A 133555-nucleotide genomic window follows, 5' to 3' on the forward strand; every position below is an offset into this window, starting at 1 on the left:
ATCAAACATCCACCGCTTTACCCTCAAAATGTCATTGCATATGAGTATTCTCCTCACTGTCCTCCACAATCTACAATTATGTTGTTCATCCTTTCCTCTCTATTTATAAAATCAGTCCAATGCTAACAATCCTGTGAATAGGAAGGAGTAATAACAAAAATACATCAATGGCTTCATCCCATGCATGTGAAACGATTTATTATTTCCAAGGGCTGTATTACATAATTGTAAACGCATGTGCTGTTAGCCTAATTTTCCTTTGCTAGTACAATAAGGAACAAAAGCTCCTGTTAATCACTGGACTTTAACTTAAAAAATTCAATGGTGAACAACATTTAAAATCAGGATCTACATCCTCTCATATTTTTTACAGTATAGTAAATATATGAAACAACACTATAATTTTGATGTGGAAAAATGAGTTCTAGGCATCATTATTCTCATTAAGGAAAATGGAACCCTGTAAAAAGGATCAAATCTATCTTGGACTGGTTTCAAATGTTGTACTGAACAAAATGTATGGTCAAAAGTTGAGCGATCAATTAATCTCTATCAACCTACACAATCCTTCTAAGAGCCACAAACCTTTGAACTCAGTCCAGAGTGTCATATGTCCCAAAATCGAACAATGAAATCCGTATTTGCAGTATAACAGGTATGTAAACATAGTATTTGGTAGATTTATAATAAACAAAAAGTTCAAGAAATAATTAAAAAGTCCTCTGAACTATTCTTTTTTCCTCATTACAACCACCTCAACTACACATTGGGAGATCGTGAGCACCTTGTTCTTCTTCTCTTGCAGTATGCCACGCACAAAAACAAAAATATATTAAAGCGAGAAGTAGTGTGAACAGTCTGGAAACATGCCGCATGACATTTCAGACTGGGGGTGAAGGAAACTAAGAAAATGGAAAAATAGGCAGACAGAGCCATGGTTCATAAGACTACAGCTTAAAGAGATGGAAGTCTATTGAAGGATTTGGGGAAGATATTGTATGACAGGTTATTATAAAACACAAAGTACTTTCCCGCGGACTATTCAAAGGAATTGCGATTGATTTATTTAACAGTAGAAAAAACCCGCCAATTCCTATAATTATTCAGCCCAGGCAAAATGATAACACCACTGTCCGAAAAGATCGCTTTGTTTCTCAAACATGAAACCATTTATGAAACATACTGTACATTATACATACATGTATACAGTCTTGGGTTTGGTCAAATAACTCCATGCATGCAAAATGTAATACAAATTATTTACATCTCTAGGCCCCTTGAGGGAAAACCTATATATTGAGCAAGTTTAACAATCGGATTCACCTGGTTGACAACTAAAATACATAAATATACAGAATTTTGTACTGAACCCAAATGAAATGATTTGTATGAAGTAAAATAGGAAAGTAGGACTTCAGTACTACATTTATTTACACGTGATTTTAAACAATCCTATTGTATCTAAAGAGCCAAGTGAAAACATTGAACTAGTTTCTATTTAAACCATGACCAAATTTGCAAATTATTTTGCAAATAACAAGCTACTACCAGTATTAACAATGAAAAATTATAATTACAAAATGTATTTTACAAATTGCAAATATCTTCCATATATACACTGGATTTTTATATACACTGGCCTATTAAAAGAATTGTGGGGCTTCATCTTCCCTTAAATTCCAACTGGAAAACTGGTTAACGGGAATACAATCTTCAAGGCTGATATCAATAAAGGAAATTTAAGTACAACAATGTAAATTATGCATATTGACTTCCGCATGGAATCTATGAATATAATTTTTGCAGGTGATTCTGCAATATGTATTACTTAGAACTCCAAATTATGTCAGTTTTGCCCAGTTTACTCCATCACAAATTCTCAGTTGAAATCTTTATATGTATAATGAAACATTAATCAATTACTATAAATTTGCAAATGGAAAGCCCATTTCCTACATTTTTCTGTTTTGACAGTTGGTGTCCTCCCAACTGCAAGACATTTTTTTGAATTTTAGCTAATAATTTATTAAAAAAATCAGCCCCCATGTTTATCACTATAAATCCCATTTGTTTCTGTGCAAATGTTTGCTCCCCAATTTTGCATTATATTCACAAAAGTGCTGCAAACAGAGAAATGATTGCAACAAAATTATTCACAATTCAAACTGCTCCACTGATTCCACAACAGCAACTACTCTTCCAGCAAAAGTATCTAGAAGATACAAACAATATTTTACAAGGGATATTGTATAGTTAACTGACAATGGTATGCGACAACATTTCAAAAACATTAATACAACCCGTCAGCAATTTCATGATAAATAAATGTCATATTCTGGTTGAAAATAAACAATGACATTGCAGATTTCAAAATCTGAGCAGTAAATACGTTCAAAGCTGGTGGTCTAACATTTTTTAAGGCCAATGTCAAGTGTGTTGATAACCTAATGCTCATATAATTACTCCTGGAATGTGAACTGTGAGACAAAATGACTCATTGTACTGAACACATGAGTTTTGACAGAGTCAATTTATATGGATGGAGGGAATAAATAACTTATCAAATACAAGCAAAATGGAAGCATGGGCCTAGTTTTCAATCAGCTTACTCACCCATCTTTCAATCAGCTTTACCACCCATCTCCCAAAATCCAGATAAACTGATTTCAAATCATATTTAAAAATATCCTGCATATTCCCAGCCCATATCCTTCTCCTTGCAGCAATTGTAAGACCTACCTCAAAATAAACTGAATTAAAACATTAGCTAAAAGAGAAGTGAGTAAATTCAAGCATAAATTTCAGTATTGATAATAAAAATCCCCACTAAAATGTTAAACTACGATTAGCCACTTGAAATAAATGTCATAAATTCTAAGTTTTGTACCGTTAAGAAAACTATTTTTTGACAGCACCAGCTCCAAAAGACCATTCACACTCAAAGATATAACCTATCCTATTTCATTGCTGTTTTCCACTGGTGGACTGTAAATGCCAGCAACTTATTATGACATTGCCCACCAAAAGCTTTGAAAATAAATTAATTTGCATTGAATAGAAAAAAGATTGAACAAAACCTTCTCTTAAACACATAATTGTAATGTATAATTGTACATAGCATTAAATAGGTTAGATACCCTATTAAAGCAATGGGGAACAGGTGTGGGGGGGGGGGGGGGGGGGGGGGGGGGGGAGAAGGAGGGTGGCAAATTTAACAAACCATTTAAAAACACAACATCTTTGATGCCATGCCGGCATCAAAACCTGGTCTCATATACAGATAAATTCTGTTGATCTTGGCAAACCCAATGAAAACGGTCTGAAACCAACATTCTACAAATGAAAATCGAGTTACATTTGACTGCATCAATGTCAGCAAAGATGTAATAAATTCATTGCAACATAGTATTTTTATGAAATAAATTTTACAGAAGCTGATGGGAATTAATTCACTCAAACTATAATACAATTGTTAATATTAGTTTATATAAATTAAGAATCAAAGTGCCTGAGGATAATCCTTGATCAAACTGCTGTAAAATTGAATGTTTTTGTATGTGCAGAAATGTAGACACAAACCTTGTACAGGCAATATTCATTTGTATCAAATCAATAAGTACAACATTTCATGATTTTGAAAAGTCATGGCGAGCCATTAACATTTCTCAAATTAATTGTTTGTTTTGTCAGTTATGAAACAAATCACTTCAAACCACTGCCAATAAACTATTGGGCTAAATTTTTTTTACACTGCAAAATTGTTGAATTTGTTTCAACTTTAGAACCAGTCAAATATTTTCCAATTATTTTTATAATTATGCTGGAATGCAACATATTTTGTGGCCTGTATACCTAATTTCAACTTTGCATTTAATCAATGATCTAGCTCTTAAAAATAACTAACCCAGGCAGAGAAGTCCAATGGTAAACTATAAACCTAATGGTAAATAGAACTAGTATAGATAAGTACAACAGGCAGCATGGACAAGATGGACAGAAGGACACATTTCTGTGCTGTATAACTATGACTGAAAAATGCTGCTCAAAGAGCCCATACACCAAATTCTTGAGTTTATGTTTGCAAGCTAAATTCCCTAATACTCCTTTCACGCCATGCTCAACTTATCCCATGACCTTAACTGGACCTCAAACATCAAAGTTTCAGGGTTGTATGAAAGTTCATGGTCATAAAAATAATAAATGATCTTTAAACCATTTTAGTTGTAAAGTGGTTTAATAGCCATCTTGACAGAATGCATTTTTCCTCTGATGTGGAATTGTGTGTATAATTTCTCAAAAAAATTGGACTCCAGACCTAGTACAAATTAACAACTTTTAGCGAGAAAGCTGGATAGCATAAATCTTTATCTTCATCTAAAGGTTGCTAAAGTAAATTGGAAAGGGATTAGCAGGAATTACAATGGAGCAGCAAAGGCAGGAATTTATGGGAATAATTTGGAAGTTGCAGGATTTTTTCATCCCAGAGGAAGAAGGATTCTAATGAGAGAATGGGGTGACCATGGCTGCCTAGGGAAGTCAAAGACCGAATAAAACTAAAAGGCACATAATATTGCAGATTGGTGGGAAGCTTTAAAAAAAAAACAACAGAGGGTAACTAAAAAGGCAATACAAGGAGAAAAGATGAAATATGAAGGTAAACTAGCCAATAATGTAAAGACGATAGCAAAAGTTTCTTCAGATATATAAAGTGTAAGAGAGAGGCAAGAGTGGACATTGGACTGCTGGAAAATGCACTGGGGGAGTAATAATGGGGAATAAAGAAATAGCAGATGAATTGAATACGTTTTTTGCGAGTCTTCACAGCGGAAGACACCAGTAAATTGCCTGGAATTCAAGGGAGTCAGGGGGCAAAGGTTAGTGGTGTTGCTATAACTAAGGAGAAGGTGCTTGGGAAGCTGAAAGGTGAGTAAGTCTCCTTGACCAAATGAACTGCACCCCAGGATTCTGAAGGAGGAGGCTTTAGAGATTGTGGAGGCATTAGATGTGATCTTTCAAGAATCACTGGAGTCAGGAGTGGTCACAGAAGACTGGAAAATTGCTAATATTACTCCGCTGTTCAAGAAGGGAGGAAAGCAAGAGGGGAAACAAAAGGTCAGTTGGCCTGACTTCAGTGGTTGGTAAGATTTGAGAGTCCATTATAAAGGATGATATAATAGGACTGAAAAGGTGCCGCATGTGAGGCTGCTAAAGAAGTTGAGGGACGATACTAGCATGGATAGAAGTTTGGCTGAATGCAGAAGGTAAAAAGTGTCAATAAAAGGAACTTTCTCAGGTTCGCTGTCAGTGACTGGTGGTGTTCTGCAGGGGTTGTTGTCGAGGCCACTGCTCTTCAAGTTGCATGTCAATGAGGGGATTGAAGGCTTTGTGGCCAATTTTGTGGATGATATGAAGATAAGTGGAGGGGCAGGTAGCATAGAGAAAGCTGGGACTTTGCAGAAGGACAGGTTGGGATAGTGGGCAAGAAGTGAAAAATATAATACAGTGCAGCAAAGCATTCTGATTGTGGGAATAAAGGCATAGATTATTTTCTAAATGGGCGAGAGGATTCTGAAATCGGAGGTGCAAAGGGACATGGGAGTGCTGGTATTTTGCAAGTTGAACAGTAGTAAGGAAGACAAATGCAATGTTAGTGCTTATTTCAAGACGACTAGAATATAAAATCAGAGATGTAATGCTGTGGCTTTATAAAGCACTGGGTCAGACCGCATTTGGAGTATTGTGTACAGTTTTGAGCCTCATATCTGAGGAAGGATGTGCTGGCATTGGAGTGAGTCCAGAGGAGATTTACGAGAATGATCCAGGGACTATTGGGTTAACCTATGATAAGCATTTGACACCACTGAGCCAGTGCTTGCTGGAGTTTAGAAAGATGATGGGGGACCTCATTGAAGTTGACTGAATAGTGAAAGAACTGGATAGAATGGATGCGGAGAGGAAATTTCCAGTAGTGGGAGAGTCTAGGACCAGAGGGCATGTCCTCAGAATAAAAGAACATCTATAGAAAGGAGACAAGGAGGTATTTCGATCCGACCTCTCTGGAGTAGGGGGCGCTGCTCTGGCAGCAGCCATGTCATGCAGCTCGTCAGTTTTTCAACCTTTTTTTAATTTTTTTAGTATGTTTTAAAGTCTGTATTTAATGTTTCTTTGTGTGTTTTATGTGGGGGGTGGTGTGGGGGGGTGATGGGGAAACCGCTTCGGTCGCCTCCTCCATGGAGAGGCGAGTTTTTCCAGGTCGCCTCCCCCGTGGCCTAACATCAAGGATCGACGCGGCCTTTCCCGGAGACGCGCCCGGGGCTTCAGTGGCGGGCGCAGCGTGGACTCTCGGCGTGGAGCGGGTGAGCCCTCGCTGGAGGGGAGCGCTCCGTTTCGGAGGGGAGCGCTCCGTTTCGGAGGGGAGCGCTCCGTTTCGCTGACCCGGGGCAGCCGGCAGCCTGAAGTCGCAGCCTGAAGCCGCGGTCTGCAGAGCTCCAGCTGGTGCGGCGTCTACAGCCCGGGGTCTCACGTTGGGGACCCGGGGGAAGAAGCCATCACTGCCGGCCTGCGGCCGACTTCTACCGCGGGGCCGGCATGGACTTACCATCACCCCTGGAGGGGAGCTTCGACCACCGGCCCTGCAGTTTACGGTGCTTCTGGCTGCGGCGGGGACTTTAAATCTTGACCGCCGGCCTGTGGCCTACAACAACTTAAAGCTGCGGTCTCCGGTGAGGAAGAGCCGATCCTGGACTGACTCTGGACTCTGGTCCTGACCACGGGGGGGGAAATGGAGGAGGACTGGCCAAATTTTGTGCCTTCCACCACAGTGATGAATGCTGTGGTGGATGTTTGTGTTACAGTTTTATTGTGGTTGTGTGTTCTTTATTATTGTATCGCTGCAGACAACCCAAATTTCCACCAGCCTGGCTGTGTGGCAATAAATTATATCTTATATCTAATCTAATTTTTGTAGTCATCAAGTCAAGTCAAGTCAAGTTTATTTGTCACATACACATGAGGAATGTATGGAATTTATTGCCACAGACGCCTGTGAAGTCCAAGTCATTGGGTATTTTTAAGGCGGTGTTTATAGGGAAAGATAGATCAGTCATGATTGAATGGCATGGTAGGTTTGATAGGCCGAATAGCCTAATCCTGCACCTATGACATGAACTTATGGTGAACAAATTAAAGTATTTAAATCAAAGGGAGCATCTACATTAAAAAAATATGAAAATAAATATTCTGTTCATGATAGAAGATAAACATGCTATGCTAGGCCTGAATGAAGAAGTTGACTGCGAAAAATAATTTATTTGATCGCTTGATTGAGCCATTGTATGTGGAAGTGGCCTTGTCGGTAATTAATTTTCCTTGCATACATTTGGTTTCAAACCAAAGTGAACTGTCTACAAACATTCAATATCCGGATAATAATTTTTGTGTATGGAAAAGATTGAGATGTGACTAAAATTAAATTTCTAAAATTTCCTACAGACAGGCTTCACAATATATGAATGGGGAAATTAAGAAACATACATTTTGGATGATGACGGTCCATTAGTCTGTGATTTGCTACAAGCTGAATGGTCTATTCAATTCAAGTCTTTTATACGACATCTGGGCGCAGCTCGGCATTTAGTATCGTAGGATGTTGCCTAAGAACCTTCCCCATGAAATGATCAAAGCTTTACAAGTTTTTATTATCAGAATACTTCATATCCTGTTTTGGACAACTCCTTTAAATTAGGGGCTAAAGGGCAGTTTCACTGAACTAATAATTGAAGTTTCCCTTGGTTAGAATAAACATAGTACAATATAAGTCATGAATGCATCCAGCCCCTTGGTGCTAGATGGTAGAAGCCAACCTGACCTGCATGCTCAAGGAATTCAAAGTAACAAGTCATGAATGTTTGAGACTTAAAAAAATCCTTGGCATTCAATATGTAGAAGTTCTATATGAAATGGCACACATAACTCGTACAGAAAATCGAATAGCCCTTAAAAAATATGAAGAGCAACCGTTGAATTGATCAATTTACAAATCAAGACTAAAATCTCAAATAGGAAGGCAACCAGTGGAGGTTAGATTATACAAAAAAAAAGATTCAAAAATTTTATGGCACTGAAAATTCATCTCTTTTCTACAAGAGTGGATCAAATGACCCCCATAGTGTATAATAAGAATATTTTTATACAACTTCAAGGAACAGGACAATGTAATAAGTATTAACATTTAAATGGATGATGTCACAATAATGTATTTGCCTTATAAATCTGCGTAGAAGGAACATCTGCTATTTTTATGGTCATTGAGCAAAGACAAGATAACTTATTCTGAGGTTTCCTATATGGCAGCTCCAGCAAGCCGAGTGCAATTATTGGCTAAACAGACGATTATTGATATTTTATACGTATTGGCTTAAGCAGTGTGAGCTATAAGATTGATTTGTTTCAAAAGAAAGTGCCGAGTTAATGTCATTTCTGCAAATTCGAGTTTTGAATTCAGCTTTGTTTGAACTTGGCTGTAAAATGTAAACTATGAACATGATCATTTATAAATGGCTGAACAACAAACATTAGTTACACAGCAGATAACTGTATATGTTTAGATGTAGGTAGCTCAAGTAGAGCTTGCACTGTAGAACCCACTTTCACCAATCCACGTTCTTCCAATATATGATGAGGCAGACAAAGTTTATCCTTAAAAAAAGAGTAGATTAATTATTTGATCTTTCAAGTTACCTGCATGTCTCAAAATCAATTTCACCTCTTCTAGAAATGTAACTGTTGGTACCAATGGTTTAAGATATTTTCGCATTAGTTGTCAAACAACTTTTTAATTCGTTTTTTTTAAATAGTTCTTTTCACATATTCACTCAGCATTCAAAACCAAGACTCAAGTCTTTACTGACTTTCACTGGGGAGAAATGTTCCACATCTCATCTTTAAACCAAATGTATTTTGGTCTGTTCAATAATAAAACCAATCCGGACCAAAAAAATGCAGACACTGGATATATGAAATAAAAAGAGAAGATATGGGAAAACCTCAGCAGGTCAAGATCTGTTGAGCAAGAAACAATTAACATTTCGGGTCTCTTTCCACAGATGCTGCCTGACTGGCTGAGTTTTATCAGCATTTTCTGTTTTGTTCCATTCCAAACATCCTCTTCTTCCCCAACTGGCATTCTGCAACTGCAGAGAGCAGCATCTACCAAAGGCAATGCAGTTTTTCACTAGACCAATACCAACTCCTGAAACAATAACACATTTAATAAGGAAAAAATAAAACAAAGTCATGTATAGGAACAGGTATCAAATGAGTCCTTTGACTTTATAGGGGGCATAAGAGAGAATTTATAGTTAGAAGTGTAAAAAGGGACCATGATAAGGCCTATGCAAGAAGGATTAGGAATAATTCAAAAACCTTGCAAGTGTATTAGAAGCAAGAGGATGGATAGGAAATAAAATAGGTCTCCTCGAGAACCTACAGGAAAATCAGTGTGTGCAGCAGGGGATGTGAGCAAGGTCCTAAATGTAAAGTTCTCATTAGTATTCACCAGGGGTAAGTATCTACAGGATGCAGATGTGTATTAATATTCTGGGACTAGTTTGAATCAGAAAAAGAGCAAAGATACTGGCACATTGAAATTCCCAGGATCTATTCCTCAATGCTATGGGAAGCAAGGAAGGCGATTATTGAAGTGTGGACTAAAACTTCTGTATCTTTGTTGGCCTTGTGCAATGTGTCAGAATATAGAAGGACAGCAAATGTTGTTCCTTTATCCAAAAAGGCTAGCAGGGACATGTCAGAAAATTACAGGCAGTGAACTGTAGAAGGGATTTTTTTTTAATTCTAAGGGCAAGAGTTCATTTCATTTCTTTTTGTGCAAGTGAAATCCTGACTCTCAAATCTGATCGAATTTTTAAAAAAAGATGTTAACTAAGGAAATTGGTGAAGAAAGAGCAATAGACATGGACTTTACAAATGGAGGTTAAAGTTCATGGTATCTGAAGTGTGTTCGAAAACTAGAGACTTGATTGGCTTGATGATAGGAAATGCAAGGTAGTGCTAGAGGATTGTTTTCTGTTTGGACCTCTGTAACCAGCCTCGCTGATTTTCTTTTCGTCTTTTTTGTTATTTTTAGTGTGTTTTAAAAGTATGTGTTAATGTTCTCTGGTTAGTTTTATGTGGGGGGTGGGGGAGGGGGTCGGGGAAAACTTTTTTCAATTTCTTAACTTGCCATAGTTTCCCGGATTGTATCTCCGGTCGCCCTGCGTCCTAACATCATGGAGCTGGCGGCCTTGCTCGAGACTGACTTTGAGCCCCACCGCGGGGTCAAGGGCTTACCATCTGAGCCGGCGATCCCTTGCCTGGGATCAACGCTCCAACCGCGACCTGCGGATTTCAACATCGAGGAGCTCGCAGTCTCGGGTAGAGTCTGATGTCGGGAAGCTCTGAGCCACATGAGGTTCGACTAGCCCCGACCCGGTGATGATTAGGCGATGTTTCGGGTTAGGACCTTTCTTCAGTTTGATTGGGGAAAATAAATTTGAAACGAAGAAAGATAGAACAAATCAGGGCTGGCGACAGATGACCTCAGGTGAGAGGGTTCCTCGATAGGCAGATTGTTGGATTGAGACAGGTGTGAGTCAAAGAGGGATAAATAGTTGAAAAGTTAAGCTAGTTAATTGTTTAGTGGAGGGGGTAGAGGATGTGCTGACATATCAATTCAAAACATGAACTGAAAATATTATTAATCACAATGTTGTGCAAACGTTAAGATTCTACAAGATTGGTGAAGCAATACTGGAAATAACTCATTACCTACAGTGGCTAAAAAACCCAAGGTGTCACCTTACCTACTAAAATCATGGCATTAAACTGGAATGTCTTTATTTCAAACAGAACTTTCCTTAATTTAGTTAACTGGATCGTCAAGTTGGCTTGTCATAACCACTAAGATTAAAAAGTAATTGACCTGAAACATTAGCCCCGTTTCATTTTTGGAATTCCAAAATCCATTGTAAATAACTTTTATTTTTACAATTATTTTATCAATTACAAAAGCTACTTTCAGTGCATGAAGCCAGATTTCTACCCGACTATTTGAATTTATGGATCACTTAACACAGATTTTTTTTAATGAACTCAAGTCTTCATTTTTCATAATGACAGTGAGAACTATCAGGAGGAAAGATCCATGAACTTGGGGGTATGAGCTACATGGAGGGGTTATACAAACTCAGATTCTTTTCTCTAGAACATCGGAGTTTGAGGGGATACCTGATAGAAGTATATAAAATTATAAGGCATAAAAAGGATAGGCAGTTGGAACCTTTTCTCCAGAGTGGAAATGTCAAAAAGTAGAGAACTAAGCTTCAAGGTAAGAGATGCAAAGATTAAAGGATATGTGCAAAGCAAGTTTTTCTTTCCACAGTAGGTGGTGGATGCCTGGAATGCATTGCCAGGAATGGTGATGGAGGCAGATATGAGGGTGGTGTTTAAGTGTTTTTTGATAGGCACATGGATATGCAGGGGATGGGGGAACGTGGAACATGTGCAGGCAGATTAGATTAGTTTATCTTGGCATTATGTTTGGCATGGATATAATGGGCCGAAGGGCCTGTTTCTTTGCTGTACTTTTCTATGTTCTGTATAGGACATAGACAAAACCCAGTATGGTCAAAAAAATATTTAAAATAACCAGCTGGAGGATGGCCTCATATAGGATGTGAAAAAAGAAATCATATTTCAAAGGGCTTATAATAAGGTGATTTTTCTTCACACTGCCTATTTGATGAGGCATTAATAAAAATAGCCACAATAATTTAAATATACACTCTTTCAGCTGCCAATTACAGCAGTGTGTTAAATTCTAACCTTTTTCAATGTAAACAATGTTAAAATTGTTCTTTAAGGGCATTATTTAACTTAAAATGGAAGAATCACACAATCAACACATTACCTCTGGAACTCCTAATTTTCTGCAAACCTCCAAAAAACTTTCAACGTTTCTTCTGCACTTTGCCATACTCAGTTTAGGCTGAAGAACAGAAAAAACTAGGTCAATATAATGCATTCTTCTTCTAAGAAAGAGCATTCAAGATTATAAAACTAATCTACCTTCATATCTGGTAAACATTACCTGAAGAAATAACGCATCTGAAACAAACTGTAAAAATAAACCATTTAAAGCACTATTTAAGAAAATTAAGAAACTCCAGATTTGTAGAACTTCAAGGTTTTGCATAAATTTATAGTTTTCCAAATGAATTATTGTCTATGTACTACTTTAGCAGTTATAAACAATTTTGGTAGCCGTGCAATGCTGAAAAAATTAACCCAAACATGAGGTACTGGAAATTAATCAAGGTTTACAAATAAAAGCAATTTTTACACCATTGTTTTATTCATGAAAATGATTGTTTGTGCAGATATTCATTTTTGAAAGGAAATTCAAGCTTGTTTTTTAGATGATCAGAAATCTGTGACAATTATCAAAATTTCCACTGCAGGTTTCGATGTCTGGCTGAGATAATAATCATGCACTTTATTTTTATCTTAATCATTTCCCTTCCATTTAAATAATGTTAAATTAATGCTGAACAATAAGTAACTCCAGTCATAACTAAATTACATATATATTATTAGGAATGTAATGAAAAGATGACACGATTTAATTTCCACTTTGGAAATCAATGAAACAAACTATAGGGAAAAATATGCAGAAATAGGTTGTTTTCACTAGGATTGAAAAAAAAAAAGCAAAACATTTGAGCCACTTTTATTATAATAAATGGACTGTCTCAACTTATCCTTGACTATCATACATCATCTTCCCGCCTTGATAAAATGCACCTCCTTGCAAAATGCGGAACAATGGAGTTTAACTGAGACAGATAGTGCTGTGGCACATAATGATATTCAACATTTCTTCTGGTCTTTGAGAAGATTAAGATATCTAAAACTGCTTACGCATTGTGCCACAATTAATGTTCGAGAATAGTGAGAATATTAGCGGGAAATTCCCGTCAGAATTAATTTTTTCTGAAAAATATTAGCAACAAATCCCAAGCTGTGCATCTGAAAGCAGTTTCTTTGGCCCTATGGTTGAACATAGTCCTAGAATTTATATTAAAAAAAGATTCACTTGTAGTATTTGTAACTCAAACTGTCCTATGATTCTGCTTCTTTGTATAACATATCAGATTTTCACATTTCCTATGTGTAAGATTGGAAACTCACTGGAGTTAATGTAATTAACTTTTCTGCAACCAATTTTCAGGAGGCCTTCGTAGTATTACGGGTTTAAACGGGTTCTTTTCAGAATGGCAGGCAGTGACTAGTGGGATGCCGCAAGGCTCGGTGCTGGGACCCCAGTTATTTACAATATATATATTAACGATTTAGACAAGGTAATTAAATGTGACATCTCCAAGTTTGCGGATGACACAAAGCTGGATGGCAGTGGAGGATGCTATGAGGCTGCACAGTGACTTCGAATAGGTTGGGCGAGTGGGCAGATGCATGGCAGATGCAGTATAATGTGGATAAATGTGAGGTTATCCATTTTGGTGGCAAGAACAGGAAGGCAGATTATTATCAGAATGGTGTCAGATTAGGAAAATGAGAGGTGCAACGAGACCTGGATGTGCGTGTACATCAGTCACTGAAAGTAAGCATACAGCTACAGCAGGCAGTGAAGAAAGCTAATGGCATGTTGGCCTTCATTGCAAGAGGATTTGAGTTTAGGAGCAAGGAGGTCCTACTGCAATTGTGCAGGGCCTTGGTGAGACCACACCTGGTGTATTGTGTGCTATTTTGTTCTCCTAATTAGATTTAGCTCTTAGAGCTAAAGGAATCAAGGAATACGAGAGAAAAAGCAGGAACAGGGTACTGATTTTAGATGATCAGCCACGATCATATTGAATGGCGGCGCTGGCTTGAAGGGCCGAATGGCCAACTCCTGCACCTAATTTCTGTTTCCAAAACGTTTAAGGAAAATCAAGATATAAATCGTTCCCTAAGTGTAATTAATATACATTGAGCAGTTTACACCTATTTAAACTATGAGAAGTTGGAACAAAACCCTTCTAATCAAAACTTCAAGTGAAACTACTCCCATTATGCAACAAAAAGTTAAATCATTGGCAATGCTATCAATCTTGTAAATTTGACTATACTCACATCAAGGCTTCTGAAGGACTGACAAAGAACAAGCAACTTAAAATGTTAGTTATGGATTTGTCATATGAGAAGGGCTTAAAAAGGAGAACTTGGTTTCAAAAAATAATCAGAGTGAGAGGTGAGATTGTATTTTTGAAAGATCAACAAATGAAGTAAATGGAAGTGGCTTGAGAGCAGTCAGTGTTACGGTCGAAGAGGTGCTGTTGGTCCTATCGTGTATGAAGGTAAACAAATCTCCAGGACCTGAGCAGATATATCCGATGATATTGTGGGAAACTAGAGGGGAAATTGCGGGAGCCCTAGTTGAAATTTACGAGTCGTCTTTATCTACAGGAGAGATGCCGGAAGACTGGAAGGTGGCAAATGTTGTGCCTCCATTCAAGAAGGGCTGCAAGGAAAATGCTGGGAACTATAGGCTAGTGAGCTTAACATCAGTAGTTGAAAAGTTACTGGAGAACATTCTGAGGGATAGGTTATATAGGCATTTAGATGGACAAGGGCTGATTAGGGATAGCCAGCATGGTTTTGTACATGAGAGGTCGTGTCTCACAGATCTGATTGAGTATTTTTAAGACAAGACCAAAAAGGTCGTTGCGGGCAGAGGTGTAGATGTTGTATACAAAGACCAGCAAAGCAGTCGACAAGGCTTTGCATGGTAGGCTGTTCTGGAAGATTAGATCGCACGGGATCCAAGAAGAGATAGCTGAATGGATAGAAAATTGGCTTCACGGAATGAAGCAGAGGGTGATGGTAGAAGGTTGCTTCTCGGACTGGAGGCCTATGACTAGTGGTGTGCCTCAAGATTCGGTGCTGGGCCTGTTACTGTTTGTCATCTATATCAATGATTTGGATGAGAACATACATGCCAAATTAGCAAGTTTGCTGATAATACAAAAGTGGGTGGTTTTGCAGATAGTGAAGATGGTTGTGAAAAATTACAGCAGGATCTCGAGCGATTTGGCTGGGTGGGCTGCGGAATGGTTGATGGAATTTAATACAGAGGTGTTGCATTTTGGGAAGTGTAACATGGGCAGGACCTACCATTGAATGGTAGGGCTCTGGGGAGTGTTGTAGAGCAGAGGGATCTAGGAGTGCAGGTGCATGGTTCCTTGAAGGTGCAATTGCAGGTAGATAAGGTGGTCAAAGAGGCCTTTGGCACATTGGCCTTCATCAGTCAGAGTAGTGTTTATACGTTGGGAGGTCATGTTGCAGTTGTAGAAGATGTTGGTGAGGCCGCATTTAGAGTATTATGTTCTGTTCTGGGCAGCATGTGATAGGAAAGATGGTGTCAAGCTAGAAAGGGTACAGAGAAGATTTACGAGGATGTTGCCAGGTCTAGAGGGTCTGATCTATAGGGAGAGGTTGAATAAGCTGGGACTCTATTCCTTGGAGCGCGGGAGGATGAGGGGTGATCTTATAGAGGTGTATAAAATCATGAGAGGAAGAGATCGGGTAGATGCAAAGAGTAGGTGAATCAAAACCAGAGGGCATAGGTCTAAGATGAAGAGGAAACAATTTAATACAAGGGTTCCCAACCTGGGGTAAATTTCACCTATTCAGGGGTAAATTTGTTGATTCTGAATTTGTACATATTTTTTCTCATTGACTGACTCTGTTTGGTTCTGGTATACTGGTATCTGTTCATAAATATGTGAAATAACATTGTGATATGCTATTAAAGTTGCCAGGGGTAAATGGGATGAAAAAGGCTAGGAACCCCTGATTTAATAGGAAACTGAGGGGGAAACTTCTTCACTCAAAAGGTGGTGGGTGTATGGAACAAACTGCCAGAGGATATAGTTGAGGCAGGGACTATCCCAACATTTGAGAAACAGATGGACAGGTACATGGATAGGACAGGTACACAAAATTGCTGGGGAAACTCAGCGGGTGCAGCAGCATCTATGGAGCGAAGGAAATAGGCGACGTTTCGGGCCGAAACCCTTCTTCAGACTGATGGGGGGTGGGGGGGGGAGGGGGGGGGGGACATGGATAGGACAGGTTTGGAGGGATGTGGACCAAACGGGTCCACAGAATAGCAGGACAGCAGGCAGGTGAGACTAGTGTAGCTGGGACATGATGTCCAGTGTGGGTAAGTTGGGCCGAAGGGCCTGTTTCCACGCTGCATTACTCTCAGTTATATGGATGGACTAATAATAAAAAAGGAACATCCAAAATCTTGCCAACAAATTCCTCATAAATGCAAAAAGAATAAGGCAAGATTGAAAAATTGAAATTACCCTAGTTATAATTGGAAAATCGAGTAAAAAAGGCCAAATCCTTTAGTGTGCAAGCAGGATACTTTTTTAGCTAGCATATATTAAACTGAATAAGTTTAAATTTGTGCCATTCTGAATTAAATTTTACAAATGAAGCTGAGAAGGTGGAAAGAACATGAATGGGAGAGCATTTGTTTTGGCACTGATGAATTCAGGAACCTTAGGACTGAAAAATCGTAGTTGTTGAAAAACCGGATGAGCTATCTTTTGGATGAGCAAAAAAACGGATGAGCAATCTGACAGAGGAGTCAGATTGAAGTATTCTTGAGGTCCCTAACATAGAATAAATTGGATGGGCTATTTCCTCCAGAAGAGGCCTCAAAAGAAGTATTTAAATAACCAGTATAAAGATTGGAAGGGATATAAGAAAAGAAAGATATAGTATGGATTTGGAACTCACTACCTGAAAGGATAGTAGAGGCAGAAACCCTCATGGAGAGAAGGCAGGAGAATGGGGTTAGGAGGAAGAGATAGATCAGCCATGATTGACAGAGCAGACTTGATAGGCCGAGTGGCCTAATTCTGCTCCTATCACATGACAATGACTTGGATATGTACAAGAAGAGCTGCAACTTGCATGGCTACATATATGGCGCTGGAAAGTTGGACTAGATTAGGCATTTTAACTCAAAAAGGCAAAAGGCCAAAAAAAAAAAGCACAAGGACTACACAATTTAAGAAGGGGTCTCACCACCAGTTCTCAGGGGTTTAAGGTGGAGATTGACAGATTATTGAATAGTAAGGGTGTCAGGGGTTATGGGGAGAAGGCAGGAGAATAGGGTTGTGGGGGAATGATAGATCAGCCTTGGCAGCGTAGACTTGATGGGCCGAATGGCCCAATTCTGGTCCTGGAACCTATGAAGGGTAATCAAGACAAGCATCAAAGGTGCTGATCTTGTAAGCAAAATCCTCATCCCATGAAATTACTGAATAAAAATGTGAAATATAAAATATTTTGAAAGAGTAGATCAAGGAAGATTGGTTTAACTGTTTGGCAAATTGGTATGAACGAGTCATAGACTCTTCAGTGAGCACTTGGGGAACATGGAGCAATGGAGCAAATTTGGAATCCATTAGTTGAGCACAAGTTATCAACATGGACTGTTTCACCTGAAGCAAAACTAGAATCTCTTAAACAAAATTGGGCAAGCACTTTACTAGGTAAAATATAGAACGGTAGAGAACCAAAATGGGGATGAGACTGGAGATGACAGTCTGATTCTCTATTGATTGTTTATTTTGTAATTTCTGTCTTTCCTGTAGGCAAATTCTGATATCAAGTTGCTCATAAATCTTAAGATAAACATCGCTTTATTTCATTGTTAAACTTAAATAGGTTTATTTAATTTAATTTATTTCTCTTCCTTTCTGAATCCTCTCCCCATTTAGAAAAAAAGATAGGTGGAGGGACTGGTAACAGGGTCTGCATCTAGCCTGTCCAATCCTTTAAGAGGGACTGAGAGAGAAAGCAGTGAGTCTCTTGAAGGACCTGGACAGGTTAGGAGAGTGGGCAAAGAAGTGAGAGATAGAATACAGCGTAGCAAAGTGTGTGGTTATGCACTTTGGCAGTCAGAATAAGGGTGTCATTTTTTTCTAAATGGGGAGAGGATTCAGAAATTGGAGGTGCAAAGGGACTTCATAAAGATATGTCCTGCACTGGTGCAGGATTCCCATAAGTTTAATTAGCAAGTTAAATTGGTTGTAAGGAAGAGAAAGGCAATGTTACCATTTATTTTAAGAGGACTAGAATATAAAAGCAGGGATGTAATACTGAGGCATTAGAAGGCACTAGCCAGGCATTTGGAGTATTGTGAGCCGTTTTGGTCCCTATATCCAAGGACACATGTGCTGGCATCCAGATGAGGTTTTCAAGAATTATTGGGGTGACATATGATGAGTGTTTGATGGCTGGGCATGTACTTGCTGGAGATTAGAAAGATGAGGGAGGACCTCATTGAAACTTACCAAAAGATGAAAGGCCTGGATAGTGGATGTGGAAAAGATGTTTGTCTGTGATGGAGAAGTGGGAGAGTATAGTGCCTCAGAATAGGACACACCTTTAGAAAGGAGATGAAGGGTAGTGAATCTGTGGAATTCTTGCCACAGATTGCAGTGGAGGTAAAGTCTTTGGGTATTTTTAAAGCAGACAAAGATAGATCAGCCATGATTGATTGACTGCATAGACACGATGAACCGAATGACCTAATTCTGCTCTTATGACTTACGAATATAGACACTCATGAATAAAAGAGGGGTTAAACTCTGAATGGAAAACACAACACTTCAATACCCCCTTATTTTAAAGAATTCATATAAAATTATTCAATATATTTTAAGTTAAATAGACGCAGAATTTTAAAGTTGGTGTTGGAAAGGATTGTTGTGAGCTTTAGAACAAATAAAATGCTTCGGAAGTGCAGCAGTAAATTAGATGCAATTAGAGCATAGGAAAATAGCCTCAAAGTCAAAAGGAAATATGGGATTAATAAAATCTTCATGGCATTACAGAAACGTTATGATGCAAGTCTATCACATACCATACCCAAGATATAAATATTGCCTGAATTGATATGATATTTGTCAATTATAACATTTGCATTTACTGTAGATGCACTTACCACTGCTGGTGATGGGACATGAATGCTGGCCACTGATCGTGGACGAATATGATTGGCAAGATGGCACAGTACCACGCCATCCATTAATGCTGCACCTACGTCTTCTGGCAAAATAACTTTTAACCTTAATTCAAGGTTCTGTTTAAGGGGAGAGGAATAGCAATTCACTTTAAGAGCAATTCATTTGAAGAGCAATTATTTATTTCTCTTTAAGCATAAAACACATGCATAAGAAATTTGGAGTACAGAATGAAAAAATACAGTGTCCTCCATAATGTTAGGGACAACAACCCATCATTATACAGAAACACTGCTGTAATTTCTACATGGTGCAACCAAAATGTATAAAAATAGCCTTTATTAAAATTTGACAATGTGCACTTTAACGACATGCGATTTTTTCTATTACAAATCTCAAATTGTGGAGCACAGAGGCAAATAAATAAATGATGGGTCTTTGTCTGAAACGATATGGAGGGCACTGTAGATGAAAAACATAATATTTTTTACACATGTTAATTTTCCCTTTTCCAGTTTCACTGATCAAGTCAAAACCTCATTACAACCCAAGTCAAATAGTAATTAGCAAACAGAAATCCATAATGAGGAGGAATGCTTGATTTCCTTTGAAATGTATTCAATACATGATGACGTGATTTTCCGACGAGTGTCCAAATTTTAAATAAAATAATTTTCTGCACAGCGTGTACGGAAATTACTGACTAGAAACTGCCCTCAGAAAATGTAGTCTTATCCATCCCTCCATGTTGTTTCCATCCCCTCATCTATTAATATTATTTTATCTTCAAATCTTCTGAGCTTTCTTTCCATAAGGGGCCTGTCCCACTGTACAAGGTAATTCAAGAGTTCTCCCGAGTTTCCCCTGATTCGAACTCGGAGAATTACAGTAATAGCTGCTCATAGGTACTCGTGGCTCTTGTGTACATTTTCCAACATGTTGAAAAATCTTCACACGCTTATCGCGTTTTCCGAGAACCTGCCGTTAGCGTTATGAGACGCTAAGAAACGTCCCGAGCTCCGACGTACCCGCCATGTACTTACCACGAGTTTGATTTTTTTTTTAAACTCGGGAGAGCTCTTGAATTACCGCGTACAGTGGGGCAGGCCCTTTACTGTCAAAGAGGCCTGAGTGAATGGTTCCACTGCAATCTTTTAAAAATGATGTAGATGGAAGCAATGAAAAGGAATAAGTGGTGGATTAGGTGCAAATCAACCAGCCTGTTTTATCCTGGGTAGGTTTAGGAATGTTTTGGGAATTGCTGTCATGCAACCAGGTGGGCAGTAGTCAACCCAACTCCTGATGCGTGCCTTGATGCTCTACTCAGTCAAATGAAACCTTAATGTCAAGGACAGACAATCTCATGCTATCATTTTTACAAAACAATCATTATGAAATTCAGAGAATACAGATCCTGAAAAATTCCAATCTGAATATAAACAAAATATTTACTGGCAAGTACTATTTAACATGTCTTCACAATGTTGCCCTCGACAACCTCAGTAAAAATAAAAATAATCAGCTGCATTAAATATTGTGTGGACAGAATATTCCTTGGTGATTTCCCACTTTTATGGGAAAAAGTTGCTTCTGTGGCCAATTGATGCCAGCTTTAGAGCAGGCTTCTTCCCCACAAGCACTGAGTACTGTTGATCCTTGAGAGTACTGCTGCATATCTGTGAGAGAGCATTAGGAAGAACAAAGCAATAAATATTTTTTGCTTCAGGTTGGTTCCCTCATGGCATGCTCCTAATTCAATATATCAGATTTGTCCTTCAGGACTCAAGTCAGTGGCACTGGGCACTTTTAATTATGGATATTAGATTCTAGCTTTACTATCCCCAGCGGTTTATGGTCTCCAGAGTTCTGGTCTATCAGCTCTAGGGAGAAAAAATACCTTCCTTTTCCATGTTTGACCAGATACCCTGAGTTAATGCTGAACATTATTGGGTCATTTCCCTGTGTGACATTGTTGAGTTTAATGTACTTGCATGGAACAGGAGAAACCGGTGGATTATAAACAAGCCTGTTAAACTGCTGCTCAAATGCCCTTTGGGATGGCTCTTCCAATTAAGGGATACTGCAGAAAGGTTTGGTTTGGTCAAGGAGGGTTTGGCATGAGTCAACTGGGCTGGGCATATCTTTTATTGCATTAAAGTCTGGTGGCACCCCATGTAAGGTGGTTGATTTAGGTTTTATATACGATGTAAAATATATACACGATGTATCCGTGTCCTCAATTGCTGCTCCACATCACCGCATGCCACAACATTCTGTGCGTTTAGCTACTTGGAGTGGTACCTAATATAATTGGGCTCCAGGTTGTTTAATGGGCTCTAGTAACTCGCCCACTCCGACACCTCCTCAACATTAGTCTCTCGAAGGAGTCACCTCCGTACTCGGCTCAGAGCTACCAGCGACGACGGGAGCTGCATCTGAACTTGGCCCAAAGCCACTGGTGTTGAGGGGAGCCGCCTGTAAGTTTGGCCCCGAGCCACCGTGTTGAGGGGAGCCACCGGTAAACTCGGCCCCGAGACATTGTCTAAACCGCCTGGAGTGGGTCAAGTCTCACCTCCCGCTTCCCCCCGAAGACTGGGAACCTCTTCAGGGTCAGCTGTGGGAGGCGACTCCCGAGGCACAAAGGATGAAGGCCTGGAGAGGAGAGGGATGGCTCATTGACAGACCATACGAGTGGGAGATGCGGTTGGGCCATGGACAAACCGTGGAGACGCTGCTGCAATTTGACAACCACCCACTTTAGTGTCATATGCAAACTTACTAATCATGCCTTGTACATTCTCATCCAATTCATTGATATATAACAGCAATTAGCCCAGCACCGAACACTCAGACACACCACTAGTCACAGGATCAGTTCAAAAAGTAACCTTCCAGCATCATCCTCTGATTCTTTCCATGAAGCCAATTTTCTATCCAGTCAGCTATCTTCTTGGATTTTATACAATCTAACCTTCCAGAGCAGCCTATCATGCTGCTCTGGAAGATTATAGCCCATCTCCCTCCTATTCATTTCTATCCAAATATATTTTAAACATTGTAATTATCCCTGCCTCTACATCTTACCCTTGTGGATTTCATCACACATCCACCATCCTCTGTGTGAACAATTTGTCACTCATTCCCCCCCCCCCCCCCCCCCAAGGTATATTTTAAATCTTCTCCTCGCATACAATACTCCATGTGTGGTCTCACCAACCACATGTCTCCCTAATATGATGTCCCAACCATTGTACTCAGTACCCAGTCTGTTAAAATCAAGCATGCCAAACATCATCTTTACTACCTTGTCTACCGATGTCACCACTTTCAGGGATTTATTCTATTTACTTGTGCCTCCAGGTCCCTCTGTTATATGACACTATCCACAGTGCTGCCCTTTACTGTGCAAGTCCTGCCCTGGTTGAACTTCCCAAAATACAACACTTGTCAGAATTAAATTCTATCTGCCATTGGCTCACTTTCCAGTTGATTTGCATTCTGTTGTAAACGTAAATAATCTTCTTCACTTTCCATTTGGTTGGATCGGTGCCGGTGAGCAGGCCATGGTCTCGCCTCCTAAGTCATTGAAGCCATTCCGTGCATTTTGCTGATGGAGGCTCTGCAATAGCCTGCCGATTGTGCGGTTGGGCTACTGCTGAAGGGCGTACAGAGGCGACACGTGGATCGAATCAGGGCTACAATGTCACGGAGAGGCAGTGGAAGACACCGACAGTATCGCTATGCAGGCCACGATAAGACCCTATACTTAAGAATTTGAAACTCGAAGGGCACAAGAAGGCGCAGGAAATGTGACAACTCTGTATTGTCAGTGGTCTACTATTTTTGCAGTACAATCATTGTACTTTTGTACCTATTGTGCTTAGATATAGAAGATAGACACAAAATGCTGGCGTAACTCAACTATAAGTATGACTTTATTGAAGTGTATGCAAAACAAAGAATTTCACTGTATCTAGGTATAAGTGACATTAAAGTACATTGAACCATTGAATGAACAAATATGCCAATGGGCCTGATTCCAAGCTGTCTAACTCTATAACTATACCAAAAGATGTTTATGTTAAATTTTATTTTCTTGTTGCTTTTCACTTAGTATGGCTGTATTGAGCTCAAATTTCACTGTACCTTAGTCGATTAAGTGACAATAAACACAAACTTGAACTTAATCTGCAAACTTACTGACTGTGCCAACTTCTTTCTCATTCAAATCATTAATATAGATGAACTCTTGTGGAACCAGCACTGATCCCTGCCACACACTACAGGTCTTAAGCCTCTAATCTGAGAAACCCTTTACTACCACCCTCTGATTCAAAACAAAGCCAATTTTGTATCCAATTGGCGAGCATACCCTGGATTGAACCTTCTGGATCATCCTACCATATGGGACTTAAAGGCCTTGCAAGAGTCCATAGCAATCATTTGTTTAAATCCCCTTGCAAAGTTCAGGCAATGAGCACTTTGTTTTCTAGAGATTAATCTTTGCTTCTTGTACAGGTGCACAACCTTTTATCCGAAATTCCAAATAACAAAAAGCTCCGAATAGCGGACATTTTTTCGGTCCTTGAAGATGTTCACCGAGGGCGGCCCGCAGAGGTGACAGCGGAACCTCCGGTCGGTCCTCGAAGAAAGGGGAACTAAACGGGGCTGGGCTAGAGTTGCTGCTGGCTGTGAGTCTCTGGGATCTCCGTGCTTGCAGTCGGTGTCCCGTTGGTCCTGACGTCTCCGGCCACCCCCCTGTACATGAGCTGAGACTGGGAACTGTACCGCCCTTGCAGGTGAGCAGGAGAGTGGGGTTGTTTGCAGTTGCAGAGGGAGGGGGCAAGGGCGGTACAGTTCCCAGTCTCAGCTCCTGTCCAGGGGGGTGGCCGGAGACGTCAGGACCAACGGGACACCGACTGCAAGCACGGAGATCCCAGAGACTCACAGCCAGCAGCAACTCTAGCCAAGCCCCGTTCCAACTCCAGAGGAACCCGGGTTGCGGATGAGGGGGCACAGCTCGGGCTGTGGGCGAACTGCCACTTGTCGCTGTAGCGGCCCATCGGGGAGCGGGTTCCTGTTGGTCCTGACGTCTCCGGCCACCCCCCTGGACAGGAGCTGAGAGACGTCAGGACCACCAGAAGCCGCTCCCGATGGGCCGCTACGGCGACAAGTGGCAGTTCGCCCACAACCCGAGCTGCGCCCCCTCATCGGGACACCGACCCCCAGGCCCACTGCAAGCACGGAGATCCCAGATCAGCAACTCCAGCCCAGCCCCGCTCCAACTCCAGAGGAACACGCTCCCCGTAGGGGCAGAAGCTGATGGTGTGCAAGGTACGTCTTGTTCTTGGGGTGGCGCAGCTCGGGCTGTGGGCGAACTGCCACTTGTCGCCGTAGCGGCCCATCGGGGAGCGGATTCCTCTGGAGTTGGAGGGACAGGGAGACACAGCGGCTTTTGAGAATGGTGGGCAATCACTTCCAAAGTTCTGCCCACACAGTCAGTACACCTCTCCTACACTTGTCTCCCGCACTAAGATCATCTCGCAGAGAATGATCCCAGCCTAACCCTCCCTATTCTCTCCTATTCTGCAAGAAAAAACTACATTGAAGACTCAAACTCGCGATCGAGTAACTGCCGGGATCGAGGCGCAAACTCGCGACCTTGCGGATATGAGCCGAGCACTCTACCACTGAGCCAGCTGTTAAAATCTACGCTAAAAATCTTCCATTCCGAAAGCCGAAAAATTCCGAATTACGAAAAGTGCCTGGTCCCAAGGCTTTCGGATAAAAGGTTGTGCACCTGTACTTGAAACTCTAAACCTTTAGATAATTGTTCAGTAATTAAATGGTTCTGCTTGATTGCCTATTTTTCTAACACTGGCTAATTGAAGACATGCTGATATGGAGAAATGGTGTCATGTGTTTCACCTGTTTAAGATGCCTAATTTGTTCCAATTCTTCTCTAACGTGTTCCATCCTCCTTCGAATAGTAAATCCCGGATCCATTGATTCAAATTCCTGGCGAGATGGACGCGTGAAAGCTATTAAAAAGAGAAAAAGTTCCAGTCAGCTGAAATCATGCCATGCGGGCAATGACCCTAAAAACTGTGTACCGGATCACACTTTGCTGAGTCCAGTGTTTCTAAATACTTTGAACAAGTCCCAACCTGTTTTAGGTGCAACAAATTCAACTGTCCAGAGGCAACAGCAAGATTGGCTGCACCTGAGATTGTCAAGAGCGAGGTATAAAAAGAACACCAGGAAGAGTGGAACAGAGGGAAGGCCATACGTGGTTTGTGACACATCAGCAGTTATATACGATAAGATTGTGAGAGGGTAAAAGGACAGGGGGGGGCTAACCAAGAGGAAGAGGGGTGGGGGGGTGGGTGGGTCATTTTATCTTGGGTCATTTTATCTTATCTCAAACTTAGCTCTACAACACAAAAATATTAACTGACTTTTACACTGATACATGGACAGGAAAGGATTAACGAGAGATATTGGCCAGGAGCAGGCAAGTGGGACTAGTTCGGATAAGCAACTTGATCAGCATGGACAAGTTGGGTCAAAGAGCCTGTTTCTCAATAGTGTTTTTATTGTCACATGTTAATTGTTAGCACAGTGAAATTAATTTCCTTGCAAACAGTTCAATAGAGTATAGGTCTATGACTCAGAAGCTAGTTGCAATCTGGGATGCATTGTTGAGGTGAAGATGGGTGCTCTCAGAACATTTATCTGGATGAGCACTTGAATTACCAAGGTATAGTAGCAATGTTACAAAATTTTGAGATTTTAAAAATCAAGTCTGTAATTTATCCCATCAGATAAAGCATAAAAATAAGTTTAATTTGACACCTAATTCACTTTAATATCTCAAGTATTTAAAAAGTTATGGCCATTTTCATACTCGGAAATGAGCATCTTGTTCCCTATTGATTTTCTATGGACATAACAAAAAAGCTGTGATCGTGAACAGTCAAAAGCCCATAACTTTCTTAAAAATTAAGAGAACTGAATGAAATTTTCAGTTATCATAGATTGAAGCATTCTGAAACAAATATAAAATAATCTTACTTGGATGACCTGAAATTAAAGCATATAATTAGTTAGTTACCTAATTGTAGCTAATTTCAGACTTCAATTACTAGATCTAAACATCTATCCATTTCTTAATAAATGATTAACATTTTTAAATAGCCTAAATGTCCAAATAATATTCACAAATAATTCACAATAAAACATGATTTTTAAATCTCATTTACATTAATTTATAGGCCAAATGGAAGGAATTCAGTGTTCAATTGCTGTAAATAAATGCCCATTTAAATCAGCTTTCCAGTGGGTCCCTGTGGAACGCGCTGGTTTAGAACGTTCACATTGCGGTAGATTTGTGCCCCAAATGCCCAGAAAAATACTGCGCGATATAATGGGGCCAAAATGAGCTACTCGCAATAGTAAACTTTGTATAACGGGATCTTCAGAAGCCCTTTTTAATGTAAAAATATACAACCTTCCTTCAGTTGTCTGCTTTATGAGACCCTGCGGTTGCTGGCGGTCGCGGGTTTAGAGATTGATTTTTAAACTACTATAACTATTATTCAAGGCCTTTAAACCTAATAATAGCTTTTGCGACGGGGTCTTCCAGCGATTTTTCGTTAATAATTAACTAGGCTGAACATCCTCGATTTGAACAGCCTAGAGAAAATCGCGTTTTAAACCCGCCCCCTCTAAACGGCGCCAAAATCGCGCACACCCGTAGCGGCAGATTTTCAAAGACGCTTCAGGTAGGCTTTGCAACATACCTAGGTATAGTGCACACTTCCAGATTCAGGGGTAGTTTTTTTCCAGCTGTTATCAGGCAATTGAACCATTCTATCAACAACTGGAGAGTGGTCTTGACCTACTATAGACTCTCGGGCTATCTCTAATCAGACCTTACTGGACTTTATCTTGCACTAAATGTTATTCCCTTTATCATGTATCTGTACACTGTGCACGCCTCAATTTAATCATGAACTGTCTTTCCGCCGACTGGTTAACATGCAACAAAAGCTTTTTGCTGTACCTCGCAGGCACATGCCGTCAGGGTGGGCAAGGTAGGCACTGCCTACCCTGACTAAAATTATAAAATGGTAATTATTAAATATGAATAGCCAAGGCACATGAGAATTATGCCTAACTAAGAGATCGATCTCTGAGGTAGGCATAATTCTCCCGTGCCATTCATCCACAATAGTAACATGCGAAAGTATGTGCAGCTCACGTGCAGTCTACGCTGCTTCAAGCCTTCAATGACAAAGGGAGCTGAAGGCAGCAGAAATTCTGCCTTTGCACCGTGGACTGCGCTTGTGCAGCAGCCTACTGCGCAAGCGCAGTGCAAGTTTCTTGGCAGGTTTTTCAAACATGGATTGGCATTATCTTAAGAGTATCTTAAGAAACAAAGAGAGAAGAATGGAGTTCGTGTACAAATAATGTGGTAAGTAAATTGCTTTGAGCTATATGTTTTTAAATGCCGTATTTCCCGGCAATGAAGACACTATTTTTTACCCAAAAATAAAGCACGAAAATTTACCTGCGTCTTGGAGGCCGAAGCTTAGCTTGTTAGCCAAGAAAGATAAGACTTGGCTATCCCTCAGTACAGCAACATCAAGAATGATGTTGCTGCACTGAGGGGATAGCCAAGTCTATTCCTCATTGCTGGCAGCTGATGGGAAGTGTCTGTAAACTGGGAAGCGGCTGTAAAAGGACAGTGCCGCTGGGAGGGGGGGGGGGGGGGGAAAGAGTTCCTTTCACAGCGTGTGGGGAGTCTGGCCAGGGTTAAAGTTGCGGGGAGGGCAGGAGCATTGAGAAGGAGGAGGTCGGGGATCATCCCAGAAACTCACTCACTGTTGCCGCGACGCTCCGGGCGCGGAGCCACCGCATTGTGGTCGGGGAGGGAAGTAGCTCAGGTGGCTGCGAGCGGCCGCCGGGACTGCACAGTGGAACCGGCCGCCACTTCAGCGCCTTCTGCCAGCTCGCTCACCTCTGGCAGTGCTCTCCATCTGAATAACTCTCACCTGCCGCTCGCCGGCCTCGCTCATGTCAGCCGCTTCCCGCAAATCCTTAAATTCCGACTGCCACCGGGAGCAGGACATGGTCTCACTTGCTGCGCTGGATGACACTGCATTACATTCACTGCCCGGTCCGTGTCTTTCAATGTAGACCGGACAGTGAGGGGACCAGCTCAAGAGCAAAGATCATAGAGCGGAGCGGGTCAGTGGGCAATGGATAACAGGACAGCGGGCAGTGGAGCTTACTCCTGTGTCAGCGCGATCAATGGACCAATTGAGGTTACTTGCTCTCCACCGCCTGCTGTCCTGTTATCCATCGCCCGCTGACCCGCTCTTGAGCTGGTCCCCTCGCTGTCCATCAACGGCAATGGAAAGTGTTGGGGTTAGAGGGCTGGAGGGAGGCTTGGGCGAAGTACTCTGAAGGGATGATGGGGGATTCATAGAGGAGGGGGGTGTGAGGAGTGGTGCACGGATGAGGGGTGGCTGGGGTAACGTAGTCTAAAAAGGGAGAAGGACAGAAGGACCCAGTGGCACCATTATTGTGGTTACCTGTTGGAGGGAGGGAGCAACTAAGATACTCAGCAACAGTCAGACCACGTGGATTTGGAGCCGATCACGTGGATGCTCTTGGCCTGGAGCCGAGCCTGGAACTCAGCTGAGTCGCCGGCTCTGGCCAGCTGGCGTGCGGGGGAGAAGAGGGGATCGGCGGATACAACGGTCTTAGCCGACGGGACACTGGAGTACCGGTAACGGTCTGTAGTGGAGTAGGTGGTCGCAGCCTGGAATCGCTGGAGAGTCTGAGAGTGTCATCGGCGGTTGAAGCTTCGGTGGATGTGGCCTGGTATTTAGGATGCCAAAGGACTTTAGGAATCGGCAATTGGAAATGGGGCAACAATTTGCGTAAATAGATGAGTTAAGGATTATTTTTTGGAGAAGGCAGCTTTAGTAATAGATTTGATGGAGTTAGCATGGCTTGAGATACATTGTGAACTAACACAGATGTCAAGAATGGAAGCTGTTTGGTGGACATTTCAGTGGGAAATCAAGGATAAAAGACTTGGAGATCTCATGAGAGGTTACAGATAAGAGCATGGACTAAACTGCGTTTCGTTACGTCAGTGGAGTTTGTTCGGAACTAGACTAAAGTATAACCTGATTGGATATGATGGAACATTATTTATCCCAGGAGGGAAATTGATCTGCCAATAGTCATAAAACACAAGATAAATGAAAAATCAAAGTGATGAGTGGAAAGGATTGGGGATGTGCAAAGATTTTTTTTGGGGTAAGGGGGAGTCAGTCAACCCAACAACAGAAGGGGGAGTAGTTGTACAGTTTAATAGCCACAGGGAGGAGGAATGCAAAAGTTACTTGACATTTCTTGAAGTTACTTGAAGTATCCTCTCTGCATCAAATTTGGCTAGCCTCATCAGGAATGTGTACCTTTCAGTGTCCAGCTTCTTTATCCTCTAAACTTCAATCAATACAGACCTAGTTGCTATGCAACACAACCCCACCTCAGATCTGGGTCCTGCTATCCCAGAGATTATTTCAGTGAACTTTCACTGCACTCCCTCTGAAGCAAATATATCCTGTGTTAAATAAAAGCCAAATCTGAGCACCCTCAGATTTTAATTGTTGAAGTTTCAAACTTTTCATTCCTTTTACTCTCAAACGAATTACTTTCCCCATTAATATGCGAGTTAAAAATGAACTTGCCCATTCTAATTTACACTTCCTTTTCAGTCCTGGTTTAATATTCTTTCAATGTGATACTCAAATATTTCCATGTTTACACAGAACTTCAATGTCCAATGTTCCTAGCAGCAACAGCTCAAGATCATACTTTTAGCAATTTGGCACACAAAAAGCTTAAAACTTAAATGCGCAAGTTCAATAAAGCGAAACCACTTTTAGACACATTGCCACAGCAAATTATGGTCCATAGTCAATCACAGCACAGTAAGTTAATGAAGCGTTCAATGTTGTGAAATGTCACATTCAAGTATAAAATGTTTCCCTGATATCACATTTTTATTGGAAAGGTTAGTGGCACCCTTATATCTTGAGGTAATACTAAATTTTCTGCCATATCTAAATACACTGCCATATCTTGTAGTATTCTGTCGTTTCTCACAATTATTTATAAGAACAAAGAAACAATACATAATCTACTATTTGAATTCTATTCAAAAATACATGTGAACAAAAATACAAGTTTGCAAACATAAAAGGCAAGTTTTCAAGTCTGGGACTCATAAATAGAACTTCAGTTGTTCTCTGTCACATCAACGTTTGCCAACCACAAATTTGACCACAGTGTTAATTCACAGACTGCTGCTTTATAAATTTGTTCTAGATCTTTAGATAGATAGCCCATTTACGTGCTATTGAGTCTTTGAACAGTCATCATAAAATGATAACGATAACCACATTTACTGATACTATATAAAAATTACCTGTAAATGTATTGCAAAGATTAATTTTACAGACTAATTTCCAACCTCAATATTTACAGGTAATAATGTGAAGCTTAACATTGTGTGAAATAGGGAGTAGGATTCTGAGGAAACAGCATACAACTTACCAGATCGAGGCTTGAGACCAAAAGGTACAGCTGCGGATGGTGCGGAAAAGGCAACGGACCTGCCTTCCTCCTGTGACAGGACACAATGTTTAAACAAATATTTTATTTTTGTGAAAGCCATAACTGTAGAATTTTCAAAGAGACAAAGTTCAGCATTTCATATTTTAAAAAAAGTTACCGTATGAAATGTCTATTGGATTAGTTAATTTGCAATAAGAGTATTCTAATGAATGATCTTGGAATATTTAGAAAGGCAAAATAGAAAATGTATAAATGCAGTTACAATACCTCAAACGATAGGCTACGTATAACCTGGACAGAAGGTGAAGAAGATATGATCTGAGCAGATGCTGCCGAAGGCATGGATGTAGTTTCAATATCTGACTGTAATGGTAAAAACATGCAAATAAATCAAGATATTTCATTAATTGAGAAAAGGATAGACATAGTACTTTCAGTACATTATGTTTTTGTTCTTAGGACATCCACGACTCAATTGATTATCTTTCAGGGAGAAATTACCCTCGAATACAAAAACCTAGTCTGTTCTTACAATGTAACACAGAGGAGTGCCACAACAAAGGAACTACTGTCCAATAAATATAACTACAAGATCTCATGCCATTATTTTGAAGAACATTAGATGAACTGTCTAAGTCCTGGCCAATATTGACTCCCAAATGACACCAAAAATATTTACATCATTAATATATTTGGTATGCATAAGTCAGTACAGGTTCACAACCTTTTATCCGAAATTCCGTAAACCGAAAAGCTCCGAAAACCGAACATTTTTTCCAGGATGTCGTCTGCACACCAAAGCTCGCGTTTGGCGCCAAACTTGACCCGAAACGACCCACGGTCAACCCAGGTCTGTACTACTGTAGCTACTTAAACATCTGTAAATCATTGCTTAAATGTTAGTCAGTTAGTTTGGAGGTCTTTTATGTGGTGGGTGGGGGGGGGGAAACTTTAATTCTTAGTCCCCTACCTGGTCGGAGAGGCAGCATCCCTCCAAGCTGCTTCTTCGCCCCGTCCTCGCGGCCTACCATCAGAAATGGAGCGGCGTTTCCTGCCGGGACTACAGCTTCGGCGGCGACAGCAGCACAGCGCTGGGATACCAGCGGGGAGCAGGCAATGCCTTACCAGGTCGCCGTGCGGTAAGCTCCGGAGCGCTGTGGCCGCCAACTCCCAACATCGCGGAGCTGGGGCTGCGGGCGTCCGGCCGCGGTTGGCGCTGGATTTGGAGCGCCGCGGAGCCAGGGATCGAGTTCGCCGGGATCGGAGTTCCAACCGGCGTGGCCTGAGGGCTACGAGTGGCCCGGTCTCCGGTCTCCGGGGAGGAGGCAGCCGCTCCAGACTTTCCAAGCCGCTGAGGAATTGTTTCACCCGACGCTGGAGTTCCATCTTTCACGGCAAGAGGGCCCTGAAAATCATCGGACTGGCTACTGCATGTAAGTATATTTTCATGTGTTTAGCTTAGATCGGGGCGCAAACTCGCGACCACGAGCCGAGCACTCTACCGCTGAGCCACCCGGTCCCCTGTAATGTTTTATCTAAAAAACGTTAAAATCTACGCTAAAAATCTTCCATTCCGAAATCCGAAGTGTCTGGTCCCAAGGTTTTCGGATAAAAGGTTGTGAACCTGTAGTATATTTTAATCATAAGATATTGAATTTAGTTTTTAGATGTATATCGAGGTATCCTGGCAATATGAAAAACATATCAATGCGAGTCAATTCCTTCACCAAATGAAAAAGCAAAAGGAGGTAACAAAGAAAATGATTTTAATCCCTTTCCTTTCTATGTAGAGATCTGCCATTTCAAATATCCAGATCTGGGGGTTCTGAAGAATTGCTCAGAGACTTAGGGGTGATGTTTCTTTTCTTTTTCATACTATAAAATGATCAATAATCAGCTTGACATTCTTCAACAAAGTATATTCGGATTATGCATTCCAATCAATTCTAATACAGAGGGTTGTGCAATAACTCATTTTAATGAATGTGACAAGTCTTCAGATAATTTATGAGAACCTACTTTAATTTTATTTAGCTACAAATCAATATCTTACATTTTAAGAGTGTTTATTTGTCATGTAGCCTGATAGGTACATCAAATATGATTTTTATTGTTCAGGTTCATATCCTGTGCCTAGGTCAAATAAATACTCTTGAACAGCAAGATATTGATTTACAGCTTAGTAAAATGCAGCTTAAAGTGAGTTGTTGAGTAAGTTATATGAAGACCGTTAAATATAATGTATCTGCCTGATCAAAATGAGTATAATACTTTAACAAGGACTCAAGGTCTACACTGAAGGCCACTAAATTATTTGCTTAACATGTACACAATTTTAGTTTACTATGTAAACCTGCTGTATCTTCTGTTACAGCCTTACAGCTCCAGCAAATCAAGTTTAAATCTGATCTCTGGTGCCATCTCTGTTGAATTTGCACATTCTCCTTGTAACCTCATGGGTTTCTCTGGGCACACGTTCCAAAGATGCATGGGCTGCCACATTAATTGGCCGTTGTAAATTTCCCCATTGTGAAGGTGAGTGGTAATATCTGGGGATAGTGATTGGGAATTTCTGGGAACATTTAAAAAAAAACTGGAATTATTGCATGCTTAGTATGGATCAGCACAGACTGTGGACTGTACAGTCCATTTCTGTGCTGTGCATTACTATGATCTGACAGAAGAAAATAGCTGCTGATTTGACACCTCATTAAACACAACATTTTCATTCCCTTCACCACCAATGCAATATGGAGCAGAGGGGTAGATATGAACAGGTGTTCGAGATCTGATGGCGGCCTCAGCACGGTAGAGATCTGAATGCCATGCTATGATGGAACTTCCCTTGTCAGTCGGTTTGATAACAATATTGGGATTGTTACTGATTGAGTGGAGGGCTGCACATTCAGAATGAAGAGTTTGCAATGCTTAAGGGTGTAGAGAAATTAAGGCAGTTGATGGTGCACTGGTGGTGGAAAGAAATTGGTCCCGAAGTTAGATGGTTGGCGGGGGATGCTCAAAGGATGGGAGTAGCTGCAAATGCAGTGAGGGCCAGCAGCATTAGTGGCTCTGGCCTGTGGGCGTACAGGAAGACTGTGAAGATCAGCAGACAGTGGCCCTGGTCTGTGGGCAGTCAACATCTGTCCGAGATCGTGAGGACAGGTACGTTTTGTGGCCCAGGCTGGGATACGGCCAGCGAGGTGTCATTCAGGCGCGCGGCATGATCCGCTAATGCAGCGGTGTGGAGCGTGGTTGGGTAGTATAGAGCTTAGGAGGGTTCTGGTCTGGAGTTGGGCACTTACAAAACTTAGTGGAGATAGGTAAATGAAAATGCACTAGTGGAAGGTGTGGATCCAGCAGAGGATGAAGTAGAGCTGAGTCTGGAGGTCTGAGGGAGGATGTGACAAGTAAAATGGATGAAGGGGTGCCAGTGGATGTAGTGTATCTAGACTTTCAGAAAGCCTTTGATAAGGCCCCGCACAGGAAACTGGTGACTAAAATTAGAGCACATGGTATTGGGGGTAGGGTGTTGACATGGATAGAAAATTGGTTGGCAGACCGGAAGCAAAGTGTAGGAGTGAACGGGTCCTTTTCAGAATGGCAGGCAATGGTGAGTGGAGTGCTGCAAGGCTCGGTGTTGGGACCGCAACTGTTTACCATATATATTAATGATTTGTGAGAGGGAATTAGGAGCAACACTAGCAAGTTTGCGGATGACACAAAGCTGGGTGGCAGTGTGAACTGTGAAGAGGATGTTAGGAGGTTGCAGGGTGACCTGGACAGGTTGAGTGAGTGGGCAGATGCGTGGCAGATGCAGTATAATATAGATAAATGAGAGATTATCCACTTTGGCGGCAAAAGCAAGGGGGCAGATTATTATCTCAATGGGGTTAGGTTAGGTAAGGGGGAGGTACAGCGAGACCTGGGTGTCCTTGTACACCGGTCACTGAAAGTTGGCGTGCAGGTACAGCAGGCAGTGAAGAAAGCTAATGGAATGTTGGCCTTCATAACAAGAGGATTTCAGTATAGGAGTAACGAGGTTCTTCTGCAGTTGTATAGGGTTCTGGTGAGACCACATCTGGAGTATTGTGTAGTTTTGGTCACCTAATTTGAGGAAGGACATCCTAGTGATTGAGGCAGTGCAGCGTAGGTTCACGAGATTGATCCCTGGGATGGCAGGACTGTCATATGAGGAAAGATTGAAAAGATTAGGCTTGTATTCACTGGAGTTTAGAAGGATGAGGGGCTATCTTACAGAAACATATAAAATTATAAAAGGACTGGACAAGCTAGGTGCAGGAAAAATGTTCCCAATGCTGGGCGAGTCCAGAACCAGGGGCCACAGTCTTAGAATAAAGGGGAGGTCATTTAAGACTGAGGTGAGAAAAAACTTTTTCACCCAGAGAGTTGTGAATTTATGGAATTCCCTGCCACAGAGGGCAGTGGAGGCCAAATCACTGGATGGATTTAAGAGAGAGTTAGATAGAGCTCTAGGGGTTAGTGGAGTTAAGGGATATGGGGAGAAGGCAGGCACGGGTTATTGATAGGGGACGATCAGCCATGATCACAATGAATGGCGGTGCTGGCTCGAAGGGCCGAATGGCCTCCTCCTGCACCTATTTTCTAGGTTTCTATGGGTGAGTGAGGCCTGGAACAATTATGAGGGTTAGAAGCTACCAGTGCATGGTGGAGAATGAAGAATTTAGTGTGTGGATGAAGAACTAGTGCGAGAACTGATGGATGGAGTTTAGATACCTTGGTTGGCCTTGGGAGGCCTGGAAACAGAGTTGGACATGAAGGACAAGATGGTGGCAATTGTTGAGGAAACACACATGGCTGTAGCAATTCTGGGTCAGAACGTGGTTGGGGAGCAGCAGGAATCACAGATAGAGAGCAGTGAGAGAGCTCTCAGAACTCCCAGAGAACCTCTTCAAAGTAGGCATACTTTTGAGGAGATTTCACAGTGGAGCAGCAAAAAGGAGACATAAGGAACTGTTGATGCTTGAATCTTGAGCAAAGCAAAGTGTTGGAGTAAGCGAGTGGGTCAGGCAGTGTCTGGGGAGGGATTGGATAGACCACATTTGAGGTTGGGAACGTTCTTCAGACATTGCCATGGAGTGAGAAAGCTAGAAAAGGGAGCTGGAGGTAGGACATAGCCTGGTAAATGATAGGCAGATACAGGCAAAGGGGAATTTGATTTGTAGATTGGTGTAGTAAATGACAAAGACTAGAGATAAAATCATGACAAAAGGGTGTCAGATAAAGAGAGACAAAATATAAAGCTAGATGGAGGGACATCGGTGGAAAGGGACGGGACGGGGTGAGGGGCCTTAGGAGAAAAGGAACAGGGTCCTGTCCCCCCCCCCCCACCCCCACCCAAGAAAGAAGTGGTAAGGGGTATTGCTAAAAATTGACAATTCAATGTTCATACTGTTGATTTGCAAGCTTCTCAAGCAGGTTATGAGATACCGTCCTTCAAGATTACGTGTGGACTCTGGTAGTGGAGGTCTCCCAGAAAAGAACGGTCAGTATGGAGATGAGAAGGGGAGTTAAAATAATTAGCAATTGAGAGATCCAGCATGCCTTGGCAGACTGAACACATGTGTTTGGCAAAAGTCGCCTAGTCTGCGTTGGTCTCGCTGATGAAAAGGAGCCCACATTGTGAGCACCAAATGCATAGATGAGATATTCTTAAATAGGGAAGTCAGACATATACACATTATTCCATTGGAGGCCTTTATAATTGCACTAAAACATATTGTACTCAAACCCTCTTACAACAAAGACATTGTACTATTATGCATGGTACACGCAAAATGCTGGAGTAACTCAGCGGGACAGGCAGCATCTCTGGAGAGAAGGAATGAATGACATTCAGATCAAGACCCTTCTTCAGACTCTTCTTCTGTCTGAAGATGGATCCTAAACAATAGGGTCACATTGCTAGTCAGAGTGATACAGCATGGAAACAGTCTCCTCGGTCCAACTTGTCCACACTAACCAACATGTCCCAGCTAAACTTGTCCCACCTGCTCGTGTTTCGCCAATATTCCTCCAAACCTGTCCTATTCATGTACGTGTCTAACTTAAAAGTTGGGGTTGTCCCTGCCTCAACTCTTCTGGCAGCTTGTTTCATATACCCACCACTCATTGTGCAAAAAAATTACCCATCAGATTCTGTTAAATATGTTCCCCTTAACCATTAACATATGTCCTCTGGTCCTTGATTCACCTACTCTGGCAAGAGACTGTGCATCTACCCAATCTATTGCTCTCATTATGTTATTTACCTCGAAAGATCACCCCTCATCCTCCTGCGCTCCAAGGAAGAGAATCCCAGCCTATTCAACCTCTCCCTACAGCTCAGACCCTTGGGTCCTGGAAACATCCTCGTGAATCTTTTCTATACCCTTTCGAGCTTGACACCTTTCCTATAACATGGTGCCCGGAACTGAACACAACACTATTTCTGTACTCTTGAATCCAACTTTTGCCTCCCTATCATTTGGTGAACAGAACTGTACACAGTATGCTAGCTGAGGCTTAAATATTTAATTAACACTTTGTTCTTACATTCTATACTTTGGCCACTGAAGGAAATCATCCAAGTTTTAGATCTTCAGCAATTTCTGGAATGCACTAAGGGTTGAATTTTTCCACTTCCCAGTATCCTACCATTATTGTTATTTCCTGACTCATTTCCCCTTAGTTCGTGCAGCACCTGACATTCTTCTGACTGAATTCGAGCTGCTACTTTTCTGTTGAATTATTGTGCAACATAAAGCTTCTTCCTTATTCCCAATCAGAAAGCCAAATGTGTTTATCATCTGATAATTTCATTGACATTTGACAAGGTTCCGCATGGTAGGTTAGATTGTGTGGGATGCAAAGAGAGATAGCTTGTCACCTATTTACTTCATGCCATTGAACCATTTCGGTTTTAACTTGCTCCTTTAATAATAATAATAATAAATTTTATTTACGGGCGCCTTTCAAGAGTCTCAAGGACACCTTACAAAAATTTAGCAGGTAGAGGAAAAACATGTAAGGGGAATGAAATAAATAGTAGAGACATGACTAGTACACAAAAGTAAAGACAGAATACAATTCAAAACACAATATGAGGCAATTAATGCACAGATGAAAAGGGAGGGGGACGTGGGGCTAAGGATAGGCAGAGGTGATGAGATGGGTCTTGAGGCGGGACTGGAAGATGGTGAGGGACACGGAATTGCGGATCAGTTGGGGGAGGGAGTTCCAGAGCCTGGGAGCTGCCCTGGAGAAGGCTCTGTCCCCAAAACTGCGGAGGTTGGACTTGTGGATGGAGAGGAGACCGGCTGATGTGGATCTGAGGGACCGTGAGGGTTGGTAGGGGGAGAGGAGGTCAGTGAGATATGGGGGGGCCAGATGGTGGAGGGCTTTGTAGGTGAGGATCAGGATTTTGTAGGTGATCCGGTGGGAGATGGGAAGCCAGTGAAGTTGTTTGAGAACTGGAGTGATGTGATGCCAGGATTTGGTGTGGGTGATGAGTCGGGCGGCTGCGTTCTGGACCAGTTGGAGTCGGTTGATGTAGGTGGAGCTGATGCCAAGGAGAAGTGAGTTGCAATAGTTCAGTCGGGAGGAGATGAAGGCATGGATGAGTCTTTCAGCAACGGGAGGTGTGAGAGAGGGTCTGAGTTTGGCGATGTTGCGGAGATGAAAGAAGGAGGTTTTAATGACATGGCGGATGTGAGACTCAAGGGAGAGGGTGGAATCAAAGATCACGCCAAGGTTGCGGGCCTTGGGAGATGGGGAGACAGTGGTGCCGTCGATGGTGAGAGTGGGGTTATTGATTTTGCTGAGTGTGGCTTTGGAGCCTATGAGGAGGAATTCTGTCTTATCACTGTTGAGTTTGAGGAAGTTATGTTGCATCCAGGTTTTTATAGCTGACAAACAGGAGTTGATATGGGAGAGGGGGGGGTTGTGGGGGGATTTGGTGCCGAGGTAGATCTGCGTGTCATCGGCGTAACAGTGGAAGTCCTGGTTGAAGTGGCGGAGTATCTGACCAAGGGGGAGAATGTAGATGATGAAGAGGAGGGGGCCGAGTACGGAGCCTTGGGGAACGCCTTGAGTTACTGTGGCTGTAGCAGAGGTGTGGTTGTGGAGAGAGATGAAGTGGGATCTGTTGGAAAGGTAGGAACGGAGCCAACTGAGTGCAGAGCCTTCAATGCCGAGGTCTTTGAGTCTGGTGAGCAGGATGTTGTGGTTCACTGTATCGAAGGCTGCGCTCAGGTCGAGGAGGATGAGGATGTTGAGGGAACCAGCGTCAGCAGAGGTGAGGAGGTCGTTGAGGACTTTGAGTAGAGCAGTTTCTGTGCTATGGAGGGGGCAAAAGCCAGATTGGAGGGGTTCAAGTAGGTTATACGCAAGGAGGTGGGAATGAAGTTGCGACGCAACGATACGCTCCAGGGTTTTTGAAAGAAAGGGGAGGTTTGAGATTGGGCGGTAGTTAATGAGAGAGGAGGGATCAAGACCAGGTTTCTTTAAGATTGGTGTAACAGCAGCAGTTTTGAAAGCGGAGGGGACAATTCCTTGGGACAATGAGGAGTTGAAGAGATTAGTGAGGTAGGGGCAGAGAACGGGGAGGCAGGACTTCAGCAGGGGAGTGGGGAGAGGGTCGAGGGAGCAGGTAGTGGGTTTGGAAGAGCTGATGAGTTTGGAGATTTCAGTAGGGGTGACCAGGTCAAACTGGGAGAGGAAGCAGTGTGGAGGAGGGGTAAGGAGGTCAGTGAAGATGTTGAAAGGAGGGGCCTTGGTAGGTGGTGGAGTAGATGCTAGGGAGTCGGGTACAGGGGATAAAGATTGATAGATGGTGCTGATTTTATCAGCGAAAAAGTGGAGGAATGAGTTGCAGAGATCCGGAGTAGAGGTAGGGAGAGTGTTGGCTCGAGGCTTGAGGAGGTTGCCCACTGTGGAGAAGAGGGTTCTGTGGTTTAGGCAGGGATCGGTGAATATGGAGGAGAGGTAGGCAGATTTTACAGCAATGAGGGCATCTTTGTAGTCAGTGAGGTGGAGTTTGTAAGCTTCAAGGTGGACTGTGAGAGATGATTTATTTGTGAGTCGTTCAAGTCGGCGACCAGTCTGTTTCAGTTTACAAAGTGCAGGTGTGTACGAGGGTGAAGATGTGTTGAAAGTTACGGTTCTTGTTTTGAGGGGGGCCATAGTGTTAAGGGAGGTAGACAAGGTGGAGTTGAGATGGTTTGTGAGATCATCAGGTGAGATGGGGGCTGAGTCCAGGGGGAGAGTGGTGGAGAGGAGGTCAGAGAGATGGAGGGGATCAATGGATTTTAGATTACGGAAGGTGATTTCTCGGAGGAAGCGGGGGCGAGGTGTCGGAGAAGGGATGGTGAACCGTATAAGCTTTACCCCCAAAGTCAATTGACTTTTACTTTACCAGCGACTTTACTTTATCAAAAATATTTACGAAGATCTACAACTTCATATTGTCCATCAATTCTCATTGATATATACTCAGAAATTCAGACATTGCTCAGAGACAACTATTCTATCATCAGTGTATGCCAATTGTTCTTGATAAAACCACTTCTACCTTAATGCCAAATTGTCCAAACTTTTAAGAATTGTTCCCTGTTATTTACCCACTGCTGAGGATAGGATGATTGGCCAGTAACAACTTACTATTTCTTTCTTCTGTAAAACAGGACTATGTTACTCCAGCGTCACGCTCATAAAGGGGAAGAATAGAAAAGCATGGATAGCACCATTTTCTCATTTCTTTTCAAAACAACCTGGGTACAAGTTGGACCTAACTTACCCAAGTTGAATCTTAGACTCAATTTACCAATGTCCAAGTGTGTAAAAACGTAATATTCTCCTGTAACTATTTTCCTCTCCTACAATTTTATATTTCTCCTCAATTATAACATGCATTGTATCCCATTCTTTCAAGGACCGATCAAAGATACACACTCATCTTCTATATTTTAATAGTTGGTGTTTCCCTTAATTTTATTTGTAGGCTGCGGGTCGAGCATCAAAAATGTGTCTTGAAATCAACTTTCGTGACCCATGTCTTGGAACTACATGAAATTTTGCACAGATTTAGATAAAATATAATTGAGAAGGAAGTCATAACTCGTCAGTGCCAAAAGTTGCACATTAATTAAACTAATTAGAAAATGAGATAAAATAAGCGCCATCTAGTGTCCAATGCCCATATTACACCATGGGGAGCCTATTTCCGTGTTGCAGTTTATTTAAACCATATATATATATATATATATATCCATATACATATCCATACACACACACACATATATATATATACACACACACACACACAATATATATAATATATAATATGACACTATATGACGAATATGACTGTAATCATATAATTATATTATATAAAAATAATAACTAATATAATTGTGTGTATTTTGAATGAGACTGTCACAGAGGTCCCGCTCCTGAACCAGCCTAATTAATGGGTGAGGGCAGTTCCTGTGGGTTCCCCCATTTACTGAACCACACTGACTGCCAGTGTGCAGAGTGGGGGTCACGGCCATAGTGGGACTGGGGCAGTGCCAAGCTGGGGGAAGGCTAAGGCATCTTCCAATGACAGGAAAACCTTAACCCTAACCCTCCCCCCTTCCAGAGCTGCCCACGGCTTAGCTGGAGCCGCTTTGGGACCGGCTGCGGGCTCCGTACGTGTGGCCCCGCAGCGCATCCACCTCGGCCAGCATGCCCTTCTCGATCATCGTGGTGATGATGGTGGGGAGCAGCACTGCCCTGCACACCGCCCGGGCCACCTTTAGCACCACCATAACGCTGGCTCCATCAGACTGCCCACTCGCTTGCTGCAACACCGGCTGCCCGACAGCCCGACCGACCCCTCTCAGCACCCACCATCTGTCCGACCACCGGCGGACCAACCACACTCACCATCCACCGGCGGCCCCGCCACTCTCACCACCCACCGACGGCCCGACAGATCCTCCACAGCATCTATCGGCCTACCGACAGCCCGACCGATCCTCCACGGCATCCTTCAGCCTACTGACAAGCCCGACTGACCGACCGACTCTGACCCTACATTTGTTATTTATCATTTTTATTTAACCGTTCACATCATAACTTTATAAAGACAAATCCATTGAAAAACAAAATTATCAGCAAGGTTAGCATTACCATTATTCCATGCTATTGCTATTGATGTAATGAGGAGGTAGCCATGATACTAGGGTCCTCGCTGCCTAGCGACCATAAAACAAAGCGCTGGATTGGTCAATTTGCGCCCGACCTCAATGTCAATCGAGCATTGATTGGACAATTACTACTTGGAAAATTGGAAGTTTTTGTCATATTTTTAAAAAATGTGCAGGTTTTGTTCTTGATGAGTTTCAGGCATGATTTATATAATATTTTTACACAATATGTTAAAAATTCAGGTAGTTCTGTAAGTTGGGTCAAGAACTTGGACGTAAAAGCTTCTCGGCCCACAGCCTATTGACAATATTTTTCGCAGCCTCTATTTTGTTAATTTTCACTTTTAGTTTCACCTTGCATTTTCCAACTTTTCTAAAATTTCTACAGCATAGATATGAAAGATTAAGTTATATTATAAACGTAAAATAAGGACTACATGCCTTATTTTCATATGCAAATTCCTCTTTAGTCTTCTTTGAAGATCTCAACTGCTGAGGAAAGAAAGCTTGATGAGATGGGTTAAATTTGATAGAAAGTTCTATTCTGCAGGACATTTTTGAGCAATAAATCATACGGAGCACACAGTATGGAAAATGTTATATATAGCAATATACCAAGATTCTTATAAAGTGGAGACACAAGAAAATGTAGATGCTGGTTTACAAAAATGTGCTGGAGTAACTAAGCAGATCACGCAACATCCGGGGGGGGGGGGGGGGGGGGGGGGAACGACACACAATGATAGGCAATATTTTGGGACTCTTCTTCAGGCTGATTGTAGTGGGAAAAAGAAAGCTGGAAGAGAGGTGGGGGCAGGACAAACATGGCAAATGGGTGGATAAAGTATAGAGTTGAAAAAGAGACAGAAGAGTGTCTGATAAGGAGTGAAATGTAAATCCCGAGGAGGGATGGGGGAAAAATGCGAGCAAATCAGGGTGGGAAACAGACAAGGGGAGGATGGTCAGGAAAATGTTACCTAAAAGTTACCTATGAGGTGCTATTCCTCAAGTTTACAAGGAGCCTTACTCTTGCAATGGAGGCCTAGGACAGTCTACTCCTGGTATTGTGGGATCACATTGAATGTGGAAGAATTGTTGGAAAATTATGTGTTGGACACGAAGGCTGGTAGGGTCAAAAGCAAGGACCTAGGGAAGTTTATCCTTGTTCTGTCTAGAGCAAGGGGGAGAAGGAGCAGAACTGTGGGACACAGAGGAAACACAAGTGAGGGATCCATCTACAACAGCAGAAGGTAAACCACGGTTACTAAAGAATTGGAGGAGCAGCACCTCATATTTTGTTTGGATAGTTAACACCGCAGCGGTATGAACATTGACTTCTCCAATTTCAAGTAGTCCTTGCTTTCTCCCTCTTTCCCCTCCCCAGCTCCCCCAGTCTACTGTCTCCGCCTCTTTCTTTTTTCTTCCTGCCCCCCCCCCCACATCAGTCTGAAGAAGGGTCTCGACCCGAAACGTCACCTATTCCTTCGCCTCATAGATGCTGCCGCACCTGCTGAGTTTCTCCAGCATTTTTGTCTACCAGCATCTGTAGTTTCTTTTTTCCAGCATCTGCAGTTCTTTCTTAAACATCACTAAAGAAAGAGATCATTCAGATCATTCATTCTAGACTGAAAAGCCTCATCTTGGGAGCAGAAGTCTGGATCCACCTATAACTTGCCAGACTTTATCTCGCCCCCACCGCTCATTATACATGTTTCAGCACAGACATATTGTACTCTCACATCTTACCCAAAGAAATCTTTCCACACTATAACTATAATTGAGTCCATTTAGATTTTTTTAAAATTTGGGTTCTGGCTTAGAATTTATCCATAACACCTTTTCATATTTCTGGGTAAAAAATAATTATATTAATGACCAGAAACCTTCATGTGGTCTTTGTGACCAGATACCTTCATGTGGTCTTTCCTGATCTGTTTAACGTGTTTCCTTTCTTCATGACGCCATTCTACATGTCGCTGTGCCTCACCATATTTTTGTTCTGCATTATTCATATCTTGTTTCTCAACTCCAGAGTAACCTGTTGACTGCAATGTATTCAGAAATGATAAACAGCAATGATGCAAAACTACTCAAACAATGAAAGAATTACACAAACAAACGTTATAATCAAATCAGATTACAAACACTTTCTATACGATTCTCTATTCAATATTATACTGCAATATAAATAATGGTAGCAAGCATTGTGCACTAGGCTTGCACCATGAATCAATTATGGTCTGTCAACATACAACTGAAGGTGGGGTAGGAGGCATTTAATTGAAGGTCTATAAAGTCTACATTTAATTGTGCTTTACAGTGTTCATTCTTATTAAATTAAATTAACAAAGCGCAGTTTTAAAGTGCAAACCGGGAATAAGTGTAGAAGAGATTTATAAAAAAGTTGCCAAAACTCGAGGGACAGAGTTATGGGGAAAGTTTGGGCAGGCTAGGACTAAATCGCGTGGAGCATAAGAGTCTAAGGTGCGTTCTTACAGAGGTGTATAAATCATGAGGGACATAGATGGGGTGAATGCTGTCTTTTTCCTGAGGGGTAACGTTTCCAAATGGAAGGGGGTATGTAAAGGGAGTGAACTGCCAGACGAGGTGTTTCAGGCAAGTACAATATCATTTAAAATACATTTGGACTGATACATGGATAGGCGTTTAGTGGGATATGGGTCAAACGCAAGCAAATGGGACTAGCTTAAAATGGGCACTTTGTCGATAATGGCGAGTTCAATCTGTTTCCGCACTGCATGACTAAGACTCTGGGAAGTGACCACCTAATCTGCATTTAGTTTCTCCAAAGTTGAGAAGAGCACCAAATTCAGTAAACTAGTTTGGAAATTAATCATTACTTCATTTGGAATTAATGCTTGGCTCCTTGTTTGGAGGGAATAGGTGAATAATGTTGCATCCTCGCTGGTTGCCTGGGATGTCATGGGATGGGGCATTTATGGCTGGGAACAGATGAATGGACAAAGAATGGTCCCTGCTCAAATGCAGAAAGGGGCAAAGAGGGGAACATGTAGCTGAAATCATGTTGGAGCTGGCAGAAAATGTGGAGTACATTCACAATATCTGTTCATATTACAGTCTTTACCAGGTTTTCATAGAATGGAGCATAGAACATCATAGCACATGAACATGTTCTTTGCCCCAATATCTGTGTTAAACACAAGCAGTGGCATTAAAAATACTGTTGCCTGAGCTTTCTATGTACATATCCAAAAATAAAAATAAGTTTAGACTATTCACTCCCATTGAATACTCTGGAACACATATAGCAGGGTTGATGAACAACTGAGTACATACTATGCTTGCTGAGTACATATATATGCTGGTGCAAACAAAAATGCTACATTTCAACAACATGTATTCCGGCAATCAACCCAGAGAGAGGGGGGAAAGCATTGCTCAGTTTGTCACAAGATTGTGTTAAGTATCTGGGGGATGCAACTATGGAGCCGAGTTGGCAAATCAAATCAGGGATCAGGTTGTACAATGTTGCAATTCAAATGGCTTAAGACGCAAATTGTTGGAGAAAGGTGACACGCTAACATTAGGAGAAACTGTTCATTTGAAGCAGTGTAAACCCAGTTCCAGACCAATGAGATTGGATGGAGGAAACCAAGATGTTATCTTCTGGCACTTGCAAGGGACATGGACATGGCAAGGGTCATCCAAAGCTGAAGATGGTGGATGTCGAGACGGAATCAAGAGATATCGGGAGAAAGCAGGAACGGGGTACTGATTTCGGATGATCAGCCATGATCATATTGAATGGCGGTGCTGGCTCGAAGTTTCTATTGCAATGTTTCGAAGATGACTGAGTGTTTTATATGTGAACATTTTTGACATTCATGTTGCCCTGCCAGGGGGGCAAACATGCAGAAGGTGTGGAAAAGAAATACCATTTTGCAAAGAAGTGTCAAACCCCAGGCAAACCAGAGAGAGATGATGGAAAAGCAAATAGATTTGGAGGAAGAAGAGCACAGAAATAGATACTATCAAAATATACGCCAAGTTGATGAATGTCCGAGCGAATGTAAACGTGACAAAACAAGGATGGATGCAGGATATGCCTTTGCTATCAACAATAAGAACACAAAGGTGCCGGTGAGAATTGGAGATGTGGAAGTAGACATTGTAGTAGACTTGAGAAGTGATAGCAATGTTATTGTTAGAGCACTGTGGGAAGACTTAAAATGGAATAAGATAAAATGCACTTCAAGAAAGTGTGAGAAGAAATTGTATCCTTATACATCATCTAAACCACTCCTGATGGTTGGATGTTTCAGGGCAGAGGTCCAAGCAGGTGACAAGCACACTATGGCTGAATTTGTGGTCATCAAGGGGAAAGGTGAGCCACTCACGAGTAGAAAAAACTGCTCAACCATTAGGTGTGTTACACATTGGGATAAATGTGCTCACTGAAGTCATATGCAGACTTAAAGGAGTTCGCCAGTATTTGAAGAAATTGAAAAAATGCATGATCGTCAAGTCAAATTGAAGATGGACCCAAATTTTAAGCCTGCAGCGCAACCAATATGAACTCCATTGGGATTAAGAGAAACGGTTGAGGCCAAGACCCAAGAGCTCATTGAACAGAATATCATTGAACCTGTTGAAGAATGGACGCCATGGGTCAGTCCTGTTGTTGTTGTATCAAAATCAAACGGAGAGATAAAGCTTTGCGTGCACATGAGACGGGTAAATGAGGCAATAATACGAGAGAGACACTCCATACCTACAGCCGATGAGATCCTACGCAAGCTATCTACAAGTAAAGTATTTTTAAAGTCGAGGGAACTGCCTTGTGAGAAAAGTGCAAGTCTTTGGCTCGAGAGTCTTCGGCGAGGAGGCTGAGGGAGGAGACCCAGTGAAGAAATGACAGGTAAGCTGATTCAGTGTGATGCTCGCAGGATGTGGGAGGTCAGGGACACTGATGGTGCCTCTGGCTGCTACAACTGTGCAAATTGTGTCCAGGTTCACCTCCTGAAGAACAGTGTTAGGGAACTGGAGAGAAAACTGGATGACCTCAGGATTATCCGGGAAAACGAGAGTTTCCTGGACAGGACCTACAGCGAGATCGTTACACTGAAGGTACCAGAAGAGAGAAGGTGGGTGAAGATGAAGAAGGGAAGGAAGTTTGGAGTACAGGAGACCCCAGGGGATGTACCTCTTGAAAACAGGTTCACTCTCTTGGAAGCTGTTGGGACAGAAGACACTGCCATTCTGAGCAGGGGTCAGGTCTGCGAGTCAACACATGGCGCTGAAGCAAAGCCGAAGACAGACATCAGGCAGAGCCGTGGTAGTCAGGGACTCCATCATGAGAGGTACAGACAGGGGTTTCTGCGGCAACAGGCAGGATTCAAGGATGGTGTGTTGCCTCCCTGGTGCCAGGATCCAGGACGTCACGGACCGATTCCAGAGCACCCTCAAGGGTGAAGGTGAGCAACCGGAAGTGGTAGTGCATGTCGGCACAAATGACATCGGGAAGAAGCGGTAAGAGATTCTGCAGCGTGACTTTAGAGAGCTCAGAAGGCTGACAAGCAGGACCTCCAGTGTGGTTATCTCCGGTTTGCTTCCAGTTCCTCGTGCTGGTGAGGGCAGGAACAGGGAGATAGGAGATCTGAATGTTCAGCTGAGGAGCTGGTGCAGAGGGCAGGGATTTAGATTTTTATTACACCACTGGAATCTGTTTTGGGATAAGGGTGAATTGTACAAAAGGGACGGCAAGAACAAGGAGGCAGATTATTATCTCAATGGTGTCAGATTAGGAAAAAGGGAACTGCAACAAGACCTGGTTGTCCTTGTGCACCAGTTACTGAAAGTAAGCATGCAGTGAAGAAAGCTAATGGCATATTGTCCTTCATAACGAGAGGATTTGAGTATAGGAGTAAAGAGGTCCTTCTGCAGTTGTACAGGGCCCTGGTGAGACCACATCTGGAGTATTGTGTGCAGGTTTGGTCTCCTAAATTGAGGAAGGGCATCCTTGCTATTGAGGCAGTGCAGCATACGTTCACGAGGTTAATCCCCGGGATGGCGGGACAGTCATATGAGGTAAGATTGGAAAGACTGGGCTTGATTTCACTGGAATTCAGGATGAGAGGATATCTTATAGAAACGTATAAAATTATAAAAGGACTGGACAAGCTAGATGCAGGAAATATTTTCCCAATGTTGGGGTAGTCTATAACCAGGTGCCAACGTTAAAGAATAAAGGGGAAGCCATTTAAAACACCCAGAGAGTTGTGAATTTGTGGAATTCTCTGCCACAAAAGGCCAGAGGACAATTCACTGGAAAGAGAGTTAGATAGAGCCCTAGGGGCTAGTGGAATCAAGGGATATGGCGAGAAGGCTATCGATTGTGGATGATCAGCCATGATGGCGGTGCAGGCTTAAAGGGCCAAATGGCCTGCTCCTGCATCTATTTTCTATGTTTCCATGTTTCTAAAGCTAGACCTAAAGTAGGGTTATCATCAGTTGGAGCTAGACCCAGAGTTAAGGAAATTAACTACTTTTGTCACACATTGTGGACTATACCGATATAAGAGGTTGTTCTTCGGAGTCAATGCTGCACCAGAGATTTACCAATATGGAATTCAAAAGGTAATTCAGGGGATTCCTGGAACTGCAAACATCTCAGATGATATCATTATTCATGATACCACACGTGAGGAACATGATGGCTCAGGCAGACACTAGTTCAGTTGAAGGCTGCTGGATTGACAGGGAATGCGGACAAATATTTGCTTGGTGTTTTAGAATTGGTGTTTATGAGCCACAAGGTGACCAGTAATGGCATCAATCCAACTGAAGGCAAGATTGTGGCTGGAAAGAACAATATAGCTGACTCGTTATCCAGATTGCTGAAGGTTGCAAGGGTCTACACTGAAAATAGAAGAGTCGGACAAGGATCCAGAACTACAAGATGTTGGAGAGCGGATCCAAAGTGGTGACCGGGAGGAATGTCCACCCAGCTATATGCAGCTATCAGAGATGAGCTATGCACAACTGGAAGGTGTGTGCTGAGAGAAAACAGGATCGTACTGCCAACAAAGCTGAGATCAAGGATGATCAAGTTGGCTCACAAAGGATGTTCAGAATTTGTTAGAACTAAACAAAATCTTCATACAACTGTATGGTGGCCAGGGATGGAAAAAGATGTGGAAGGACATGCAAGGTCATGCAGTGTAGCCGCTTGCAGTGTAGCCGTTGCTGCTTGTTGCTGCTGGCGCCGACGATGGCTGTTTTTAATGTGTTTGTTCGTTTGTGTCGTCTGTGAAAACCCCACAAAGATCACTTTCACGAGAGAGATACTCATTAACATCGGACATACAGTACCTCCAAACATCGTTCCGGATTTCTCTCACTCACTGGATTATTTGGACATACTCGTCAGCGGGGTAGTGGCTGCATTCAAGGTCTTGAGACGGAGGAGGACCCGTGGGAAGCGCTCTGGAGCACTCACCCGACTCCAGCGACGAGGATCACGCACACCACTCCCAAGCATATTCCTAGCAAACGTACGTTCTCTCAATAACAAAGTGGACGAACTGCAACTCCTGCGCCGGACAAACAAGGACTTCTCTCGAGCCGCTGCCCTGTGCTTCACCGAGATCTGGCTGTGTGAGTCGACCCCGGACAGCATGCTGCTCCTGGCTGGCTTCCAACTTCACAGAGCGGACCGCGAAGTGGAGGCAGCGGGGAAATCAAGAGGCGGTGGAATATACTTCTATACCAACCAGAACTGGTGCAGCGACATCATGGCGCTGTCAAATTTCTGTTCTCCCAACCTAGAATCCTTCTTTATAAACTGCAAACCCTTCTTCTCTCCGAGGGAATTTAGACACAAGAATTGTCTAACAAAAAAGGCTTGATAGAAAAATTGCCAATGTTATATCTTACCTGACAGCTGAACAGCAATCGTGGTGATGTAACTTTATCGGTTGATCTACTGGAAGGAAATGTCAAAACTTAAATGTAACAACTCCCATTAATATCAACATACATGCAATATTGATTTTAAATGTAAACTTATTTCCAAAAATAACTTCATTGTTGCAGGTAATTTATTGAAGATCTAATTTAATAAATTAATATGATGACATTTTAACATAATTTTGACTTTTACCTGGTGCAGAGTTTTAGATATGTATTTAAGTATTTGGATTAAGAACAAAGCAGTACTGAAGCCCCAAATGACGACTGTGTCGGGAGGGAAGGCCAGACGTGTGATGCAGAACAAATAAAAATACCTGTTAGATTCCAGTGCTCTTTTCTTCTTGTCCCTTCCACTTATAGACGAGTGTGCTAACAGCCTGCAAAAGGAACGGTGGAGAGCAATAATTCAGCAAGCTCAAAATTATCTTTTCCCTTGTCTCAGCATGAGAAATACTGAGAGGTATCGTTTCATATACATGGACTATTTAAATCTATCGAGAAGCAACTATTTACTATAGTTCAGGGCACTGATTATTCATTTATTATAAACACTGACACCTCTCGTGGGTACAGGTTGCTAACTTCATATACCATATTTCTTTCACCCCCATTGTCAGAGGTGAAACAAATATATTAAAATCAGAATGACACTCTTAAAATTATTTGATCACATTTTTCGAAAGAATTCAGAGCCAACGGTGATGTATTTTCTTTTGTAAATGAGAATAATGACTCACTGAACCATCTCAAGCTTTCTGACCAATTTATACATAGAAGAGGATTCTGAATTTATATTACCATAAACCTATATCATCCACGGTTTGTAATTGATAGTTTGAAAGATAAGTGGCCTAACATTCAATTACAAACACTTCAAAATCAATTCATACTTCTTAAACAACATATATGTTAACGGCAAATATTTCTAAGCCCGTCATCAAATGGTATAGTTTTAAAAAGAAATTTTACAACCAATAATCTTCAAATAACAATTGCTGTTCAAGGTGATCCCATATTCCCTGAGCAAGTTTAAAGAAAATAGAAAGAATCCTAAATTCTAAAGATAATAAATTAAAATACAAGGCAGAAAGATCAGTTACTAAAAGTCAAGAGATAATTTTCCATATAGGATAATGGATTGGCTTGAGCAAAAGACCAAGTAATTAAAAATTAAAGATGAAGAATTTTTGAAAAGTTTTATTTAAACAATTTTCTGGGAAGTTTCATATGCAAAAAACATTCTTTGGATCATTTTAGAATTCTATTATTTTAACTACATATTCTATTTTCAAAGTTATTATCTGAAGAAAAGGAAAAAAAATACCATGGATAAACTCACATAATATGCTCAATTGAAAATGTTTAATGTAGATCTGCAGTGTTAGATGCAAAACAATATTTACGAGTTAGTATATACATAATTGGAGTTACAATTTTTTGAACAGACTACATGTAGCTATTGAGAAGCAAAAACTGCTTTCATTCTGCAGCTGTAACAATAGAAAAATTAGATAATTTGACATTTCTATGGCCAAATAAAAATTTTGAACACAAATTTGAAGATCAATCTATGTATGGATGAGATAGTTTAACAATCAATACTGATGGAAATGAAAGAATACAGAGAATTAAGAAAATCAGCAGTTAGGCACCAAAACAAGTAAAAATTTAGTTAATTACCTAATTAGAACAGGAAAAGTTAAAAAAGGATGTTTTAAGTAGTAGAGGTAGTGGGGTGGTAAGGACAAAGAACATATATGTGATAGGTGCAGACCAAGATTTTTGGAATATGATTGATATTCTCTCTCAGATGGCAACAATGAATGTTTAATAGCACAGGTGATTTATCCGAAGGAATGTAGAGGGTAATAGAACAAAAAGAACAAAATTGGAACTGTACGATGCAGAATATAACAGCTGCTGGAAATCCGATACAAGAAAATGCTGAATTTTTTTTTATTTCCAATTTTGAGCAATTACTGTTTACTGCATATAAATGTTCCAGCGTTTTTGTTTCTCTCTACTGCCTTTTTTGTCTCCCTATACCCTCTTCCTCCCCCCATGCCCCACCCCCCCCCCCCCCCCCCCCCCCTCCCCCACTCTCCCTCTGAGGAGACCTGGGCAAACCTTTACAGATGCTCCATTTGTTTGTGCACTCTCTCCTTCATAACATGCTTATTTTCTCATTCTTCCAATTCTGATGGAAGATAATTGACCGGCAATGTTAATTTTTTATCTTTCTATAGATGTTTCTTGACCTGCTTAGCTCCATTATTTTCTGTTTTTATTTCACATTTTCAGCATAGTTTTTTGTTATTTGGAAGATAAGTGAACAACCCTCAGTCTGTACTAAAGCGGTAGCAAGCAGATATTGATTCAATATAATCCTACAAGGATTGACATTGATTCACAAATCCTAAAAGGGTTTGAAATCTTAGGAACAGACAGCATACAACCAAGGAAGTTGCAAACCTGTGTCGTGGAAATTAGTTAAAAAAATGCACTGCAAATATCTTAAGCAAGCTTTTGGATTACATGGTATGTTAATCCCTATTTAATCTCATTACTTTATCATTATGTATGAACAATTTTTTTTTAAAGGCTAAAATTTAAAAACCAAATATGACAAAATATTAACTTACAAAATCTTTAACAGTATTCCTATACATCGCTTTCAAAAACCACAAAAATGAGCATAGTTTTGTGCTGATGTTACACATGCTAACTGGTGAAGAAATTGTTCAATGCAAGTTTTACAAAGATTCACACATTGGCACAAAATACACTCAAATTTCTGGTTGCTCTGTAAATGTACCTTGATCCTGGTCCTGCTGACCTTCTCCTTTGGATAAAGTTTTCATTGAATGATGCTTTAAAAGTTACTGGCCTCCGTCTGCACTCACACACCATGAGCACCAATCATTCCAATATGAAACAAGGAAGTAAGAAAGGTATTCGGAAATTATATGGAAATTATTAGTGATGACATGTGAAAAATCAAGATTAGGTATTTAGTATTTTTAAACTTGCCATATTTGGCATTACAGAAGTACACAAGACAAAGAATAGCAGGTTTGGAAGTGGGCTGCTTATTAAATAAACTAAAAATAAAAGACAGTGAAAAAGAGTGATAAGTGAAAGCAAATGCCCAAAAAGGCAGAACATAGACGATTGTTCCCAAATTCAGTTCACAATCAGTTTGATTTCTATAGTAAAATCTTCTTGAAATCCATAACATTTATAACCATATCGCTGACCACCTTTACAATTATAATTAGCAAAAAGTCTATTAGATACAAATTTGCTATAAAATCTTTTCAGATAATTCTATTCTGATAATTTGTACTATTACACCATAAATTTTTCAAATTGTGATAAGAATTAAGCAACATAACACTGAAAATCAGCATTGGGACAAGACATTCATAAACATTAAGCAACATAATATCTCCAGAAATTTGCAATATTTATTATTGTTCGCAAACAATTTTGTAATATCAAAAAGGTCGTTATTTCAAATAATCTATTTAGAAGCACATCCATTTATTATACCTGTTTTGTGGTTCCTGTTGCAATAATTGAGCTGCTATTTTGCGCAAATCCATAACTTCCTTCAACTCATCCTCATCTCGAACCATTTGCTGTATAACACTTGAGGGTCTGCAATTTCACAAACAGGTAATATTTTATAAATCCCTCCCGGAGAAAATAAATTAACACTACAATTTTCTTCAGGGAAAAAAATATCCTGAACTCGATAATAATGCTTAACTTCTTGCTCCTAAACAAATAATTTAATGTGCGTTAATTGACCACTTTACTTACTACCTATTTTGATTTGTGTTAAGAAAATGTAGGTGGGTCTTGCATTGGACTCAAAAAAATAATAAGATTCAGAAAGTGGTGATAACTTTACTTCAGTGCAACTTCAGAGTGCATAGATAATGGAGTGAAGCAGGATATTGCTCAGAATATTAAGTACAGTTTATTATAGTCATGTATATCAAAATCCAGCGAAAAATCCAGTGAAATCATACCGAAATCCAGTACAATCAAGCCATTTGTAAGTAGAAAAGGTGATGCAAAGAGAAAAATAATCAAATGCAGAATACAGTGTTGCATCTACAGAAACAACATTGCAGGACCTCCACAGTGAATGGCTGGACCCTGTGGAATGCTGTAGAACAGAGGGATCTAGGAAAGAAGGGTCTCGACCCGAAACATCACCTATTCCTACTCTCCAGGGATGTTGCCTAGCCCACTGAGTTACTCCAGCATTTTGTGTCTATCTTCGATCTCGGAATAAAGGTACATAGTTTCTTGGAAGTGACATGACAAATAGATAGGGTGGTCAAGAAGGTCTTTTGGTACATTGGCCATCATCAGTAAGGGTATTGAGTACAGAAGTTGGGATGTTCTGTTACAGTTGTACAACCCGTTGCTGAAGCTGTATTTGGAGTATCATGTTGAGTTTTGGCCACCCTGCTATAGGGAGGATGCTGTTAATCTGGAAAGAGTGTAGACAAGATTTACGAGGGTGTTGCCAGGACTCAACAGCGTGCGCTACGGAGAGAGATTGAGTAGGGGGGGGACTTTATTCCTGCAGCTGCTGGGATCTTGAGGAAAATTAATCTGAAGAAGGGTCCCAACCCCAAACATTGCCTGTTCATTCCCTTCACAGATGCTGCATGACCTGCTGAGTTACTCCAGCATTTTGTTTTGTTCTGCACTCAATTCCTTGTCTGATAAAGGCGAACATGCCAAAAGTACTTTTCACAACCGTAACTATATGTTACACCACTTTCAGTGAAGATCCTGCCCTTGATTGACACTAAAGTATGTGATAACATAGACAATGTAGAATGTTATCAGAAATTACAGCAGGGCCAAGGCATGTGGGTCGAGGAACAGCTAATGGAGTTTAATGCAGAAAAGTGCAAGATCTTGCATTTTGGAAAGTCAAACCAGGGCAGGACCTTCACAGTGAATGGTGAGGGTCCAGGACATGTGGTAGTCCAGACATGGTGTCACAGGTGAATAGAACATAAAGGCAGCTGTGGTACATTGGTCTTCATCATTCTGGGTACAGAGCATAGACGTTATGCTACAGTTGTACAAGACGTTAATATGATGTAATTTGAGGTATGATGTTCTGTTTTGATCATCCTGCTATAGGAAGAATGTAATTAAGCTACTAAAAGAGTGCAGAGAACATTTAGGAGTATATTGCCAGGACTCGAGCTAGAAGGAAAGGTTGGGCAGGCGAGGACTTTATTCTTTGGAGTGCAGGAGGCTAACAGATGATCTTATAGAGGTGTATAAAATCATGGGAATAGATTGGGTGAATGGACAGCATCTTTTACCCAGAGTAGGTGTATATTCCTTATTTTTTACTATATTTTTACATTTGCTTAATCTGCAAATTTAAAAAATACACTGCAAATTATCAAGTGGAAATGATAAATTCAAATTTTCAAATCGCTTATCAGAATTTCAATTTTGCCAACATGCCTAACAGGTAATTTATCAAACATATTTTGGAAAGACACATTCATGAATTAAGCAACATCCAGCTGCCCTCTAATGCACTGGAATATAATTTGTTGCAAGATCTATTTCAGAGGAATTAACTGGGATATTAGAATTTGCTCTAATTTTAAAAAACACAATACAGTGCTTTTAAGATCAGTGGCCCTCTATAGTTTCCTTTGCAGATCCATGTAAGCAACTACACATTCATACCTTGACTCATCTTCCCAGTTATTTTCTTCCATAAACTGTGATCTTTCAGATAGCTTTCCTCGATCCTGAGATAAAAATTGATTATTGAAATGTCATCAATTTTGAACCAAGATAAATTATAAATAAAAGTATCAAGCACAAATTTCTCCCAATTATCACCAGATTCCTCCCCCCCAAAAAAAATCAAGCTATTATATGACCAGACCATCATCATGAAAATTACTTTTATATAATTCTGGTTGCAAATTTGCCAGTTCAATTGTCCAATTGTATTTTGAGAAATGATTTCCACCCAATGGTAAACAAAGTATTCAGCCATATCTTTCCAATAATCAAATTTCCTTTGCCACCAAATCTCCCATTGATCAACATTTCTTTGAAATAAGATTGGAGGTGACGTAAGAGAAAATGTGTGCCAGAATTCAACAAGAGCTCTAGCTCCTGTTCACTATCTTGTGATCTGTCAATGATGGGCAATACAATTGAAAATCTGCGTTAGGTTGCAATACCCTTACTTCATATTATTTTAAGGAAAATAACGAATATTTTTCAATAAAATAAAAGAAAATCATGTCTGACAAACTTAAACAGTCTTTGAAGTTCATTGACAAATAAAATGCAGTCAAAGACTTGATATTATTTTTGGAATATCGGAAGGTAACCCTGAACTAAACGTGTTTCAGAAGAATTTACTCAATTATGGGCTAATAATGGGAAAAAAGCTTATACTTAAATTCTGGAAAAATGCACCCACACCAACAATAAAAATGTGGATATCAGATATGTTTGAAAATTAATTTTAAAAATAAATAAATAAATAAATGGTACCAGGATCTGGCAACAAAACAACAACAAAACAGACTTGGTTGGGAGTTCCCTTTCTGCGGAGTTTAATGTTATGTTTCTCCTTTCTTTTTCCTTCTTTTCTAGGGTCTACTTTCTTTCTTTACTTCCTTCTCTAACTTCTTTTCTAAGGGGCTTTCTTTTCTCAACACTCTCTTGCACCTTCACGACTCTTGCGCACTTTCCTTACTTTCTTTACTTCTATCTTTTCTTAAAGCTAAAAAATGAAGCGGTACAAAAAAATGTATTAAGACATATGTGTTGTGTATTATTGTAACTTACCGTACTTCTAATAAAAATTAAAAAAAAAGACTTGATAAGAGTGCTGCATAGAAACTCTTGATAAAATTAAGGCATTGTTTTATAGAAAATAGATTAAATAATTTAAAGAACAGAAAATATATATCAATAATGGATCATTTTCAGATGAGAGATGCATCTTGTGTCATGCTCCAATAGTAGCCAAGGGTTCGTAAGATTTTAATTTTTACGGTAAAGGACACGTGGCATGTGAAAATTGAGGGAAAAATAGTTATGAAATTATGAAAAAAGGCTGCAGATTTTGATAGAATGAATGAGGAAATGAGGTTTGGGGAAATAAAATAAATGAGCCATAGGGTAAGGTCGAGCTGCACAAAACTAAATCTTAACCAATTAGAGGGAAAGTTTGTCAAACTAAAAAGTGAAACAAACATCGCATTCTAGATTTAAAAATTGGAATAAAGGGTACAACAGCAAAGAGTTATGGCTGAATTTACATTTCTGTGCAAGGGCACAATTAAAATAACACCTCAAACATTTGCCTGCACTGATTTTGGTGGCTACATTTTCCTAATCGCAATGTTTCTTCCGTTATAGTCCTGTGTATTGCCTTCCATCGAAAACCAATTTCCTGCACATCAGTGTAGCCTAGTGCCACATAGGGATCATCTTGGCAAGAGAACCCATAGCAGTTTGGATGGATTTGAAGTCAGTGAAGCCCTTTTCTCATGTACACCAGCTATCAAGGCTAGCATTTACTTTTTTGGAATACGTTCAGTTTAGAGATCAGACTGGTGAGTTAAAATAAATAAAAACAAAAATGAAATAAACTGATAAAATAAAATAATGGAAAATATTTCTACTAATATCAATAACTTGTGAACAATATAAAATTTCTTCAAAGGAACAACCTAAAAAGGCTACAAATATTGAAAACAGAGTTATTAAACAGGACAATTTATTTGTAACTGAAATAGAATGCTCCTCTGCCCGTAAAAAGTAAACATGTATTTCATAACACTATAGAAGGTACGTTTAGTATAGAGGCAGGTTCAAAAATAAGAAATGGGAAATCATGAAAATATTTGAAAACTAAAATTCAAGTTTCCAGTTTTGATAAGTCATGGACCAAAGTAATTCCAGCTGTTTATTTTTATTTTTCATTTGCTTTATTACTTTTTTCCAATTTTGAAAGACTAAATTTTACTTTTGTTGGGTATCGATATTCTTCCAATGGCAGAGGTCCTTGGTTGTGCTATTACTGAGATTGTTGTATGCAATAATCTGCAGCTCCAATTTTAGTTAGTTTAATATTCATATAACTACATACACTGGATTGGGATACTATGCTGACATTATTAAACATCCAGGATTGGGGTATTATGCGGACATTATTAAACAGAAGGAGATTATTCAGCCCATCAGGTGCATGCTGACTCTCTGTAATGTGATAGGATCAGTCCTATGCTCCATTTCTGTGCCTGTTCTTCCATCCACTCTCCTTGTGATTCTTTTGCCACTTACTACACCTCAGCATAATTTACAGTTGCTAATCAACTTGCCAAAACGGTTAACATACTCTAAATTATTCTGAAATGTAGTAAGTGGCAAAAGGATCATACATATGGGATGTAGCAGGAAACTAGAGCATCCATCCAAGACTTGTACAGGTCCCTACAGCTGTGAGACAGCAGCATAGCATCGGTGTGTAATCCAATATTATGGATAAAGAGGATAAATATTACATTTAATTTAATTTAATAAACAAAGTGATAAAATATCATGCATTCAAAGATAATAAGCACTGTTGATGTCACAGAGATGCATGTTTTTATCAGTTACCCTTATATGAATAGGTAATCATCGTACTTTTGTACAGGTCACAAATGGAACTCTTGGATGAACATCTGCTTCAGATGACGGTGTTTTCTCCTCTTCAGTGTTCTCAATAAAGTCAAAATGCTCCTGATCCAGTGAGCCTAAAATACAGAAAAGAATAGGAAATGCAGAAGGGAAAAAAAAAAATCACTTGAAACTGGTGCAAAGTTTCAAATTATTTAAGAAAATCCTGCAAACCATCATTTTTCGAATTAACGCACCAAATTCCATCAATAGTGCTTTTCACCAAGCAAAACGTTCACCCTATTTTATAGAAAAAAATGTGATATTTTGCGGTCTTGAGAATTTGTTTAACAATGTGCATTTACACAGAAATTTGAGTGATACAGGATAGAGACAAATACAAAGATAGGAAGTGGAGAGGCCATATATTTGAAAACAAAGATTATTGTTCCCAGTTTTGAAAATAGGACATGAACCAGAATTGCCAATTCTGGTTTTAACTCTCTCCACTGATGCTGCTTGCTTTGCTGAATAGTTCCACTCTTTTCTGCTTTAATTTAATACTATCATTCCACAAGCAGCCAATCTACATGGACTAGGAGCATTTTGATTTCAATCTCTTTCAACCACTTTACACTGAGCACATTACCAAGGAAAATAATTAGCATTTATGATCACCCAGCAGCTCCGACTAATAGTGTCTTTGGAATCCACAGACTTCAAGTGTTGCCACTATACCAACAACCTAACAATTTGCTAAAGTAGTCAACAACTAAAAATTTACCCAGCTCCCATTTTAATGCTAATTCACCAAAAAGTCAGCACTTTCAAGAAAAGAGGTGGGGAACAAAATGGCGATAAATAAGTACAAATACATAAAATTCAACTAAGTAAAACACATCTGCAACGTACTTACTCTTATGGGAGTTTACTTTATTTCCAGTCAAATGATTGTCCGATTTCAGAGGAATATCCTTGGCTATTTCGGATAATTGTGAATGTAGGCTAACTGTATCATCATCTGAGGGCTAAACAAATAAACACAAAATCAGTTTCCAAATAGAATCTAGCTACCTGGCCCTCGTCTAACTGCTGAAACATTCCAGATTCGGAACATTAGTCATGAATACATTTTACTATTTACCATAGTTTATTTTTTCCTTCAATCAAATTAAGTTTAACTTTCGATATTCCAGGGAATAAAATGCTGGCTAGTGCAAACTCAGAATTTACTACTCGAACCCAGGTACATTCTCAAACTTAAATTGCATTCCCTAGTCCAACAAATCCTTTCTTATCCACTATATCCACAATTGTTCTCAGTACTTGAGGCACATTAAAACAATGCTTTAAATAACTGTAGCACAACTTCTGCCCTCTTGTATTTGGGCCCTACATGAACTACAGGCAATTTATTATCCTTTTCCATTACATATTTATTAGTGGCAGTTTTACGATACACATGGATCTCTACTATCTCAGGTTTTTTAGCATTCAGGTACTAATCTTTATTAGGTCTTAACAATATGATCTTGCATTTTCTGACATGCGCAAGTCCATTTGCCAGCATTTTTTTTTCTGTTGTTCTATTAAGACTGCAATTTAACGTTTCAAATGTAAATTTTTATGTTATCACTAAACTTGAATACACCAATGTTGCTTACAAGAACAGTTATAGACATCACACAGATTCTTGTAGATCACCAGTAGTCAGAAACAACCATTATTCCATCAGACTCCTACCATTAAGCCAATTTCCTAAAACAATAATTTGCCTTCTTTTCCTGGGATTTTAATTTTCATTGAGGAACCTCACAATTGATTGGTGCTAAATTTGGTGGCTAAGTTGAAGCACAAAAATGTGGGAGAAAATGTGTTAAGAAATCTCTGCAAATAAAACACAGCTGAATGCTTGTTAGTTCGCTTGAGAGAAAATAAATTGTAAAAGCAGAATTACCTGGAGTCTACTGCCACTTGCTGGTCATTTTTGTCAAATGAAGCACAAAATCCAAGAAAACAAAAACCAAACAGCCAGGCAACTCAAAACCTAAGCCTTCTCAAATAACCCTTTTCAATTTGCATGATTCTCCATCAAGCTCGATGAGTTTTAATTTCACATATCTAGAGAATGCAAGGGTTACTTGAAAATTAGAGAAATCTATGTTCATACCACTGGGTTGTAAATATGAGTTGCTGTTCCACCAATTTGCATGTGACCTCACTCTAACAGTGGAGGAGGCCCAGGATGGAGTTTAAATGTTTGGCAACCGGGAGATAGCGTAGACAAATGCGAACCTAGCATAAGTGGTCGGCGAAATGATCGCCCGGTCTGCGCTCGGCCTCACTGATATATACGAGCCCACAGCGAGAACAGTGGGGGACAGTAGATGAGATTGGAGGAGGTAAACCTCTGCCTTAACAGCTGATGGAGTGTCATGGAGTATCGCACGCGTCATGCAAACCGTCTTAGATGACCCCCTAAACTGTAATTTGGCTAAATAAAAAGCTGCCTAGGTTGCCCGGCTGGCCACAGGGAAAAAAAGTTAAGTGAGAGCCCTGAAGTAATTGAGGCATTATGTTTAAGAGACATTTGGACAGGTTTAGAAGATTATGGGTCAAACTGGGCAGGTAGGCTAGTGTAGATGAGGCATATTGATGAGGATGGGCTATTTGGGCCAAAGAGCCCGTTTTGATGCTGTATAACACCTCATCCAAAGAAAATGGTGGGTGCAATGTGCAGATGTTTAAGACAAATCAGAAACATTCTTCCTTAAATGCGAAATAAAATTATCTATTTCGGTTTCTTACCAAGATCCCACAGAAGTTAGCCTTCTGCTGATTCGTATAATGAAAAAGGATGGGTGACGTTTCAGGTTCGAACCCCTCTTCAGATACAGCACTTACTATCCAGAAGTAACCCCTTTCAACCAATCAGTTCCAGTACAGTTTCATCACTGGCATCTACCCAACAAAGCAGGACAAATCCAGTACCACTAATAATCAATTATCCAAATAATCTCATCCATCAGCAAATTGGCGCAGGGATGGCATCGTGATAGAGTTACTGCTTTACAGCACCAGGGATCAACTTGGTTTTGATCATGACTAAAGGTGCTGTATGTACGGAGTTTGTATAGTCTCCCTCTGACCGCGTGGGTTTTCTCTGGGTGCTCCGGTTTCCTCCCATACTCCAAAGATGTGCAGGTTTGCAGTTTAATTGTCTTCTGTAAATTATCCCGAGTGTCGGATAGCACTCGTGCACGGGTGATCACTGGTCGGCACAGACACAGTTGGCCAAATGGCCTGTTTTTAAGCTGCACCTCTAAAATATAAATCAAAAGCAAAGCCCTAAAGTGTCACTGACAATGTTATGAAGCAAAACTTGCACACTAAAAACCTGATCAAATTGATATTCATCAGGAATACTTAGTCTCAAGATCGCCTTGTTTCTTTGGGGCAAATACTTGCATACCATGGAGGAGAGCAGGGAATGACCTCGAGGTCAAGGCAACATCTGACGGTGTGCGCCATCAATGGAGTCATGTTTAAACACTCCAATGGATGAAGTGGCCGCTCACATAAAGGAAGAAGTTTTATCTATTTGAGTTCAGTCAGTCAAGCCATAGAGAAGCAGCTCTTCAAAGCAATGTCCCACACCCAAGCACCTGCAAGAGGTTAATTAATGGCCTTCCATCCAATGAGGAATCGGGAGTGGGGATGTATGCTGATGACTACACAATGTTCAATTCTATTTGACACTCCTCAGTAAATGAAGCAGCAAGATCTAGATAACGATAAACGGCAAGCAGCATTCGACCTACAAGTACCAAGCACTAACCATTTCCAAGGAGAGAAGATGGCACAGTAGATGATGTCATTGCGTTGCCTTCTCAGCTTTAGTTCAATTTCACCAGAGCCATGAGAAGTGTTCACAACCTCCATTTGTTGACATAGGTTGTCCCTGGATGGTCTGGTTTCCTCCCATATCCCCCAATCAGCTCCTGTAAATTAGCTCTTGCATGGTGTGTGTAAAAGACTCAGTCTCGATGGGCGGTGAATAAATAGTTTACGAGAGACTAAATTGGAGAATGTGATGATGGGCTTGCTCCGAGAATCCGCATAGTCTTGAGGCATCAATTGGCCACCTCCTATATAGTTTAAAAAAAAGAATCACCTGCCCATAATATTCAAATACATTAACATCACTGAGTTCCCTACAATTCTGGTAACCAAACAGAAATTGCAAGTCACTCATCTTCTGACATCCCAATGTCTTCTCACCAACACTAAGGTAAAAGGCAGGAGCGTGTTTACAAAACTCTTCAGCTTCCTGGATGAATTAAGCTCCAACACACAAGCAATTCAGTCCCATCCAGCCTATTTGATTGATACCTCCAAACCATAACCCTTCATACCCTGCACCACTGCTAGGCAACTCCAATAGCACCCATAATCTCCAGCACCTTGGAGGATGAGGGCAGAAAGGAAAGACATTGGAATACCACTACCTCCAAGCTGCAAAGAAATACAAACGCAGGAATTCCTTATGTTGCCGAACCCAATAACACTGTAAGAGTGCGTTCATCCAAAGGACCACAACAGTTCAAGGGGGTAACTCACCATGAACTAGGGATTTTCAGTTAATTTGGAGTCTAAAGTAGAGTGCAAAAATTTGCAGCCACGTGTAAAGCATATTTTCTGCATAGACATAATGAACTAAAACTAGAGCTAATCAAATGATAATTAGTGCTTTCATAACGTTGTTGACAGTTTACATCTATTACTGCAAAATAAATTAATGCAACTTACTTCAGTTGTAGACAATCGTTTATCACCATTGTCACTACCAATGCCCGAATCAGGACCATGGTTTTTAACTGGATAAAAATCTTCCATGCTGGAAAGTAAATTAAAGATTATTTAACAGAATTAAGTGAAAAGGGAAAATCATCCTTTTACTTAATTTAAAACTTTTTTCATATAATCTAAACTTAATAATTACACTATCTTTGTAATTAATTGAATACATCCATAGTGTGAACCTTTTTCCAAATGTTGGTAAATTCCACACCAGTCAACAGTTCTGAGCATGAAGTGAGTTACTTGAATTTATTGCTGCAGATTTTGGGGCAAACGGGCAGTTATCCAAATAGTGGCAATAGTTGTGAGATTTCCACAAAAATGTGCAAGGTCAAATGTTGTTAGCAACTGCGGTTCCACTGCTCTTCAGCCCTTCTTCCCTAGGCTCAGCCAACCTTATGGGTTTCCCACCAGAACCAGCTTGAACCACATAATTTTCTCTGTTGATTTTGAAAGGAACAAAATAAAAACAAGCTTATTTTTTTGAAAGCCATGTTTAGAAATATGTTAAATGTTTAAATGTTAATATTTTTATTTATTTTTTATTTTTTATCTTCTCTGTACTCTTTGATTACTCACTGCGGAACTGAGAATCTGCACGGAGAGGGAAGTCTGGTGAGCCCTTGAAAATCGGTAATCGGAGAGGAGGATGGAGGGAGCAAGCAACAGCAGCAGACATTCTCTCGTAACTTTCCGACCAGAGATGTTAAGACTCACCGGCCTATAGTTCAAAGGCTTTTCATTGCAGCCCTTCTTAAATAAAGGCACAACATTTGCAACCCTCCCGGCACCTCACCTGTGTTTAATTATAGCTCTTAAATCTCAGCCAGGGAAGCTGCAATTTCTTCTCTAGCTTCCCATATTGTCCTCAGTTATATCTGATCATGCCTAAGAGATTTGTCTACCTTCATATGCATTAGGTTGTTCAGCACCTCCTCGCCTGTACTCAAGTTCCCCAAGATCCCCAATCTTCACGTCTTTCTCCACGGTATAAAACAAATGAGAAATACTCTTGAGGACCTTGCCTATTTCCTGCAGCTCCACAGATATGACCGAGTTTCTGAGTGGCCTCTATTCTCTCTCTGGTTACCTTTTTACCCCCTCAGGGATGTAATGCTGAGGCTCTCCAAGGTGCTGGTAAGGCTGCATTTGGAATATTGTGAGCAATTTTGGGCACCATATCTAAGGAAGCAGAGAAGTGCGAGGTGTTGCATTTGCGATGTCGAACAAGGACAGTACCTACACAGTAAATGGTAGGCCTCTGGGTAGTGTTGTAGAGCAGAGGGATCTAGGAGTGCAGACTCACGGTTCCTTGAAGGTCGAGTCACAGGTAGATAAGGTGGTCAAAAAGACTTTTGACATGGCCTTCATCAGTCAGACTATCGAGTACAGACGTTGGGAGGTCATGTTGCAGTTGTATAAGACGTTGGTGAGACCGCATTTAGAATATTGTGTTCAGTTCTGGGCACCATGTTATAGGAACGATATTGTCAAGCTTGAAAGCATTCAGAAAAGATTTACGAAGATGTTGCTAGGACTAGGTGTGAGCTATAGGGAGAGTAGGCTGGGTCTCTCTTCCTTGGAGTGCAGGAGGATGAGGGGGCATCTTATAGAGGTGTACAAAATCATTAGGGGAATAGATCAGGTAGATGCAGAGAGTCTTTTGCCCAGAGTAGGGGAATCAAGGACCAGAGGACATAGGTTCAAGGTGAAGGGGAAAAGATTTAATAGGAATCGGAGGGGTTAACATTTTCACACAAAGGGTGGTAGGTGCATGGAACAAGCTGCCAGAGGAGGTAGTTGAGACTGGGACTATCCCATCGTTTAAGAAACAGTTAGACAGGTACATGGATAGGACAGGTTTGGAGGGATTTGGACCAAGTGCAGGCAAGTGGGACTACTGTAGCTGGGACAATGTTGGCCAGTGTGGGTTAGATGGGCCGAAGGGCCTGTTTCCACACTGTATCACTCTATGAATCTATCACTACCCTGGAGGTCCAGAATTTTAGCCTTTTACACAACTTCCTAAACAAAATTTGCAGCACCTCATTCCTTTTCCTACCGATGATGTCCTTCATTTAGGAAAGGTACATTAATACAGTGAGTTTTCAAAACTTAATTAAACATTATCAACTCAAAATGCATAGAGCATATTACAGAGATTTCCTAGTGTGGGATGTAGTTGAAGACAGCATTTGGAATTGTACAATGCTGTTGTTAAGAGTTGGTAGTTATAATTCTTTCAAGAGTGAAGTTGCCAATGAAATCGGTGATCAGAAATGTAGTCAGAATATTGATGTATACAACACAGCCTATTTAGTTAATGCATTTAGCAGAAACCCAAATGCAGGATTTCAGTGCTACTTTTCTGGTGATTTGAACCTGTCCACATGCTTAGCTGGCTTATTTTGTTGGCATGTGTAATGCAATAGTATTATGCAACAGTTCTTGTAGAAGGTAACTGAGACTGGACTGGATGAATCAGTGATGTTTTTATTGCACCACACCATTTTTAATGTCATTATGCATTTTTTATGGTCTTTAATTGCTGAATGATAGCTGAATCATCTTCATCTACACTAGATTTCCAATGTTTTGGCTGTTCAACTGTTTTTTTTTAAGCCATAAAATAATTTCTCTTCTCCATAGTCCTTCAAAAATGGACTTGGTAGAAATTTAAAACAATCCTGAACATGAATTGGGGAAATTGTTATCTTGTTATTCCTTAGAGCTAACAACTATTGCTCATTTGCTTGAGGACTCTTTGCTTTTTCACACATAGGCAAAATTAGTAGAAAATGTCAAGTCAATTTTAAAAGTCAGTTTCACAACAATTTGTTTCCATACAACAAACCCACTTTATATCAAATACAAAACTAACCTATCTGTAAGGGCTTGAGGATGTGATCTCTTATCCAAAGAAGGAAGATCCAAAGAATCTGGCTTCTTGTCTATGCGACATGATTGGATATTCAGGAACTTGAATATATGTACTTACCTTTGATACAAATCTGCAGAAAATTAAGTTTATTTTTAAGGGAACTCAATGCATTATGTTAACTAATGAATTATATTTAAATGTCATACAATGAAAAAGTTTGTTCCAAAACAAACTGATATTACACAACTCTGAACATATCTTATACAAACCTGAGCTGGAGGAGATTGCATTGGGTTGTTATCTAATATCATAACCTGAAGACATTTGAGCTTTCTAAAACTGATGGGTATTTTGGTCACTTTATTGCAGGAAAAGTCTAATTTTACAAGAGGAAGCTCTGCTAATTCTGAAAAAAAAAAAAAAAGAATTATATCAATATGCAGATTAATAAATGTTTCAAAATCATCAAAAGACACATTTGTCCTCTTAAGGAAAGTAAAATGCTCAGATATTTGTTTTAACCTTCAGGTAATACATGCAGATGATTTCTCCTAATATTCAATTCTCTGAGTGACTGAAGCTTTTCCATCTGGTGAGGAAGGATTTGAATCTCATTGCAGCTAACATCCTGTGAACAAAATAGAGCATATTAAATTTAAACCAAGTGTATTCATTGTTGGCTTTACACTTTCCAATCTATTCTTTACTAAGCATCCACAGCCAAAACATGACTTGCATTTTTGAAGTTGGGAATCTCTTGGAAAATGCTCGACGTACTTTGCAAAGTCAGGCAGTGTTTGTAGGGAATGTTAATATTTGTGGGCAATGACCTTCCATGAAATTGATTGGAGATAATTTGTGTATTCTGTTTATCCTTACATAGATGATTTGAAACATTTTCTGTTCAGATTTTCAGCATCAATATTTTCTTTTTGTATTAAGAACTTATTCACCCCATTCACACATTCAATATTTAAATATAAAGAACCCAGAAAATATGTGTCCCACCCCCAGAATAATCGGAAACATGTCCCAGTGTCAAATCATCAAGCAATGCATGAAACGCAGAGAGAAAACTGAAATCACAGAATGGTTTCAAAATAGAGTTTTTCATCATAACTGAAGCACAGGTATCAGATAGGGTCTTCATATAATGATGGGCATTATTTGCTCCATTTAGAGGGAGAGGAGGGGGGGAGAGGAGAGGAGGGGGGGGGGAGGAGGAGGGGGAGAGGAGGAGGGGGAGAGGAGGAGGGGGAGAGGAGGAGGGGGAGAGGAGGAGGGGGGAGAGCAGGAGGGGGGAGAGAAGGGCCCACAGCGAGCGGGCTGCGGGACCACGGCCAGCGGGACCGATGGCGAGCGGTCTGCCGGGCCCACGGCCAGCGATAAAAGGACTGAGAGTCGAGGGGGGGGGGGTGACGTCACTCGCAGCGCGTGGAAAACAGTGCAGAGCAGGCTGCCCATGGAAACAGTGCGCGCGAGCAGACCCATTGTGACGTCATGAGCTCGTTTATTTTCTAAGTTATTTGAAATCTTTGAACATTTTGATAAATAACTCAAGAAATAAAGCTAGAAATTTTCAGGTAAGCCGATTGACTTCACGGGATAAAACTACAGGAATATGTAAAAATCTTACCGTCAGAGCGTTGTTTTTTACACACACGATCAGACTTTTAATAGTTATAAGATAGATACTTAAGTGCTGAAAAGGCTGGAACATGAAGACATTCGCTGCGTGTATGAACAGGTACCTAAAATCTTGCAATCTGTAATAAGACTAAACTGAATATTGCCCTTGAAGTCGTCAGATATATTCTGGAGGATTAACTTGCATATTATCTTACAAAAGCACACGACAAAAGTGCAATTTTACCATTCCAATCAAGTTAGATCTGGTAGAGATAAGGGCATGGAAGTGATTGGAGCGGGTAACCAGAGGCTGCAAATGATGGAATCTAATGGGACCAAATAAGGGAGGAGGGGTGAGCAGGTGAGATCTGTGGGAAGGAGACGCAATTTGGAGTGTGGAGGTATTGAGCAGATCGAGTGAGTGTTAAGAAGGTGGGTGAAAGATGGTGCAGTGGGAAAGAAAGCTGTGTGAGGGAGGATTCTAGTGGATAGAGGGATTGAGGAGCAGGTTACCTGTGCAGCCATCAGTGTAGCAAAGTGAGTTGGAAAGTGATACCAGAGGAGCTTCAGAACAAAGAATGTTCCATTTAGGCAACAAAGAGGTAGGTGTAGTTGGGGCCTATGCGAGTAGGGGGGGAACAAACAGCCTGCTGTGGCTATGCTACTACCTTGTATAAAGTGGGAGATGAAAGAGAAATTGTTACGGTGGGAATAAATTCCACCAGATGAAGGAGTGTTTTAGTAGAGGGTAACCGGTTAAATCTATGTTCTAGAAACAGAGAACCCCAAAGCTTGAGGAATGGATGTGCTTAGGGACTGGATGTCCATGGTGATCATGCTGTGAGGACGAAGGAATTGGAAGTTGTTGAAAAGGTGGAGGACATGCAAGATGTCTGAGATATTGATGGGAAGTGACTGGATGGGGGGGGGGGGGGGGGGGGAGGGTATGGAGAGATGAGTTCAGCAGAGCAAGAGCAGGGGGAAAAACAAACAGCCTGCCAGAGCTTTCCTGTTGCGAATGTTGGGTAGGAGATAGAAATGAGCATTACGGGATAAGGTTGGAAGCTAGTTTATATTTTTTTGCTGAAGGGACCAGCGAGCTGAAGTGCTTGCATACCTACCATAGAACAAGGCTCTATTGTATTGTCAGGTGTAACATAGACATGATTACTTGTACAGGCTTCTTTTTGTATTTTAATTCCTCCGATTCTTAAATTAAAATTTTATTTTTTAGTGAGCACACAAACATTAAATTTCTAGTTACCGTCTCCCTGATTAGGTCAAATGTGCTTACACAAAACATTTAAACGCTCAATACATGCAAGAACAACTAATTCACTTGCAGGAATGGATACTAGGAAGCAACCCTAGACTTACCAATTCCATTAGGTCTTTGAGTTTTCCAATTTCCTCAGGTAGAGAAACTAACTTATTGTTACTCACGACTAAAACTTTAAGTGGAAGATTAAACAGGTATTTTGGCAATGTTGATAGAAGATTTCGACTACAAAAGAAACAAGAGTTCAAAGCCAAGCAGTGCCTTAAACCTCAAAAGAAAATAAATCTGGTACAGCTGGTGAATACAGGCACTCCCCAGGTTATACAAGTGCTCAGCTGCTCAGAACTGTCTGTAAACTGTTTTTTCTGCAAGTCAAATGAACAAATTCCTTCAAAACTAATATAAAAACCCATTGCCCCAAATAGTTGAGCCTCAGATATTACTTTGTTTTCTTTCAGTATTGCATCATCCAATTTCTATATTCAACCTTAACATATCCATTAGACTTTATGCAAATTTCCGCATAAATTTATTCGTCTAACAAAGCATATAATCGGAGAATATGCAGAGTTGAATTTCCACAAGTCAGGCCTTCCATAAACTGAGGAGCTCCAGCAATGTTTTAATAAAGTGAATACTCAAAACAACAAAAAACAAATCCACCTGAAAGGCTGCAACAATTTTAACATCAGAATACATTTTTGATGAATTATCCTGCATATAAATATTCTCTAGACTCCTAACAACCATGATTTATACTAGAGTTTGCGAGTAAAATATTTCAGTTCCACAATTAAAGGACTATTCAGTGTATATTGCCTCATTGAAAGATGAAATTCTGGAAAGATTCGACAGATTGATGGCGCCCCACAGCTTCCTTTGATTGGAAACTTTACAACTCAGTGCCAATACCTCAGGATAATGGTCAGTCATGTGGAACACATCAAGAGGAATTCTCTGTTTAAGAAGGAACTGAAGATGAAGAAGTCTGAAGAAGGGTTTCGGCCCGAAACGTTGCCTATTTCCTTCGCTCCATAGATGCTGCTGCACCCACTGAGTTTCTCCAGCATTTTTGTGTACCAAGAGGAATTCTCCCACTGATCATAAAGCTATAGTCATGGAGCAATACAGTGCAGAAGCATGCCAAGCAGGTGACATCTTCACCACCCCGTCTACCTGTGTTATGTATTCATGGATCTATGCACCTGCATCCCATGGTCTCTGTTCAACAGTACTTCTTCAGGGCCCAACTATTTACTTCGCACACTCAGGAGTTAAGAGTTTTAATTGTCATATGTAAGAAAACAGTAACTGAAACTTTAATTTGCAGCAGTGTAACAGGTCCGTAAACACAGCACCCATACATAACACGATAAACAAAAGAAAGTTCAATAAAATAAAGTAATCAGCCTATGTACAGGAAGGAACTGCAGATGCTGGTTAACAGAAGATAGACACAAAAAGCTGGAGTAACTCAGCGGGTCTGACAGCATCGCTGGTGATTGTTAAAGTCGAGACCCTTCCTCGGAGAGTCAGGGGAAAGGGAATCGAGAGATATAGACGGTGATGTACAGATATATCATTTCCATTTCCCCTGATTCTCAGTCTGAAGAAGGGCCTCGACCCAAATGGTCATCTATTCCTTTTCTCCAGATGCTGTCTGACCCGCTGAATTACTCCTGCTTTTTTGTCTGTCTTCGGTTTAAACCAGCATCCGTTCCTTCCTACACATAGGCTGATGACTCACCTGGATTCCAAGCCCAGTTCCAGACAGAGTATCTGAAGAAGGGTCTCGACACAAAACATCACCATAATGTTTGGGACAAAGACCCATCATTTATTTATTTGCCTTTGTACTCCACAATTTGAGATTTGTAATAGAAAAAATTACATGTGGTATAAGTTCACATTGTCAAATTTTAATAAAGGCAATTTTTATTCATTTTGGTTTCACCATGTAGAAATTATAGCAGTTTATACATAGTCCCCCCCATTTCAGGGCACCATACTGTTTGAGACACAGCAATGTCATGTAAATGAAAGTAGTCATGTTCAGTATTTTGTTGCATATCCTTTGCATGCAATGACTGCTTGAAATCTGCGATTCATGGACATCACCAGTTGCTGGGTGTCTTCTCTGGTGATGCTCTGCCAGGCCTGTATTGTAGCCATCTTTAGCTGATCTGTCGGACAGGTGTTTGGACGTTTTTCTTTACTATAGAGAGAATTTTTCTGTCATCAGCTGTGGAGATCTTCCTTGGCTTGCCAGTCCCTTTGCGATTAGTAAGCTCACCAGTGCTCATTCTTCTTAATAATATTCAAAACAGTTCATTTTGGTAAGCCTGTTTGGCTGATGTGTCTAACAGTTTTATTCTTGTTTCTCAGTTTCATAATGGCTTCTTTGACTTTCATTGGTACAACTTTGGTCCTCATCTTGAAAAACAGCAGTAAAAGTTTCCAAAGGTGATGGAAAGACTGGAGGAAAGAATAGGTGCTGAGAGTTCTCTTATACCCGCATTAAGGAGGCAATTAAACACACCTGATCAATTACAAACGCCTTTCAAGCCATGTGTCCCAAACATTATGGTGCCGTGAAATGGGGGGCTATGTATAAACACAGCTGTAATTTCTACATGGTGAAACCAAAATGTATAAAAATATCCTATAATAAAATCTGACAATGTGCACTTTAACCACATGTGATTTTTTCTATTACATATCTCAAATTGTGGAGTACAGAGGCAAATAAATAAATGATGGGTCTTTGTCCCAAACATTATGGTGGGCATTGTATCTGTGTTCACCGGAGATGCTGCCTGACCCACCGAGTCAGTTAAAATAGCACTGTTATTTTCTGTATTAACCAGCATCTGCAGTTCTGATTTTCTACTTTTCCACTAGTTGTGCAATGATTACTCAGTAATCCCTTACTTAGTTATAGCGGATAATTGACAACAACAGACACCATTTCCCTCACCCTCACCCCCATGGTCCATTATAACGAGGGTTTACTGTATTACCTGCTGCTCTAGTGAATGTATTCAGTAGTTTGTGGCACAGTGGTAGAGTTGCTGCCTTACAGCCCCAATGGCCTTGGTTCGATCCTGACTGGGTGATCTGTGTGGAGTTTGCGCGTTCCCCCTGTAACTGGGTTTTCTCCAGGTACTCTGGATTCCTCCCACATTCCAGACATTCAGGTGTTTAGGTTAACTGGCTTCTGTAAATTGTCCCAAGTGTAGGATAGAAATAGTGTTCGGGGTTCGCTGATCAGTGTGGACTCGGTGAGCCGAAGGGTCTATTTCCATGCTGTTGCTCTAAACTAAACTAATTCCTATCAGGAGATGTAATGCCTTGCAATAAGAGTAGTGCAGCTGTTGCCTACTTTGCTTTTACAAAGCAAAATAGCAAAGCTCTTTAAATTAGGAAATCCAACTAATGCATCCAATATTTCCCTTGACTAGAATTGTTCTTCATTAATCACATAAACTAATGTTATTCCAGGAGTTGTAGCAGCAGACTAGTATCTTATTGTGTTTTATATTTATCAGAACATCACTGAAATGATTCAAACTCCTACCCCATGTCTAAACTAATAAAATGCAGACATTTGACAAATAAAATGCAGACAGAGGAAATGCTGCTTGTTGAGAAGCAGTACCCTTCAAATGAAATGTCTGCTCACATCAGTGATAACAAATCTATTTGTACCTTTTCTTACATGCAACTTTTCAATATTATTTAAATTAGACTTTATTAGAGTAACATTTTAAAAAAAAGTCTTCAAAAGGTTTAAAGTAATCTTAATGATACACATGTCTTTTCCCAAGTAAGTTTTCAGGTTGAGGGGTTGCCATACTGTTGCATATCATAAAAAAGATTATTAAGGTAGGCAAAAATGCTGGAGAAACTCAGCCGGTGAGGCAGCATCTGTGGAGAAAAGGAATAGGCAACGTTTTGGGTCGAGACTCTTCTTCAGTTTGAAGAAGGGTCTCGACCCGAAACGTCGCTTATTGCTTTTCTCCACAGATGATGTCTCACCCGCTGAGTTTCTCCAGCATTTGTGTACACCTTCAATTTTTCCAGCATCTGCAGTTCTTTCTTAAATAAAAAGATTACCCACTATTCAAGTTAATCAAATTAGTTCGTAAATTTTACAATTGCTCATCATAAAGGCTAAACACTTACCTAATATTTAGAAAAGTTAACATTTGCAGATTAACAATAGTTTCTGGAATGCATTTAATGCAATTGTGGTATAAATGTAGTGTCTCCAATGGTGCAAACAAACAAAGTTCTTGTGGAATATCAATAAATCTATTCTTTGAGAGATCTGAAAGAAAGAACAGTGGCACAATTATATGAAATTGCACTCAATTCATATTATAGTAGTAAACTAAATATAGAAACAATCTGCAAAGCAATCTTAGAATTGAAGGGCTTTTTAGTGATGAATTTTAAATCTCAATATTTGGTTTCTTGCAATATCATAATGTATTAGAATTTATTGTTGAATTAATCATTTACATCACAACTTTATTTGTAAGACTGCCCAATATCTAAACAGAAGATATCACAAAAAGAGGCAATATATGATAAACTATCTGAACAAATCAGATTACATCTTGCTGTAATCAAATTTTCAACAAATGATGTATAAAGTACTTAATGCAAAAAGGATACAAAAGTGCTGGAGTAACTAAGTACGTCAGGCAGCATCTCTGGAGAACATGGATAGGTGACTTTTCTGGCCGAGGCCCTTCAGCCTAATAGTTGGGCGGTGGGGGGAGAAGATAGTTGGAAAAGAGACAGAACAAAGTGTGGCAGGTAATACATCGACACAGGTGACCGGTGGTTTTGATAAGCAAATGGTTGGAACAAAGGCCAGAAATAAGAAAATATGTGAGACAGGCTTGAAGAATTGTGGATTGTGCAGCCACAGGGAGGAAAATAGCAGGGGGGGGGGAGAGAGGGGAGGTCGGTTGGGGGAAGGGTTAGTGAAAGGTTACCTAAATTGGAGAATTCAATGCTCACACCGTTGGGTTGTAAGGATCCCGTGGAATGCGAGGTGCTGTTCCTCCAATTTGTGTATGGCCTCACTAGCAATGGAGGCAGCCCAAGACAGAAACGTCAGTGTGGGAGTGGGAAGGGGAGTTTAAATCATTAGCAACCAGGAGATCCAATAGGCCTCAGTAGATCGAGCGCAAGTGCCGAGTGAAATGGTTGCCAAGTCTATGCTTGGTCATGGCGACGTACAGGAGGCTACAACGGATACACCTCATCAATAGATTCCTCCCTCGAGCCTCACAATGTGCAAATCTTTAAACCCGTCTCACACCTTCCTTTCTAATTTCTAGCCTCTGGTCCAACCATCTGCCGATCGTAAAAAATCCTCGTCTAAATCGATCTATTGCCTGCCACACCTCTCCCCTTTACTAGCTTTCTTCTTCCTCCCCACAATCAGTCTGAAGGGTCTTGACCCAAAACATCATCCAGAGACATTCTCCACAGATCCTGCCTGCCCTGCTGAGTTACTCCAGCATTTTGCATCCTATTGTGTATAAACCAGCATATGCAGTTCTTTATTTCTACTGTATACAAAAGGTAGATTGCACAGCGAGACTAACAATCCAAGCAGATTAAGATCCAATGGGATGTAGAGCCTATAATTTTATGTAACAGGCAGAATTTGCAGAGGCTTTCAAAACTAGTACTTTGGATCGATTTATGAGGAACACTTTAGTTTAGAGATACAACGTTGAAATAGGCCCATTGACCCACTGACCATCGATCATCGGTTCTGTGTTATCCCACTTACACAGAATGCGTAATTTACAGAAGCCAATTAACCTACAAATCTGCACGTCATTGGAATGTGGGAGGAAACTGGAGCACCCAGAGGAAAACCCACATGGTAACTGGGAGAATGTGCAAACCCCCCCATAGCGGTCAGGCTCAAACCAGGGTCTCTGGTGCTGTGAGGCAGCAGTGCTAGTGCTGCGCCCCTTTACCGCACTGATATTGTCAATATTGTAATTTAAACTGCAGCCTCCTTTTAAGGCCGAAACTACTAGACGTTAAAGAGACGTCTTTGAAGCATTGTACGTACTGGTTTAAAAAAACCCGACAGAAGTACTAGAGTAACGTAGATATCTGTGATGAAATTCACCAATGCCTCCAGTATCCCACCACAACCTTTGGTTAAAGAGCTTTAGAGGATCAGTATCTTAAACCCAGCACATAGACTAAGTTCATAGTCTCAGGCATCAGTGATCCCTTCTCTATACTACACATGGAACAGCTAAAGCAGTAACCTCAAAGCAGTGGATCAGTGTTACTTTTGCCATGTTTGTAAAATCCCAAGCCAAGTGTATCCATGTGGAAACTTCAAGATATTTTACACATCCCAAGTATGAGCAGACAAATAATTCTTGTCACTCAAGCTCAACCTCATTTCCAAGTTATTAAGCAGTTGGATTCAATGTGGGGCATTTAGGAGGCTGAAGATATGCTGTAGTGCACAATCCAGATTCCAGTAAGTGGTCACACAACCATTCAAGAGGTAGCAAGCGTGCAGCATATAGGTAACCATTCTGCAGAGAGGCAAAGCCAATGCACGTGTTCACCAGAGGGTGGCACACTCTAACTTGTTTTTGATATGTAATATCTGTCAATGCCACCTTGTGAGTGTAAGATTTGTTGAAAAAATAATTTGCATAGTTTGACAAACTGGATTATCGTAACTAGACATCATAGTCAACATGGACATGGTGGGCCGAAAGGCTTGTTTCTATGTTGTACAACTATATCTGCCACTGACATTTGAGCTTTTCTATGACTGACATGTGATGGCAGTAATGCTCCAAGGCATTTACAGCATGGCAAAAGCAGATTAGTAGTATTTACAGTTATGATAAAATAGGAGGGAAACAGGATGTCACTAAAGCAGGATCTATTTTACTCAAGAAACAAAATGGTGGCATTTTGTCGCTAAGATTTAAGTTTCTGCCCTGCATGCAGATCAAGCGCAGCCTGCAGTAACTGCACAGAACGGCAGTGAAAGAATCCTGGGGCATTCTGCCCCCCACATCATTGGTGCAGTGCTGGCAGACACCAAGCCTTAAAGGGAGAAAATAAGAAATGCAAATGTCCTGCATCCAAAGAGAATCCAAAAATATTTTATATTAAAAGGGTAATGAGACAGAGAGAATAGGTCCCCCCAGAAACCAAAGTGGTTATCTATGTGTGAAGCTACAGGAGGTGGGCAAGGTCCTCCATGAATATTTCTCCTTCATTTTTATTGCGGAGAAAGACACAATGACCAGAGAACCTGGGGCATTTAATGAAAGAGAAGCCTTGAAGACAGTCCATATAAGGCTCTGGACGTCCTAAGACGTATGATGGTTGATACGTTTCCGGAACATGATCAGATAAGAGATTGTACTTTTTTTCGCCTTCCATCACAGGGAAGTGGTGGATGTTTATGTTAAAATGTGTTATGTGTGTTCCGTTGCTTTTTATTGTATGACTGACTTGGCTAATGAAATTCCTTGTATGTTGCAAAGCATAGTTGGCTAATAAAGTATTGTTGTGATTGTGATATATATCCAAGGACACTTTGGGAATTTAGCGAAGGATCACAGTGAATAGTAGGGGCCTGGGGAGTGTTGTAGTGCCAAGGGATCTAGGAGTATATGTACAGTTCCCCAAAAGTTGCATCACTGGTATACAGGGTGGTGGAGGTGGCTTTTGATACATTTCTTTCAGTCAGGTAGCTGAGTGCAGAAGTTGGAACATTTACAGTTATGCAGTTACAGTTATACAAGATGTTGATGAAGCTGCACTTATAGTATTCAGTTTTGGTTACCCTGCTACAGGAACTTTGATATTAATCTGGAAAGAATGCAAAGATTTACGAGGATATTGACAGGAATAGAGGGCCCAAGTTGTAATGTTGGGCAAGCAAGGATTCTATTTCCTGGAATGCAGGATGTTGAGGGGCAGTCTTATGAGGGGAACAGATGGGGTGAATGCACAGTCTTTTCCAAGGGTAGTGGAATCGAGAACTGGAGTTCAGTGGATTAAGGTGAGAAACGATTTAATAGGAACCTGAGGAGTAACTTTCTTCCACAGGGAGAGTGAGAGTGTAATGTCCGCTGTATGACTCTGTTGTGACTAGCACAATGAATACAGGTCCGAGGTTGACCGTCCTCGGCTCCGAGTTTTCTTTTTCTTTTTCGGCAGTCGCTCATGCTTCTTCTTCTTCTTGCATGGAGAGTGGTCCCGGTGGCTTGAGTCCCTCCATTTTTACTCTGACACCATGTAATGTCCGCTGTATGACCCTGTTGTGACTAGCACAATGAATACATCTCCGACATCTTGAAAGAAGAGTTTATTCTACAATTAACTGAAACTTCGCCCTCTATTGATGATCCCTTTTCCCGTCTCCAACGGATCCCCTCCTCTTGGAACCCCCCTCATGGACCTCCGGCTTTAGACCTTTTTATTCAAAACTGCCGGCGGGACATCAACCGCCTTAACTTCTCCACTCCCGTCTCACTCCAACCTCTCCCCCCCTGAACGTACAACCATCGACTCATTCCGCAACAACCCAGACTGGGTTATCAAACCCGCCGACAAGCGAGGTGCCGTGGTAATCTGGCGCGTCGATTTCTACAAAGCTGAGGCCACGCGCCAACTCTCGGACACCTCCTCCTACTTACCCCTGGACCATGACCCCACAGACGAGCACCAGGCCATTATCACTAGCACCATCACTGACTTCATCCATTCCGGCTCCCTGCCCCCCCCCCCCCCCCCCCCCCCCAAGCCTCCAACCTCATCATTCCCCAGCCCGGCACGGCCCGATTTTACCTTCTCCTAAAAATCCACAAACCTGAGTGTCCTGGTTGACCCATTGTCTCTGCCTGTTCGTGCTCTACAGAACTTACTTCCACATACCTTGATTCCATCCTATCCCCCCAGGTTAAATCCCTCCCTACCCATGTTCAAGACACCTCAGACACTCTCCGTCGTCTCTGGGCATTCCATTCTCTAGGCCCCCATCCCCTCATCTTCATCTTGGACGTCCAGTCATTCTACACCTCCAACCTCCACCAGGAGGGTCTCAAAGCCCTCCGGTTCTTCCTCGACCGGAGAACCAACCAATCCCCGTCTACAGATACTCTCCTCCGCCTAGCGGAGCTGGTCCTTACCCTTAATAACTTCTCATTTGACTCCTCCCATTTCCTCCAAATACAAGGCGTGGCTATGGGCACGCGCATGGGCCCCAGCTATGCCTGCCTCTTTGTAGGGTATGTCGAACAATCCTTGTTCGAGATGTACCGGGGCCCCATCCCTGACCTCTACCTCCGCTACATCGTCAATTGCTTTGGTACTACCTCCTGCACCCACACACAACTGACTGACTTCATCCGCTTCACCACTAACTTCCATCCGACACTCAAATACACCTGGACCATTTCCGACACTTCCCTACCATTTCCTGACCTCACTATCTCCATCGCAGGTGATAGACTTCTGACCGACATCCACTATAAACCCACTGACTCCCATGGCTATCTAGACTACAATTCTTACCACCCTGCTTCCTGTAAGGACTCCATCCCCTACTCTCAATTCCTCCATCCACGCCGCATCTACTCCCAGGATGAGGTGTTCCACACCAGGGCATCGGAAATGTCCTCTTTCTTCAGGTAACAGGGGTTCCCCTCCTCTACTATAGATGAGGCTCTCACCAGGGTCTCTTCAATACCCCGTAACACTGCTCTCTCTCCCCATCCCCTCACTCGTAACAAGGGCAGAGTCCCCCTAGTCCTCACCTTTCACCCCACTAGTCGTCACATACAACAAATAGTCCTCCGTCATTTTCTCCACCTCCAACGTGACCCCACCACTCGCCACATCTTCCCATCTCAACCTGTCTGCTTTCCGCAAAGACCGCTCCCTCCAGAACTCCCTGGTCAATTCTTCCCTTCCCTCCCGCACCACCCCCTCCCCGGGCACTTTCCCTTGCAACCGTAAGAGATGCTACACTTGTCGCTTTACCTCCCCCCTCGACTCCATTCAAGGACCCAAGCAGTCGTTCCAAGTGCGACAGAGGTTCACCTGCAACTCCTCCAACCTCATCTATTGCATCCGCTGCTCTAGATGTCAGCTGATCTACATCGGTGAGACCAAGCGTAGGCTTGGCGATCGTTTCGCCGAACACCTCCACTCGGTCCGCATTAACCAACCTGATCTCCCTGTGGCTCAGCACTTCAACTCCCCCTCCCATTCCGAATCTGACCTTTCTGTCCTGGGCCTCCTCCATGGCCAGAGTGAGCACCACCGGAAATTGGAGGAGCAGCACCTCATATTCCGCTTGGGCAGTTTGCACCCTAGCGGCATAAACATTGACTTCTCCAATTTCCGGTAGCCCTTGCTGTCTGCTCCCCTCCTCCCCTTCTCAGCTCTCCCTCAGCCCTCGGGCTCCTCCTCTTCCTTTCTCCTTTCTTCTCCCCACCCCCCATCCTACATCAGTCTGAAGAAGGGTTTCGGCCCGAAACGTTGCCTATTTCCTTTGCTCCATAGATGCTGCTGCACCTGCTGAGAAGGTCACTTGACCTCAGTCACGAAGCACAGGCACATTTGCCAGCTTCTGCTCTTGGCCTCCAGGGGCGCTGGCATTTACATTACATATACATCACAGAGAGTATAAGTAACGAGCTGCTAGAGGAGGTAGTTGAGGAAGGTACAATAACATTTAAAATACTTTGACAGGTATCTAGATAGGAAGGGTTTCTAGGTTGTGGGGAAAATTCAGGCAAATGAGGCTAGTTTAGAAGGGGACATCTTGGTTGGTGTTATATTCTGGACGGCAGAATGAATAACAACTTACACGCAGGTTGCCTGGACAACGAGAGAGAGATTTATTACCCAACATTCCCTGCTTGTATACACACCAACTCATTAACATATACATGAATATGTATGAATACATTACACTGCTCTCCTTTTTTTAAGTATTAAATCTAAGTACTCAGTTACAATTTTGTTGTGGTGATACTCGATTTAAACCAATATTTATGAAATCTTAAATGATAAATAAATATATTTATTTTACATATCTACACATTTTCATTTTACCTATACACTGAGTTACTTAACTTATAAATCTAATCTGACTACTGGTTTACGGATCGTGCCTGATCGTCTAACAGTAACAGGTGTAACAGGTTTAGGTGTTGACTCAACTGTTGGCTTGTTTGGCTCTGTTTTAATACCCTGACTTTGACCAGAGGAATCTGTTTCTTTGTCTGTACTAACTGAACTTTGTGTTTCAATCACAGTGGTCTCTTCCAACTCACGTTCAGATTAAAAACTCTGGGATTAGGACTTCATGCTCAGTTTTTGGTTCATCTTTGGCTGGAATCATTTGATCAACAAGAACACTTTTAATCCTATCTCCAACTTCAACTAAGTATCTTTTTGTTCCACACACTTCCACTATTTTCCCAACATCCCATTTGTCTCGACTGGACTTGTTGGGAGGACTGAGAATACGAACCTGCTCATCTGGCTTGAAGTGCCTCTCCTTTTTGTGGCAGTCAAAATGGCGTTTTTGACTTAACTGTTTTTGCTCAACACTCATGGGCAAATTGGGTTGAACTAGACTTAGGCATATTCTTGGCCTTCTCTTCATCAACAGTTCTGCAGATGAGTAACCTGTTGTGTGTTGTGTGGTTCTGTAATTCAGCGAGAAACTAGCCAAACGATGTTTCATGCTGAGCTTTGAACTACCCTGCAAAACCTGTTTCTTGAGAGCATCTTTGACAACTCTAACAGACCTTTCCGCCGACCCAATGGAGGCTGGATGGTATGGGGGAAACAAGTGTGTGTTTTTTACACCATTCTGCTGCATGAACTCTTTGAACCATTCTGAATTAAACTGAGGCCCGTTATCAGAAACAAGTTCTTCCGGTAAACCAGGGCACGCAAAAATGGATCTCAACTCATCTATGGTACACTCAGTAGTAGTGCTTGACCCCATATGCTTAACCTCAATCCATTTGGAATGACTATCTACTACAGGTGCACAACCTTTTATCCGAAAGCCTTGGGACCAGACACTTTTCGTAATTCAGAATTTGTCGGTCTTCGGAATGGATTTATTTTAGCGTAGATTTTAATGGCTGGCTCAGTGGTAGAGTGCTCGGCTCATATCCGCAAGGTCGCGAGTTTGCGCCTTGATCCCGGCAGTTACTCGGTCGCGAGTTTGAGTCTTCAATGTCGTTTTTTCTTGCAGAATAAATGTTTGTATGAAATGCAGTGTAGGAGAGGTGTACTGACTGTGTGGGCAGAACTTTGGAAGCGATTGCCCACCAGTCTAAAAAGCCGCTGTGTCTCCTTGTCCCTGGGATAGCAGGGGGCGATCAAACAGCACAATACCCCCCTCCCCCTCCAACTCCAGAGGAATCCGCTCCCCGATGGGCCGCTACGGCGACAAGTGGCAGTTTGCCCACAGCCCGAGCTGCGCCCCCTCATCCGCCACCCCAAGAACAAGACGTACCTTGCACACCATCAGCTTCTGCCCCTACGTGTTCCTCTGGAGTTGGAGCGGGGCTGGGCTGGAGTTGCTGCTGGCTGTGGGTCTCTGGGATCTCCGTGCTTGCAGTGGGCCTGGGGGTCGGTGTCCCGTTGGTCCTGACGTCTCCGGCCACCCCCCTGGACTGGAGCTGAGACTGGGAACTGTACCACCCTTGCCCCCTCCCTCTGCAACTGCAAACAACCCCACTCTCCTGCAAGGGCGGTACAGTTCCCGGAGGATGGCAGGTGGCCGGAGACGTCAGGACCAACAGGAACCCGCTCCCCGATGGGCCCCTACGACGCCCCGAGCTGCGCCCCGTCATCCGCAACCCAGGTTCCTCTGTAGTTGGAACCAAAGATCTTTGGTTGGAACGGGGCTGGGCTGCTGCTGGCTGTGGGCCTCTGGGATCTCCGTGCTTGCAGTGGGCCTGGGGGTCGGTGTCCCGATGAGGGGGCGCAGCTCGGGGAACGGCTTCTGGTGGTCCTGACGTCTCCGGCCAGTTTGCAGTTTTCCTCTGTAGTTGGAGCGGGGCTGGGCTGCTGCTGGCTGTGGATCTCTGGGATCTCCGTGCTTGCGCTTGAAAACGTTCACCGAGGGCGGTCCGCAGAGGTGACAGCGGAACCTCCGGTCGGTCCTCGAAGAAAGGGGAACTAAATCCCCATTCATAAAAGAGAAGGTGAGGGTATATTGCGCGGGAAGGTTAATAATTGACAATCTGCTGCTGCCTGCCCGCTGAGTTAAAAAGTTCCCACGCAAGACTCACGATACACTGTGTATCGTGAGTCTACCGTGGGAACTTTTTTAACTCAGCGGGCAGGCAGCAGCATATTGTCAATTATTAACCCTCCCGCGCAATATACCCTCACATTCTCTTTTATGAATGGGGATTTAGTTCCCCTTTCTTCGAGGACCGACCGGAGGTTCCGCTGTCACCTCTGCGGACCGCCCTCGGTGAACGTTTTCAAGGACCTTTCTTCAAGGACCGAAAAAATGGCCGCTATTCGGAGGTTTTCGTTATTTGGATCTTCGGATAAAAGGTTGTGCACCTGTAGTACCAGAAAGTGATCAATACCCTTTTCACAAAAATCTACATGAACTCTGAAAAGGTTTAATTGGCCATGACCAGGGTTGCAGTGGTGTTTTTGGTGGTTTACTCCAGCAATTTTGGCAGACGCTACATTTGCTCACCAGTGACTTGATGTCACTGTCAATACCAAGCCAATACACAAAACATCTGGCAATTGACTTCATGCTTACTATGCCAGGAAGTTCGGCATGAAGTTCATTCATAATTTTGCTTCTCAAAGACTCTGGTACAACCACTCTGTAACCCCACAATGCATCCCTGCTCACATGATAATTCGTGGCGTTGATTATGGAAAGGCTTCACCTCTGAGTTCAGAACTGTCGATTTCAGTCCAACCGTTCAATGTCTGTTCATAGACCCGCTTCAGCACAGTACATTTCTCTGTTTCTGCTGCAATTTCTGTTGCAGTCACCGGAAAGTCTTCATCTACAACTTGCAGGGTGTAGATTGAGTTCTCACTTCCCACATCAGAGTTCTCATGGGGCAACCGGGACAACGCATCTGCAACTGCATTGCACTTGGAGCTTCTGTACTCAACCTTGTAGTCATATTGAGACAGCAAAATTGCCCAGTGCTGCATCCTTGATGCCGCCATGGAAGGTATAGCTGACTTGGGACCAAGTATTACTAGTAGTGGCTTGTGATCAGTCACTAGGATGAATGGTCTGCCGAGAAGAAACTGATGGAATTTCTTGATTCCGAACACGATGCGGAGTGCTTCCTTTTCTATCTGTGCATAATTGCGTTCACTTGGTGATTAGGTGCGGTTTGCAAAAGCAATAGGCTTTTCCTGGCCGTCATTCGTTACGTGGGAGATCACTGCACCTACACCATAACTTGAAATATCATAAGCAAGTTTCATCTCGCGTGTCGTATCGTAGTGAACAATGAGTTTGTCACTTTTCAAGTTTTCCTTGCAGATGTCATATACACGTTGCTGTTCCTTTCCCCACGTCCATTTCACATCTTTTTGTAGCAGATGATATAGTGGCTTTAGCACAGTTGCTAAATCTGGAAGGAATCGTGCATAGAACTGCACCATCCCAAGGAATGATCGTAGCTCTGACACATTGTTGGGTTTTGGAGCATTCACTATTGCTTCAACTTTCGCCTTCATAGGGTGAAGTCCGGAGGCATCTACCTTGAGTCCAACGTAAACCACCTCTGACCTCACAAATGCACATTTACTTTGTCGAAGTTTGACATTGTGGCAGTTCAATCGTCTGAGAACTTGCTCAAGGATTTCCAGATGTTCTACCATGCCCTCTGTGAATACCAGTAGGTCATCCTGGTTGCACACACAGTGCGAAATGCCTTGTAACATTTTGTCCATGACAGACTGAAGCATTTTAGGGGATGATTTCACATCATAGGGCAGCTTTGTATATGACCCTAATGTGTGTTTTGAGTCAAATATCACTGACTTTCCTTGTTGACATTGAGTTGGACGTAAGAGTGAGACAAATCCAGTTTAGTCAAGACTCTTGCTCCGCTACGTTCTGCGTACAGATCTTGCGAGGTTGGTAACGGACATTGTTCGTCATCAACGGCTTGGTTGATTGTGACTTTGTTGTCACCACATAGTGGAACAGTTTTGTCGGCCTTGGGTACGGCCACAATTGCCGTTGCCCAGTTACTATGGTCTGTCTTCACGAGTACTCCATTCCGCTCTAACCTGTCGACTTCTTCCTCCACTTGTTGCTTTAGTGCATATTGTACAGGTCTTGGTTGACAATACACAGGTCTCACATCTTGCTCAAGTCGAATATGTGCAGAGTACCCTGTTATTCCCATGTAACATGCAAAATGTTTGCATGTTTGCTTATGATGTTTTCAAGACGTGATTTGGATAAATCAACGCTGAAAATGTTCTTCCAGTCTAATTCTATTCTACTCAGCCAATCCTTTCCAAGGAGGGTTGGTTTATTTCTGTAGCTGGCCACTATGATGGGCAGTGTTACTGACTGACCATTATGCTGAACTTTACAGTTCTTTTGTCCACATGTCTCCAAAACTTTGCCTGAGTAGGTTCTCAGCTTGACCTTACTCTCAAACAATGGTATCTGTGGGAACTTTGTTTCGTACAGGTCTTTGTTCATGACCGAACAATCTGCTGTCGTGTCCATACGCATATCGATTAGCTGTTCATTTATCATTAGTTTAGTTTGAAAGTCCTTGCCTTGGCTGGTTGTAGGCTTATTGATGTTGCTTGCATAAATGGTGTACAACCCAAGTTCACTTCCATCTGGGTTCATCTCCAAGTTATGAACTCCTTTCTGGTGTTGTCGTTTGTTTCCCGCAGATTGTTGGTTTCCTATTTTAAGCTTGGCCCGACATGCTGAGGCGATATGGCCTTTCTTCTGGCAGTTATAGCACTTGGCCATTTTGAACTGACAAAATTGGGATGAGTGATTACCGTTGCAACGATAACAACTGGCTGAACTCGGCTCCCCACCATACTTTGTTTTTGGTTTAGCGCCTCTTGGTTTGGCCATAGGCACTGCCTTAGGACTGTAAATGGCCACTGCAGTCCATGGTGGACGAAACTCGCGAGCATTCTTTGATGCCATCTCCATTGTGGTAGCAATCTTGCCTGCTTTCTCGAATGTAAGATCTGGAGTGTTCATGAGTTTGGACTGATTTTGTGCATCCACTAGACCACAAACAAATCTGTTGCGTAGTGCGCATCCGAGAAAGGTTCCAAAGTTACAGTGCACAGTTAAGTCTTTCAAGGCAACAATGTATTCATTGATTGTTTCATTCTGCTTCTGGTTTCTAGTGCCAAATTTATAGCTTTCTACAATTTCGTGAGGCTATGGGTTGAAATGCTCCTCCAACTTCTTCATGTCATTGAATGGCAAGTCTTTTGCCTTTATGGGCACAAGGAGATTCACGAGTGTGTCGCACACATCAGGACTGATCTCCGTGAACAGAATCGCTTTCATGCGTTCGCAAACGGTCTTATTTATTTCAGTCACTATTCTCCATTATGTTGTTTGCCGTGAAAAACATGTTTGCTCTCTCCATATAGGAGCTGAACGGCTCTTTACTCTTGTCAAATGTGCCAAGGTTTCCGATGTAGCCCGTGGACACTGCCATTGTGTCGTTCTCTTTTTTTTTAAAGTCCGTTCAAAAACCCTGATTTCCTATCTGTTCTGGTGTAACAATTCACCTAAAACTTAGCTGTACAAAGGCTATTCAGCTTGAGGAACTCGACAAAAATAAAATCTTATACAATCTTGCCACGTAGACACAACATAGAGATAGCCTGACAAACTCTCGACGATTTGTCCAGCTGCTGTTTTAAACTACAGTCCCCTGCATCGAAGGATCTACGGCCTATCGTGTCCAGCTCACAAACTACTGCGACACAACTCCAGATTTACTGTTTACAATGTTGCATGTTACAAAACAGTCCTGCACTGTGTTTAAAGGATGAGTTCACAAACTCTTTCCCATCCTCGTCGCCAATTTTGTTATATTTCGGGCGGCAGAATGAATAACTTACACGCAGGTTGCCGGGATCATTAGAGAGATTTATTACCCGACAATCCCTGCTTATATATAACACCAACTCATTAACATATGCATGAATATGTATGAATACATTACTGTTGGCCTGGAAAAGTACAGTGAAAGAGCCCATTTCTGTGCTGTCTGACTGACTACAGTGCCCTCCATAATGTTGGGACAAAGACCCATCCTGTATATATTTGCCTCCATACTCCACAATTTGAGATTTGTAATAGAAATAATTACATGTGGTTAAAGTGCACATTGTCAGATTTTATTAAAGGCCATTTTTATACATTTTGGTTCCACCATGTAAAAATTACAGCTGTGTTTATATATAGTCCCCCCATTTCAGGGCACCACAATGTTTGAGACACATGGCTTCACAGGTGTTTGTAATTGCTCATGTGTGTTTAATTGCCTCCTTAATGCAGGTATAAGAGAGCTTTTAGCACAATCGTTCCATCACCTTTGGAAACTTTTATCGCTGTTCATCAACATGAGGACCAAAGATGTGCCAATGAAAGTCAAAGAAGCCATTATGAGACTGAGAAACAATAAAAAAAAACTGTTAGATACATCAGACAAACCTTAGGCTTACCAAAATCAACTGTTTGGAACATTAAGAAGAAATAGAGCACTGGTGAGCTTACTAGTCGCAAAGGGACTGGCAGGCCAAGGAAGATTTCCACAGCTGATGACAGAATAATTCTCTCTGTAATAAACAAAAATGCCCAAACACCTGTCCGACAGAACAGAAACTCTTCAGCAGTCAGGTGTGGATTTGTCAATGACCACTGTCCGCAGAAGACTTCATGAACAGAAATACAGAGGCTACACTACAAGATGCAAACCATTGGTTAGCCGCAAAAATAGGATGGTCCGGTTAGTTTGCCAAGAAGTACTAAAAAGAGCAACCACAACTCTGGAAAAAGGTCTTGTGGACTGATAAGATGAATAACATATCAGTGATGGCAAGAGCAAAGTATGGAGGACAAAAGGAACTGCCCAAGATCCAATGTATACCACCTCATCTGTGAAACACAGTGGTGGGGGTGATGTGGCCTGGGCATGTATGGGTGCTGAAGGTACTAGATCACTTATCTTCATTGATGATACAATTGCTGATGGTAGTAGCATAATGAATTCTGAAGTATATAGACACATCCTATCTGCTCAAGTTCAAACAAATGCATCTAAACTTATTGGCCGGCGGTTCATTCTACAGCAAGACAATGATCCAAAACATACTGCTAAAGCAACAAAGGAGTTTTTCAAAGCTAAAAAATTGTAAATTCTTGAGTGGCCAAGTCAATCACCCAATCTTAACCCAATTGAGCATGCCTTTTATATGCTGAAGAGAAAACTGAAGGAGACTAGCTCCCAAAACAAAAGATGGCTGCAATACAGGCCTGGCAGAGCATCACCAGTGAAAATATCCAGCAACTGGTGATGTCCGTGAATCGCAGACTTCAAGCAGTCATTGCATGCAAAGGATTTGCAACAAAATACTAAACATGACTACTTTTATTTACACGACATTGCTGTGTCCCAAACATTATGGTGCCCTGAAATTGGGGGACTATGTATAAACACTGCTGTAATTTCTATATGGTGAAACCAAAATGTATAAAAATGCCCTTTATTAAAATCTGAGTTATTACAATACAATATTGCTCATACAGCATTGCAAACATGATACTTTTAGTACCTTCAAATTTCATTTTTAACACTTCAGAATTCAAATCAAAACCAAGTGATCAATATGATCAAATATTCTCAATTAAAAAATATAAAATCCAAGCTAATTCACTACGAAAATTCATTCAACTGAGAATGCAATTAAAAAGAATCAAAACGATCACGTAACAAGCTTAAAAAAATACTAAGAACATAACATAAATACATTGACCAGCTGGTACTACCCAATATAACATTTGTACTTATCATATACCATCCATTTCTTTTAAAAATTTGGATCAAACTTTTTTCTATTCTGATACATCAATCTTTGCTGAATTTGTCCTGCTGCTCATACATCCTAGTATAGCAATCCTTCCATTATATCAATCGCTCCATGTGCCAGCTACTCTGTCTCCGACACTTTTGCCATAGACATTTTATTTAAATCTTCTAAATCATATGTGCATAGTAGCACTTAATATACAGCCACATTTCTTCCTGGTACCACAAATACCTGTTGAAAAAGAACATTAACTGATAAAACACTATCATAAATTTTCCAATCAGCAGCTGCTGGCCTCAAAGAATTCTGCTCACAAAAGCCGACCAGTCCCAACGACATGCATTTCACCATTCTTAGCAAGATTGCAATCCCTATGGCGGGACAGAGAATCATCAACTGCAACTTCAGGGTTTCCATATTTACGTGCGCTCTAGAAGTTGTTTACTTTGGCTGTTCGGTGAACATTGTTAACCTCTACTGTTATCATTGCAAATTGCTGACCAGTCATTACAGTCTACCCTGTTCATTGTGGACCTCTTTATAACGGATTTTGGTTATTTTGATTGAGACATCCGTTCGAGGTGGCAGGCGTCACCAAACGCAGTGTTGGGTGGAGCAAAGGCGGTGGCGGGGAGAGAGGGGTAAAAATTGAAGGACGTTGCATTGGACATGGGTTTGCAGTGTTGCGACAAAGCAAGGTCCTTGGGTGGTGGATGCAGACGCAGAGCGCAACACTAAATCTGTGTCTCCTTCGCAGTACGTGCCTCAGTTGTCTGGTAACGGCATGAAGCTCCCGTTGCACCACCCCACGTGGCGTGCTTCCAGTTTTTGAAGAGGAGAGAGCGAGCAGCATGAAGGCGGCGAGACGACTGGGCTCGCCCCTGGTGCGTCGCATGTAGGGCCAGAGGCTGAGGCTCCCCGGCCCTTAGAGCCGGGAATTTCCCCAGGTTTAACCCCCCTTGCAAAAAGCCTATTGTGATGTTGCTCCCTGTATTCATCTAGAAGTTTCCATGCTATTTCCTGAAAGACTAACATATCTCTGGAGAGAAGGAATGGTCTTCAGACTGAACATAATCAATCTGAAGAAGGGCCTCAGCCCGAAGCGTCATCCATTCCTTCTCTCCAGAGATGCTACCTGTCCAATTTTCAAATTTGCTAAGGCAGATTTGTTGTTTCATACAGAAAGTTTTCAACGACACATTTTGCATGCTGCATTTATGCAAAATAAATCTAAAATCTGATCTACATGCTTTATTCATAATGCTTGCCAAGTGGCTTAAGACATTGTTCCCTTAGAAGTGCATCCATATGTTAAGCATAAAGCAAAATGTGAATTTCACAACATAATGCTATCAAAAGCACGTGGAGTATAGTATTCAGGTTTGGTAATCCTGCCGTGTCGAGAGCAAGGAGAGGGGACCAGAGAGCGAGGAGGGGGATCTCGTTAAGAGTAAGTGCCACTTAACAAGCCTGTCGATGACATCTTTAAGTGGTCAATAATTAGCTGGAATGGATTTGTTGTTTTTGTGAACTATTTGGCAATTTAAGGCTTGGAGTGCACCTTTGAATCTTTTTGTCTGTTCGCCTTTGACAGGGCCTGGCATCAAATCTCTGTTTGGCAACGTGGTATCTAGCACACATATGAAGTATGTGGAGGAAAGAACTACAGATGCTGGTTTAAACCGAAGATAGTCACAAAATTCAGGAGAAACTCAGCAGGACAGGCAGCATCTCTGGTGAGAAGGAATGGGTGACATTTCGGGTCGAGACACTTTTCTTCAGACGATGAAGCACCTAGCTCAGAGTGTAATTTGAACATCATTACTGCGAATGTTGTCTTTGGAGCAGACACTGACATTAATTTACTTGTACTTCCAATAAATGAGAATTTTAAGAGACAGTCTTGATCCTATGTTATAGCCTGTTATAGATAACCAAATTGAAAAACATGAGGTGAGCAAGAATGACTGATGTCCCAGGAGTGGAATTGATCTTTAAAATTATCTCAACTTAGCTTCGAGCAATTCTACTCAGAACCAAGGTCACCCAAATCTCAGCAGTCAAGCATGCATCTTTGCAAATTCGAGACTGAGCTCCAAGCCCAACACTCTTACCTCCAAAAGAAAAAGCCTTGAACAAATACCTACCACTACAGCACAAAGCCCAATGACAAAAACAATAATAGCAAGACACGGGAAAAAGACCACTTCCCATACCTCAGAAGCTGCCTTACAGCAAAAGTGATGATTAAATTCAATGTGTCAGCATTGCCGTTGGTTGATTCAAGAAAAGGCCATTTGATAAAGATCCCAGACGGCAGTAAACTCATGCCAAGAGATAACAGATGCTTCAAACATTGCTTTCTCCTCCAGTTCAGTTTCCCTCTGCAGGATTCCTCAGTCACACCTATGTCATTACGTTTACATCCGTTCTCAGTCCCATGACCATGATGAGATTACCCTTGCCATAACCTCCCAATTTCAGTCCACCTCCCAATTCAACAGATGATCTTCTACTATCCATGGAGTTGTCACAATCCAACACATCTTTCTTTCTTTGACAAATCCAAAGGACTATTCCCTCTGGGACAGACTGGGTCTTTCTTCCATCACTAACCTCCCCATTCATCCTCTTCCCAGAGCTTTTCCCCCCATCACAAACCTCGACCTCTTTATTCCAACATTTCCAAAAGAAAGCAATTCACTAGATCTGCTTAATTAACTATAATTAACTCACTCTGTTAATATATTGGCAAAATCTAAGGCAGACATCTTTCACTTCCCAAAACATCTCTTCACCAGTCTATTACCAGTCACTGCCAGAGTGCTACGTATTTCCAACTGTTTGCTTTTACTGCTCGTGATGCATGTCACAAGCTGACAATTTAAATTTTACTTCGGAGTCACGTGAGTTACTACGTGAAGACCCCGTCAGCCCGCATGCGCATCATTACGTCAAAAGCATGGCGCTCTGACTGGCTGGTTGGCACGTCGCTTCACCAGAAGTAAGTTTTAAAAGACCTCCAGATAAGCTCTTGAACTTAGTCTGCGGTCGTTTTGTCTTCTGTCTTGTTAAAGCAAGAACACCATGGATAAGACGAGGGTGAAGTCTTGACGGGCTGCAGGGAGAACCGCTTCGGAAGACCGCAGGAGTGCGGTCAGCGGGCGGCAGTCCGTTTCACCATCGCGGTCGCTGACAGCACAGCCAGCGACTTCGGGCTTGGTGCCCATGGATAGCACTTTGGCTACCCAGCGGGTCAGGAAGGCCAAGTGCAAGTCCAACAGGCCGGTTGACTCGGATGAGTCCGGCCGGGAGGGTTCGCCTCCCCGAGCGGGAAGCGTTGTCGAACGCCTTTCCTGAGTGGAGCATCTCATGGAGAAGATGCTCCAACATGATGTGCTCCTCGGTCCCGAGTCATATCACAGCGGGTCTCGGGGGCCCGCAGCAGCGCCTGTTGCAGGGCTGTATTATGTCTCCCCATCCGAGGATGGGAGTGTAGACCACCAGTCCTGGGTGGAGGAACGCTCGGTACGAGATCCGCGAGAAGCAGAGGTGCCAACCATGGTCTCCAAATTTGCAGTGCCGTCACTGGTTGGGGAGCCGCTGGACGAAGAGCTGGCGGCCAGTATTAATTACCTTGCTTCCCACCAGCTTCAAGAGCAGGTGATGATGGAGACAGCCATGAAGTACCACGCAGGTCAAATTGCAAAGAATTCTAAACCTGCTGGCGTCGGGGTTGACAGCATTCGCCAGGTCGGTGGACGGTTGCGCATTATCTGAGGCTCAACGGGACGCAATGGCATTATTGTGCAATGCACAATTTGAAATTAATTGCTATCGCAAGAATGCCATTCGTCCTGTTCTCAACCCCAAGTTTGCGGGGTTGTGCAAGTCCAGTAATGTGCAGCCGCCCAATTTACTATTCGGAAAAGACCTGTCCAGGCAGGTGAAGGACCTGGACGACGAGTCAAAGGCTGTGGGGCTACTTCGGGCTCCACCAGCAAACAGAGAGTCATCGTTTCGACGTCAGCACCCGTATGCCTCGACCAGCACAAGACCGGCTGTGGAAACTACCTCCAGCTCAAGGACCGAAAGAACTGGCCAGAAGTCTTTTTTAGGACATGGCCCAAACCGGCCGACAGCCAAGATGCGCAGCTGGCGCCCACCAGCACCTCAAATCCCCAAACATCGGGGAAGGAAATAATTATCCAGAATCCAACTAACATGGAGGTAGGTGGGTCTGGTTCACTATGTAACATACCAGGTGTGGGTTTATCGCATGTTGGTGGTAGGTTACGTTTCTTTTTGCATGAGTGGAGGTGGATAACTTCTGACTTGTTCATACTGCACAGTATAGACGGGTTCAAAATAGAGTTTGTTGGCTCTCTGCCACCCACGCAGCATGCTCCAAACCGTACCTTTGTTCGTTCAAAACGGGATGGTTTGGAAGTTCAGGCTGAAATTGAAACTTTATGTGCAAAAAGGGTAATTGAAAGAACCAGTCATGAACCTTGAATTCGTATCCAATATTTTCACCAGGCAAAAGAAGGAGGGGGGGTACCGCATCATCTTGGATTTGACCCAAATTAACATCTTTGTGCAGTACAAACATTTCAAAATGGAAAGCTTGTTCCTGCCAAACAATTGATTTCCAGGGGATGTTACATGGCATGCATTGGAAGTGGCGGCGCTGCCTTGCAGCTGCGGCTTGCCTGCAGTCCGTTTGTCTTTTCTGTTTTTTGTTTTCTCTTGTCCCGTTTTTAGTTTATTTCGGTTTATTTAGTTGCAATGTGTGGGGGGGTGGGTGTAACATGTTTTTTGACTCTTCCTTCGGGGGGGGGGGGATGCGCCCATTCTTGCCGTATCCCCCGTCTCCGTGTCCGTCTGCGCTGAGGCCCATTTGCGACCGACCTCGAGGCTGCGGAGGCAGAGCCAGGACTTACCAATGCGAGGCTGGCCGACTTCGGGGCTGTGGTTGCGGGGCGACCCAACTTCCAACCCGACTTTGGAGCCTCGGAGGCTCTGCCGCGGGCCATTGGACGACATCGTCGGGAGCTCACAGGTTGGTGACTTGTTTTTCCAGAGTTCCCGCAACTACAGCTGCGTCCGCTGGACTGGAGGGCGGCAGCTTCGGCAGCTTCGACCACCCCGGGCCGCGGAGTTCGAACCGGCCCGTTTGCGGAGCACGGATTCAGCCGCGGGACTTACTTACCATCACCCGGCGGGGTCACAACATCGGAGGCTTGGATTGCCTCAGCGCAGAGGGAGAGCAAGGAGGGAAGAGACAATGACTTTGGGACTAAACTGTGTTGAGTGTTTGTTATTTATTCTATGTTATGACTGCAGGCTAAACCATTTCGTTGCACTGAAAAGTGCAATGACAATAAATTGAATCCAATCCAATTGATCTTAAAGATGCTTATTACTCGGTACCTGTTCACAAGGATCACAGGAAGTACCTGAAATTTAACTGGATGGGGCAGCTATGGCAGTTTAAAGCGTTGCCTAATGGTTTAACCTCAGCTCCCAGTTTATTCACTAAAATATTGAAACCTGCTCTTGCTCTATTACTAGCGCAGAAACACATATTAATGGCTTATTTGGATGATATCCTCATTATAGGAAAAACTATGCAATTGGCTATTTTGGCGGTCTCGGCCACCAAACACAGTAGTTTGAGCCTCAAGAACACAAGAAAATGGGTGCAAACCACCTGGTCCCCCGAGCCTATCAATTAATATGATCATGACATCTATCCCAGACCTCAACTCCTCAACTTTCCATTAATAGTATATTTAAAAGAGTGGAACAATTGATGTGGATGATAGTGGATCCTTTTCTGGGACTAGCAGACAAGAGTGCTATCCTAGGGTCCCAAACATTATGGTGCCCTGAAATGGGTGGACTATGTATAAACACAGCTGTCATTTCTACATGCTGAAACCAAAATGTATATTTGACAATGTGCCCTTTAACCACATGATTTTTTTCTGTTACAGATCTCAAATTGTGAAGTACAGAAGCAAATAAATCAATGATGAGTCTTTGTCCCAATTATTATGGAGCAGATAACTATTTACACCTCGATCATTCCTCTTTGTCCAATTTCCTGTTGGGCAGAGGATTCAATCGTTTGAAAGCTCACATTATCAGATTCAAGTACAGCTTCCTCCCCGTTGTTATCAAACTACTGAACGGTCAGCTAAAGGTGTAGTCCCTATCTCCCAAACTACCTCATTGCAGCCCTTCCACATTTTTAAAAAATCTGCACAATTTTTTCTGTAACTGTAACACCACTGTATATTCTGCAACCTGGTATTTAAATTTTTGCAGTACCTGTTCTACTATGCTAGACTTACATGGTTTGCTGAGAACATACATGGAATGGTAATTTTGCTGATGACACAAGTGGGTGGAATTATAGATATTGAAGATGGTTGTCAGAAATTGCAGCAGGATCTTGATTGGCTGGGCAGGTGGGCTGAGGAATGGTAGATGGAATTTAATACAGAAAAGTTAGGTGTTGCATTTTGGGAACACTAACATGGGCAAACCTTATACAGTGAACGGTATGGCTTTTGGGAGTGTTGTAGAGCAGAGAGATCTATCAGTATATAATTCATTGAAAGTGTAACCAAAGGTAGATAGGATGGTCAAAAAGGCTTTTGGCACTTTGGCCATCATTAGTCAGAGTATCGAGTATAGAAGTTGGGATGTCATGTTGCAGTCGTATACGACGTTGGTTTGGCCGCTTTTAGAGTATGTTCTGGGCACCATGTTATAGGAAAGATGGTGTCAATCAGGAAAGGGTGCAGAGAAGATTTACAAGAATTTTGTATGGACTCGAGGTTCTGAGCTAAAGGGAGAGGTTGAACAGGGTAGCACTCAATTCCTTGGAGCGCAGGAGGATAAGGGGTGATCTTATAGAAGGGTAGGTGGGGTGGGGGGGGGGGAGAGAGATTTAATAGGAACCCGAGGGGTAAATTTTTCATTCCAAAAAACTGTTTCATATAACTGGCTAAATCATGGAAACAGTCTAATTCAACCCATCCCTGCTAGAAATAGGATAAAGAAACATGAAAGGTGCATAACAAAATGAGGGGCCTTTCTCACTATAATTTTGACATCTCTTTACAATTGCACCCAACGTCTTTCTTCACAAGCCAATGCTTCCTCTTGAATTACATCCAAAATACTTTAAAAGTTATTTTGAACTTACTTTGACTGCCCCTTCAGGTAGTATATTTTATATCAGAACATAACTGGATAGCTTTTATCTCACAGCATTCTGTTCTATTTTCCCTTTGATCTCCACTTACTGGAAACATTCCCTCTCCATAGGATTTCATTTTTCCTATCTTCCCACAAAATTGAAGTAATTTATCCACAGCATCATCTATAACATTTAACTGTGTTTCCACGGTCTTGGTTTTCATTCTAAATTGCATTGACCAGAATTGGCCAAAGTAGGTTAGCATAAAGTGGTCCATTGTAGAGGTCCACGCGTTGTGTAGAAACTCTGTTTAATAATTAACCGACACAGCCCCGTCAAGTTAATATTTTACTACTACTATTGTGCCCTCGCTTGTGAGCACACCCGAGTTCCAATCCAACTGCCAATCCTTCGAATTCCAACCGCTTAACGGCCCACCCCCGACTGTGTGATTGATCGGCCCAGAACACGCCCGGTCCACGTGAGAGCGAGCCCAATCATCGAAGGTTCGAGAGACAAGTGGCTTGACTACAAGATGGCACCACACCATTGCATTTAGCATAAAGTTGTCCATTGAATTTTATTTTGCAACTTCTTACAAATACAATGATCCTGAAAAAAATGTTAACAGCCTCTTGACTTGCTCTGCCACGCTGTCCCACAATTCCTTGACGACATTTCAAGTCAAGTCAAGTCAAGTTTATTCGTCACATACATGAGATGTGCAGTGAAATTAAAGTGGTAATGCTTGCGGACTTTGTGCAAAAAGAAAAACAAACAAACAACCAAACAAACTATAAACACAATCATAAACACACACATTCTTTTACATATTAAATATTGGAAGGAAAAACGTTCAGTAAGTTAGTCCCTGGTGAGATAGGAGTTTACAGTCCGAATGGCCTCTGGGAAGAAACTCCTTCTCAACCTCTCCGTTCTCACAGCATGGCAACGGAGGCGTTTGCCTGACCGTAGCAGCTGGAACAGTCCGTTGCATGGGTGGAAGGGGTCTCCCATGATTTTATTGGCTCTGGAGTTGCACCTCCTGATGTATAGTTCCTGCAAGGGGGAGAGTGAAGTTCCCATAGTGCGTTCAGCCGAACGCACTACTCTCTGCAGAGCCTTCTTGTCCTGGGCAGAGCAATTCCCAAACCAGATGGTAATGTTTCCGGACAAGATGCTTTCCACAGCCGCTGCGTAGAAGCACTGGAGGATCCTCGGAGACACTCTGAATTTCCTCAATTGCCTGAGGTGGTAAAGGCGCTGCCTTGCCTTACTCACGAGTGCTGAGGCGTGTGATGTCCATGTCATATCCTCAGAGATGTGGACTCCCAGATATTTAAAACAGCTCACCCTATCCATAGGATCCCTATTTATCCTCAATGGTGTGTACGTCCTCGGATGATGTGCCCTCCTAAAGTCCACGATCAGCTCCTTAGTTTTTTTGTTGTTCAAGAGGAGGCTGTTGTCCTGGCACCAGAGTGCTAGACCAGCCACCTCCTCCCGGTAGGCCTTCTCATCGTTGTCTGAGATCAGGCCCACTACCAGTGTCATCAGCAAACTTAATTATTGAGTTGGAGCTGAACCTAGCCACACAGTCATGTGTGTACAGGGAGTACAATAGGGGGCTGAGGACGCAACCCTGGGGCGATCCTGTGCTCAGGGTGAGGGACTTCGATGTATTCCCTCCCATCTTGACTACCTGGGGCCTGGCGGTGAGAAAGTCCAGTAGCTTCCCGGCCAGTCTGGTGGGGACTATCGTGTTGAAGGCTGAACTGAAGTCTATGAACAGCATCCTCATGTAGCCCCCCTTCTGGCTGTCAAGATGAGAGAGAGCGGTGTCCAAAACCTGGGAGACCGCATTCATTTCCTTCTTCCAATCAAAGCTAAATGCTTATGTTAAACTTCACCCGAATTTTCACATTTAAGTCTATACTAGACCAAGTGCAGACCCGTTGGGTCTGTTCCCCCACCGTGCAGTTGGGGGGGGGGGGGGCATTGGGCTTCACACACATTAACCACCCCCACACACACACTAACTACCCCCCCCACACACACACGGTAACTACCCCCCTTATTAATATATTAATATTATTAATTTGCACCTTTTACCCCATAATCGCCCTAGCTACTGACGCATAGCCCCCAACTCGCAGGCGCGTCTAGAGAGGGAGGGGGAGGGAAGAGAGTGAGGACAGAGAGAGAAGGGAGGGGGAGGGAAGAGAGTGAGGACAGAGAGAGAAGGGAGAGGAGGGGGGGAGAGAGAGGGGGGGAGAGGGGGGGAGAGAGAGGGGGGAGGGGAGGGGGGGGGGAGGGGGGAGGGGGAGAGGGGGGAGGGGGAGGGAGGGGAGGGGGAGGGGGGGGAGGGGGGGGGAGGGGGAGAGGGGGAGGGGGAGAGGGAGAGGGAGAGGGGGAGGGGGAGAGGGGGGGGAGAGAGAGAGAGAGAGGGAGAGGGGGGGGAGAGAGAGAGAGGGAGAGGGGGGGGAGAGAGGGAGAGAGAGGGAGAGGGGGGGGAGAGAGAGAGAGAGAGGGAGAGGGGGGGGGGGAGAGAGGGGGGGGGGGGAGAGGGGGGGAGAGAACCGGAACTCGGTGAGCAGGCCGGTCGGACGGGGCCTGCGATCAACGGAGGATTTTCAGGTTTCCCCGCGCGACATTAACTGCTGCCGCCATCTTCAAGCCAGAGAACGTCTGTGACCTCCGGTGACCTCCCGATCTGCAGAGCATTTTGAGAATGGGGGGGGGGGGGTGGAGTGTACGGGCAGGCTGGAGTCCAGTAGCGCCTATTGTAGCGGTTCTGGCCACAGCCGTCGTTCTGCTCTGTCTGTGGGGAGAGGGCGAGAGGAAGTGGGAGAGAGGTGAAGGAGGGGGGGGGGGGGTCGTCGAACCGGGCTTTGCCCGCGGCAGCAGTCTCGGGAGAGGGGGAGAGGGACAGAGGGGCAGAGGGACAGAGGGACAGAGGGACAGAGGGACAGAGGGACAGAGGGACAGAGGGACAGAGGGACCGAGAGACAAGGGAGACAGCTAGCGGTCGTGGAGCGGCTTCTTTCGGCTGTTTTTAAATGACGTCTTTGAGGCGAGAGGCGGGCGTCAGCAGCTGTTATGGTCGCTGGCCCGCAGGAGGCGACAAAATGAGTGAGTGGGGGGGGGGGTTTGGGGGGTGTATGATTTTATTTTTAAAAGGGTACATAAAAAGAAAAAAGTTTTGAGGAGTACAAAATCGGATGTAAAATGAATTAGCTAGCGACATGGAAAAAATGACTGAGTTTAATGACGGAGTGCTGGCATAGCATGGAATCAAAGGCCGAATGTGGCACCCACAAGACAGCCAGGCAGAAACACACACACACCCAGCCACAGTTTTAAATATAGATAGATAGATTCTTGTGGAGCTTGTTAGTATTCTGTTTGAGATTCTCGAATCCTTTAAAATTTAGTTTGAATGACAAACTTTCAATTTATGGAATATCTTTTCACATGAATTTACCTGAAAAAAAGCAATGACTTCCAAAACAAAACCTGTGAACATCACAATCCCAAATCAACTCTCCATTTTGTCCCTAATTTTTTTCCATTCATATAGCCTTTAAACAGAAATTAAATTAATTTCAAATAAACGTTTATCAAATGGCTTTTAAAACCCCAAAACATCCTCTTAATTCACACCAATTTTCTCCAAAAGCTCAAATACAATTTGTCTTCCAGACTATATGGCAATTAAGAGGTTTAGGTCCCTCCCCTTATTTATAGGAAAAATTACTTGAGATATTTTTCTTAATCGTTCTTTGTGCATCCAACTGAAGAGCCTGGTGTACTCAACACTATTATTCCAAGTTTAAGATGATCTAAGTACCTTGAAGAGTCTTCTGATGCCATCATTAAAATTGCATTTGTAAAGCACAGGATCAGCTGTGATAACTCAATCACGATAACTCAAGCAAGATAACTTAATCACAGCCACAAATACAGCTTATACACAACATACCTACGGTGCAGACTCAAAGGGCCGAATGGCCTACTCCTGCACCTACTTTCTATGTTACCCACCAAACACATTCCAATCATCAATTTGGCTAAAAGAGCCTGGAAATGCTAAAGCCTGGAAGTTGATGGCTCTTTATCACTACCACTTTCCCTGCCCTCATCCGTTCTCTACCATCTTGCAGTCATAAACCCTCTTCTATTTGAAGTGCGGATGACCATAGCCATGGGACTTTCGGGGTCAACCAGTATCCATTGTTTGGAGGTTTCCTTTATATTTTAGTGATCAGAATTTAAACTAGCCTTGCAAAAAGTTTGGGATGACAAAAATGTATGCAAACTCAGGCATATCGATTTCTTTCTTTCAGTCAACATGATTAATATCAAAGTGCTGACGCATTATGACAAGATATGGAAGCTATAGACTCCACTGTTCCTCACAGCTGTTAGCTTTACCCAAACACTGTTTTTTTCTTGAGAATAACAAAACAGAAACAGGAATAGGCCAAACAACCCCTTAAGCCTGCGTCACCATTTAATATGATCAATGCCGATTGGCTCCAGGTCTCATCTTCTCTTTTATGCCAGTTCCCCATATTGCTCAATTTATTGATCCCTATTCCTTAAAAAAGTGACCTCTTCTTCTAATACCCCAAATAATCGAGCATTCACATTTCTCCAAAGAAAAATTCCAGAAATTAATCACAGTGCAAGAAGTTTGTCCGCCCCTCAATTTTATCCTTCTCGTGTCACTGTGTTCTTTTTCTCCCACTTGACAACATCTTGATATCAACCCAGTCATGTCCCCTTTGGATTCCATAGATCACTTCTCATTCTTCCAAAGAATACAGATCTAATTTCTTAGAGGTTAGTGATAGAATACCTCTTTTGGACTGCCTCCAAAATTAGTTAATGTATTCATGGAGTGTTTGTTGCCTTCAAAAAAGCGGTGGTGCAGAGTGAATTTACTAGTCAATTTTAGAGGATAGTAAGAGTCAAACTGTTGAGTTATCAGACTTTTACAAATTCAAAGATGACAGACTTCCCTCTCCAATGAAGATTAATAGCCAATGGATTTAACAAAAAAAATTACAAACAAACAACAAAAATCACATCCATGATACTTTAAAATTTAATTAAAATAGGTTTCAGCAGCTCCAACAGTGAGATCTTGTCATGCAATCACATTAGTTCAGGTCTCTCCATTCTGAATTCAAATCACAAACTTTCATCAGGTGCATCTTATATTTTCATCCAATGTGTAATTTTTTTATTGCCCCCTCCCTCATCTTCCCCCTCTCAACAGGCAAAAGGTATAAAAGTGTGAAAATGCTCGCCTCCAGATTCAGGGACAGTTTCATCCCAACTGTTATCAGGCTACTGAATAATCCTACCACCACCAAAGAGCAATGTTGAACTATTATCTACCTTATTGGTGACCCTCGGACTATCCTTGATCGGACTTTGCTGGCTTAACCTTGCGCTAAACTTTATTTCCTTATCATGTATTTGTACATTGTAATGGCTTGATTGTAATCATGTATTGTCCTTCTGTCGATTGGATAGCATGCAACAAAAGCTTTTCACTGTACCTCGGTGCACGTGACAATAAACTAAGCTAAACCCTGCATTACATGCTTTCTGTCATAACTTTTGCTCACTCATTTTGATTGTTCGTCAGCTCCCAGCAGCATGTGTACACCAACTTAGTATCATCTGGAAAGTTGAGCAAACATTTGATTACCAAACATATATGGAATAGGAACAATAAAGGCTTAAGTGCCACCTTGCTGAGTATTATACCTTTCATTAAATAAATCAGTATCACAAATATTACCTGCATCTTCTCTTTCTGCTTAGATTCTTAATATGAGCAGATTCTAGTCAAGAGCTAGAATCCATAACATTGTCTAATATTTCCAATCCACTTCCTAAACCAGTTTAATCATTCCTTCAAACTGAGATACTAAATTAGGAAGTGCTAACTGTTTTATCCTCCATTTTGGGCAGAGTTGACACGGTCTAATATAATTTATTGCCAAATGAAATATAGTCCAGTCCATCACATAAACCAGACACCCCATCATTAACGTCATCTACATACACTTCCTCCGAGAAGCAGGTAATATGATCAAGGACCTCTTCCATCCCAGTCATTCCCTCTCCCCCCCCCAAATCTGACGACTCTGTACATTGTCGCAGTGTACTGCCATTGTATACTTGTACTCTATCTGTATAGAAAAATGAATTTCAATGTACTTCGGTACATGTAACAAATAAAGTAACATTGAATAAAAATCCCATCAAATATTCTAATCACCTATACAGGTGCACAACCTTTTATCCGGAGTTCCGGAAACCGAAAAACCGGCCATTTTTTCCAGGATGTCGTCTGCACACCAAAGCTCGCGTTTGGCGCCAAACTTGACCCGAAACGACCCACGGTCAACCCAGGTCTGTACTACTGTAGCGGCTGCCTCCTCCCCGGAGACCGGGGAGACACTTAAACATCTGTAAATCATTGCTTAAATGTTAGTCAGTTAGTTTGGAGGGCTTTTATGTGAAAAAGGGGGTGGGGTGGGGGAGGTGAAGGGGGAAACTTTAATTCTTAGTCCCCTACCTGGTCGGAGAGGCGGGGAGCGGTCAATGCCTTACCGGGTCGCCGTGCAGTAAGCTCAGGAGCGCTGTGGCCGCCAACTCCCAGTTGGGGCTGCGGGCGTCCGGTTGTAGCTCCGACCCCGGCAACTCTACCCCTGGCTGCGCGGCCCTCCAAATCCAGCGCTGTCCGCGGCCGGACGCCCGCAGCCCCAGCACCGCTGTGGCCGCCGACATGTTGTGTGTCGGCGGCCACAGCGCTCCGGTTACCGCACGGCGACCCGGTAAGGCATTGCCCGCTCCCCGCTGGTATCCCAGCGCTGCGACGCCGCCGACTCCCAACATCGCGGAGCTAGGGCTGCGGGCGTCCGGCCGCGGGCGGCGCTGGATTTGGAGCGCCGCGCAGCCAGGGGTAGAGTTGCCGGGGTCGGAGCTCCAACCGGCACCGCCCGCGGCCAGACGGAGCCCCCAGCTCCGCGATGATGGGAGTCGGCGGCCACAGCGCTCCGGAGCTTACAGCACGGCGACCCGGTAAGGCATTGCCCGCTCCCCGCCTCTCCGACCAGGTAGGGGACTAAGAATTAAAGTTTCCCCCTTCACCCCCCACCCACCAACCACATAAAATCCCTCCAAACTAACTGACTAACATTTATGCAATGATTTACAATGATTCCCCGGTCTCAGGGGAGGAGGCAGCCGCTCCAGACTTTTCAAGCCGCCCGCGCTACCTACCTAATCTACGCTAAAAATCTTCCATTCGGAAATCCGAAAAATTCCGAAATCCGACAAGTGTCTGGTCCCAAGGCTTTCGGATAAAAGGTTGTGCACCTGTATTATCAAAACTTATTGATGTGCTCATACAAAACCACAACAATTGCACACTAATTAAGTATCTTTTCATAAGCAGGGTTCCATTTATTTTACAAAGATAACTTACAGTGGCTCAGTCTGGCAGATTCCAGAATGCCCATTTTGCCTTAAACAGGTGCAAATTAATTCTGAAAAATGTTTTAGCAACCTACAGGCACAGCCTCAGAATAACGGTTTGAACATTCAGAACATGGAAGAGGCAGAATTTCTACTCTCTGGGGCTCCAAACGGGAACTTTCTACCACTGTGTATACAGAGATATATAGTATCTTCAGGGTCCGACGACAATGAAAATCCCTTGGATATGGGGGGAGAAAAAAAAAAATCCCAAGAAAGAGCAAAGAGCCCAAAAATAAGATTAGTCGTGATCCTTCCGAAGAGTGAACCAAGCTTGAGAAGACACACATCCTCTAGCTTCGATTTATGTCCTTTTAATAACCTTACATTTCATGACAATATCCTAAACTAATCTACATCCATCAACTATTTAAACTTGTGTCAGACACCCTTTTCATTGAACATTATTTGTAAATAGTGCTGATACAAATTACCTTATCCTTTAAAATATATTAATTTCTGACAAAACTCAGTAGCTCAGATGTGGAGTTGCTGCCTTACAGCGCAAGAGACCCGGGGTCGATCTCCACTATGCGTGCTGTCTGCACGGAGTTTGTGCGTTTTCCATGACCGTATGGGTTTTCTCCAGGTGCTCCGGTTTCCAAAGACATGCAAGTTTGTAAGTTAATCGGCTTCAGTAAATTTTCCCTAGTGTGTACGATAGAACTAGTGATCAGGTGATTGTTGGTCAGTGCGGACTCGGTGGGCCAAATGGCCCGTTTCAACGTCCTATCTCTAAACTAATCAAACACCTGCAAAGAATTTGGTTATTAATCTATTCAAGTGTCTATTTTGGTTGTCTCCCTTTCCATATATGCTGCCTAACCTAATGAATGCTTCGCCATTTTCTGTTTACATTTCAGAGTTCAAACATCCTTAGGTTTATTTTTTTTTTAATTAATTGTCATCTGAATTGTGGAATCTGAAAATTACTCTCCCCAATTCCTAGTCCAGAAGAGTCAGTGAGACAAGTCATACAACATGGAAACTGACTCTTCAGTCGAACTTGTCCATGCTGACCAAGATGGCCTATCTAAGCTAGTCCTATTTGTCCACATTTGGCCCAGAGCCCTCAAACTTTACCAATCTATACACATGTCCAAATGTCTTTTACGGTGTTATTGTATCTGGCTCAATTACATCCTCTGACTGCTCATTCCATGTTACCACCACACCCGAGTGAAAAGGTTGCCCCTCGGTTCCTTTTAAATCTTTCCCCTCTCATCTTAAACATATGTCTTCTGGTTCTTGATTTCCCTACCCTGGATAAACAACTGTGTGTTGCCCTATCAATTCCCTCTACACCTGCTCTGCTGGACAACCTATCTGCTCCCTCAATGCTGGACACCTCGCTGCATCTGCACTGCTGGTCAACCTCTTTGCTCCCTCACTGCTCGACACCTCGCTGCACCCGCTCTGCTGGACAACCTCTCTCCACCTGCACCGCTGGACACCTCTCTGCACCCTCACCATCATGCTCAAATACTCAACTCTGCAGATGACTGGTTTCTTCAACAACCACATCCCATCCTGCATCCAGGTCGTTAAACAGCTTGGACTTCTGCGTCGACCCCGTTTCATCCACAGAGGCTCTCGGCGCAGGCTTGTTTGCTTCAACCACGGACATTCCATTCCATCTATCTGCTCACTACCACGCTCTGCCACCCCTCACCCGCGTCACCCCCCATCCCAGCTGACCGCACGCACTGTCAACCGGGACAACCTCAGCTCTCCAGCCTGCCCCCATCCCTCCACCCTCTCATAATGCCAACTTTGCCCTCCTCAACACCAGCTCACTCAACAACAAAGCCCTTTCCCTCCATGAACTAATCCTTGACAACACTCTGGACTTCCTTCTGCTCACTGAGACCTGGCAACAACCCAATGTCTTCTTCTCCCTCAAACATCCCCACCTGGATTTAATTACATTTCCAAGCCCCGCCCCTCCCGCCATGGAGGTGGCCTCGCTGTTATTTTCAACCAGAATTTTCGTATCACTGAACTCACCTTCCCCCCAGTAGCATCATTTGAATTCCTCGCCTTCAAAGCCCTTTCCTCCATGACCGTCATCCTCATTTACCGGCCACCTAAACCAAACCCCTCCTTCCTATCTGACTTCACTGAACTCCTCACACTTGCCTCATCCCTCTCCCCACGTCTGCTGCTACTTGGTGACTTAAATATTCACATGGACTCCCCCACCTGCAAGCTCGCATCTGAATTCGCCTTTTTACTTGACAACTTCTCTCTCACTCAGCACGTCACCTTTCCCACCCATGACAAAGGTCACATCCTTGACCTGGTCTGCTCCACAAATCAACCGGTACTCGACCTCCATCCTTGCCTCTTCCCCCTCTCTGATCATAAGTTTATACGGTTCACCATCCCTTCTCCGACACCTCGCCCCCGCTTCCTCCGAGAAATCACCTTCCGTAATCTAAAATCCATTGATCCCCACCATCTCTCTGACCTGCTCTCCACCACTCTCCCCTGGACTCAACCCCCATCTCACCTGATGATCTCACAAACCATCTCAACTTCACCTTGTCTACCTCCCTTAACACTATGGCCCCCCTCAAAACAAGAACCGTAACTTTCAACACATCTTCACCCTGGTACACACCTGCACTTCGTAAACTGAAACAGACTGGTCGCCGACTTGAACGACTCACAAAGAAACCATCTTTCACAGTCCACCTTGAAGCTTACAAACTCCACCTCACTGACTACAAAGATGCCCTCATTGCTGCAAAATCTGCCTACCTCTCCTCCATATTCACCGATCCCTGCCTAAACCACAGAACCCTCTTCTCCACAGTGGGCAACCTCCTCAAGCCTCAAGCCAACACTCTCCCTACCTCTACTCCGGTTCTCTGCAACTCATTCCTCCACTTTTTCGCTGATAAAATCAGCACCATCTATCAATCTTTATCCCCTGTACCCGACTCCCTAGCATCTACTCCACCACCTACCAAGGCCCCTCCTTTCAACATTTTCACTGACCTCCTTACCCCTCCTCCACACTGCTTCCTCTCCCAGTTTGACCTGGTCACCCCTACTGAAATCTCCAAACTCATCAGCTCTTCCAAACCCACTACCTGCTCCCTCGACCCTCTCCCCACTCCCCTGCTGAAGTCCTGCCTCCCCGTTCTCTGCCCCTACCTCACTAATCTCTTCAACTCCTCATTGTCCCAAGGAATTGTCCCCTCCGCTTTCAAAACTGCTGCTGTTACACCAATCTTAAAGAAACCTGGTCTTGATCCCTCCTCTCTCATTAACGACCGCCCAATCTCAAACCTCCCCTTTCTTTCAACAACCCTGGAGCGTATCGTTGCGTCGCAACTTCATTCCTACCTCCTTGCGTATAACCTACTTGAACCCCTCCAATCTGGCTTTCGCCCCCTCCATAGCACAGAAACTGCTCTCCTCAAAGTCCTCAACGACCTCCTCACCTCTGCTGACACTGGTTCCCTCAACATCCTCATCCTCCTCGACCTGAGCGCAGCCTTCGATACAGTGAACCATAACATCCTGCTCACCAGACTCAAAGACCTCGGCATTGAAGGCTCTGCACTCAGCTGGCTCCGTTCCTACCTTTCCAACAGATCCCACTTCATCTCTCTCCACAACCACACCTCTGCTACAGCCACAGTCACTCAAGGTGTTCCCCAAGGCTCCGTACTCGGCCCCCTCCTCTTCGTCATCTACATCCTCCCCCTTGGTCAGATACTCCGCCACTTCAACCTGGACTTCCACTGTTACGCTGATGACACCCAGATCTACCTCGGCACCAAATCCCCCCGCAACCCCCCCCCCCCCCCCCCCCCCCCCCCCCCCCCCTCCCCTCTCCTATATCAACTCCTGTTTGTCAGCTATAAAAACCTGGATGCAACATAATTTCCTCAAACTCAACAGCGATAAGACAGAATTCCTCCTCATAGGCTCCAAAGCCACACTCATCAAAATCAATAACCCCACTCTCACCATCGACGGCACCACTGTCTCCCCATCTCCCCAGGCCCGCAACCTTGGCGTGATCTTTGATTCCACCCTCTCCCTTGAGCCTCACATCCGCCATGTCATTAAAACCTCCTTCTTTCATCTCCGCAACATCGCCAAACTCAGACCCTCTCTCACACCTCCCGCTGCTGAAAGACTCATCCATGCCTTCATCTCCTCCCGACTGGACTGCTGCAACTCTCTTCTCCTTGGCATCAGCTCCACCTACATCAACCGACTCCAACTGGTCCAGAACGCAGCCGCCCGACTCATTACCCACACCAAATCCTGGCATCACATCACTCCAGTCCTCAAACAACCTCACTGGCTTCCCATCTCCCACCGGATCAACTACAAAATCCTGATCCTCACCTACAAAGCCCTCCACCATCTGGCCCCCCCATATCTCACTGACCTCCTCTCCCCCTACCAACCCTCACGGTCCCTCAGATCCACATCAGCCGGTCTCCTTTCCATCCACAAGTCCAACCTCCGCAGCTTTGGGGACAGAGCCTTCTCCAGGGCAGCTCCCAGGCTCTGGAACTCCCTCCCCCAACGGATCCGCAATTCTGTGTCCCTCACCATCTTCCAGTCCTGCCTCAAGACCCATCTCTTCACCTCTGCCTATCCTTAGCCCCACGTCCCCCTCCCTTTTCATCTGTGCATTAATTGCCTCATATTGTGTTTTGTATTGAATTCTGTCTTTACTTTGTGTACTAGTCATGTCTCTACTATTTATTTCATTCCCCTTACATGTTTTTCCTCTACCTGCTAAATTTTTGTAAGGTGTCCTTGAGACTCTTGAAAGGCGCCCATAAATAAAATGTATTATTATTATTATTATTAATGCTTTTGTACATTACTACAAGTTCAATACTCAGCCTCCTGCACTCTAAGGAATAAAGTCCTCGCTTGTTCAAACTCTCCCGATAGCTCAGCCCCTCAAGTCCTGGCAACGTCCTCATACAGTGCCCTCCATAATATTTGGGACAAAGACCCATCATTTATTTATTTGCCTCTGTACTCCACAATTTGAGAATTGTAGTTATAAAATCACATGTGGTTAAAGGACACATTGTTAGATTCTATTAAAAGCCATTTTTATACATTTTCGTTTCACCATGTAGAGATTACAGCAGTGTTTATACATAGTCCCCCCATTTCAGGGCACCATAATGTTTGGGACAAATGGCTTCACAGGCATTTGTAATTGCTCAGGTGTGTTTAATTGCCTCTTTAATGCAGGTATAAGAGAGCTCTCAGGACCTAGTCTTTCCTCCAGTCTTTCCATCACCGTTGGAAACCTTTATTGCTATTTATCAACATGAGGACCAAAACAACTCCCAAAGACCTGTCCGACAGATCAGAAACACTCTTCAAGGGTCAGGTGTGAATTTGTCAATGACCACTGTCCGCAGAAGACTTAATGAACAGAAATACAGAGGCTACATTGCAGATGCAAACCACTGGTTAGCCGCAAAAATAGGATGGCCAGGTTACAGTTTGCCAAGAAGTACTTAAAAGAGCAACCACAGTTCTGGAAAAACGTCTTGTGGACAGATGAGACAAAGATTCATTTATATCAGAGGAGAGAAGGAACTGCCCAAGATCCTAAGCATACCACCTCATCTGTGAAACACAGTGGTGGGGGTGTTATGGCCTGGGCATGTATGGCTGCTGAAGGTACTGGCTCACTTATCTTTATTGATGATACAACTGCTGATGGTAGTAGCATAATGAATTCTGAAGTGTATAGACACATCCTATCTGCTCAAGTTCAAACAAATGCCTCAAAACTCATTGGCCGGCCATTCATTCTACAGCAAGACAATGATCCCAAACATACTGCTAAAGCATCAAAGGAGTTTTTTTCAAATTTAAAAAATGGTAAATTCTTGAGTGGCTAAGTCAATCACCCGATCTGAACCCAATTAAACATGCCTTTTATATGCTGAAGAGAAAACTGAAGGGGACTAGCCCCCAAAACAAGCATAAGCTAAAAATGGCTGCAATACCGGCCTGGCAGAGCATCACAAGAGAAGACACCCAGCAACTGGTGATGTCCATGAATCACAGACTTCAAGCAGTCATTGCATGCAAAGGATATGCAACAAAATGCTAAACAGGACTAGTTTCATTTACAATATATACAATACAATACCATTTATTTGTCATTTGAACCTCACATGAGGTTGAAACAAAATTTGGTTTCTGCAGTCATACAAGAAAAGAACCAAGACACACACCAACACAATTTACACAAACATCCATCACAGTGAATCTTCTCCTCACTGTGATGGAAGGCAAAGTCTTGTCTCTCCCCTGCTCTCCATTCTTCTCCCGGTCAAAGTCAAAGCCCCCGGCGGGCGCTAGCAAGTCCGCGTCCATTTAAAGCTGCGCCGGGCGATGTAAGGCCCTGCTCCAGGTCTTGATGTTGGAACCCCCGGCGGGTGCTAGCAAGTCCCGCGGCTGTTTAAGCCGCGCTTGGCAATGTAAGGCCCCGCTCCAGGCCACTTTCAACCCTGCAATTCGGGCGGGAGAAGTTGCCGTTGCCGGTGCTCCATGAAACAGTCTCAGACCGGGGACCCGCGAGCTCCCGGTGTCACCATCCACCGGAGTCGGGTCGCAACAGCGCGCCATCACAGCTGTCCACGCTCCGAAGCCGGCCAGCTCCACGATGGTATGTCTGCAGCTCCACCGACTCTGTGACGTGAGCTGTCGTTCCGGTTGGAGGTCGCTCCACGTCGCTAGGCCCCAACGGCAACGGAGATCCGACATGGAAAAGTTCGGGTCCCCGTACAGGGAAGAGATTTAAAAGTTTCCCCCACCCACCCCCTCGCCCCCCACACATACACATTTAAAAACCCACTACAAACTATACCCTCAACGGGACAAAAAAAACAAAAAAAAGACAGACGGACTGCAGAGGCCGCTGCGACATCGGTCGCGCCGCCCACCCGGATTTACATGACATTGCTGTGTCCCAAACATTATGGTGCCCTGAACTGGGATGAGGTGGGGGGGTGGGGTGAAAGAGAGAGAACTGTGTATAAACACTGCTGTAATTTCTCAAAGGTGAAACCAACATGTATAACAATGGCTTTTATTAAAATCTGACAATGTGCACTTTAACCATCATTTAAATTACAAATCTCAAATTGTGGAGTACAGAGGCAAATAAATAAATGATGGGTCTTCGTCCCAAACATTATGGAGGTCATTGTAAATATTCTCTGCACTCTTTCCAGATTAACGACATCTTTCCTATAGCTGGATGCCTAAAATTGAACACAAACTCCAAATGCAGACTCATCAACATCAAGTACAACTGTAACATGCTCAATAATCTGACCGATGAAGGCCAATGTACCAAAAGCATTTTTATCACCCTATCTACCCATGAAGCCACTTTCAAGGAACTGTGTACTTGTACTCCTCGATCCCTCTGCTTTACAACACTGCCCAGAACACTATTCACTGTGAAGGTCCTACCCTCATTCAACTTCCCCTAATGCAACGCGGCACACCTATCTCAATTAAACTCGATTAGATATTCCTCAGTCCATTTGCCAAGCTGATCAAGATTATTCTGTAATTTTTTGATAACTACCTTCACTGTCTACAATACCACCTACTTTAATGTCAAGTACAAACTTACTAATCATGCCTTGCACATACTCAACCGACATCATCATCATTGAAAACATTAGCGACACAGTGGTGCTGATTTCCGACGGGAACGGTGACGGACACACCACACATCTCTGTCCTCCAGTTCCTGCTGATGTCCCCCGCTGGAGGAATAAGATTTGGGTGTGTGTGCTTTATCATCATTCCTTACAATGCTATGTACGACAGTGATCGCAACTTCTACTAAAGTGTGGATGGTCATTGGCTCACTAGAGGCTCATCCGCTCTTTGACAGGTCTTTTTTTGGTCCTGCTGGGGGTCCACAACCCCCTCCTCACCTGGCAAACCAGGTGGGGGAGACGGTTTAGTCGCCGACTATCCGACCATGGAGCAGGTAGCACGGGATTACATGGTACCGTGGCGGTGGGAACTCCCGCGACCTGACCTAAGTTCTCAACCAACTCAGTGATATAAATCACATAAAACATTGGCCCAATACCAATCCCTATGATACACCATTTATCACTTACCTTCAGTACAAAAACAACCTACCACCACCATGCTTTGCTTCCTTCCATGAAACTAATTCTGTATCCAGGCAGCTAGCTCTCCCTGGATGCCACGTGCTCTAATCTTACAGAGCAGCCTACAATGCAGAACCTCAAAGGCCTTGTGGAAGTCCATATAGACAACATCTACAGCCTTCCCCTCGTCAACCACCTTGGTTACCTCTTCAAAAACGTAATCAAATTCATGAGACACGTACAAAACCATGTTGACTATCCCTAATCAGCTTCTGTTTATCCAAATGAAAGTACCTCTTATCCTTCAGAATCCTCTGCAGTAACTTACCTACCACAGATGTTAGGATTACTGGTCTCAGTTAAGAGTGATAGAATTAAACATTTGTACATACAACAAACAAAATATTAAAAAGATGGACACAAAAAGCTGGAATAACTCAGTGAAATAGGGAGAAATAGTATGCACCCAGGTGGAAGGGAATAGGTGTTTACTTAAAATTGGACGTCAATGTTCATTTTCAATTGCAGAAGTCAGTATTCATTGGGTTGCAAGCTACCCAAGCGAAATATGACATGCTGTTCTTCACCCCCCCCACCCCCCCCCACCACCCCCCTACAATCAGTGTGCAGAAGAGTAGCAACCCAAAATGTCACCCATCTATGTTATCCAGAGACACTGCCTGACTACGGTACTTTGTATCTTTTTTTTTGATTTCCAACACTTGAAGTCGTTTTGGATTAATTGGTAAAACCCAAAAGATCAATTCATTCAATTCAATGTGTTGCATTAAAAGTAACAAATGTGCGATTGTGCTTAATATACAAATTCCACAACAGGATGCAACACGATACAAGTTAAACGCGTGCACGTTGAGGTATCAAAACAAATTTTGTAAACTGTAATATTTTGCATCTATAAAATGATATTATCTAAATTGGGAAGAATGGGGAAGAGGAAGGAGTGAACAGCAAGAGTCAATTAATGCCAATGATATTTCTTGATGACAAAATCGATGACGGATGGTGTAAACTCCGGCATTTAAAAAAAAATCTATATTTCATCCTTCCACGGTTTCACCACCAAATCCGGTAGATCGCAGCTATTGTTCCTTGAACACTGAAGTGCACCGAGTCCCGGGCATCACCGTTAGGCGCAGTTACATCTGACACTAACGCTGCTCGCTTGCGCATCATACGCCCCGTCTGGACTGCGTGCTTTTGTTTGTAAGAAATATATGACTTTTCATAAATCATGTCCAAGGCTGCATTTTTTCCTATTAAAGAGCCAGGCTCGGCCCAGGAAGGGGAGAAGAGGGCGGGGTAATGCGAACAAACCCACCTGCCTGCACCGTATCTGTCAAGTCGTAGTTTACAGCAGGGAACTCCTTCAGCTTCCGCCCGCTTAGATTGAGAATGCCAGAATGAACGGCCTCCTCTAAGACTCTCTCGAGGCTGCGGTTGAGCTGCGAGGATGGGATGGCGGTCCTCGAATACCAAGGCTGGTGCCCACCCAAAACCGCCGCCATTTCTCCTAATCGTGTGAGCGGTCCCTTCCGCGCACGCGCAGCCGGCAGACGCACCCCCCTCGCAGCCGGCCCGGGAGGGGAGGGGCGCGAGCGGCGGCCGTTGGTCACCTGACCCGCTCGCAACGGCGGCCGGCAGCTCGTGCTCACGCTCACGCTCACGCTCACGGCCACGGTCACGCTCACGGCCACGGTCACGGTCACGGTCACGGTCCGACTGACGGACCCAGAGCTCAGGCCAGAGGCGCTGAAGGTTAGCAAGGAGTAACTTTCAGTCAATTCAATCAACCAATCTTAACTGTTCAAAAGGGAACTGCAGTCTGAAGAAGGGTTTCGGCCCGAAACGTCGCCTATTTCCTTCGCTCCATAGATGCTGCTGCACCCGCTGAGTTACCCCAGCAATTTTGTGTACAACCAATCTTAACTGTTGTATTTATACTACTATTTTCATTTTGTGCTCGGTCGACAACAAACTTCAACAGGCATCATGGCAGTGCACCTGCTCAGCGTGCGCGCAAGGTTACAATGTTAGCAATGTTATAAAATTTTGAGATTTTAAAAATTAAACCTGCAATTTATCCCATCAGATAAAGCATAATAATAAGTTTAATTTGACACCTAATTCACTTTCATATCTTCTGTATTAAAAAAGTTATAGCCATTTTCATACTCGGAAATTAGCATCTTGTTCCCTATTGCTTTTCCATTGACTTAACTCAAAAGCTGTGATCGAGGACAGTCAAAAGCCCATAACGTTCTTAAAAATTAAGAGAACTGAATGAAATTTTCAGTTATTATAGATTGAAGCGTTCTGAAACAAATATGAAACAATCTTACTTGGATGACCTGAAATTAAAGCATATAATTAGTTAGTTACCCAATTGTAGCTAATTACAAAATTCAATTACTAGATCTAAACATCTATCCATTTCTTAAGAAAAGGTTAACAGTTTTAAATAGCCTAAGTGTCCAAATAACTTATGCGTCACACCATTTGACCTGATGACCTTACGTGCGACCACCCTATACACTATTCAGACCTAGAGCTGATATATCAAGGTATTAGATAGATAACACCAACGTTTATCCATAAATTTCTTAACACCTAATGGAAGGATAAGTAAACAAACGCCCTCTCCCAGACAAAATCGCCACCACTGAGACCCTGATTGAACTCGGTCATCAACATTTGGCAAGTCATGACTCCAATAACAAACAAGCTGTCACAGCCAGAAATTAAGATTCAAGAGACATTTATTGTCACATGCACCAATTGGTACAGTGAAACTTGGGGTCACCATACAGCCATACGAATAAAAAAAGAACAAAACACGACAATATTTTAACATAAACATCCCCTGCACAGCGGAATCAAAGTTTCCTACTGTGAGGAAAGGCCTAAAGTTTTCATGTTATTTGATGTACACCCGTGGTCGGGCTTTCCCGAGCCCTCCGCAGCCGCCGCTACGGGTGGCCCGATGCTCAGGCCCTCTTGCCGGGATGATGAAACTCCGACGTCGGAACGGGAGAACAACCTCAGCGGCTTGGACATCCGAATCTGCCACTTCCTACCGGAGTCCGCGGCTCCCGAAGTCCACAGGCCGCACTGGCGGCCCTCGGCAAAGGGTGCCAGGGCACCGCCCTGTTGAAGTCAGCGCTGCCCGTGCTGGAAGCTCTTCAAACCACAGCACCGCAATGTTGTTGCAGCAGGCCCAGCACTCCGGAGCTTCAAACGGCGATCCCAGGTGCGATGTATCCAGCGCTGCACCGCTGCTGCTGGAGCTCTGGTCCGGTCCCCGTCCAGAAAGGCCGCGCCAATCCAGGTGGTAGGCCGCGAGGAGGGGGGCGAGGAAGCGACTCGGAGAATAGTTGCATCCTCGCCAGGAGGCGACTGGGAGACGGTTTCCCCCTTACCCTACCCCCCTCCCCACATAGAAAAACTAAAGAAACCTCCTCAACATATTTTTAAACAAACTAAAAATTAAAAAAAGATGGAAAAAATGGACAGACTGTAGGCAGAGGCAGCCTTCATGCGGCGCCCCTAGTGGCCGATTACCAGGCAAATGAAAAAAAAATTATGGATGTTATCAAAGCTTTGTTGAATAACAACATAACGTTCCTACTGTTGGGATTCTTTATTCCCTGATTGCCCAATAGAAAGATTTATGATGGCACTGGCTATGTTTAAGAAGGAACTGCAGATGCTGGAAAATTGAAGGTAGACAAAAATGCTGTAGAAACTCAGCGGGTGAGGCAGCATCTATGGAGCGAAGGAAATAGGCAATGTTTTGGATCAAAACCCTTCTTCAGACTGATGTGGGGGGAGGAAGAAAGGAAGAGATGGAGCCAGAAGGCTGAGGGAGAGCTGAAAGGGGGAGGAGAAAGTAAGGACTACCTGAAATTTGAGAAGTCAATGTTCATACCGCTGGGGTGCAAACTGCCCAAGCGAAATATGATGTGCTGCTCCTCCAATTTACGGTGGTCCTCACTCTGGCCATGGAGGAGGCCCAGGACAGAAAGGTCGGATTCAGAATGGGAGGGGGAGTTGAAGTGCTGAGCCACCGGGAGATCAGGTTGGTTATTGCGAACCGAGCGGAGGTGTTCGGCGAAGCGATCGCCAAGCCTACGCTTGGTCTCACCGATGTAAAGCAGCTGACATCTAGAGCAAGGGGGAATGGAGTCAAGGGGGGAGGTAAAGCGACAAGTGTTGCATTTCTTGCGGTTGCAAGGGAAAGTGCCCGGAGAGGGGGCGGTTCGGGTGGGAAGGGACGAATTTACCAGGGAGTTACGGAGGGAGCGGTCTCAGCGAAAAGTAGACAGGAGGAGAAGGGAAGATGTGGCAAGTGGTGGGATCACGTTGGAGATGCCGAAAATGTCGGGAGGATTATTTGTTGTATGACGGCTGGTAGGGTGGAAGGTGAGGACAAGGGGGACTTTGCTCCGAGTGGGGGGATGGGGAGTGAGAGCAGAGTCATGGTGTATACAGGGCTCTCACTTAACTTTTTTTCCCTGTTGCCAGCCGGGCAACCTAGGCAGCTCTTTAGGTTGCCAAATGACAGTTTAGGTGGTCATTTAACACGGTTTGCATGACGTGTGCTATAATGTGCTCGGAGGGGGGGGGGGGGGGGGGGGGGGGGGGTGGGGGGGTTGAGAAGGCAATCGGTGCGGAATGGATGGATTGAGGCAGGGGAATTAGTATGTGTTGGTTGGAGTATGTAAAATTGTGTGGGGAGAGCACGGGGGATGTTAGTGGTGTTGAATGGGGGATCAGTACGGGATAGATGGGGGGGAGGGGGTTCAGTACAGGATGAATGGGGGTAGGCAAAAATGCTGGAGAAACTCAGCGGGTGAGGCAGCATCTATGGAGCGAAGGAAATAGGCAACGTTTCAGGTCGAGACCATTCTTCAGACTGTTCCGCCCATTCTTCTTGAATGGTGGGATCAGTACAGGGTGGATAGCGGGGGGGGGGGTCAGTGCAGGATGAATGGGGGGGGATTAGTACAGGATGAATGGGGGGGGATCAGTACAGGATGAATGGGCGGATCAGTACAGGATGAATGGGGGATCAGTACAGGATGACTGAGGGGATCAGTACAGGATGACTGGGGTAATCAGTACAGGATGGATGAGGGAGCAGTGCAGGATGAATGTGGGGGACAGTGCAGGATAGATGGGAAGGGGGGTAAGTAAAGAATAAATTGGAGGAACAGTGTAGGATGGATTGGGGGGGGGGGGGGTGGCAGGAGAATCTATGCGTAGGTGGATCGGGTGATCAGCGCAGGATGAATAGATTGGGGGGGGGGGTAGATAGGAAGGGATGCACAGAGGAAGGAAGGTCAGCGCTCCTCAGACAACATCGCCCCGCTGCCTTGGCTGTCCCTGTCCACCACCAAGTGCCGCCACCAAAGGGGGAGGCGGTTGGGATCTCCTCGCCCCCGCCTCCCCTCCTCCGCCAGCCAATAGCAAGGTGCGGGGCCGAGCGGTGCAGCTCAAAGATCCTATAGCTATAAGATTTTTGGTGCAGCTGTTTCAGACGGAAGCAGGCCTCCCCCTCCCTCCATCCTCCCAGCTTCGGCCTGCTTGAGGGTTTGTTTTGAAAGCGATTATCGCCGTTAGCGGATTTGCAAGCAGCGGCCGCTATCAGGGCGGGCTGGGTGCGGGAGGAGGAGGACGTGGAGCCGCTGTCGCGGCCGCTGCTGCTGCTGTGCAGGGCCCGTCATTCGCTCCGACCTTTCGTCACCCCGCACCTAGTATCTTTTCCCCGCAATACAGCCGTCGCCGACACGAAACGTCACGTTCCTTTTCTCTAGAGATGCTGCCAGACCCGCTGAGTTAGTCCAGTTTTTTGTGTCTATCTTCGGTATAAACCAGTATCTGCAGTGCCATGCCAGGCAAAATGACTCGGCATTTTGGGTTGCCCGGCGGCACTTTGGGTGGTCATTGCCACCCGGTCAACCGCTAATTTTGAGCCCTGGGTATAGAAGAGACCCTGGTGTGAACCTCATCTATGGTAGAAGAGGGGAACCCCCGTTCCCCGAAGAATAAGAATATCTCTGATGCCCTGATGTGGTACACCTCATCCTGGGTGCAGATGCGGCATTGCAGATACGGAGGAATTGGGAGTAGGGGATGGAGTCCTTACAGGAACCAACGTGGGAAGAAGTGTAGTCCAGATAGTCACGGGAGTCAATGGGTTTATAGTGGGTGTCTGTCAATAGTCTATCACCTGCAATGGAGATAGTGAGGTCAAGAAATGGTAGGGAAATGTCCGAAATGGTCCAGGTGTATTTGAGTGCCGGATGGAAGTTAGTGGTGAAATGGATGAAATCAGTGAGTTGTGTGTGGGTGCAGAAGGTAGCACCAACGCAGTCGTCGATGAGGCGGAGATAGAGTTCGGGGATAGGGCCATGGTACGTCTCGAACAAGGATTGTTCGACGTACCGTACAAAGAGGCAGGCATAGCTAGGGCCCATAAGCGTGCCCATAGCTACGCCTTGTATTTGGAGGAAATGGGAGGAGTCAAACAAAATGTTATTAAGGGTAAGGACCAGCTCCGCTAGGCAGAGGAGAGAGGGATTGGTTGGTTCTCCGGTTGAGGAAGAAACGGAGGGCTTTGAGACCCTCTTGGTGGAGGATGGTGTAGAGTGACTGGACATCCATGGTGAAGATGAGGGAATGGGGGCCTAGAAAACGGAAGTCCTGGAGTCGATGAAGAGCATGTGAGGTGTCTTGAACATAGGTAGGGAGGGATTTAACCAGGGGGGATAGGATGGAGTCGAGGTATGAGGAAATAAGATCGGTAGGACACGAACAGGCAGAAACAATGGGTCTGCCAGGACAGTCAGGGTTGTGGATTTTGTGGAGAAGGTAAAATCGGGCCGTGCGGGGCTGGGGAATGATGAGGTTGGAGACTTGGGAGGGCAGGGAGCCGAAGTTGATGAAGTTAGTGATGGTGCTAGAGATAGTGGCCTGGTGCTCGTCTGTGGGGTCATGGTCCAAGGATAAGTAGGAGGAGGTGTCTGCGAGTTGGCACGTGGCTGAAGCCTTGTAGAGATCAGCGCGCCAGACTACCACGGCACCTCCCTTGTCGGCGGGTTTGATCACCCAGTCTGGGTTGTTGCAGAGTGAGTGGAGGGCTGTGCCGTCAGGGGGGAGAGGTTAGAGTGAGACAGGGGAGTGGAGAAGTTGAGGCAGTTGATGTCCCGCTGGCAGTTTAAAATAAAAAGGTCTAAAGCCGGAAGATGGCCATGAGGGGGAGTCCAAGAAGAGGGGGTCCGTTGGAGACGGGAGAAGGGGTCTTCAATGGGGGACGAGGACTCCTTCTCATGGAAGAATGCTTTGAGGTGGAGGCGACGGAAGAAAAGCTCCACATCGTGGCGGGCGCGGAACTCATTGAGGTGGGAACGGAGGGGGACAAAGGTGAGGCCTCTGCTGAGGACAGACCGTTCAGTATCAGAGGGGGAGGTCAGGGGGGATGGTGAACTCACGGCAAGGATGCGGGTTGAGGCCGGAGGAAGGCAGGTGAGTGGACTGAGACCGAGGCGATGTCTGGTGGGGGGTGGTGGGTGGTCAGGGAGGGAGGGGGTATGAGGACTATAGTGTGGGTGGGGAAGAGCTTGGATCACGTGGTTTGAGGGGGAAGGGGAAGACCCAGTGGAACAACCACTGGGGTTTCCTAGGTTAGGTTAGGCACTGGCTACCTTGGTTAAAGGCATCACAGAAATTAATAGAGGAATCTATGTGAGAGTTGTGTGTATTTCCCGATCATGTACTAAGTGGGGCTACTACTAACAAACACTCTAATTGGCTAGCATGCAATAGCCAATCTACATCTCTTCTTGTAGAAAATAAAAGGTAGCTACGGTACCTTAAGCTATATACAGAGGGGAATATGCTAGCAAGATTATATAAAATCACCATATCTGATGGGTGGCCTGCAAACCCGTCCAGCCCTTGTGCGGTAGGAGGCCGCCTCACCTTCTTTTGCGGGAGAAGAAATGGGAATCAGGAGTGGGGACACGACCGGCATCCTGGCAGGCCACCCATCTGCAGGGAGCAGGTGCAGGGAGAAGATGCCACAGGCGAGGCAGCAACAACAGCTGTAGGTGGAGTAGCTGGTGGAGTAGCTGGAACAGTCCTTGGTGCCGACATGAGAGGTGGGGCATCAGGACCTGTAGGCGCAGGACGAGGTTCCTTCACTGGAAGGATATGTTCACGGTTGCGTCTGTAGATGACACGGTTCACTTCGACCAGGTACGAATGTGGTTCTTTGGAAGGGCCGAAAATGTGCCCCAGCCAGGTATGTCTTTTGTCGGTTTGCAGGCGAAACACTTGTCCATATGCCAGTGGTTTAAGTGGCTTGCTGGACTTGTCGTAGAAACGCTTTTGTGTGTCATGTTTAAATTGCAGTTGCTTCTGCACTGCGGTCAGGGAGCGAACGCGCAGCTGCAGCAGCTGCTGAGAAACAGGCAAGGGTGGTTGTGTCTGGCGGGACATTAGTCGCTGGACAGGGGAGCCATGTACGGAAAGGTGTCGTTGCAGCTTCTCGATCACACTCAGAGGAAATGGTTTGCCGTTTACTCGAACCATCCCGAGTAATAGTCTACAAGAACTAGATAGAGCCATTCAAAGATGTCTGCGGCCAGTGATGACCACAGGAGGGAGGGAGCTGGTTGGGGCAGAAGAGGCTGCTTCTGCTGGTGTGGTGCTAGACTGTTGCAGATAGCACATATTTTGGTCTTTTCACGTATGAATTTTGTCATTCCAGGCCAGTAAAACATACTCTGGGGCAGTTGGAGGGTGGCATCTGTGCCGGGGTGGCTCTTGTGGATGTCGTCGTAGTACTCATCCCATAGTGCGGTCGGAACCACTGCCTTGTGGCCTTTGACTATGATTCCGTCTTGCAGCATTAATTTGTTGCGAACTAGGAAATATGGTCGTATTTCGAGGGGGGTGCTCGACTGTTTATGGGGCCAGCCATTCCGTATGGTGGTGGACAGCAATTGTAAAGTTCCATCCGCAGCTGTGTATTCGGCAAGGCGGCGTAAACGGTCCTTTGGCACAAACGAGACCTTCATGACTGAGAATTCGTCCTGTTCGATGAGGTGCTGTTCACTGGTTGTGTGCGGTGCTCTGGAAAGGGTGTCTGCTATGTGCATGTCTTTACCATTCTTGTAGACGATGTGGAAGTCAAAACGCTGCAGCTGCATCATCATCCATTGCAGCCATGCCGGGGTCGCGTGGATCGGCTTGTTCTGAATAGTGACCAATGGTTGATGGTCAGTTTCGATGGTGGCGGTTTCACCAAAAATTATGTCCTTGAATTTGGAACAGGCGAAAATCACTGCAAGCAGTTCCTTTTCAATCTGGGCATAATGTTGTTTGGTCTCAGTCAGTGTACGGGAGGCATATGAGATTAGCTTTACGTCGCCGTCGGTGGTGTTCTGTAGGCACGCTGTGCCTAGCCCGTATTGGGACGTGTCACATGTGATGGTGACCGGTAATTTGAGGTCGAAATATGACAGTGTCGGCGCGCTGGCCAGTTGTAGTTTGAGAGTGTCAAAAACTCTTTGGTGCTGCAGGAACCAGGACCATGCCGTGTCCTTATGTGCCAGTTGGCGCAGGGGGGGGGCTGACAGATCGCTGAGGTTGGGAATAAATTTGCCCAGGTAGTTTACCATACCGAGGAATCGTTGCAAACTTGTGACATCGGTAGGAACAGGCAGTTCGTGATGGCTGCAATTTTCAGTGGATCAGGCTTTAGGCCGCTGCTGGTGAAAACATGTCCGAAGTAGGTGACCTCAGGAACCCGAAATCTGCACTTAAGTGGGTTAAGTTTGAGATTAATGTCTCTGGCACGGTCTAGTATTTTCTTCAGGTTTGCGTCATGCTCAGCCAGATCGCGAACATAGACGAGAATATCATCAACAATGATGGCACACGGGTATTCTGCAAAGATTTGTTCCATTGTGCGCTGAAAAACTTCACTGGCAGAGTTGATGCCGAAGGGCAACCTGAAAAATTTGTAACGGCCAATGGGTGTGGCAAAAGTCGTCAGGATTAAAAGTCGTTGGGATTATAAGAACCATAGAATAAGTAAAAACATTTATGTAAATCCAAGATGAATGGAGAATTAGTTTTACCAATGTTTTATTTTATTTTTGGGCAGTTAATGTTAAAAATATGAACTTCTGGTTGGAAGATATGGACCAACAACCAGATTGGTTAAAGATGGAAAAGGAAGATTGTTTACCTTTTGAAATTGGCTCGATTTTGTTAGCTCCCACAAAACTAAATAAAAAAAACTTATAGTGAAAATCCTATAATATATAGTGGTATACGAACTTGGAAACAATTAAAAATGACTTTAAAATTGGATAATTTATCATTCCTTCTCCCCATTGTAAATAATCCTTCATTTAAACCTTCTGTGTTGGATAAAGGTTTTGTACAATGGAAAAATTATGGAATTAAAAAGGTAGGACATCTTTACAGAAAAGGTTTTTTTCTTTCATTTCAGGAGTTACAACAGAATTATGGACTATATTCAAATATTTTTTTTAGATATTTACAATTTAGAGATTATTTTAAATCACATACACACGAATATAGAACTAGGGAGCCAGAGATCCTTGATGAATGTTTGAATAAACATCCTAACACAGATAAATTAATATCTCACATTTATAATATTCTTTTAGATAGTGAGGTCCCGTCGACGGAACTATATAGACAAGCATGGGAAAATGAACTAGCTCAACCTATAATGAAAGATATATGGGATGAAAGTCTACAACCTATACATCAATGCTCGTTAAATGCCAGATGCTCTTTAATACAATTTAAAGTACTACATAGACTGCGCTATTCTAAAACAAAATTAAATTGAATCTTTCCAAATATTTCTCCTATCTGTGACAAATGTCAATATTTAGAAGCTAATTTAACTCATACTTTTGTAAACTATAAAAATTAAAAATTTCTGGACGGATATTTTAAAATTTATTTCTGAAGTTGTTAATATCCAATTGGATCCTGATCCAAAACTAATAATATTAGGAATATCAGAACAAAGCCTAAAACTTACAACAAGCGAAATAAATGTCCTTGATTATAGTATAATAATTGGGAAAAAATTAATATTAACATTTTGGAAAAACCCAACAACCCCCACAATTAAAATGTGGATTATGGAGATGTCTGAGACCCTACACTTGGAAAAAATTAGACTTGTCTTAATTGACAAACCAGAATTATTTGCTAGAATATGGTCTCCATTTATAGATTTTCTGAAAGGTTAAATTGATCCAGCATGGAAGCTTGACTGAAACTTGAATCCAGGATTGGATGAATAATTACACTTTATAATCTACGGACCTATCTCCAAAATTGTGTTACTGGTAATTTATCTTATTTTTTTTCTTTTTTCTCCCTCCCTTCTTTCTATAGCTCTATCTTTCAAAAAATCTATTAACAAAAATAAACAAATAGAAGCTGTGTTAATATGTAACTGATAAACAAATTGTGTTTTGGTTATGATATGTATATGCTTCTAATAAAAATATTTTTTAAAAAAAAAGTCGTCAGGTTGGATGATGCAGGATCTAGTGGTATTTGCCAGAAAGAGCTTTTGGTATCCAGGACTGAGAACACTGTTGCGTTTCCAATCTGCGCAACGACGTCCTCTGTGGTTCTCATTGGGTAGTGGGGGCGCTTAATTGCAGATGTTCAGATCCCTGGGTTGATGCAGATGCGTATCTCTTCTTTGTTTTTCTTAGTCGCTACGACCATGGTGGAAACCCAATCAGACGGGTCGCTGATTTCAGCAATTACTCCACTGGAAACAATGCGTTTAAGTTCATTGTGTATTCTATCTCGCATGGCATGGGGAACACGATGTGGTGCACGGACCACAGGTGTAACTGTAGGATCCACAGCGATCCGATACTATGTGGGCAACTTTCCAAGTCCATCATCAAACAGGTCTTTGTACTGGGATAGCAGCTGCTGTGCTGGCTCGTCTGTGAGACATAGTTTGTGGACGGCACATCCAAAATACACCAAGCCCAGGTCATGGCACACATTAATACTGAGTAGGGTCCCTGAGTCTGACTACGATGTGAAACTGCAGGTTTCTTGTCTGGTCATCTACCGTGCACTTTAAATCAGCTTTTCCGAGTGAATGCAAAACCTCACCCCCGTAAGCCTGAAGCGTGGAGGAGTCCTTCTGCATTTGTTCGGCATTCCGTATTTTGTTAAACTCCCTTATCGACATTACGTTGACCTTTGCACCTGTATCCACTTTGGCTAGCAAAGGCCTGTTGTTTATGAACACATTCACTTCAGGGTCAAGCAGCTTGTTAGAGGATCGTAGGAGGGAGTGAATCGCAGGGCTGCTATCAGCATTGTCAGAATGGTTCTCGTGGGAGTCAGTGTCGAGCTCTTGGGAGACAAAATCTGAGAACTCTTGGAGCAGGTGCAAGTTCGTCCTTGAAGTACTGACAGTCTCACGTGAACTACAGCATTTCGCAAAGTGATTAAGCTTTTTACAGTGGTTGCAGGTTTTACTGTAAGCCACACAAAACTGGCGGTCCCTCGCGTGGAAATAGTTCTGACATCACGCAGCAGGTACATTTAGGCTTTTGCGGGAGGAGTAATTAGTAAGATTGATGTCGTGTTGCTGTCAAGGGCTGGGAGACACAGTGTCTGCAAGTGGTGCAACAGCTTCTGACATACGACATGAATGAACAGCTTGCTCCAGTCGGTTCGGGGTTGAGAAGGAGCTCAGCCCTCAGTTTACGATCAATCATTCCCCGCACAATCTTATCTCACAAGTTCATTCGTCAACTCACCGAAATGACAGCATGCAGCCATGTGTTGTAAATCGCTGATAAACCGCTCGACAGGTTCGTCGACGTGTTGCCAACTCACATAGAACTTTGTTCTTTCGATTATATGGTTTGATGGCAAGTCACACAGCTCTCTGAATTTTCTGAGTAGAACTGCTGGGTTATCAATGGTCTCGGCAGGCACTAGGACCTGCCCGTTGCCATCCAGAATGGCAGGAGCAAATTCGAAGATGTCGGCGCAATTCATTGCCTCTGGACCTGCTAGATTGAGCAATAGTGATGCTTTTAAATTGTCAGGGTTATTACGATGAACAATGCGGATATAATGATTGTCGTCACGCTCGAAGAGATGCCATCGCTCGGCGATGTCTGAATCAAAGATCAAAGGGCTCGGTTTGCAGCAAGAGTTAACCATAACGGAAAGAGAAAAATTATAAAATAAAACTGATAAAAGAAAAGAATCGTGGTAAACAGCGGAATGGGTCTGAAGCACTTGTCTGACACCATGTAATTACCGGACTCATACACATTTAAAGATACAACACATCTTTATTAAACTACTTACAATATTGGATATGCAACACATTACATGTCCAAGCTTCTACATCTATTGCCTGACGTAGGCGAGTTCCTAATATTATAAAACATGTACTAGACGGGGCTACTACTAACAAACACTAATTGGCTAGCATGCAATAACCAATCTACATCCTGCTTTCGGCACTTCTTGTCACACAAGTATGCAGGCGGTTAGGAAATTGATCATTTAAGCATATGAGACAAAGGTCACTTAGTATCCACAAACTTTTGCAGAATTGCACAAGAATGTCTCTCCGACAATAAAGGTGCATGAGGCCACGGATAGCTGGTAGACCAATAGCTTTATGCCAGATTTCAGGTATTGATCTTCAAACATTCTTTTCCTTCGCTGATGACAGGAGAATGTCATTCATGACATTGATCCATGCCTCAATCGAAACGTGATACCCAGATATGGGAAATACTTGTGTAATTGGGCCCAGTTTTCTGCATATTAAGTGTAGGACATTTGGTCTTATCTACATCAATAATCAAGTCAACATCTACTTGGCACTCAGCCGCTGAAAGCCGCACTCAGCCTGAAATTAAGCAACATCCACATATTGCAGCTTAATGACTGAAATTGAGTGACCTTGGTTATGGAATAAAAGTGATGAATATTGAACAATTTGCATAAAAGATATACACAAAATGCTGGAGTAATTCAGCAGATCCAGCAGCATCTCTGGAAAAAATGGATTGGTGACGTTTCGCATCGGGACTTTTCTTCAGACTGAACAATTTTCCATTTGTCCTGTCGATTGTCTTCACTGCATCAGAAAGTTTGTTGGAAGTGTTGAGCCAACGGCAGGGACTGATACCAGTTTGCATTCTCATCGGGATATTCAGTAGAGTTTTCTCTCCTTTCTCTACTACAACCAAAAAGATCCAGTCAGCAAAATATCTGTACACATTAAGATTATTTTTTTTTAAATTTAATTTGTTGATACAGTTCAGACTATCCTTGATCGGACTTTACTGGCTTTACCTTGCACTAAACGTTATTCCCTTATCATGTATCTATACACTGTAAATGACTTGATTGTAATCATGTATAGTCTTTCCGCTGACTGGATATTATGCAACAAAAGTTTCACACTGTACCTTGGTACACATGACAATAAACTAAACTAATTAATTAGATTTACAGTACACTTTGTAAAATAATTGTTGCATTGGTGACATTTGAATTAAAGTCTTATTTCTGACTGAAGAAATAATTAACTTTGCATCAATCCTATTTATCTATTATTATATGCTTTGAATAGAAAAATCATCCAAATTGAAATGTACCAAATGCTCTTTCCTTTGGTATCAGAACACACTACTGGTGTGTTTCAGTTCCCACTGTCTTAGGGAACTAGTCTCAACTTCACCCGTGAAAGCAGAGTTTCCCAGTTACAGGTTTTAATACTTCATATTTAGTATGTGGAAGAAACTGAACTTTGTTCTGCTTTATAATCCACAAATCAATTTTATGATGGCAGCAATCAACAAATAATCCACAATAAAACTTGATTTTTCCATAATTTTTAACAGATCTAATTGACCAAGAAACTTCATTTAATTACTAACACACCAAACGTAATACCAAGCCAATAAGAAATCTATATTAGAACAGCTGGACAGAAATATAAATTTCACAAAGGTAAAGAGAAAGTTATGAGGGGGATGTTTAATGGTGGAAAAGGTGGGCCAATGAGCTTTTATAACGAAGATAAACACAAAAGGCTGGAGTAACTAGATTAACTAGATCTGTTAACCTATGCCTCCCATACGATGTCTGATACAGAACAACACTACGCTCAAATTGAAAAGGAACTGCTAGCCATAACTTTCGCCTGCAAGAAATTCAAGGACTTTATCTTTGGCAACATGTCACAATTGAGACCGACCACCAGCCCATGGTCAGCATCCTGAGCAAACCAATACACGTGGCCCCTGCGCGCTTACAACGCATGATGATGGAACTACAAAGGTATGGCATAAAACTGATTCACAAACGCGGAAAGGACATTTATTTTGCCGACGCCTTGTCACGGGCACCGCACAGCACCTGCGATAAGCACCTGTCAGACGACGATGGGTATGTGGTTATGATGGTCTCTTACCTTCCATATGCGTGTTTAAACGACCTTGCAGCACAAACGGCTGTGGACGAAACGCTACAGTCGCTCTCCACTGTCATCCGTCATGGTTGGCCAGACAAACAATACCAGCTGCCTCCCCCAATTCGCCCATTCTTCCCAGTTCGCGATGAACTAGTTCTCCAGGACGACCTTGTGGTGAAGGACATAAGGCAGTCATTCCGGAATCTCTGTGCGCCACATATTTCGAGGCCGTCCACAGGGGCCACCCCGGGATGGAAGCAATTATCCTACAGGCAAAGAGTATGTTTTTCTGGCCTGGAATGGACGATTTTGTGCTTGAGAAAGTCAAAGCCTGCACGGTTTGCAACATCCTAGCTCCACACCAACCCAAACAACCACTTCTCTCACACCCTACACCGGACTTACCCTGGTTTACACTTGCAACTGACATTTTCGAGTGGCACGGCAAACAGTACCTGGTCCTAGTCGATTCATACTTGGGGTGGTTCGAGATCGATTTGTTCAATAGTCCGACCTCCGCCATGGTTATCCAGAAACCAACGCGCCACTTCGCTATCCATGGGGCACCAATCCAGCTGCTCTCTGACAATGGCAGTCAATTCTCCAGTCAACTCTTCAGGAATTTCACTAAACACTGGGATTTCCGCCATATTATCAGCAGCCCCGAATACACTCAGACCAATGGCCTGGCTGAACGCGCGGTAAGAAGCGCCAAACAATTAATGGAACGATCACACAGGGCTGACTCCGATGTCTATCTCAACTGCGGAACACCTCCCGCGACCCGATTCTGGGATCCCCTGCCCAACGCCTCATGTCAAGGCAGACTCGCACTACTCTACCTATGGTTAAGCAAATGCTACAGCCACAAGTTCGCACGCCGGCAACAATTCAATTCCAGCTCCAGCAACGCTGAGATGCTCAGAAGAAACATTACGACAAGACCAGAACCTCTCCTGCCACTTATAAACAAGCAAGTCATCCATTTGCAGTCGCCCAGAGGCTACGACTGCCTGGGTGTCGTTCTGGGGTCCACCGCCGAGCCATGCTCATACAGTGTTGACAACGGCATCTACAGACGCACCTGGTTAACGAGCCTGCACCTCCACGTCAATACCCTGACCAACCAGCCATGACCCCTTCACGGTCCAACGGGATTGCTCCCGTGGTTCCATGGCTGCCGGTAGACCCGAGTCCGATTGCTTCACTGGCCGCCTCACCACTCCAGCCACTGCCATTACAGTCCCCGCTTTCGCCCACAACGCCGGTAAGACCACTATCTTCTCCTGTTCAATCTCCAGTGAAGGAAGATGAGAGGTACTACCGTACACGTGCAGGGCGTGTTTGCAAGCCGAACCCGAGAATTGGAAAATTCACCGGCTATGTCTGAGCTGTGGACGACCCGCTTTATTTTTATGCGTTTGCATGATGTACAAGTAAAGTGCACTCACCTTATACTGGTGCTTCACAATATATATCCGCCAAGTGCTTTTTTTAATCATGCATTGTTTCTTTAAGGGGAAAGATGTAGATTAACTATATTAATCCATGCCTATATAATATCCACTACACATATTATGCATGCCACACATTGCACCCAGTAATCCAGTCCGGGTTTTGGGCTGCTGTCAGCAGCCTGTCGATTTTGGTTGCTGCGGTCAGGACATAGATGATTTTGAAATGCACGGCTGTGTATGATTGGCTCTCTCCTTTATATCTTAATAAAATACTGATGGTTCATTCTTGACTTTGTAATGGATTGCATACAAACATTAACTCAGCGGGACAGGCAGCATCTCTGGAGAGAAGGAATGGGTGACATTTTGGGTTGAGACCATTATAATGGGCCAGTATGTAAAAACTAAATTACAAAAAACTATTGCAGAGCTGTGAGTTATCTAATTACTTTCTGTGGACCTTATCTCATGCATGCTTCTGCATTCTCCATTTGCTAACATACTAATAACAAAAACGTTTTTTAATATATTATGTCTTTACAGAGCAAAATCACAAGGGGCTTCACAGGACTATTATAAACAGAATTTGACAACAAGCCACATTAGTCGACATTAAGTCAGATGACCAAGGGTTTGGTCAAATAGAAGGGTTTTAAGTAGCAATTAAATGATGAGAGGTGGAGAGGTTTAGGAAATAAATTACAAGGACTGTTAAGAGGAAAGAAGATTAGACTTTATTGCCTCCCATCACAGCGAGGAATGTGGGGAATCCGCTGCGTTGGATGATTATGTTAACTTTTATGTAGTTGTGTGTCTTGTTGCTTTTTTTAGTATGACTGTAAGGTAAATCGAGTTTCACTGTACTTTAATTGGTACACGTGACAGTAAATACCTTTGAATCTTTGACCAAGGACCACGCACCAGAGGCTATAGATCTTAGAAAGATTTTGTTACTGGAGAAAAATACATGCATACACTGGGGTAAGACCATACATAAATTAGAAAACAACAGTGAGGTTATGAAACTTGAGATATTAGAACATCGAACAGAACAGCACAGGAACAGTCCTATCAGCCCACAATATTTGTGCCAAACATGTGCCAGTAAAATTAATCTCCTCTGCCTGCATGTGATCTATATTCCTCCATCCCGTGCGTATCAACCTGCCTATCCAAAAGCCTCTTAAATGCCATGAAATTAGCCCTCACCAGCACTCCTGGCAGCACATTCTAGGTACCCACCATTCTCTTATCTCTAAACGTTGCTCGTCTCACCTTAAAGCTATGCCCTCTAGTCTATGACATTTCCACCTTGGGGAAAAAAAGGTTCTGACTGTCTACCCTATCTATGCCTCCCATAATTTTATACACTTCTATTAAGGTCTCCTTTCAGCCTCTGATGCTCCAAATAAAATTGAGAGCCAGCAAAGATCAACAATCACAAAGTGTTGCGTGAGCTTGACTAAGTATGAATGGCAGGAATACCAAATCACTTCTACCCAACACCCCATGTAAGCTGCCAGTCCACCAACATTCTCATGAAATATCTGTTCAAATCCTTCCATTGGCTTCATACCCCGGAAGCTTATACTATTTCCCATTTCCTCCAAATCCTCAGTCTTTCATCTCTACTGGCCTCTTACACACTTAGATTTCAATGCCTCTCCCTCTCCCTAATTGGTGATTGGATTTTACTGGGTTAGCCTTCATGTTCAGGAATTCCCAGCTGGATATCTCTGATTCGCTCTCGATTCTTTTCCTGCATGACGTTTGTTAAGACCCCAAGACCATTTATTTAAATATTAATTTATTTACCTTAGTGTTTTTATGAATCCTCTGAGTATCTTGTTACATTCTGCTTCATAGAAAATACATTTTTACTTATTTACTTTACTTATTTGATAATTTTATTTTTCTTATTTTACTTTACTTATTTGATAAGTTACAGAGTCATAGAAGTCATATAATCATACAGCTGACCAAGATATCCAACTTAGCTAGTTGCCTTTGCCTGTGTTTAACCCATAGCTCTCTAAACCTTTCCAATCCATGTACCTGTCCAAATGCCATTTAAATCTTGTTACTATATCTGTTTAGAAACATAGAAAAATAGGTGCAGGAGTAGGCCATTTGGCCCTTCAAGCCAGCACAGCCATTCAATATGATCATGGCTGATAGTCTAAAATCAGTACCCCATTCCTACTTTTTCTCCAAATCCCTTGATTTATTTAGCCCCAAGAGCTAAATCTCTTGAAAACATCTAGTGAATTGGCCTCCACTGCTTTCTTTGGCAGAGAATTCCACAGATTCACAACTCTCTGGGTGAAAAAGTGTTTCCTCATCTCAGTCCTAAATGGCCTACCTCTTATTTTTAAATTGTAACCCCTGGTTCTGGACTTCCCCAATATCGGGAACATTTTTCCAGCATGTAGCCTGACCAATCCTTTCAGAATTGTATATGTTTCTACAAGATCCCCTCTCATCCTTTTAAATTCCAGTGAATGCAAGCCCAGTCGACCCATTCTTTCAACATATGTCAGTCCCGCCATCCCTGCAATTAACCTGTTGAACCTATGCTGCACGCCCTCAATAACAAGACGTCCTTCCTCAAATTAGGAGACCAAAATTGCACACAATACTCCAGGTATGGTCTCACCAGGGCCCTGTACAACTGCAGTAGGACCTCCTTGCTCCTAAACTCAAATCCTCGCACAATGAAGGCCAACATGCCATCAGCTTTCTTCACTGCCTCCTGTACCTGCATACTTACTTTCAGTGACTGATGTACAAGCACACCCAGGTCTTGTTGCACCTCCCCTTAATCTGACACCATTCAGATAATAATCTGCCTTCATGTTCTTGCCACCAATGTAGATAACCTCACATTTATCTACATTATACTGCATCTGCCCACTCACCCAACCTATCCAAGTCACCCTGCAGCCACATAGCACCCTTCCTCCAAGCTCACACTGCCACCCAGCTTTGTGTCTTCCGCAAACTTGGAGATGTTACATTTAATTCCCTTGTCTAAATCGTTAATATATTTCAACCACTTCCTCAAGCAGCTTGTTCCTCATACCCACCACCCTCTGTGTAAAAATGTTGCTCTTTAGGCTCCCTTTAAATCTTTCCTGTCTCAGTTTCAAGCTATCCTCTCTCGTTATTGATTCCCCAAACCTGGGAAAAAGACTGTGTCTACTATTTGTCATCCTGTCTATGGCCTCATAATTTTATACACTTCTAATAGATCACTCCTCAGTTTCCTACACTTCAGAGAATAAAGTCCAGCCTGCATAACCTCTCTCTATAGCCTGTTCTCTCAAGAAGTGGTAACATCCTCATAAATCTTTTGCGCACTGTTTCTGGGTTTATGGCATTTTTCCTGCAGCAGGGTGATCAAAATGAACACAATACTCCAAGTCCAGCCTCACCAATGCCTTGTATAACTGATATAGGTTTTATGGACTAAGTTGCGTGCAGTAACATCATGTAAATCACCATGTAAATCACTAAAGACTGTCAGCACAGTGAAGGTTCTGATAAATTTCATCATCACTGTCTATGTTTCCTGAGTTTAAGATCCAAGCTGTTGCCAATACTTTCACTGAAACAAACAAGAGGATAGCCTTTACACTCAACATGTGCAAGTCAAAGGTGATCATCTAACCTGCCCCTTTGGTACTACACATTCCTTTCTCACAATAAAGGTTTGTGGTGAAACCCTAGAAACCATGGCTCACATTCTATATCTAGGGATCACCTCTCAGTGAACACAGACATTGATGATGAAATTCACCATCTTTTTCAGTACACCAGTACAGCCTTTGGTCAATTGTGGGAAAGGGTATTTGAAGCTCAAGATTCCAGGCAAGGCGCAAAAATTCATGATCCACTGGGCAGCAGCGATTCCTGCCCTTCTATATGCTTCTGTGATGTGGAGTACCACCTCACAAATAGCCCATCCACTTGCCTATCATCTACCACCTACTTATCTACGGAACAGTCAGTAGTTTCCACATTTGCCTCATCAGCCACTTCCACAAAACCCCACAAACCTGGAGTGGAAACAAATCATCCTCAGCCCTGACGGGCTTTCTTAGGATAATTGCTTGGATAGGTAAGGTATAGAGGTATATGGACAGGTGGGGTTAGTCTTGGTCGGCATGGGCAAATAGGGCTACAAAGCCTGTTTCCATGTTGTATGACTGACAAGAACACTGTTGTTAATTTAAGATTAAAGTTTCTTATTAGAAGTCATTGACCTGAAATTGAACTATTTCTACAAATACTGTCTGGACTGTAAATGTTTCCAGATATTTAATATTTTGCTTAGAAACATTAAAGCTAGCTTAGTTAACATTGTAGCCACAAGACGTACAGGTTTGTAGGTTAATTGGCGAGTATAAGTGTAAATTGTCCAGAGTGTGTGTGGAGGATAGTGTTAAAGTACGGGGATCGCTGGTTGGTGCAGACTCGGTGGGTCGAAGGGCCTGTTTCCGCGCTGTATCTCTAAACTAAACTAAAAAATAGGAACTCAGTGCTTCTTTACATTTCAGTCTTAATCACACGCTTTGTATGTCTGTGACAGGAAGTTAGTGGTTATTCTCTGCTTCCGTCCAAGTCTAAAGATGGTCCAGTTAAACTGCCAGTTAAGTTTCCTGGTGTTCGATCAAATTTGAACATATTGAAATTAACGTGTACAGAGCCCTAAAATATAAAAAAACCCATTAAAGTTATTAACTAACTAAATCACAATCGTTGATGTTTGATAATGTCATGATTAACCTTTCAACAGACAACCGAAAGAGTTTCATTTAACTTTTAAATGGATTTAATATTAGTTACTATGCTCCTAGCACCAGTGTCTTGTGCAATTCTCCATAGAAAGCAAGTTGCCAAAAGCGATTTGCATTTGAAGAATTGAAAGAATCCTATATTTAGATTTATTTTAGAATGCAGCATGGAAATAGGTCTTTCCGCGCGTCGAATGGACGCCAAACATCGATCACACACGTTCTTTTATCCATCCACTTACTCATCCACTCCTTACATACTAGGGACCAAAGATCTTATAGCGGAGCTATAAGATCATTGCTAGGGACAATTTACATAGGCCAATTAACCTACAAATCCCCAGTACCTGGAGGAAACCCACATGGTCACAGTGGCTCATGCAAACTCCACACTGACAGACCCT

The 133555-nt window shown here is 43.0% G+C and overlaps 1 protein-coding gene across 1 annotated transcript; it reads right to left on the minus strand.

Moving 5' to 3' along the window:
• Positions 1–7069: 7069 nt before the first annotated feature.
• Positions 7070–112916, minus strand: lrch2 (leucine rich repeats and calponin homology domain containing 2). The gene is made up of 22 exons (XM_033030357.1): positions 112676–112916; positions 73444–73588; positions 69357–69483; positions 66873–66978; positions 66598–66756; positions 66351–66462; positions 63419–63506; positions 59526–59637; positions 58637–58746; positions 55664–55728; positions 53474–53581; positions 52737–52814; positions 50236–50298; positions 49886–49934; positions 43879–44013; positions 42410–42460; positions 31029–31124; positions 30741–30810; positions 25032–25144; positions 19085–19222; positions 11966–12043; positions 7070–8697 (listed from the first exon to the last, which is right to left on the minus strand). Exons 1-22 carry the CDS (start codon positions 112860–112862, stop codon positions 8578–8580), a joined length of 2310 nt encoding a protein of 769 aa, XP_032886248.1. The 5' UTR covers positions 112863–112916; the 3' UTR covers positions 7070–8577.
• Positions 112917–133555: the final 20639 nt, after the last annotated feature.

This window comes from Amblyraja radiata, chromosome 12 (assembly GCF_010909765.2).
Source record: "Amblyraja radiata isolate CabotCenter1 chromosome 12, sAmbRad1.1.pri, whole genome shotgun sequence".
Lineage (NCBI taxonomy): Eukaryota > Metazoa > Chordata > Chondrichthyes > Rajiformes > Rajidae > Amblyraja > Amblyraja radiata.

Bases quoted from the DNA above. Each gene is read 5' to 3' on its own strand.
- lrch2 (XM_033030357.1), bottom strand. From the start codon at position 112,862: ATGGCGGCGGTTTTGGGTGGGCACCAGCCTTGGTATTCGAGGACCGCC. The intron at 63,507-66,350 runs GTTAGTTTTGTA...TTTACTTTCCAG, and splicing joins CCTCAAGCCCTTACAGATAG to CATGGAAGATTTTTATCCAG. The intron at 50,299-52,736 runs GTACATTTACAG...TTCCTTTTGCAG, and splicing joins TCAGCAGGACCAGGATCAAG to GCTGTTAGCACACTCGTCTA.